We start from the raw sequence: 144,179 nt of genomic DNA on the forward strand, positions 1-144,179 counted from the left end.
AAATTGGCTCACTATTTACTAGCTACTTATATATTTCGAAATCGCGGTTCAACTACCTGAATAATAATAATAATAAATACAAGAAAATTCCAGGTCAGTTGGTCCATCATCTATAATATATAATAATCTGCCTATCTACATCATAATAAAATAAAAATTATATAATAATTACACAAATATATTTCGTTAGTAAAGGTGATGACTTGTGTGAGTATTTATTAATTTACTAACAAAGATATTCGTCTTAGTAATTACTAACTCTACAGTTCAAGTAATTCGATCCGAGAGCAAGTGCGCCTTCTCTTAAATATGTCAAAACTTACGCGATCTCATTCATACCTCGATTTATCGTATTTTGCTTCCTCAAACAAACTTTTTCAAACTTTCCGAACGCATAAATTATATATTAATACCAATATTAATTTCGATGGCCTGTTCTTTACTTGAAATTATATTTTTGAACATTTAAGTAATGATATTATTCCTTTCGAATTTGATAATAAATAATAATTCAACAAAAAACCAATAACATTTCTAATTATGGGCTATGTTAATTATATTTTGACGGTGTCCATTTGACTGATTTCAGCATAGGCGGTCAATTTCAAGGGAGACTAACCAACCGTGTAAGATATACCACACAAGCATAAACTCAAATATACGCGTACTATATATTCTAAAACTTTTATATGCATCAAATAAATATTAAATTATAAGTGAAGACAAAATAAAAATAACAACTGAAATAGTCTCCTTCAGTTTACGAAGAATCATCAGTAAGAAAACGTAACATTATTAAAACAAAAAGGAACATCTGAAAAAGATGTTAAAAACAATAAAGTTCTTATTACTATAAGACAATAAGACATAATTTTGACCGTCATAATATTCAGATTTAGCTACGAATTTATCGAAGTCTAAATGAACAACCTATCAACGTCCTATTATTACATTAATCCAAATTCAATTTCAGATGTATTTCACTTTGATCCACTATAATCCCGGCTTCAAACGTCAGCCCTTATTGAATTGGCTTATCAGAGATTCGAAATTTGAAAATCGATTCAAATGCAACTGATTTAACCTAATCTGTTCATTCTAATGTGACGCTCTAGAGCTTAAAAGCATCCCACGTGTTTACGGAAATGAAGTTTGTTGATCACATGTTACAGGATTATAAATTTTACTTTTGGAGTAAATCGATTTGTTTGTATTGAAATATTAGTTAGCACTTTTAAAAAAGTTTTGTGTCTACTGTTTTTCGAGTATTTGTTTTTATTTAAATTTGACACAATGTAGTTTTACTCTCGTGAATGAGTTATAAACACATGTAAGACATATGCAAATTCGGTGCTTATATAGTTTATTATCTCGTAAGTCTGTACCTGAAGATCAAATTCTGATGGAACCCAAAAATGGGTCTCATTTTTGACCAGTAATTCTTGGTAGTAAATTGAAGTTAGGTAATTTTGAAGATCTTACTCATAAATCGGAAATTAATCTTCTCCAAATTTATTGGTATCTGATTTTTTAGCCATATCTTAACACTAACTATAGTCTTAAACTTATTCTGTACGTATGTGTCCTCCTACATACTAATGGGCTTTTCTAGTGACATCCAGAATAGGCTAGTCACAAGGTCTCGAGATCTTAGGTTCAAAACAAATTTTGGGTCGATAAACGGTTGTGCCTCGGAAAGCAGATAAAGCTGATGTTCCTGCGCCTGAAATTTTTTGGGGGTCATTACGATATTATTTGAAAGAAGAAGTGTGAAGTGTGAAAGGTGACTGCTACAATCTTGGAATATTACATATGTAGTAATCAAAACAACCGTAGTCTTATATATATACAAATTTATGGATATTTTTATATAATTTACACCATTCAAAAACTGCAGATCCAATTGACTCGAAATTTAGTATAGTTACTTCTTTCACGACGTAAGAAAGGATTTTTGAAAATTATTAAAGAAATGAGCGATGCACTTTGAATGAATTTTACTGTTCGAATTTGTAACAGACAGCTAGTAATTTTTATAAAATATAAGTCCTAGTTGCTCAGTGACTCGTATAAATTATGTGTCGTAACCAAATATTTCGGATTCAAACCCATGCAAGCCTCATTGAGTGTTCATGTACTATTAATTCGGTTCAATTCATCTTTTGTTTTCGCGGATGCTGGATGATCCTACGAACGGTCAAGGGCTCGATATAAGCTTGACAACATCTTCTCAACAGAAGAATTCTTTGCCCGAATGAGTGACATATAATTATACAGACCACTCATGAATATATTTTTTTAATTTGTTAATTTACGATCCTTTTAAATTAAAGGCGAAAACATGTTTCTACGTTCGAAGGACTCATAAAAACTCCAAGTACATTCGTTTTATGTTTCAAGTTAAAAAATTAACTGTTCTTTACTTTTAATATGCGGTTTTTATACTCGTATTAAATTTTAATATTGGTTTGGGCGTGATTTCGTCTGTCTATTCCATCAACTTCGCATTTAAAGGAGACAATTTTCATATTCCTTTTATAGTGTTATTTTTATTTGCGATAGAATTGCTGAATCGAATTTAATAACGTTGGGATTGAAATTGGATTGCAGTCGATATTACCATTTGTTTCCAAGTGATCTAAATGAAATATTCACGAACATATGGGCTCCTAATGTCTGCTTAGTCTCTATCTAACGTTACATTTGAAGAAGCTTGGAAATTTGAATAATATATCTAATATAGATCACAATCATAACACGATCACGATCACCAGCATAAAAAATTTAGGGGCACTTTTTTTTAATTCGTAGGTGGACGGGCAACTGTGCCATCAACCTTAGGAACTAAGAAGGTAGGCTCTAACAATCGAGGTAACGTAGGGTAGCCACCACCATCAAGTGATTTTTAATTGAAGTCTGAAATTAGTATCCACAAATCAACAAAAAAAATTGGTATTATCGAAATCATAGTCGCGCGGAATGCTTGCAATATTTCTCCGTAGCAATTAAATATTATCTGAGCGTATTTTTTCAGCGTTGTCACCAGTGTATGCAATAATTATCTTTTATATAATAATACACATGTATTATATAATTATTAACGCTTCATGCAATGCAACTTACTCCCGGGATCTGAGCAGATAACAAATATTCGTCCCAAACAATTGTATAACTTGTATCATTGTTTTACTAACGATAAGATGCTTTAGTTCACTATATTGGCTTGATGAAGATTTTCTAAAGATAACTAATGATTATTTGGACGTAGAATAATTCATTAGTTGCTCAGAGGCTTTCCAAAGTGTAATTTATGTTGTTGCAGAATAAAGATTAATGAATTGATTGAACCGGTTACCTTCGCTATAAAGAAATTTTGGCGAGGGATTTAGTCAGTCACTATCAGCCCTGACTACTACCGTTCATAGACATTAGCGCTGTAAGAAATAACAACCATTACGTATATTGCCACTGCGAAAACAACCTGGGGAACTAAGATGGTATGCCCCTTGTACTTGTAGTTATACAGACTGACTAATCCTTAAACCTGAAACACAACAATGGGTACTTATCATCGCTGTTTGGTGGAAGAATATCTGCTGAATGGAGGTACCAAATCAAACAAAGCCATACCAACTTATAATATTTACAAAGCAAGTGTTTATTTCAGAAATTACTTCCTTTTTTTTCATTGTAAGTAACGTTTAACGTTAGAAAGTATAAATATAAACGTAGCACCGTAATACTGAACTACGTTAAAAATCTATTTAATTCTAAGCATGTTTTCAACATCATCAAAGGCACATATATCGTATAGTCAATTTAATAAGTACGAAAGCAAGTTTCCCTGTGAATTTAAATAGTGTATTTACCAAACTCACAGTACACGCGCTCATGTAAATTGCAATAAAAATTCGCCTTTTTATTTTGACCAGGCAGTACGAAGAATTCTGCATCGGAGTCAGAATTAAGTGAATTAGAAAATTAAAGGGCGAGTTGCTGCATCGTAAAATTGATATTTTATTTAGCTTTGATGATGTTTTTTGATTATTGTGCAACGTTTTTTATTATATTTGAATTACTACTAGATTTATATATGACAAAGCTGTGTTCAATACTATTCAGCCACTAAGCAGAAATTTGTATTACTTTGTTCCGTGAGAGACACGTGATTTCTACTGACAACGCACAGCATAGTAGATATTATAGTAGTTAAGCGTGTGCGCAAACACAAAACCACTATATCCTCGAACTCTTAAAATCCAATGGGACGATTGAAGACAGTACAGGTATAGAACTAACTGTCCCAAGCTTCAAGATGCTACTTAAAAATATCGCTATTTAAAAACGCAACAATATTATATTGTTCAACTCGGGGTGTTTAAACCCAAAACCCAAGATCTGCAGCTTTATAAGCTAGCGACTATATCAAGGAGACACGTAAGAGCAGTTTGTGCTTCCGCTCGTATACAGCTAGATAAAGAGCTCTCGTCCCATTCTTTATGTCTATGACTAAACCCGACCAGTAACAAATGAGACTGGCATTTACATATTATTTCAATGAATTTAAATTAATTTAAAATTAGAATTTGATTTTATATTTACAATTCAAAAATAAAATTAAAAAATATATAAAACCGTTAGAACTACATAGTTCGTAATATTTTTTCATAGGGCTCTAAGAAGTTTCACTTCTAAAATTTATTAGTTCGTTAATAAAAGATTTTAGAGTATTTAAGCCATAAGTTTACATTATTTAAAGTAAATATATTCTAAGTAATAGGACCTGTAAATGACCCATAGCTGAGATAAGGCCGCTCCTTTTGAAGAACATTTTAAAGTTTGTGCCATGGTGCTCGAATGCGGGCAAGTTTCCTCGCAATATCTTCCTTCACCGTCGAGCACGATCATTTATAACCACAATTTAAGATCATGAAAATTAATTATTGTTTGCAAGGGTTTTAACTCGTAATCATTGGTTAAAATTCACATATTCTAGCCAGCACGCCAACTCGTAATAATTCAAAGGAAAGGAAGGATAAGTGGTCACCAATGCCCATAGATACTGGCGTTTTAAGAAATATGAAACAATTCTTATATCGCCAATGCGACACCAACCTTGGGGGCTAAAATGTTATCTCTTTTCTGTAGTTACGTTGGCTAATTCACTCTGAAGAGTGAGTTATCTAACGTAACCAAAACATAACAATACTAAGTATTGCTGTTTAGCAGTAGAATATCTTATTTTTATGATTTTTTTATTATGCAATCATTGTATGACTCCATTCCACCTGATGGTAAGTGGTTGTAGAGTCCAAATGCGAATACGGCCGGTATAGTCAGCAAGAATGAACTGCACTAGTCGCCCTGGCCATGCCGACCCGCAAGATACCTCTTCACTCCTCGCTTAAAGGCAAATGTCTTCGTGGGCGATATGATCGATGTCACAGTTAGGTGGTGACATCGCGAGTCAGCATGCGTAGATTTGTGAAGAAAAGGGGAATCAGGAATTAGAGGGAATAATTCCTCAAAGCACTCACCGTGATGCAGTCGATAGAAAACGCTCAGTGCCGCGATTTCTCAACGCAAACGTAAAGGTTCGAGGGTGTTTGTGACCTTTACGTCGCCAATAATGCGGACCGCACGTCACTGAAACCGATCCAAGGCGTCCATTAAGTACTTAGCGGAGCTATCCCAGAGGTGCGAGTAATATTCACCGCGAGACCGCACCTGCGTTTTTTACAACAGGAGCAGTTGTTGTGGCGTGAAAAAACGCCGTACCTTGTTCAGGACGCCGAGTTTCTGTTTTGATAACAGCCACGATATAATCCCTTGGATTAAGGTCGCAGCGAAGGTCAATACTTTTTATGATTCAAACATGAAGCTAAGTAGATACACTGATTACAAACTATGTTAGATATAGGCTTGGGGAGTTATTTTAGAATAGTGCAGATATTATCTCAACGGCTTTGGGTCGTATATTGTATCAATTTTTATTAACTTCATGAATGTGGTTTTCAATTCATCAATATGTTTTTTTTTGTATGTTCTTAATTGCCGTATCAATTTCATTCGAATTGAATATTGTTAACTTTTAAATTTGAATCGTACATTTAGTCCAATTTTCAAAGTCAGATTATATTTTAGTACAAAAATAGTATCTCGTTTTCATTCGAAATATAACAGCAAAAACTTTTATGTAACTTATCAAATGAAATGAGTTACCTATACGTCTTATTTAATGGTTTTATTTGTTAACCCTGTGTTATTATGTTGTTAGTACATACATATATTAACAGTCTGTAAATTTCAAACTGCTGGTCTAAGGCCTCATCTCCCTTTGAGGAGGAGGTTCGGAGCATATTCCACCACGCTGCGCACGCGGGTTGGTAGATACACATGTGGCTGAATTTCATTGAAATTAGACACATGCAAGTTCGTCACAATGTTTTCCTTCGCCGCCGAGCACGAAATCAATTATGAACACAAATTAAGCTCATGAAAATTCAGTGGTGCTTGCCTGGGTTTGAACCCGCAACCATCGTGTAAGATGCACGCTGGGCCATCTCGGCCCTTACCCTGTTTTATTATTTGGGTCAAATTTAGTAATTAGTAGTAATAAATATGTCATGTTAGGGTAAGGTTTAGATTTCGAAGGCGGGTAATTAAATGGGATCATTTACATATTACATTAGCAGCCTGTAAATCTCCCACTGCTGGGCTAAAGGCCTCCTCTCCCTTTGAGGAGAAGGTTTGGAGCATATTCCACCACGCTGGTCCAATGGGATCAATTAGGCTCAATTACCATATTTATACCTATGATACCTAGTATCTAACTAAGTTACTAACTCAACTAAGTAATCACTATAAATATCTTCCTAATATTTATACCTACTTTGAAAAGGACAAATAAATATCATGTGTATGTGTAGAAAGATTTTCATTTTCATTTCAGGTAGGCATACTGGCAAATGTGCCAGTTGATGGTAAATTGTCATCTCCCATATGTTCCACCAATATTTAGAACTATGTGATATTATGTCCCTCGTTCCTGTAGTAATACTGGCTAATTTACTCTTCGCACTGGAACACAACCTACCTCCCCAGACGATCTTGCATGCATACCTACCACCCAGTATAACAGCTCTAACGTCACAAATAACGTCTATCATATTTCAGATAGTTATATGAATGTTTGTCGAATATTGTGGTACGATATATTTTTTTTAAATTTAATATTTTATACTAAAAACAAAAGTCGTAGAGAGAAATACGCCAGTTTACGAGCTGGCTCTTAACCTCGTAAACTGAAGTAATAGCGAAGTTTTCCGATAAAAGAGAACTGTTAAAACTATAATACAAAACAAAATAACTTAACTTATTGCAATATTTTGCTTCCGTTATTTTGTTTAATAATTAACATTTCTCGGTTTTCATACGTTGTTTTACTTTTAAATATCTCGACAATTTATCATTGGTTTTGTAGTTCAAATATACATAGAATGCGAGGTTAGCTAACATGTCAATAAAAATATATATTATAAGAGAACAGACGAGAACAAAATGTTTAATAGAAAATTTGACCATTAGTTTTATATTACATTTAACTTTATTAAAACAGTGTAGATAAAATAAAAATAATAATTACAATTGACAATCAAGATTCAAGTCAATTCATAAATACATTGGTAAAGAAGGCATATTATTCGATACAAGATTATATTGATGATAAAAAAGCGTGGAGTTAATTCTTGTTGACTTCCAGGCAGGAGACATAACATACATATATAATTTTATCTAACTAACGTGACTGTATTTTTAGATATTGAAAAAGTGTAACTACTGAGTTTCTTGCCGGTTCTTCTCGGTAGAATCTACATTCCGAACCGGTGGTAGCTTTACTTAAAGTAGTTTGTTAAATGACGATTCAAAAGTGCTTGTAAAAGCCTACTTGAATAAAGTATATTTTGATTTTGATTTTGAGTGAACCCTCCGACGTCTAACGAACAAATGCCCCCAAGTGCAGCTCGACGACGCCTTATATAGGCTGTACTTCTTTAAATATATTACCTATATCCCCTGGATAATTAAAATATTATAACTAATATTATTAATGTGAAATATTATACTTTTATGTATAGTAGTTATGGTAGTAGTCAACCGATCATCGTAGAACTACGCAACGTCTGGTATGTAAGAGGAACAAAAATATAACATAGGCTACCTAACTTCTTTTCTTGGTGACAGGATATATTATGTATTCCTTGTATTTAACTTTGTAATATATTACTAATGTTGGAAAAGATTAACTACTAAGTTTCTTGTCGGTTTCTTTTCGCAAGTATCTACGCTCCGAACCGGTGGTAGTTTTACTTTTAATATAGTTTTGTAATATGACTGATCTAAATGTTCCAAAATACTTTATTCAAGTAAGTAAGTCTATAGACGGCGGTGACCACTTACCATCAGGTGATTAATTTGCCCGTCCGCCTGCTAATATCATAAAAATAAATTTGATCACGAAACGCGGACGAAGCCGCGCGCGGTAGTTAGGATACATATATATTTTATGAAATATAACAAAATGAAAAGAAATGAAAACTCACTTTAATCAAGTGGACTCTGACAAGCACTTTTCGATCACTCAATTTGCAAGAAAATATTTAAAATTACTATAAATTCATAAAGTAGATTCTAGATTTACACCGGTCAAAAAATCTATAGTTACAAGTATAGGTATAAAAAGGATGATTTTTTACAAATACCTGCCATGATCGTCTTTGCGATTATGTTCGGTAATCTAATTTTAACCTTCGGAATTCACCGTTGAAAACGGGAATGTTATGTGAATTAAAACTTTCCTAATTCGATTCGTACCCATGGAATGACGAAATGAAAAAGGGGTGCCTTTTCATTGCTAGTGAATTCTCAAAATATAATAACAATATTTTTTTTATTAAGGAACCTATTTTAAGACTGTTATATTTGATATAACCATCACATAAATTCGGTAACTTGTAATTTTGCAGATTAAATACAAATAACAGTAATTATATGCGTTTATTTAATTTACAGTTTTTTTTAGGGTTCTGTAACTCTAAAGGAAAAGGACCCTTATAAAATCACTTAGTTGACCATCTGACCTGTTTGTCTGTTAAGACCCCTTGTCTCAGGAACGCGTAGAGGCACAAAGTCGTAATCAATACCAAATACTAAGCTTCTTTGGAGCTGCGAAATAATCGCAGTAGCGCAGCAAAGCGAAATAAAATCAAACCTTAAGTCTACGGTGCTGCTCGCCAGTTCTGTTACTTGAACTTGGCTGACACGCTACCGGGTCTAGATAGGAAAAAATCCTAAAATTGTATAACTGTTATTTCTTGTGCACCATCGAAAAAAATTAAAGATAAACCTATTACGGAACTCTTAGTGCACGAATACGACTCGCATAAGCCTGGTATTTTTGTTTGTTACGGTCAAATTTTGCAAGCTGATTTAGAACCATTTCCTCTTATGTTCAAGTTAAAGTTTTCTGCTCCAGGCCGGGAATCTCTCTTGAAAGACTCTCGCGTATACGGGCTGACTATCAGGGCCTCACAGTAGCTTGTGAAAGCGATTTCGTGACGCCCCCAAAGTGATCCTGGTATACCCACTGTTCCGGTGTACTAGGGCATCCTGGGTACGGCGAGAACAGAATACATTTTTGAGGACATTTGCTTCCAATAAAATTATTTTTAAATTTACAAAGCATATTTTAGGTTAATTGTTTTGGTTGCTTAATATTCTTCGAGTCACTTTTTCAATAGCAAACAATCTTAGGTAATCCTGTAATGAATTTAGCGGATTACTAATAAGGTAAATTGCTGAGTTCCCGAGCACAAAACAAGGTGGAGTTTAAATTATTTAAATTGAGGCATTAAAACTTCAAAGTGCCGCCTCCGGGCGCCTCCAGTATTGTTAAGACGAAAACATTTTAACACAACTCCTGATATTTCATTTCGAAATCGACACTGCGTTGTCAGAGATATATGTATACATGTATAACAATATTAATGTACTTTAAACGAGAACATTAATTCGCGCTTGTCACGTCAATCGTCTAAATTTAAAGCGGGTGTAACCGCAGCTACATATAATGATGCTAAATTCGAAAAGCATCTACTGGTATAAGTTTTATGTATATTGATTCGGTAGTTTTTTCATTATTATTATATCAAAAAAAAAATCTCACTATAAAAATTTAATTTTTATAACTTAAAATAATCAAAGGTACATTTACGTATTTTTTTTACAGCATAGGTCGGACGGGGAAATGAACCATCTCGTGGTAAGTGAACCACCACCCAAAGACAATGGTGCTGCGTGTATTTATATTGGCTCACTACCCTTCAAACATTACATACATTACTTTACATTCAACAGTCTGTAAATTTCCCACTGCCGGGCTAAAGCCTCCTCTCCCTTTGAGGAGAAGGTATGGAGTATATGGTAAGTATCACCTGATGGTAAGTGCTCACCATTGCCCAAAGACATTAGTGCAGTATGAAATTTTAAATATTTCTTACATAACCAACGCGCCACCAACGTTGGAAACAGAGATGTTAGGTATTTCATGCCTGTAGTTACACTGGCTCATTCGTCCTTCAAAACGGACCACAATAATACTACGTATCCCTGCTGTACTGTATTTGAGTAAGCGGTGCCCAGATGTGCTTCCACAAAGCCAACAATGGAATACATATATAAGAAACGTGAAGACAGACAACATTAATCACTGCATTCGTTATAATTGAATCCCTCCACTGAGAGTTTTTAACGGGTCGTTACTCGTAAGCATCACAAATATAATACTAACAAATTGGTAGCAGAAAAATTTATTACATATTTTTTATTATAAATAATAAATAAAACAAATAATGTACAACATCCCATACATTACTCTGATCCCAATGAAAGTAGCTAATTTAAGAGAAGAGAGTTAATTAAAGAGAAAGGCTTCTATGCATAATACTTGTATGTTATAGTCGAGGGAAGCCTAGAAATTCAACTTTACCAGACGCAATATATTTTTTTTAAGGCTGGCTTCTTTTATTTATTTTCGTGCTTCAATCTAAAATTCGGCTAGCTAGCATGATTGTTGTTTTTAAAGACAATTTATTTTAAATTTTAGTATCATTAAAATAATGAAATTTCGGTATTTACTTGATATTCACACACTTATAAACATGCAACTAGCACAATAACACACTAGCACACTACACGCAAACACCTACAAGTATACAAGAGAAAGGCATATTAAAACGTGAACTTTAATTACAAACAGACATAAGAGCCCCTTGAAGTCTACTAAGAGACAATTACTAACGTTACGTTTTAAAAATACGTAAATATTCTTAGTTCTGTATAAATAACTGTACGTAAATAAGGGCACTTGATGCTTGTGAGGCTTATTTTATAGCTCTTCTTGTGTCATCCTTTTAACGTAAAAGTTACAAAGCGTAAAGTATCCTTAAAATATATTTGAACAACTTCTTTAGAACGTTTTAGTCAAGAAAATTTCGAAGGAAAAAAAAATTATTTTACGTGAATTGAGATAATTCTATATTTGAATGAATTAAGCAACGTTTGTTTGTTTTTATGCTACGTTAATCTAATGAACTGGAATTATTCAACTTTTAGAGGGTCTATTTATATTTCGTTACGCTTGAAAGCGAAGTTTAATATATAAAGTGGTTTTATAAGTGTAAACATTTTAAATTTGTAAAACTCATTTTTACATAAAGGAGCTCGAGGTTTGATTACATAAGAAACTGGATTCAGTTTATATATAAATATAAGATAGAGAAGACCAATACACCTACAATATATTACAAAATATTTCATTCTCTTCATTGAAGCACTTTTGAAATGTGATTTATTAATATAGCATTTCCTCGGCCTATTCAGTTGTTTAATATGTACTTTAAACGAAGATTGTGGGTTCAAACCCGGTACTTAACTTTCATGTGCTTAGTTTGTATTTGTATTTCAACTAGTGCTCGGCGGTTTGGAAAACATCGCGAGGGAACATCGGTGTTGGATGAAAATCTGCCGTAAATATTCCTGAATAGGAGAAATGTGGTGAAACCCTTCTATTGAAAGGTTCTATTGATTCTACCGTTAAGAAATTTTAACAAAAGACTAAATATTTATCCGTGGGTTAAAAAGATTTACGCGTTTTTCAACGCATTGATTGCTATTAAGAATTATCAAACAAAAAACTTTAACTATATCAATTTTTTGGCTTCAATAGATAGACTAGACAGTCAATGAAAAATTTTTGTATCGATTAGAGTTATTGTTTTAAGTTAAATTCGAATTTCTATGTAACATAATTTAGCTCTTTATGTAGTAACTAGTGTTTGGCCATTCGAGTATCACTATTTAAAATTTAAGGAAAATATAATTATGTAAATTTATATAGTACGTAGTATTGAACATTATATTTCCAATTTAATTAAATTTTTTGTTTATATCCGTGGTCGCAAATAGTTAACAAATGACAAAAAAAACGGTTGACAATAGTTACTTCTTCGACTATACAATATAGTTTGAAGTCTCTGTTACATAAATATTTAAATCATTCATTATTTTAGTTAAAGCTAGTGTCATTATAAAAAAAAAACATTTCGGATGAAAATATTTTGTATTCCACAAGCATCAAGAGACATAGTTTTGGTTTGTATCCAAAACTGTTTCCATTCGTTGGTTACAGTTGATAGGTCAACGCGGTGTAAACGCGGACGTGCGAACGAGATACGCTTTGAACAATGTATGTGTTTTGGTATTTTTCTTTTTCGAACACGCTATTCGGTTAGTAAAAGTTTGTTTTTAAATGGATTTGAGTCGATAATAATCGAATCGAAAAAATCGAAAATATCGATTTTTTTTAAATCGTTTGTTAGTCGTTTTCATGTGTACTTTGATGTTTGATATGGAAACACGACTATTACATAAAAAAATTAAAATACTTTCTTCATTCTTCGTAAAATCGTAATTCTTCCTGAAGTTAGAACTTACCAATAGTCAAGTTCATTAATAAGTTATAATTATTTATACTTTCTGTCCAATTTTCAACCATCTAACAATTTTTTTCACAAAGTTATAAACAAAAATGCTTTGCACCCTCTCAAGCCCCTAGCATTAACCCCAGAGGATTGAAAATTTTAATTTGTTATTTTTTTTTAACGTCCCCAACCACATATCAAAAAATCATAATGATACTAATTACTTGACCTTCACGAGCTTTATTGAGTGGCCTATAATGTATATTTCGATTTGACAAAAATATTTTTTTAAATCGATAATTAAATAAGAAATTTAATTAATTATGCTATATTTATAAGTATACCTCGGTGTAAATCTAGTTACTATAAACAAAGTACGCACGAAAAAAATTGGCCCGTGTACACATACACGAAAATATTTATTTACGTAATAAAAAAAATATTATTTTCTAAGAAAAAGTGCGTTATAAACAGTATGGAGGTTTTAGTGGAAGAACTTTGTTGTTGAGTGCTACATTGATTTTACTCCAATATGTTCCGGCCTTAATATATTCTTTTGTTTTGATCAAATAAGAGATAGATAAGATATATAATTCATTACTAACTTCGCCCAAATGTGATACTCGAACAAAGCAAACATATCAGAACGAAAGATAAAGTTATAATTTATTTGTGGTCATATTTGTGGTCTATTGACATCCAAGTTATGTATGGTCTGTTTCTCTCTGGGTGTGGAGACTAACATCTTTAATCTAGTGGCTGCATCTTGACATGCTTATGTATTTTTTAAATTATTGAATGGCGGACGGTTTATTGGGCCATCGGATGGTAAGTGCTCACCACTGCCTATAGACATTGCAGACGTATGAAATTTTAAATATTTCTTACATCGCCAATGCGTTACCAAACTTGAGAACTGAGATTGTTATGTCCCTTGTGCCTGTAGTTACACTGGCTCAGTCACTCTTATAACCGAAATACAACTGAATATTATTGCTTAGCGGTGGAGTATCTGATGAGTTGGTCGTACCTACCCAGACGGACAAAGACCAATAGTAAATACAAATTCGTCTTTACATATTGAAAGAAATAAATAAAAATCATATAAATTACAGTTAGTAGTTAAACTGTATAACACGTACATAGTCTGGACTAATACTAGGTAGACTTGCATACTGTACTCATATTAGTTTTAGAATATTGGTACTGCCAGAAATATAAACCATTGCTTACATCGTTAATGCTCATCCTCAGTTGAGATGAAGATTTTGTGTCAGTAATACAAAATGTTTTAGGCCCAGTGGTTAGAATGCGTGCATCTTAACCGATGATTTCGGGTTCAAACCCGCACCACCACTGAATTTTCATGTGTGTTTATAATTCATCTCGTGCTCGGCGCTGAAGGGAAACATCGTGAGGAAACCTGCATGTGTCTAATTTCAACGAAATTCTCCCACATGTTTATTCCACCACCATTGGAACAGCGTGGTGGAATATGCTCCAAAACCTTCTCCTCAAAGGGAAAGGAGGCCTTAGCCCAGCAGTGGGAAATTTACAGGCTGTTAATGTAAAGTAAAAAATACAAATTGTTATTAACTAATTTTGAGTGATTAGTACCTAAAGCCCATAATCATCGGTCTAACCACTGGGCCATCTCGATTCTCGTAAATCACTCTTATAACATATAATTGATTTTTACTTCGGAATTTTGGTAATCAAACTCCGCCATAAATAACTTTAATGTAGACATTATCGACGACTGTCTGGCGAACTCATAGCCTTTCATGTTTAAGTTAGTACAGGCAGCTACAAAAATATATGTAAAACTATTAACTACTTTTTTGACACAAATATATATATATATTTTTTAATTGTAAACTACATCTTTATATATAGCAAAATATTTCAGAAAACTGTTGTATTTGCAAAGTATGATCTAGCATTTAAAGTATAGTGGAAGAACAGAGCCGAGATGGCCCAGTGGTTAGAACGCGTGCATCTTAACCGATGATTTCGGGTTCAAACCCAGGCAGGCACCACCGAATTTTCATGTGCTTAATTTGTGTTTATAATTCATCTCGTACTCGGCGGTGAAGGAAAACATCGTGAGGAAACCTGCATGTGTCTAATTTCAACGAAATTCTGCCACATGTGTATTCCACCAACCCGCATTGGAGCAGCGTGGTAGAATATGCTCCATACCTTCTCCTCAACGGGAGAGGAGGCCTTAGCCCAGCAGTGGGAAATTTACAGGCTGATTATGTTATTATGTATTATGGAAGAACTTTATTATTTATGTAATGGTATCTTTAAATTTTATTCAAGAATGTAACATGATGATTAGAAAGTGCTTTTATGAGCCTACTCGAATAAAGAATATTTAGATTTAGATTTTGATATGACATATAGTTAAGACAGATTTTTTAAAAAATAATTCGGTACAGTGGGCTGCAAAAATAGCTGAATTTATTTTCTATATTTATCGCTGTTTTAACTAAACAAATATTCTTACGAACTTTAACCTTCTCCTTAACACATATTTGCACATATATTAAAACCGTTTGCCGTGTTTAGCACAGCGAACTCTTGTAAGTAATTATGATTTTCTTGAGACATAAAATTGTTTAACAAGATTTTGTCAATTATAGTAATATAAAAGTTATCTTAGCTTATTAATTATTTCAAAGAATTTACAGCTGCATCACAATATTTGAAACGATATGGCCTGTTAGACACAGTGATAGTGATTATTTACATAGAAGCATTAAACGATTTTTTATTTACACACAAAATGATTACACACAAATGATTTATTGTTTACACACAAGTCGTAACGAATAACGTTTAATCAAGTTACCGTCTTCGCAAATTCAATTCACCTTTCTCCGGGTGAGGTATTCGATTTTATGATAAAATACCGAAAATACATTTAGCCGACAATTAATTATAAATTTCATGTTAAAAAACCTTTAACAGATATATTGAGTAATACTCGATAAAATGCTGATAAAAACTTCGTAATTATTATTTCTTTATTTTTATGCAGAATTCATACCGACCTTACTGTTTTTAACTTTAACATACGAGTATTTATGTTATTTCATTGGTGAAATAAAATAACTACTGAGTGTAGTTATTATTAATATATAAAACAAATTATATACATAAATATTTATTTTATATCTTCATAATTATTTATGCTATCTCTCACAGACAGACTTTAGCGACAGAAGTGTGTATTGGAAGAGACTAGGTAAGTGTATTTAAATATGAGATTATCGAATCTCATATTTAAATCTGAGAACATTAATCATGACGATCGCGTCATGATTAATGTTCTCAGATTAGGCATTTATCGCTACAGAACAGAAACATAGACAATAACGAAATTATTTACAACAGCCTTAGTTTTCATAAGTTCGCATCGAACTATAACTATTCTATAAGAACAAACCTGAAACTCACCGCAGAACACGACTGTTAATTAATATCAGGAGGTGAAATGATATATTGACTCTAAGGATTCTTGTATTTCAAGAATACACACGTCAAAATGTATATTTCGCTAGTGATCTATTAAGTTAAACAAGAGGGTTGTGTGGTTAGAACAAACTTTAACCGAAGATTATAGGATCAAGCGCAGATAAGTATCAATGATTTTTGTATGTACTTAAGCTGTGCTTCTATTTCAGCAAGAAAAACGGTCAAGGAAAATATCATGAAGAAACTTGCATGTGCTTAATTAAAATGAAATTCTTCAATTCTTATTCGAGCAGACGGAGAAGAGGATATAGTCCAGTTGTGGAATATTAACAGGTTAGTAGTAGTTACTTTTATGCTAAATGAGTTCTTATAGAATATATATTGAATTAATTAGCTTAACTTATTTAATTTTAAACCTGATTTATTTGAACCTCATGTATTTACATTTACGTCAAAATATCTCATAAATTCGAATCGACTGAATTGTATTTATAATTTGATTTATGAAAACCGAGAGTCCATTGGTTTTAATATAAGCTCTTAACAAACAGATTCGAGTTAAAATATCGTCATTTATTGAATTCTAATTTAGGATGAACATGACAGATGGACAAAGGGTCTATTTAAGCGTTTTTGTACATATATATATAAATCTGTATTGAAAATTTTAACTTGTGCCTATATTTGCATATAAATAAAAAATATTCAAAATTATTATCTGATTGTATTTTAATTTTTCCAATGAATTGTCGAACTAAGCATTAAGAATTTTTAAGCGATGATATTTTTTTATTTGACTCGAAGTGATTCTTTTCACGTTAAGTAACAAATTAAAGACCATTAGCACAGATTATTCGATATAATAAAAATACGAAATTCGGAAATCGATCCTGCGACCTTGGGATCTGGACTTTTCTAAACCATTTATAAATGATATTATTCTGACTTATTTGTCTTGATAGACGATCTTTATAGATGAATATGTCATGAAAATATCAAAATGAAAAAAGTTTGGGCAATTAACAGAGTTTTTGTCAATATACGTACAGCAGGTATCATGCAAAAATATATTAGCTTGCCACTTAACTTCAAAGTATAAGACGTAACTAAATACTAAAAGCAAATTTACAAATTACTTTAAACTTTAAGCGTTCACATTAGTATAACCTTAGAACAATATTGATATTAAACTTATTCTTGGAAACAGGAACATCCGTTGAAGTAGACCAAGAATTGATACAAACTAAATCATTTTAGTAAATATAATTAAAGAGCGCTTCTGTTTCGAACTTTTAATCGGCTTGCCGACAGACTTTTGGAAACGTTGAAACTTAAACCGAACAAAAGTAAAATAGAGACCCTATTACAAGTTTAAAAGACTCCCTTTTCAACGAGATTTAAAATCGAAATGCTACTAATGTTACTTAAGACCTTCTAGATTTTTTGATGAGAATATTAATTGTGTTGGCCTTTTTGAGTGTTATACATCCTGATCGAGAGGTTTCTACCAAGACTAAAACTTGCACAAAGTTATGTCATTCTGACCGATTTCGCTATTAGCGGTAAATCAGACATGACCGGAAAGAGTTCAAGTGCAGGAACATTGGCTTTATTTGCTTTTCTGGGCACGGGAGTACATTTCCACCTCCCAGACTCCGGGCTGTTACTGAGAATTTTTGGACGAAAAAACCCAATATATAGATATAACATACATTGCACTCAATCACACAAAAACACCTGTAAATCTCCTTACAGAGCAATTTGCCTAAGGCAATCCTTGACGCGTTTTTAATTACTACTGATTCAAGATATTATTTGTGTTCCTTGTATTTTTAGTTTGGCTGGCTGGCAAATTTCTGCAGTATAATTTTTTAGACAATAGACATTTTTTAAAGGTATAATAATAATTATCTTGTAACCAATACATTGAAATCGAAGTTAAGAAATTAGTAAAAAAAAGATTGTACGAAATGTCTATACTTTTAACGCGTAATCCTCAACGTTTCAAAACTATTTTTCATTTTAGGATGTAATTGTGTTGGATAATGTAACAAAGCGTGTACCATCCTAATGCAATGTGTCGTCTGAAAGTAATTTGCCTCGCCGCATGTGGTCCGTCTTTCATTACCTACTGAGCTCTTATTCATTGCGAATCTTCGTATGTTTTTCTTACATCTTGTCGGAATTTCTACTGTATTTCCAGTATATAGAATTGATTTTCATTCGAGCTTTTTTTTCGTTTAGACTTTTCGAATATGACACAATGACTAGTTGAAGGTCTAGTTTTAAAAGAGAATTATTTTGAAATAATGTAGGAAGAGATGCTTTTATTAGATAGTGTTAGCTCTTTAGTATTACAAATTATGTTAGTTAATAATTAAATTCAGCGTTTTGTTATATTCGTTACCATTTTTATGGACAAAGATATCAAACATATTTATGTTAAACAGCTCTTTTTGATAACAATGCTCATATCATGATGATGATAATGACCAATACAAATTGGTCAAGTTAATCTTTTATATATCGCATGTAAATTGTCTTTTAAATAACAAACCCGGCGGTTTGGCTTTGCAGGCCGTTCTGGGAAAGGCGTTCCATATAGTTATTTTACAAGGCTAAGACTTAACTCATTCATTAAACTGTCACTGTCTAACACGTTATAAGTAGATAACCACGAAAGAGATAAAAATTGACTCTATAAAATGAATTTACAACAATTTATCGAACTTTCCAGCTTTGTGTCGGTTTTAATTAGGGAACACACTGATACCGGTATTTCGAATTGAGGTGTGAATTTTTAAATTAATCGTGATATAAGGGAATTTACACTCTCGCATTGATAATTAACAAAATCTATTTACACAATTGATTTGAACTTTGCGAATCGATTAATTTGACGCAAATAAATTTGTTTATTAATATTATACAGTATAGTCCAGGGAATAAAGACAAAAAAAGACCGAACTTCGGATAAAATTACGGGAAAGCTGGATTTTTCGCTGAACCTTCCTTTTGTGGTTCTAGGCAAAATCTCAAAAGTCCCCATTGATCCATGTGTCGCTAAGATAGTTATCACAGGGTGCAATGTCTTTATTTCCTAGACTAGTATATTAAGATTATTAGTTTAAAGTATTCATAATACGGTTGACATATTTGATGACCTCCGTGGTCGAGTAGTGTGTACACCGGTTTTTTATCGGTACGCCACTCCGAGGTTCCGGGTTCGATTCCCGGCCAAGTCTATGTAGAAAAAGTTCATTACTTTTCTGTTGTCTTGAGTCTGGGTACCGTCGTTACTTCTGATTTTCCATAACATCAGTGCTTTTCTGATTTTCCATAACACCAGTGCTTTAGCTACTTACATTGGGATCAGAGTAATGTATGTGATGTTGTCCAATATTTATTTATTTATTTATTTATATCAAATTTGGGATCTGTGTAGAATATTTTCTACTCTTACTTGACATTATTGTATTGGACGTCTCTTAAAATTGCATCTGTAATCTTAAAATTTCTCTCTCCTGACTTATAACCGTTATTTAAATATATGAAATTACAGATAATAATTATGAACAATCAACTGTCCAATGTTTTTGAGTAGGATGACAAGAAATAATTTAAATTAGAGACCATATACGAATCCGATTGTGAAATGGCGAGTCCGATTCGCACTTGGCCGCTTTTTTTTATTTTCGAACAGCAATCAGCATTATAATAGGTAAACATATTACTGCATAATATTTCCGTTACGTTTTTTATGGCATCGATAGGCGGTCGGGTAAATGGGCCACCTGATGGTAAGTAGTCACCATTGCTCATAGACATTAGCGCCGTATGAAATTTTATACATTTCTTTCATAAAGAATGTGGCACCAACTTGGACCTGGGAATGTTATTTGTCAATGTATTTTCTGTCTGTAGTTACACCGACACACTTACTATTCAAATCGAAACAACAATACTAAGTATCGCTGCTTTCCGGTAGAATATACGATGAGGGAATGGTAACTATCCAGGCGGGCTTGCACTAAGCCCTACCATCAAGTGGTACGTGGTACTTTATGTATTTATATGAATGTAACCTATAAATTCGTGACAACCTATTCTAAATTTAAATTTGTTTCTTTTTTTATTATTATTAAAATAATTTATGTGACATAATTATTTGGACGATTTCAACGTCAACGTGTAAAATGCCTTAACGTAACGAATATACTGTAATTATCGCTAAATCTCTATTCAACTTGTCAACGCTTTCACCAAATTCATGGTGTGAGTGACTTTGATTGCAGAACGTGCGGTGTTTCCAATTAGGCCTTTTCAATCACGCTTGTAAGTAAAAACACGCTGGGGTAGCCAATATAGGGTAAATATATTTTTTATTTTGCTGATATTGAAGCAAGTTCAAAATGATAATATCTAAATGGATAATACCGAACATACACATATACATACATATTGTTATGATGATGATGACATTCTGATCGGTTTAGGCTATGGTGGCAATTCTTTCATTGCGTCCGAAAATAGATTTCTCTGCAGTCCCACTTTCCCCTCATCCTCTTAATCCAAAGATCCCTTCAATGTCTATCAGGCTGACCTTGAATTGGAACCCATGATATTGAAATTTGTAGTCTCGTAAGAGGGGGTCGCTTTTTACGAGATCTTCTTTACACACATACCTATTCTGAGAGTGATTTTATCCCTATCCTCCCCATCGCAAGTGCGAACGGCAATGCGAGACCATCTCAGCTGAATTCATACTCAGGGCCGCCACAAACAGAACAAGTTAACCTCTATATAAAAATACTGTGTATAGTAGTTCTTTTTTTTATCCTAATTACTGCAATCCAGCGGGCCCTGCTCCGTGCTCGATCAGAGAGAGTACAGCCTCCGCGACTCTGATGTCGCGTTTATGTATAGATATCTCGAGGCTCTAGGATGGTCTTTTCTGAAACACCCGCCGCTCGGCCGATGAATCTGCCGATAGCGTCGCTACCATCGTCCGGGTAATAGACACAGGTGTTAGTGTGTCTAGTGATTGCCACAACTGCGTGAGGAACACTTTCGTGTATACGGAGCCTCACATTCTTCGACTGGACTATGATAACGTCGCCGTAGGTCATGACGATTGACCCTTCTTTGACGCTTGACCTTTTCCGTATCTCTGGTCCATCAGGAGTATCTTTTCCTCCTGCGTATGGGCCAGATATAGGGTTTTGGTTTGGTTGGATGGTATGTTGACTTGCAGAGTAGATGTTACGGTAGACCTCGCTAATGGCATATGCGACGTCCAAGGTGTTTCGGTGCGTACAGGATAACTCACGGGTGATGTTTGTTGTCAGGCTTGGTCGGCAGTACCTCATTTCGAACAGATTTTCTCTGTCGATATAAGGCAACTGGTTGATATTCCCGATGAGGACCACCTCGCTAGCTCTGGACAGCTGTGCTGCCATTACTATGGCTCCGAGGTGGTTCATTAGGGGTTTCGTCGACCGTAAGACGGTTAAATTTTGATGCTCTCGCTGAACCCGTTCGCTAGCACGGATGCCATAGTTCGTACCCTTGATTTAGCTTTTTCGCCAAATCGATGTATAAGTTGTTCTTTCAGGTCTTTGGCGGCTTCGATTGTGGAGGTGACCACCACTTTTTTGTCCTCATCGAAATACTTGACACCTTTTAAAATAAGATAAGGTGTGAAGTTCTCTATTTCGAGCGAGTTGACAGTTAATTGTTGACTTAGCGAGCAAATTCATCGTGTAGTTTTAGTCACGCTGTACGCGCAAATATAAAAATTATCTTATTATTATAGCGCACTAAAAGCATATTAAAAAAAAAACTTTTGGAACATCTGAAGATGAATAAATATATAAAATGTTAACTTAAAAAAGAAATTCCGTTCGAAAATGTTGTCACACTAATTTGTACATACATAATTAAATTGCGTCGTCAACATCAAATTTATTCTGTTTATTAATATTATAAGCACATTAAATCTGTCAAGTTTTTAACCGACGCCCGACGTGTCAATTAATCCATTACCGGCTTCCTTGTTGACATTTGTTGTATGAGGTCAATAATAATATCAACCTATTTGACGATGAATTCAATCGAGTCAAAAGTAATTGACTGTCGGTCACTCAACGTTGGTACTTGATTTATATTTTATTTAAAGACTACGTTTTTGTGCAATTTTGTTTTGGAAATCATACACGTTTTTATGGTTCGAGGGTAGGTTTTGGGCAAGTGTGGGTACCACCCACATATCGTATAGTCTACCAACAAACAGCAATACTTAGTCATCATCATTACATAGTATAAAACAAAGTCGCTTACCGCTGTCTGTCCCTATGTATGCTTATATCTTTAAAATTACACAACGGATTTTGATGTGGGTTTTTTAAATAAATATATTGATTCACGAGAAAGGTTTATATGTATAATACATGCAAAATATAATAGAAAAACACTGATAATTTTAGAGGTTTCTAAAGTGATGTTGTAAATAAACACATTTTTTGCGCTTAATTTGCAAACGCTGGCTGAACCCTACGAGATAGATCAAAATAATGTACTACAGTATTGTACACCTTAAAAAGGTCTTCAGAAAGAATCGTGATGGTATATGTTTTTCTCTTTGGGATAGCCCACGACAACCATTTTTATCCTTTACTTTTTGCGAGAAATAATGGCTTATTTTCGAAACGATTTTAAGCCATACAGCATTAATCCTTATCAAATTAAGTACGTTAAATGCATTGTGCATTTAATAAATTAAGTACCTTAAATACATTGTGCAATCAATATGGTCCTTTACAGCATGTAATTTAAATGAATATTTTCGAAGATATTACAGATTTAAAATGCAGGGCCATAGCGGTTTGTATTGTCTAATGACAAAAAAGCTGTGAACGTTGTAAGACCCGGGGCGGGTCGCTAATACTACTTAATTACTCATTACAGGCATAAGAGACATAACATCTTATATCCATTATTAAGGAACTGTTAATATTTCTTACTGGGTAACCATACATAAAACACATCTAAATATCTATGTATATTCTGGATTCTTCAGCTTACCCTATTATAACTGATTGATCCTTAGCCGAAGTTTATGGGTTCTAAACTAGATAAGGACCAATTATTTTGTGCTTAATTTGTGTTTATAAAATAAATCTTGTGTGCTTTGGTGAAGGAAAACATTTAGAGGAAATATTTATGCATTAGACAAAAATGTGTATCTAACAATCCACATTGGAACAGCGTTGTGGAATAAGCTCCTTATTCTTCTTCCAAGAGTCAAGTGTTTGATCATCTATTCCATAGAAGTGTGATGTTGTAGCCGCTGCTCTATTTAAACCCCAATTGCTATTGTAATTACTTTTGCTCGCTCACACTTTAAACCCGAAAACAATGATCACAATATTGTTTTAACATTCTATTTCCTTTCTGCTTTCAACAATGTTTCTACAAATAAACTTAGCACAACTGCTTGCGTTGGTTTTAAACTTTCGATGCGAATCCGATCTTGGGTGTTATAAGTTGAACGTTTGTCTGTCTAAGTCATCATATCTCTAATATCAACTCAATGCTTCTAAATATAAATACTTTTAAAAATTATTATTGAGTAATTTTTTTATTATTTGAAATGTCTGAAATGTTATTGAATAAAAACCACGAAATTTGTATCATCAATATAGATTATCCTATTTACAAATTAAAACAAAAAGGTTTTAAACTTTGCCAACTTGTTTTAATAATCCATTCTAGGAAACGTGTTCCCGGTAATGAAAACAGAATATTGCAGTGTAATCCTCATGTTGCGTGCTCAAGTTGTAATGGAAAAACTAAGGGAACTTTGATTTTGTTCAGATACATTTGCGGATTCATTTTCTTCCTTGTCGATACTGCTCGTTTATTTTGTTTACGACTGTACAGAGTTGAACTGTTCCGGAAAGATAGCATCAAGTTCAATTTAAAGTTAAATACTTTTCTACTCGGCTGTCGTTTAACTGGTTTTTTTCTCCTTTAGGTCCTGTGTTATTTATTAACACGGTAAAGAGATACTGTTCTTTGCGTGTGTGTAATCCGATTTAGAATTAAATGTTTTTATTTATGGTTGTGTGTGTATACGTTTCAGTTTTTATTATAATTTATAGTTGACATTGTAAAACATATTAAACATTCCTTACATAAACAATATGCCAACCAACCAACATTGGAAATTAAGAAGTTACATCCCATTATCCTATAATTATACTGGTTCATTCATTACTTGTACCAAAATAAAACTACTTCTGTTTGACTGTATAATAAATGATGAATCACAATTTTTGTGGTAGCACCTACCACAAAAAATGCTTTAAGATCATTGGTTCGAGTGGTATTAGAACGAAAATCAAATCACACTTTAGGAGATCAGCCAGTTGAGCCGAGCGATACACTAATTTTAAAATATTATGAAATGTATTTAATTACGGAATTGTATTTTATTAAAATTCAAATCCGTAATTAGTCAAAATAGAAGTACTGTGCTTAATTATTCATAGTATAAGTTAAAACTAACACCTATTTTTGTCTAGATCTATTCGTCTTTATTTTGCCAGGATTGTTCCAAACATTGTTTACTAATAATTTATTCTTACTAAATACTCACTGAATACTGAATATGAAGGATCTGTTTTGGTAATGAAGGGAAGAGTATAATCAAAGTAAAATTAACAGCTTCTAAATATTTCACTGCTTGCAATAAATAGGTGAGAAGTATATACCATACTTCTCACCTATTTGCTCCAAAGCAGATTGGCGGAGACAAATATGACCAATTTTTATCTAACATATTGAGGAGACCAGCATTTCGTTGCGATGTTCTTCTTCATCTTGAAGTGAAATATAAATACACAAATTAAGTTCATGAACAATCAGTGCTTGGACTGGTTTGGGATAACCTAGTAACCGTAAAATTCCAATTTAGCAGGAGAAATAATTTACTGTTTCTGATAGAATCGAATCTTTGCATTGAGAGAAATTTTAGATAATAATTTTGAGAAAAATTGAATGCAATAGCTATATTGTTTCACTAACAGATGCTTACGAGAATATATGGATAATATACTTTTTACTGTAAAGTTTGCTGACTCATCATTTTATACATCTAATAAAGTCTGATTGTTCTACTGACCTATTTCGGTCACAGCAACTAGTTTCAGCGCAGATAACCCAACTGCGTATTCAAGTACATAAGTGTGTACGCAACCTCAGGTGTACTGTATATTCCCTCACTTAAAGTGCAATGGAATAACGGTCCGATACTACCAGTGATAAATCATCTCTTTTTGTTTATCTCGGAAAAACAGACGAGATATTTCATGCCATAACTAGTTGGGCCCATGATGCTGAACTGTGGAACAAAATGAACTGAGGCATGTCCACTGGTAAGTTAGTTTTTTGAGGCATTTTGACTTCAATGATTTACCATTGAAGCTAAGAATACATTTTAATTTCATTAATAAACGAGTATTAATATTTTATAAAACTCTTTTCGGGCGATCTACTTGATAGGAACTTTTTTGTGAAATTGACGTTAAAGTATAAACTGTTGAGTGTTGGGGTAATATTAAAGTTTAATACAAACAAAGGTAACCTATTTAAATATTAACTTTGTTGATATTTTAATTACTCAATTAATTATATAGTAACGGTTAATTGTTTTTAATTAACAGTGTAGTGAGACAATGTCAACCTTTATTAAAAAGGTATATAACTAATAATAAATATTTATTTAAAACGGTTGAATGACTGAGTAATTTTTTACTCGACTACTTTTTTGGCTTAGGAACTTGTTTGTAAGCCCATAGATCGAACCCTGGGCTAATAAAGAGTGATAGTGCTTTGCGTGGAGAAATTCTAAATAGTTGCTCGAACTTTGGAAATATTCAGTGTTTACAGTCTCGTGCCTCGAAAAGCGTATAAAGTCGTTGCTCCAGAGTTTAACTCTCTCAAGTCGTATCAGATCGGAGAACACCTCGTTACGTGCACACACATAATATGTACAGAGTTTGCTATTTTTCTGGTTGTATATTTTATTGGTTGTTTTCGCCAAAATTGGTTTGGGGAACACCATCATCATAATTACTATCTATTTATAAATATTTGTAAGTAAGGACACTTTTACAGTATCTGATGCCAACTTTTCTTGGAAATACATTTTATTCTTACCTAATTGAGGAATCTTCATTTCGCATTACTAATTAGTGATTCTCTTAGGATGCTTTTACGATACCAGCCGTTTAAGGTGGGGTGGATGGATTCCTCCATGAGAAGAAATTTGCCGAGCTTTGAGGGAGCAGCTTGGTGGGGGCATCGGATTCGGCGTGTATGTTTGAACGATCAATCAGAATGGCCAAGCGTATTGAGGACCATTGCAGTGGCTGTAGTGGCTTAAAATTCTTCACATATAGGTTCCCCTCGAGGACCCAAGTAACATTCGAATATCTGCAAAATAAAAGGTATGGAACGATACTCGATTGCAGGAAATATATGTAAATTTTTCATATATATGATTTACAAGGCCCTGACGTATACCCCAGAACTCAATCATCGCGATCTGTCTCAATCTGGGAGTAAGTTGTGAAAATCCGAGCTTCGAAAATCTGTAGCGAACGCTCGTAAATATAGGAAACGGCCGGGTATTTGTGTAGAGATGAGTGAGTTGATTACTTTTTTCACTCCCTCCGTTTTCTCTATTTTATTGAACGCCTCGTTAGAGCTTAGGGTTGTCACATACTTTATTTTTTTATTGATTGATGATTGATAAAATTGATGATTCATTACGAAGAATATTTGACATGTGCTTGATAGATGTTTTAATTGCTAGTGAAAAATTATTTTTTATTTTTATTTTCATATAGTTAATTAATTCTGAATGGTAATATTTTATCTGTATAAAATTTTTATAAGGTTACAATTTCAGGGTTAAAATAAAATGAGCTTCTAGGATTAAGAATTCGATTTCTGAGAAAATAAACCATTAAAAAATACTCTCAGATGTAGATGTTTATTGAAGATATTAAAGAGTTTGATATTCCACGTATGACTGTTTTCAAATCAGCTAGTATCAAATTAAGAAATTATTTTTCTTGCCTAAATCGCACACAGTTGCAAATTTTCAAAGCTGAACAACAATTATAAATAGGATATGTGTGGATTGTGGTGAACTTTACAAATGAAACTAATATTAGAATAAATATTTATAAGTATAAAATATTCACTTGGTGGTAGGGCTTTGTGCAAGCCCATCTGGGTAGGTACCACTCACTTATCAGGTATTCTACCGCCAAACAGCAGTACTCAGTATTGTTGTGTTCCGGTTTGAAGGGTGAGTGAGCCAGAGCCAACTACAGGCACAAGGGACATAACATCTTAGTTTCCGAGCTTGGTGGCGCATTGGTGATGTTAGGAATGGTTAATATTTCTTACAACGCCATTGTCTATGGGCGGTGGTGACCACTCACCATCAGGTGGCCCATTTGCTCGTCCGCCTACCGATACTATAAAAAAAGGTGTTTTTTTTAATTTTCATAGTTTTTCTATAATAATATTAGCAGCCCTATTAAGCCAATACCGTGCGAAATGAAGAAAGGACGGTCTCTGAGTTAATTCAGTAAAGTACATCGATAAGGTCTAATATACTTGTGTTAACATATATGTTTATGTATGAGATATGTCACCCTGTTTATTGTACGTATAATATATTGGGAAGATAACGTATGTTTTGTCTCGTTTGCGTAGTGGCCACAGTTGAAGATAAGTCAATACATGTTGATTTTTTATCAATAAATTTTTAGTAGTCTAGGGCTTGGATGTTAGGATACTGCCGTGCTTCAAAAAGGACTTAAGCGTTATTTAATGAAAGTTGATTAGAACTTTAAGAGTAAGTGTATGAAAGTGCACTTTGGTTTGCGCACACAATGTGGTACTATGTTTACCCTTTGCTATGTCTATAAGATTGACGCAATGGTAAATGGTAGTAAGTCGGAAAATGTATAAATACATAAATATATATATATAAGAACAAACTTTTTTTTAAATTATATCTAAGCATTTCATTGAAATAAAAGGGTCTAATAATTTTATATGAAATAAAATTATTAGACCCTTTTATTTGACATGTTTAAAATGACATACAGAAAGGATAAAGATGAGGCACTCAAAGGCGTTTGATCTCATTTTGAACATTTTATCACGATGATATATATCTAAGGTATTTCGACATGTATTCACGTTTTTTTATAAGATTACAGTATAACATAATATAAAAATATATATTTAAAAGCTATCATTTTTTTTGCTATAAAAATTTTGAAGTGTTTTTATGGATGCAACATGCATTTACATAGAAAGTTAAACCAAAATCTCTAGTAGTATAGACTAAACTTTAACATTTATAGAAATTAAACAAGGAATAATAGCTAAGTAATTGTCGTAGCGTCTATAGGCTATTAAAGTCCCAGATAGTCTTGAGAAATAATATGATACTCTTAGTGTGATAAAAATATCCGTATTGATATAAACGAAAATATGATAATGAAGCCGAGATTTAAAATTAAAATGCTACTATTATTACAAAAAAATCTAGTTTTTTGACTCAAATTTTATTTGTGTTGGCATTTTTGAGTGTTTCACATCCTGATCGAAATGGTGATGATATCAAGACTAACGGGGTCCAAAACTTGCATTATATGGTGTTGTCCTGACCGACTTCAACTTGAGTGTCCAACTTCAAGTGAGTCCAGTTGACTACGCAGGACATATTATAGTGCACAAGGGTGAGCGCTAATACAGTACACAGTACACACACAGTACAGTAAAGTACGCTCTTAATTCTCTCAATCCTATCATTCTTTGAGACAGCAAATCTGACACGAAGAGTTCAGGAACAGAACCAGCGGATTTTCGTACTTTCCAAGGCACGGGATTGTACAAAAATTCCAACTCCCAGACTATAAGCTGTAGTTGAGAGTATTTCAATATTTTTTTATCGGTTCAACGTAGAGTTTAACCCAGATCCTTGGTATATACGGCTTTATCTAGACACTAGATCAACGAGGCAACCAACAGAAAATGTATTCTTATCATAAAATATATGTAACCTGGAATAGAGATTTGAGGCAGGAAAATACTTTTACGATTCACCGTTAAGGCGTTTCGTTTGATGTGCATACGAATTGGTTGAATTCGGTGATAAATTGCGGGATGGTTCTTGGCGAAAGGTGTCATGAATGTTGAATATATTGTTTTATTTTTTGGAATACGTCCAAAATATTCGATTTAAATTCATAAAATACATGAACCAAGTCGACTGTTACGAGCAATCTTGGATCGTCACTCAACACATAAACCAATATAATAACGTCTGTTGTGTTTGAAACTACAATCGTGACAATCTCAGTAGGTATTATTTAAACTTATTTACGCCACATAAATATTCTGTAAGATATCTCAAAGAATAAAATAATAAGCTGAGACAATTATGATCATTTCAAAATTAGAACCAGTCGAATTAATACTCGTTATCAATTTAAGAGCAAATAAATTATACATTGCTGGTATAGTTTTGGAACTAAAAAACTATTGGAAATAAATGAAGACTATGTACGAGGATGGATAAACTTCATGTAACTGTTAAATATAATATATTAAATTGTAACAAAGTTTGCTGTAGAGTTTCGTAAATAAAACAAATAGAATATTAGCATTTACTGTGTAATGTTTATGTTTATGTTTATTGCCTCGAAATAGCTTTTATAATTTAAAGTTTTATAAAAGTACTACTTTATACTTAAGAGACAAGGATTAAAGAAAATGTGTTTAGAAATTACAAAGTTTCTTGTCGTATTGCGTCGCAATGCTTTATTGGATTTTCAAATTGTATATTATTTTCGATAAAAAAAAAATATCAATTTTTCATTTTGCATAATGATAGATAAAAATGCCCCCGAAATGCTTGAGGACTTTGGCCTTTCAAACAATAATTAATTAAACAAATTTCGTAATTGACGAATCTTTAATAGATACCATTGTTAAAACGGTGCACAAATTCGTCCACAAAGAACTGCCCCGGGTCACAAATTAGCAAAATTATATTGGATCACACAGCTTTGGCCACCCAAATTGTATTATATAAATCTTCTCGTATATATGAACTAGAGCTCCAACAAAGAAATTAAATTAAAAGCAATTATTCTGTTTAAATAATATTTTGTTCCACAAAAATATATTGAAATGAAATTCGATTAATATTTAAGGTTGTGTTTACAAACAGCAATACTTAGTATTGTTGTGTTCCGGTTTGAAGGGTGAGTGAGCCAGTGTAATCACAAACACAAGGGACATAACATCTTAGTTCGCAAGGTTGGTGGCGCATAGGCGATGTAAGGAATGGTTAATATTTCTTACAGTGCCTTTGTCTATGGGTGGTGACCAATTACCATCAGGTGGCCCATAACAAATACCATAAAAAAAACCAAGGTAAGCCAATATAGCAGTTAATAATTGGTATCGTAATGACAATATAGCAACGTATTCACAACCATGAAATCTCAGATATAATGTCTCTTGTACCGGTAATTATATAGCTCTCAAGTTGAATGAGTACCTATCAAACCGGAATGACAATCCTAATAATTGCTGCTGATTGGCAAAATCAATCAATTTTGTCAAAGACTCAGACAAACCTGCACGTTTCTCTAGTACCAGTGATTCAAGCAAAGTTATGTAATGTATTGAGAATAAAAGCTTTAATTTAAAGGTTGATACAGAGCAATTACGATTATTAACAGGTATTGATTAGTTTAGTTAGTTAAAGTATAGAGTATGTTAGAATAAAAAAAAAGTTAACACAAAGCCAATTAGGGCCAACAGAATATGCGAACCTTAGATTGCGGGTACAGACTAGGGCATACATCACTGAAATTTATCAAGTTTTTGTTCATATTCCATCTTCTGTATGTCGGATGAAAATCTGCCACATATATTGTGAATTTGTGTAGCGAAAACTACAAACCTTTTAGCTCATTTTACGAGCTATTACTTAACTTTAAAGTTAAAATGATTTTTTTTTTCAGAAACTTTTACTGCGAAAAATTAAATGATCCCAAATATATTGGAAGATTATTGAAATTTTACATGAACAATGCCGTAAGTTGGATTGATGTTAATTTTTATCCACGATACAAACATATCCTCAGACGTACAACAAAGAATTAATTATATCATTTATTACTGTAAGTTTACAAATATTTCACTTAAATTTTTCGATAACTGACGTTTAATATGGAAATACAATGTTTTGACATTTCCAAAGAAAATATTTTATTTATTATTAAGTAAAATTGCTACTAGCTGTAACAGTAAAAGAAAAACGCGATGGCTCAGTAGTTAGAATGCTAGGACCTTAGAGAAGATTACGGGTTCGAATCCAGACAAGCACTTCTAGGTTTTCCTGTGATTGTTATCATCTCATCTCTTAGCCGAAGGACGTCCACTGCTGGACATAGGCCTCCCCCAAAGATCGCCACAACGACCGGTCTCGTGCAGCCCGCAACCAGTATATTAAAATAGCTATTATTATGTTTATGTTTAATTGCTCGGTAGCGATGGAACTGATTACTAGGTAAGTAAAAAGTAAACAAGCGTCGTGGAATAAGCTCTTAAATTTGGGTCATTTTCTGGCTGTTACTGTACTAACAAGCTATCGTTGATTCTATCAAAATAAACTTTTATCAATTAGATTCTATAAGTACTTTCAATCGGCAATACAAAAGATTCTTATAAATGTTACTCATATAAAATATAGGGGAGACATACAATCGGATGCTTAAAATTACCTGCTAACAAATCAACGAATACCAGTTCTATACTTTCCTTGATGATATCATCAAAGAAACATATAATCTACTTCTAATTGATGTAAAAGTTATCACACTTTTTCATTTGATGGTATGACTTATGGCTTTGTGCAAACCCATCTGAGTAGGTACCACTCACTTATTAAGCAATACTTACAATTGCTGTGTTACGGTTTGAAGGAGTGACTGTAACTACAGGCCCAAAAGGACTCAATTTCCAAGGTTGGTGGCGCAGGGGTATGGGATGTTTATTATATATATATATATTTTTATTTCAGGGAAACAAACAATGAGATGACACTTACGACATAATTATATTATTGGCTTATATTTCTTACAGTGCCAATCAAACGAAAGACGTGAAATTAAATTAGTCAAATCAAATCAAATCAAAAATCTTTATTCAATATAGAAGTGTTTACACTTGCTTATTGATTGTCAAAAATCTACCACCGGTTCGGAATTTAGCACCTCGGACCTGAGAAGAACCGGCGAAAGAAACTCAGCGGGATATTTTTTTTTTTTTTTTCATTTTGCATGTACAATAATTATTATATTTTAGTTATTTGAAACAGCCTGGAGGCGATCATTTCATTCCCAAGGTGTGCAGTCAACTAAAAAGTCATTAGTGTTGTAATATCCTTTAGCACACAAACGCTCTTTAACGATTCTTTTGAATTTTATAATTGAATAATTTTGAACGTTTTCTGGGATCCTGTTGTAAAAACGTATACATTGCCCCAAAAAAGAGTTACTAACCCTGTGTAATCGGGTACTTGGAGTAACAAGTTTATTCTTGTTCCTAGTGTTAATAGAATGTACGTCACAATTTCTGGGAAAATCGTTTATGTTTTTGCGTACATACATAACATTATCAAAAACAAATTGAGAAGCGACAGTCATTATTTTAATTTCTTTAAATTTATCTCTTAACGAATCTTTTGGGCCCAGGTTATAAATTGCACGAATAGCCCTCTTCTGCAGTACAAAAATAGTATTAATGTCAGCTGCATTACCCCAGAGTAGGATGCCATACGACATTATACTGTGGAAATAACTGAAGTACACAAGGCGAGCCGTATCCACATCAGTCAAAAGTCTAATTTTTTTTACCGCATAGGCTGCAGAGCTGAGTCTATTCGCCAACTTATTTATATGGGGGCCCCATTGGAGCTTAGAGTCTATTGTCATACCAAGGAACTCTGTTGATTCTAAAACATCTAATGCTTCCCCGTTTAAGCATACACTCGTTTTGACACATCTTACATTGGGAGTAGTGAATTTAATACATTTAGTCTTTTTACTATTTAACATTAAATTATTAACACTAAACCAATTTACTATTTCAGAGAGAGTATTGTTCACATCGTCATATATTGAAAGAAGTCTTTTTATTTTAGTGATTACCAAAAAAAATTTATGTTGAGTTGCATATACGAATGGACATAAATATTTTCTACAGGAAGGTAAAAGATATAAATCATTGAGTAGGTCAGATTTTAAGCCCAGAGGGCGCAATTCGAAGTTGGAAAATTGGTGTTATTGTTCGATAGTTTTCTATACTTTTGCTTTATTTTATTTTTCATATTTTGTTGCTCTTTATACAGTTATGCAAGTTTCAGTACAATCTTCATGATCATCTGATGAAAAATTTATAAATTTTATTTCATCTTTACCAAACTGCTCTGTTTATTTAAATAATTTTTATTTTATTCCAAGATAAACAGAGTAGTTTGGTAGATGAAACAAAATTTATCGTTTTTCCATCTGATGATGATGAAGACTATATTGTGCGGCACTTTGTTTTTACGTACATGGATGGGCAAATGATCTACCTGATGGTAAGTGGTCACCACTACCTATATACATTAGCGCTGTAAGAAATATTAAAAATTCCTAACATCGCCAATGCGCCAGCTTACATGCTAACAGGTTATGTCCGTGCAGTTACACTGGCTCACTCACCTTACAAACCGGAACACAACGATACTAAGTATTGCCGCTTGGCGATAGAATATATGTTGAGTTGGTGTCTACCTAGATGCGTTTTCACAACTACCAAGAAGAAGGTTCTCAAAATAATGAACATTAACTATGAATTTTTCGTAGAAAAAAGAATTGAGTATTAAGTTCAATTAAAATACGCAAAGAGAAGCTTACAAACTGTAAAACGTAATGTCAAAAGTCCCGGTTTTTTTATAGAGAAAACATTTATACCGTATTTATTCGATGTAAGTTACTCATAAAAACGAATAGTGCTGATAAGCGAGCAATAAAAAGTTAACATTTAACAGTTTTTCGATAAATTTTATTTGCTTATACGAGCAAGTCTGAAAATTTACGTTTAAATTACAATAAAAAATAGTTTTCAACGGTATATTTACATGTTCTATGTGGAATCGTGTGAATCAACCTTGGTTTTATTTCGTATATATTGTATACTAGCGAATCGCCCCGGCTTCGCACGGGTGCAATACCGATACTAAATATACTACAGAATGTCTTACAAAGTTCACATATTTTTTTGGTCATTAGACAATACAAACCGCTATGTCCGTCCGCATTTTTAATCTATCTAATTCATCTATATTAAATGCATAATGTATTTAAGGTACTTTATTATATAAGGATTAATGGTGTATTGCATAAAATTGTTTCGAAAATAAGTCAAATTCTCGTAAAAAGTAAAGGATAAAAAAATGCTATTGTGTGTTATCCCTAAGAGATAATATTGTAGTACATTATTTTGATATATCTCGTAGAGTTCAGCCAGCGTTTGCAAAGTAAACGAAAAAAATGTGTTCATTTACGACATTTGTATAAAATTATTATTAGCATTTTTATTTGTATATGATTAAGGCCTTAATTTAAATCATAATTATTTGAATTATAAATATACCACTGATGTTATCTTATTGAAGAACAGTATTGACAATATGCATACCCAAAATAATCAATAAACAATATTTGTTAGCTTTTATCTTTATTTAGACGGTAAACCTTAGCTTGCATGCACTTTCGTCGTAAGGTTGATTCCTAGCCAACAGACCGGTGATTGAGACGCTTACGTGATCGACTGATGGATGCACTTAACAAAATTTATCTTAGTCTGTTCTTACGACATACCCGCGTTAAGATATAGAGGGCTTATTCTATTCTGCTAGAACCATTACAAATAGTGTTTAATATAATATATAATGAAATAGATTTTTGAAATAGATATTCCAAAAAATGACATTTATATTTTAATCCAAACCTTTCTATTCACATTTGAACGAGCAATCTTTCAATATGGATAACCGTTTAACCGCTTGGCTCTGACTCAAATATTCTATCACAAAAGTCGGTGAAAAATGCATAAAGTGCCAAATGTTGTCTGTACGCTGTACAAGCATTGGAATCATCTAACCTCATGAAAATATAAACACGTCCGAAATACAGCAAAACTTCGCCAACCTAACGTTTGAGTAAAAGCCTAGAATCTTATACCAATCTTACAGAGGATCCAAAAGTTTTCATCCAATTTTTACTGCACACGATCTTGCTACGTATGCTAAAGGCGTTATGCTTATAATTGCGTGAAAAATTCTCAAGCTAATGTGTCTGCACTGTTGATTGTACACGGTAAGCATGATATATGACCGAAGAGAACTAACGTAAACTGTGCACTGCAGTTTTCCAACTGTCAAAGTTTATACCTCTGAATTTATATTGGAAAATTGTGAATCATGTAGTGGTCGATACTTTATCTTCGAAAATGGAAAATGCATTTGCGTTAATATTCCGATATTGCCTTTTCTTGCATTGTTGTATTATAAAGCTTAACAATATGTTCACGGTGAGATGTTTTAAAACTGACGTTTATCCAATAACTTTTCAAATATACGTTGTGTTTCGCTTAATTTGAAACGATTTCATCTTTTTTTTATTTTTATTATAAATTCACTGTAGGCTGTATTCTATGTTGCATTGCCATTGCCACTCGAAAGGTACATCCTTCTTGCTCATATATTAGTATATTTGTAGTATTTTGCTCGTAAGTACGTATATGAAATATAAGCGATTTTTACACCTTCAATATTAATAATAAATAAAAAAGCCTTTTTATTCCATGCATAAAAATCTACAGTTATAAAGTTATGTATTTTTTTTTAAAGTTATATAAAATATATGTTTTTGAATATTTAAGTAGATAAACAATTTGAAGTGATTACATATAGCAAAAATATATTTGATTTCATAGATAAAACAAACCTTCAATATTATCTGCATTTTATTTTTAAAAGTAATAACAGCCTATATGACCCACCAGTGGGCTAAGATCTCCTCTCCCTTCAGGAAAAGGTTTGGAACTTATTCAATAATTAACATAAGGTATTTATCGATAGGATAAAGGATTTGTCAATAAAATCAAAGTTTAACAAACATTGTTTTTTTCATTATTAATAAATGCCTATAATAACAGTATCAAATGTGTTTTGCATCTGCTGCATGAGCCGAGATGGCCCAGTGGTTAGATTGACGCGTGCATCTTAACCGATAATTTCGGGTTCAAACCCAGGCAAACACCACTGACTTTTCATGTGCTTAATTTGTGTTTATAATTCATCTCATGCTCGGCGGTGAAGGAAAACATCGTGCATGTGTCTAATTTCAACGAAATTCTGCCACATGTGTAATCCACCAACTCGCATTGGAGCAGCATGGTGGAATATGCTCCAAAAAATCTTCTCCTCAAAGGGAGAGGAGGCTTTAGCCCAGCAGTGGGAAATTTACAGGCTGTTAATGTATGTATGTATGTGTTCTGCATGTAAAATGAAAAAATCGTCAATTTTTTTTAACGCGGATCTATTGGCTTGCCTTACGGGTCGCTTGTGTGTCTCATATCATGTCTTGTGTGTGCATTCCTATCATTATTGTATTTATAATTAAATCCTACTTAGTTTTTTAACGAAACTACATATATTTAAGTTCCTTCATATTTATCCATTGCCAACATCAATTTCCTCATTGTTTTCTTGGAAATTAGACCATAAGTTTTTCTTTTTTTAAAAGAATTTCACAAATCGAACATAATTCGTTTTACAAAAATAGTTCGGAACAGAATAGATCGGACGACATCACCTTCTTCATATTTCACAGTAGATCCTGAAATGTATCCAATCAGTACCACTGATGGAATTTTTTCAATAAGAATGTTTTATTATGAAATAAACATTATGCATTTTAATTGGTACCGTAACTCAACGCAAATTGCCTATTTTAAATAAAATTGTATGATATGCAAAATTTTCATTCTAATAATTAAACCTTCAAAATCATAATGAATTTTGTAAATCTAATATCGTTTTATTAATAAATTATGTTACAGTCAGTCGTTGACATTATTGTATTCGAAATTTTACAAATTAAATTTATGTTTGATGTCATTTAAAAGTTACCCCTATTCCGTTTCTCATTGGGTTAATTTTAATTTGTATTCAAAATCGAGTACAATAAATTTTACGAATATACTAATTCTCTGCAAATGTCTTTAATTTTGTAGAATATTATTATTATTTTCAATATCTAAATAAATATTTTAATTAAATAGTAATCATTCGTTTAAAAAACAGATCGAGGGAACTAGATAAAATAAAAATGTGTACATTGTTATAGAAAAAAAAAAAAAAAAAACAGTTACAAAATTATGTACAACTGTAAATGATTGTTATACGATTCGCAATCAAAACAGACTTTGGAGTAATCGAATAAAGACGGGTGAGATTGACGAGGGATACAGTCGCAAGGGATTAATAAAAGTATTAAACTCAAGGTCACGTCATCGTTAGTCGCAGTAAAACAAGTGACTAGCGACTTCACCTATAGCCCGTCCCAATGGCAGAAGGGCTTAAGATAAACAGATTTACATATTCCACGACATTTTGCTAACAGCTCTGATATACAATTCTCGACGTTATTACTTATACTTACCTACTTTAATTTTACCGAGAACAACTTCGCCAATTAATGTACGATTCTTTCTTAATTTATATACCATAGATATCTTTAAAGTTCGACTTATGTCATTTATTGAATTAGGCCTTTTTAATTGGTATTAGGATTTTGTGCAAAAACTGTTAATAGGGCATAGCATAGAGGAACTATTAAGAAATTGTATGAAATAAGTAAATCTATGGTTTGTTTATCAGTATTACTTCTTAGACTGGAATTCATTATAGTTAGAATATATTCTAGCATATCATAATCATATATCATAGCAGCAAAATCTAGTGTTCTTATGTTCCGTTTTCAGTTGAATGAGCGAAATTAACTATATTGGATTCCAGTCTAAGAAGGAATACTGATAAACAAACCTTTGTTTTAATTTCATACAATTTGCTAGTAGCTCCTCTATACTATGCACAATTAACAGTTTTTGATTTATATGTAATTTTATAATACATTCCATTCCATAAAACGACTTATCCACTTTGATTTTACTCCCAAATGTTCCGATAACAGCTTTATCGTCGTTCAAAACGCAATTTTTTCGAAAATCCATAGTGAATCTGTGATTATTCAAGCTTTCGACCAATTATATCGCGTCAAATCAATGTCAAATGTTGTTTGAATAGACTATACAAGCACGAGGGACATAACGTCTTAGTTTCCAAGGTTATTGTGTATTCTGGTGATGTAAGGGACGGTTAGTATTTCTTACAATAACAATGTATATAGGCGGTAGAGTCAGATTACTGTCAGGTGTCCCATTTCCCAGTTTGTAAACACATAAAAAAAATAAAAATATTTTTCCAAAAAATTTGGAGTATATAATCTATATGTTGCATCAACTGATTACAACAATGAAGACAAATTCTCTCGGTTTATCAATTTATTAGGTAATAATTTTAATGTTATGATTATTTTTAAATATAATAACACGTGCCGATACGTTGAGGACTGGCGTAAGTCCGCCATTGAATTTGTAAATAGTCATAATATTTCTGTAACATTTAAACTCATCTAAGATTCGGCTGTACCTATCTTATCATAACCTGAACATTCTGTTGGACAGAGTCAGGATAGATAAATCGCTCCTCCATCGGTCTAGGGGCCAATTATTGAGATGGATCACACCTACGGGATACCTTGCGCCCGGTAATATAAACGGATTTTGAAATTTATCTAAGTGATGAATTGTATAAGATTTGTATAACTTAGTAGAAATAAATACAATTCGTAAAAGTTTTGATTGATTTTTTATAGTATAAGTCAAAGTCAAAGTCAAAAATCTTTATTCAATATAGAAGTGTTTACACTTGCTTATTGATTGTCAAAAATCTACCACCGGTTCGGAATTTAGCACCTCGGACCTGAGAAGAACCGGCGAAAGAAACTCAGCGGGATATATATATATTTTTTTTTTAACCGTTTTCCATGTACAATGATAATTATATTTTAGTTATTTGAAACAGCCTGTAGGCGATCATTTCATTCCCAAGGTGTGCAGTCAACTAAAAAGTCATTAGTTAAGTATAAGTATAAGTAAGTATAAATAAGTAAGTTAAGTATAAGTAAGTTTAAAGGTCTTCTCAGTAGCTCAGTAACGTACTGAGAGTACTTCGTTCAAAAATTGTTCCCGTTTTATATGATTCTTCTACAGAGGTAATACTAATAAATATATAGAAAGGTTTTAGTATCTATCCATACTAATATTTTAAATGCGAAGGTAACTCTATTTGATACGCTTTCAAGGCCAAACAATGTTGTTATGAAGGAAGATTGAATCCAAAGAAAGAACATAGTCATATATGAATAAAACCTGGCGACCATTACAAACAGACAGACAGACCAGCCGCGGTAGACAAGTGTTACATAACATACAACAAATCTAATCCTCGTCCACTTTGTACCATCTTAACAAGGAAACGTAAATTCGGTTATATTGGTCGCTGATTTATCCTAAAAATTAATGTAAAATTTCGTCTTGTAGTCGAAACAAAAGTTTTGAGCAGTTGGATATCTCACGAATTGGCGGACTAAACTAAGAAATATATCCATCTAGTCCTGTAATAATTTATTTATTTATTTTATTTGGGAAACAAACAGTAACATAATACACAAATATATGATTAAAAAAGGTAATACAGATACCAATTAAGTTTCCACTTACAAATAATACAGAATTAGAGCAATTTGAATACAATGATATGAATTTAATTTAATATATTAATTATCTAATCTAACCTAATATAAAATCTGAACACATAAGCATTTAATTAAAATAAAATAATGTTTACAATAATAAATTAGTAAAAATACATCAAATTACATCTTCTTTAAAAGTAACTCTAATTACGATTATCTAAAGCATTTTTAATTATAATGCACCACCTTATTGTATTCTCCCTATTTATTCGACATATATTTGTTGCCTGTAAATTTCCCACTGCTGGGCTAAGGCCTCCTCTCCCTTTGAGGAGAAGGTTTGGAGCATATTCCATCACGCTGCTCCAATGCGGGTTGGTGGAATACACATGTGGCAGAATTCCGTTGAAATTAGACAGATGCAGGGTTTCTTTTACCGTCGAGCACGAGAAGAATTATAAACACAAATTAAGCACATTAAAATTCAGTGGTGCCTTCCCGGGTTTGAACCCGATATCATCGGTTAAGATGCCACTCGTTCTAACCACTGGGCCATCTCGGCTCATATATATATAATATATATATAATATATCGCAGCGTCAGATAAAATTAAATGCTTTGATTGTACTAACTTCGTTTCGAGATTTGTTTCTGGATGGCCAGTGAGGTCAATCGCTCTTTGTCACGTTAAAAAACATGGAATCGGTTGTCAAGAGGGAGATGACAGATGTTGTCGCGGCCTTTGAAATATTGTAAAAATCAATATTAATATTAATAATTTTTTTAGCTATAGATTTGTTGTACTATTTCGTGAATATGTATGACGAAGATGGTGACCACGAACCAAACAATATTGCCGGCTCCCCACCATATATATGTATATAATATATACATAAAGATAAATTATAGTAAATATTAACAGTTCATAAAAATGGATATAAATATGTTTTGGATAACGAATGTACCTTTGTAATGTCATGAAACATTTATTTAAACAACCTACAGAACCGACTCTCAAATAGCACAATTGGCGCTTCATAAAAACTTATTCATACCGAAAACTTTCATTAGAATTCTTCATTAGATTTTAGAATCAATACGAGCAAAGTAATTGCTTGATACTAAATCATTCTGACATCAACCAATTCACTAATCGTCTTAAGACTTTTCTAGATAAAAATCTGAATTCAAGTAGTAGTTCAAAGCATTTCGATTCATTTTATAAAATGAATTAAACGCTCTAGTTCCAATTTTAGATTTCACTGAGGTGGTAATCAACTTAAATGCACACAAACAGAATCATTACCGTAATTGGCTTCACACAATATCAGATTATAACTACCTAGTAGTCCAATGAGACTACTTTGAGATATAACCATACAAAAGGATCCTTTACGGTTAAATTTGTACTTATTTTATATAATATGGTATTCAGATGGGCAAATAGGACATATGATGGTAAGTGTGACCACTTACACCATCAATGCGCCACCATCCATGGAGACTAGGATGTTCTGGCTCATAGACCCTTCAAACTGGAACACAGCGATACTAAATATCGCTGTTGGACGGTAGGATATATAAAAAGCGGTTGGAGTACCAAGGATATTATTGAAGTGAAGTTTTTTAGGCGGCTTACGAACGAAGTAATCATCCTCACTTTTTATTTTATAGGGTTTAATAGAAAGATATTTAAACTATTTTTTTGTTGTTACTTTAATTCATATGGCGTTATAATAAGAATTTTATTTCTAATTATTTAATATTTCACATACATTATCCATTAAATTATTTCATTGTGTGTGTTATTTAATACAAAATATAATATAAAAAAGCAATTTTTTTCCAATGGGGTATCCCACGACACTTCACGTTTTTTATCTATATTTATTAAGTAGAACACTCATAAAAACAATACGTTATCATAGCAGTTATTTAGCAGACCAAAAGCATGCTTAGTTGAACTTATCTCAGAGATAAAAAAAAAAAAAAAATAATAATGAAAAAGTTTGGTTGGTTAAAATGAATTGGATACGATGTTAGTTATAAGGTTTTATATCTTGTGATGATTAAGTGAAATTCGATTACGTAATACATTAAACAACGAAACAAGAACAGCAAATATTACTACGACTGGTATAGAACAGTAAACAACTTGAAATGAACACCATTTTTATAGGTAATAGAAAAATTCTTTGAGAGATCGCATTCTCGAATTCAATCGCATTCGCGAGGGGCGTTACCGTTAAAATACATTTGTAACAAAGAATATAGAACAAGTAGAAATATTAATGTATTCAAAATAACTCAAGTATTTTTGAATATAGAATCAATAGATTTTTAAATTATTTTTTTTAGTATTTATAGTATATAAATTTATGTCATTCCAAGAGTTGAATCTGTTTGATCTTTATTTTATAGAAGCAAAGTCACTTTTCATATTATACGTCTTCTTGTCGCTTAAGTCCTTAGACTACGGGATATATATTGTCACGACTCTCATAATTAGGGTATTGTCTTCCGAAATGGACGCATAAACTAAATATGAAATAATAAACAAATATTATTTGTGTAATTATATACAAGATAAAATATTATCTATATAGTAAAATGACGAATGAAGTAAAATCTTAAGTGTTTGTAAGAGTAAATAAACTTAAATGAAGAATATCTTTATTATGTAAGGAAAGATTAATTTTCAACAATTATCGAATTTTAAAATACATTAAGTCAAAAAGATATTCTACTACAGTCACAAATGAACGTAAATAAATGTTTGACTTTTTAAGCGATATTTTGATAATTATGTAAGCGAAATTTAAATATATTTTATCGTCGTTTTAATTGCGAAAGAACACATTAGTCCTAAGGGGATGACCAATAAATCACAAAATATCGCGTAATTGTACAATCGTTGTATGTCAAGTGAACTGTGAATAGAGTTTTATTATTTTAAATTAAATTAGTACCGAGTGTAGTTATTCTTTTACGAATAATTTAGTATAAATGTTTAACTTCTTGAGGTTTGTCTGTGTTAATCTAAAAACTCACCTAGAGTTAGATTTCAAGGTCAAATTTTTAAAGACAAAAATAATAACAAACTATTCATTTTACTATTTTACGTTTTGATATTCATATAAGTCTTTGTAGTCATTCTTCTTAAGGAATAAATAAGATACATTTAGGGCTCAAATGTAAACAATGAAAATTAAATAAAAGTAGATTATAACTGCGTGGAATGATGGCAAGATTTCAAGTAGAGTTTCCCCGTTAAATCGTCACTCCGATTCTGGACGAATAATGAACTAGCCCTTCTGTTACGTGTGAAGGCAATAATATGGGGTATTTATAATAACAACATTTTATAAAAATCTACACTATTACTCGAACGTTCAAATGCTTCAACGACAAAGAACAAATATATAATTAGTAATTAGAGACAAATATTTGAGTTATTATTCAAAAATGTATTCGTTAAATTTCTTATTTGTGAATTGTACAAATCAAAGCTAGGTAGCTTTAAAGGTGATGTTAATGAACGTTTAAATAAATCTTTTCTGATGCCAAATCAATTCGCTTACGTCATGAATATTTGGTTGCGGTTTAATTTTCCAAATTTAAATCGTAGGTACCCTGTACATGAACCATAAAACACATTCAAATGCATTGAACTAAACATTTTTCGCTTGAAATCGGTACACGTTTTGAGCTATAACTAGACCATTGCTTCGTACTAAATATTTTTATCAAATACAAATCCTGAGAGATGTTTTTTGATATATACAATTATCAACGACCGAATAAAACGAGTTTTATTAAAATACTCAAAAGATTTTAATAAAACTCGGCTTTTCGTTAAAGTAGTTTAATCTACACTATGATATTTAATATGATATTCTCTACAGAGTGTTTAAATGTCGATAATTAATTTTTGGTAAAATAAAAATGAAAATTATTAACCTAGTTGACAGAATTAAGAAGAGCTCATGTACCTGCAAAATGTGTTAAAATATTAATGTACACTTTAAATTTGAAGTCCTTTTGAATCGATAATATTTTCAAGTTTTTTAATGGCGCAGCTACCATCAATTCCGAGTGTTGGTCGTACTGATAAATTAAGTTAGCAGTTAAAGTTTTTATTTACTACTAGCTGTGCCCGCGACTTCGTTAGCGTTGTTTGAATTTAAGTTATTTGGATATTGTAGCGTGATTTAATTTTTATTCTATATATAATTCTAAAAAAAAACCTAACCTAAGTTACTCCTTATTACATCTGCTATCTGCAAGTGAAAGTCCCGTCGAAATCGGTTCAGCCGTTCCGGAGATTAGCCGCAACAAACAGACAGACAGACAAACACAAATTGTAAAAAATGTTATTTTGGTATATGTATGTAACATATGCATTTAGTAAAAATGGGTTATTTTAATATTACAAACAGACAATTTATTGTATGTATAGATAATACGCTTATTTTAAAAACAACCTATAACTAAACTATTTTAACACAAATTGCCTGTCTTTGTATAACAAACTACTCTTTGCTGGCAATAACACCGGGAACATAGAATTGGAGTATTGAGGTTTTTGAATGCAGTGAAATTGCATTCTTCGCGATTCAATGGCGTGTTATGAAAAGTGATTTATTTGACAACAAATTTAAAGAGATTTTTTTTTATATTTTATTATTTGATATTGGAAACTATTACTTTGGAATCGATACGTAAGTACTTTGTAGCTTTTAAAATGTCTCTAAATATTTATTGAGAGTAAAAAATCAGTTTTATACTTATTTGAAAAGTAAATTAAGCGACTGCAAATGGCGAACTCTCCTTTTTGAGAAAAAGGTTTTTCAGAAGAAGCTTATGCAAACACGCTGATCATGATACATGCAGATTTCAAAATCATTGCACAAGATGAATTTTGAGCGTAAATGAAGCATATAAGCCAGCAATGTTCGTGTAATAATAATTTGATTTCTAGCCCGTCTGGCTAGGCCATAAATCAATACCACCGACTTAATATATATTCTATCGCCAAACAGCAATATTCTGTATTGGTGTGTTCCGGTTTGAAGGGTTAGTGATCCAGAGCAACTACTGGCCCATAATAACTTAGTTTCATAGGTTGGTGGCGTATTGGAGAGGTAAGGTATGATTAAAATTTCTTAAGTCACCAATGTCTATGAGTCACTTACCATCAGAACCATTTGACCGTTCGCCTACCTATTTCATAAAAAAAAACAGTCCGTATTATTTGCCATTATTCGTACTAATCCAGTATTTACTCAAACTTTTTCTAAATATTACTTGTATCTGTAACACGCTTTGATAAGTTCTTCCGTATAGAAGTTTAAATATCGAATACAGAATATAAAGCTACAGACACATTAACAGAAAAGTTCGTTTAAGTTATACCATTATTTTCTTGGTCGTACAATTGTAATTGCTTTAACACATGAATTTGCACGCGATCTTTATGTCATGTCATCAACAGTTTCACCATGACAGGGAAATTGATACACAGCTTAATCGAAAAAGTACCTTCAGAACAATTTGTAACTGGTACCGACTGGTCTTTTTTTGTTTCAAATTTTATCATTTAATATTTTTTTTATATAAAATAACATAGCTATTCCGAGTGGACAGGAAGCATGGATTTTGGGGTACTTTTCATGTGTTTTATATGTGTTAATAATTCATCTCGTTGTATATGATTATGCGCTCGATATATTACAATGTACCAGTATTCAGGCTTTTTTTTTTTTAATAAATAAATATTGAACAACATCACATTCATTACTCTGATCCCAATGTAAGTAGCTAAAGCACTTGTGTTATGGAAAATCAGAAGTAACGACGGTGCCACAAACACCCAGACCCAAGACAACATAGAAAACTAATTAACCTTTTCTACATCGATTCGGCCGGGAATCGAACCCGGAACCTCGGAGTGGCGTAGCCATGAAAACCGAACACACTACTCGATCACTGACGTCACCAAAATTATTTTTATTTTTTATGCACTATTATTTTTCAAAGTTTTGACGGCAAATATCTTTCCTCTTAAAGTGTGTAACAGAAAACGGGAGAAGTGCGTGCAATGTGATTTGATCAGAGAGCGCGCGCGGTGCTAGTTTTAGCCTTTAAATTGTACAACCTATTATGGGATACAATGTTAATGTTGCTTAATTTTGCTTGCAAAAGGGCTCCTTGTTGGTAAATACTCCAATAGAGTATCGTAGACATCTGTACTGTAAGAAATGTTAATCGTAATGTCTTTGGAATATATGATGACTGGATGGTATCTAACCAAGCGTGCTTGCATAATACACTGACCAAGTAGACGACAATACAAAGCGACCCATAAGAGGTAACGTTCTTTTCCAAGTACGAGAGTAGAGTACTCGTTGTAGTAGAGTCTTAATTCCCGGAGACGTACCTGAGATTGCACTCGAAAAACTGCAAAACGAACACGCTAGCAACAAAACAAATAAGTCTTACGTAATAATATCATACTAATAACATTTAAAACCAATAACAAATAAAACAATATAAACCTTCTTGTAAATAGGTAATCGTCTGAGCTCTTAAAGTGTTGTGTTGGTGAATTTTACCTGTCCCCTAGTCCCAACTCTATGTATTTGGATAAAGGAAATTTTCACGTATGTTGCTTAATAGGGCGGAACAGCGGCTAAGTGGTGAGTCCACATTTTATTTACCGATCGTGCGCTTCCAACGTGAGAGGAATTATACCTTGGCTTCTAGTCTGTCTAACGTTATCAACGTGAGCTCAAAGGAATTTAACAACAAGAGACAAAAATTGTGGTAAAAAGACTTGATGGATGTGTGTAAATTGAGCAGCTTTTTCGTTTTTTTTTCTGCAATTCAATGTTTTTTTTTATGTAGTATTATGTCCGTTTTTAAGAAATTAGTATTATTACTTTTTTTGACTAGAACTATGTACAAAGCATTTAGAAGTGGATCAATTGCACCACTTTTAAAAGTCTAAGCTCAGGATTGAACCACTGTCTTTCACATCGCTCGGTGGTCCGTAATTTTCTGTATATCTATTAGATCTATTGATATATTGATTTTTTTTCTGATGATGTTAATCTCAACTTCTCAAATTTGGTTTGAAAAAACGTTTGCGTATTTACCGAGAAGGATTCAAGAATATATCCGCGAGAGAAAATCTTAACGTGGTTGAAATCTCACAGGACAGATAATATTTTAAAACTTAATTATTATAAAAAGTTTAGCAATCGAATTAAGTTCAAGTAAATTTATTAATTAAATTAATAAACGAGAAAATGCTGTTAGCATTCTTGCCACCATTCCGCGCGGTCAAGATTTATACAGTAACTATTTTTAATTCATATTTGTATATATTTAAGCACTTAATGTTATTAATTCTTATGTTAATAAATTTAAACAGAAAAAAAAGTAATTAAATATTTTTCTTAATAAGAATAGTTTAATTTTGAGTAGGAGATTGTGATTATTACTTTGTAAAATGTTGAAAAACTATTGAGTTTCTTGCCGTTTCCTCTCGGTAGAATTTGCACCCCGAACCGGTGGTAGCTTCACTTAGTTTATTAAATGATAAAAGTGCTTGTAAAAGCCTATTTGAATAAAGTGTATTTTGATTTAGATTTTTTGATTACTATATTAATAGCCCTATTCAATGAATCTTACTTGAAGAATAAACAGCGCGAGACGCAGGGTGTCCCCTGCGTATCGTTAGTTTTATGCCTATGAAATATGCTTCCTCAGCATAACCTGCAAGAGCCTTGTGTCTGTAATTACACTGGATCACTCATCCTTCGAATTAGAACCCAAAAAAGTTGATATTTAAGTTTGGTCCAAACAAAAAAACATTTTCCCTTGGCAACTTTAAGCCTCAATAGCGCAGTAGTGTACGGGCCGCTTAGCGAGGTTAAAATTCGCAGGTTTGATCATGACCTCTTGGGCTAATATCATCTCTACTACAAACATAAGAAACATAAATAGAAATATTAATAAAAAATAAAAATAACCGGCAATTTTTTTTTTTGATGTCAAAAATTTGTTGGTTGAATTCCTCTTTCAGATCATCAAATTGTTAATCTTTAAAACTTAAAGAAGAACTTTAAAATTACTATAATTAAGACATCATTTCTTGACTTGAAGTTAAGTCTAGTAGGATTTGTTTTACCTCCTCACAAGTGTGATAGAAAACCAAGCTTATTTCAACTTGATTTCTTTTGTAAAGGGTCATTTTTCATACGTCATCTTTTCTACCCCATGGGATCTCTACAATTTCAATAAGGGCTTGATGGAGGGAGATGTGGGTATAATTTGCAGGTACGTGATATTATTATATATCTCGTCGGTCGAGTGCGCCTAATTTTTTATTGCGCCCCTCGCGCGCTTTTTGATAAATAGCCGCTTTCATTGTTTAAAAGAATATCATAAATACAGACGTGTTTTTTTTTTGTGCCAGTTCAATTGATAAGTCATTTTTATGTTAAATTATTAATTTATCTCTAAATTGTGCTTATAATTCTGGGCGGAAAACGCATTACAGACGCTAGTCCAGCCGTCAGCGTAAACTTATTTTATTTTGTTAAGGAAACAAACAGTACAAAGCAATATATTTAAACAAAATAAAAAGATAAAACATTCACCAATACAGTTTCCAATAATATACATACTAATGAGAGCAAATGAGAAGGAAAAAGTAGTGTAAATTATATAGTCCTTACGTCATAGTTATTTAATTTCATAAAATCTTGGATCGACTTGAAATGATCTTTTACTTGTTGAATGTTTTCAATGTTCATGTGTTTGTGAATTCATTTATTCCAACATAACTTAAAAATATCAGAAAACCTGAACATGGTTAGATATACGGAGTATCGTGGTATCGTAGAATCCTTACATCATCCCGAATCATACTGGCTAAAAATTAATTAATTCATTCATTTAGTGCAGTCGTGTTTTTTTTTTATTTTAGTCATAAATTATTTATTAAGCCGTTGATAATAAATCTAGCTATAAATTGGGCTCATTAAAGTTTTATGCTCAAATAAGATATTGTTTGAAAAAGAAGAGAAAAAATGTTGTGTGAGTATGCTAATTTTTATGTAAGTTAGTTTGGTTTATATTTTTGAAGGTCAATGTTGCTGAAACCTATAAAGACGTATCACTTCGAATGTTACCTTTATTAGTTGTTAATTTAAGTGCTTAGTGATAAATTGTTGCTATAACTAATTCAATTAATAAATAAACATTATACTAGTTTCCACTCAATGCTCCCGACGTTTAAGGGGAGGTCGTGTACAGGTGTTCGCCGTGGTTCTTTTTTGTACTCCTGACAATGTGTACACAAAATTGCATTATGATCCGGTTGAGCAGTTAAGACTTAAAGGGTAACAAATTAACAAACTCATTTTCGAATTTATATTAGTATGGATAACTAAGTAATAGCAATACTTAGAGAACGTTAACATCATAACACTGTATTGTAAGCGTTCTTGAATATAGATTATGGTGTGACGTAACTTGTGGTCAGTCTAAGCATAGGTGCAATAACTTAAATTAGATTCACCCGCATAACTTAGGGTCGGTCCCCCATAAATTTATACCCTCACCAAATCGAAGGCTAAGTGATTTATGTTGTACTTATAATATCAATATTTAAAACCAGCTTTGGTTGAGAAAAATAAATAAGAGAGTTAATTAAGTTATGTAATCTAATCAATTACAATTAAATAGTATTTACTATGATTATATTGATGTGTATGAAATCGAATCAATATTGGAAAATTCAATTACATATTTAAAAATTATATAGTAAAAGAATAATTCATTCAAAATATATAGCAATGGTATATATATATATACATACATACATACATACATACATATATATATATAATGTATATACGCGACGCATACAGGCGGAGGTAGGGAGTAGGGGAGCGGCGGCGAAGAGGGAGCATGACGGTCTTTCCCCAAAGCGCGCCGATAGATGGTTCATATAAAAAAAAATTACTTGTATTAAAAAAATTAGTAAATATGTACTTTTAAATTACTATTTGACGTTAGTTATGTCTTTGAGTTCATATTTTATCTTATTTATAAATATCTTCTAGACGCTATACGTGGTCCAATGTAGGATTTTATTTATTTATTTATTTATTTATTTATTTATTTATTTAGAACTACCAACAAAAGATACAATAATTCGTGTACAGCAGTAATTTTTAGTAATACATTTCAATTGTTCTTTTACTTACAGGTAATTACAGCATGCAATTTGTTATAGGTAATCATCGACTAACAGAGTTACATTAATAAAAATAGATATTAAATTGCGTAAAAAAACAAAAAAATCATGTTTACAAAATATAGGATTTTTCTTAATTTATGTAAAAAATAAAAATTTTATTTTTAAAGGAGTAGATACTATCATGCAAGATGTCTAGTTCATTGATACCAGTCGATAAATCGTTATACGTCCTAGCTAGTCTGTTTATTGGTGAATTTTTTCCTAGGTTTTTATTTTAAACTGTAATCTCGGACTTAGAGGCTGTCGAAGCAACCAACTAGGGTAAGACTGTATAAGTTTCTAGACAAAACATTACAGTAAAATTAAATACTCTACCGGCCTGTACATCTATAGTCTAGTGACTATAAGGCCGTTGATCCTCTAATATATTGTGCATGTATTATACATATAAACCTATCTCTTAAATCAATCTATCTATTTAAAAAAACCGCATCAAAATCCGTTGTGTAATTTTAAAGATCTAAGCATACACAGGGACAGACAGCGGTAAGCGACTTTGTTTTATACTATGTAATGAAGCCGTTGATCCTGTGCTGAACTCTTTCCCGACGTGTCAGATATGCCGTCTCGTTGGATTATGAGAGAGGGGGGAATAGAGAGTGCACCTGTGCACACATTCGTGTACTATAATATGTCCTGCACAGTTGATTGCTCCCTAGAGATTAGGCACGGTGACCGAAATCGGTTGACGATACTAACATCACCATGATTGTATGGCTTGTATATTGACAAATAGATAATTTTCATGCCTAGGCACAATACACGTCATATATAAAACAAGACGTCAGCCAGCGGAAATGTGTGGCAGATCACGTATAACATTCGCTGTGAAAAGCATATATACAATATCTTTTTATTTCAGAAAATATGAAAATAGTCACTTTCTTCCGTGGCGGAAAACATGTTTTACAACTTTTAAAAATTTATAATCCGATCCCTGGAGAGACTAATAATACTAATATGCATAAAAATTTAATTCTAAAAATAGGTATATATTATATAGAAGTTTTTGTTAAAAAAACCTTTGCTATGTAATCTAGCTTATAAGACTGCCGATATGTAGTTACAGGTAGAGCTTTGAGCAAGCCCGTCAGATCATCAGATATTCAACCGCCAAACAGCAAAACTTAGTATAAATCGGCGAGTTCCGGTTACGCTATAAAATATTATAAAATATGTATAAATAAATAGCATAGTTTTCAGTAATAGCTATGTAGCTGGGCCAGAGACTCCAGGGACTACAAGTAAAACTACATCCCTGTGCTGCATCTCTCTCCGATCGTCGATACGAAGAACTTTTAAAATATGTGAGCGTTCATCGGAAAAGAAAAGAAATACTGCATCTCAAGAATTCAAGAGAACTTATTCTTACCTATGTGTAGTATTTCAGACAGTGTGCATTTTTCTATATTACAGAATGCAAAAGATGCATGCTGCATCTGATGGGAAGTGGCTACCACCGCCCATGGACATCTGCAACAACAGGCGATTTGTAACTATGCCGGCTTTTATGAAATTCGTAATTACAGCATCGTATAGCAATCTAAACTATGGTTGCAAATAGATCAACAATTGTGATTAAAGTTATTTACCTTTAATAATAAAAGTAATACTGATGGAAACATGATTAACTTTACAATTTTTAATATAATTATACCCTATGGCTTCTTAATAAATACCAATCAGCAATGCAAGAGCTATAAAATTTTCGGTCGGTTTCTATTACAATAACGCATAACACAAGTGAGTTAACTAACATCTTGTGAATATTCCACAGCTGAGCATCTGACTTCTCTTTCGAGTAGAAGGCTTTGGCTTACACCACGTTATTCTAATGTAGGTTAGTGAACACATTTACAAAGACCTCATAGATTATCAACTAACCACAGTTTTCCGCCACCATACGGCACGGATGAATCAACGTACGAGTAAAAAAATTAAAATTCATTGGCGCTCGCCAGTTTGCCACAATTATTGGTTAAAATTCATTTGTTTTAACACTAAGCCTTCCTGTCTTAATAAACGCATATATTTTTTAAATTATCAAAGCAAAAAATGCTTTATAAATGAAAATAAAAGACTGTGAAGATATCCTCACTGATTACGAATTTATTCAAATTTTTGGAATTCCTTTATACATGGAATATCTTTTTCTTCCTGATTTTCGTGGTTTTAAACAATCTTATCCTATTCCATCACTGAGAGCTGAAGCGTGACGTTGTTAGCGTACCAGCCGTCTATTAGAATTACGTTATCAAACGTAAAAAGAATTTGACTCCTCCTAACCGACTGGTAGTTCCAGAGGTTATCACGTTCAAACAAAAATAATTTCCTTGGCTTTATTGTATTGATACTGATTAAAACCTCAAAAAAATAATTCTAAATATATTCGAATAATATTGTGTAGAAAAACTAATTGAAAAAATTGTGTTAAATGTTGGCAAAGCTATCTCTTCGAAATCTTGTTCTAGAGACAATTTAGGTCTGGCCTTAAAGTAACTTTGATTACAGTTTATTTCTATAAATTCGTAGAATTTATACATTACTGAACTTATGAAATATGTATTTCTTTCGTGTATAATTTCGAATTGAAATACTCAGGTCAAATGGATATAAATCGAATATTAATAAACGAATGAATTAAAATGTTTCCGTGACTATTAAGAACACGAATTGAGCACATTAAATATGGTACCTGTCCAAGCTTGAATCCATACATCCATCTTGAAATTAGTCCAGATTCACGAGTTCTACTGACTATACGATAATAAATGAAATAGGCTAGTTATTATGTATTATATCGTAAAATAACAAAGTTTTGTGCAGTCGTGTTTCATTTTAAAGTATGCTAATCTAATAATTACTACTCCCTTAATCGCTTAAACTATTTCCAATATACGGAAATCTTGGAAATAATGTAATTCTGCTCCAGAATTATTTACAATCACGTCGTATTTGACGTCTCATCTGATTAGGAGAATGCACTCGAACTCACAGTACACACACATAAATACAGTATAAACTCCTGAATAATTACAGGGTAAAAAAATATCATTATATTTTTGCCAATTGACGATTTTAGAACCTAAAATTAGAAGGTCGCGTTATTCGCTGGTGCTAACACTATGAAGCTCCTATAACACACGGTAGTGCTCGATAAAATCTCCTGCTCAATTGGAAATGAAAAAATATTCAGACTTTTTGACCAATGTCTTAGCTTCAAATTATTAAAATATTATATATTTAAAAGAGATAAAACCATGTTTCCGTAATTTCAACAAATTTTCGTCTTAAGCCTCATTTTGAAATCGCCTCTGGAGTGTAATAAATGAAATACAATTGACTCATCAACCCCAATGGACCGGCGATCTTTTGATTACAGCCCTAATTTAGGGATTTAATTTCAATTATAATATGGGCGGCTAATTAATTCTGGGCCATTGTCCTAAATTCAGAGAAATGACTTAATGAATAATAAAGGTTAATATTTTTAAGACGTAATATATATTTTTGCCTTATTTGACACATTTAACTTTAGTCAAAATGCTGCGTTGGTTTAATGGAAACCCAAAAAATGTTGAACATGGCAAATTTCCAGAGAAAAAAATTCCTAGTTGATGTAAAATGATTATTTTAGAACATCTGAGTAGCGGATAGAAGTTAGGAGGGATGATAGGTTATACTAATGTACGTGTACATTGGAAAGTGCGTAAAGCCATTAATATCTCTCCAGTCAGTTCGGAATATCATCCCATAGTACGGTGAAAGTGAGATAATGGGGAGTATGTCTGTTTTGGCTTCATATACATATAATATATATGCTTTGAAATTAGCTAAAGTGTCCAGAATAAATAATTCTTTATAATAATTATTTATTTATATTTATATATAATTATGTTGGCGGAAAATCACGTATTTAAGAAAAACACGTGCCCGGAAATTATTGTTTTAATTATTTTTAATAATTGAAAACTGTTTGATTATTAAATTAATAATATTTAGTGAATTTTGAGATGTTAAATTAGTTTGAAATATTTCACCGTCCATAAATAGGTGTTATATTGAGTGAATTGTGCCCCCACCAATTTTTGTTATAAAAGGCTAAACGCCCGCCGGTATGGAGAGGCTTGTTCGAGCCGTCGGAGCGATCGGACCTCCTCAGCTTGGAATAAATCAGAGAAGAATATTTCTTGAGTTTAATTTCATACCTTCGAGGATGGATAGAAATCCAAACTCTGACATTCGTGATGTCAGCAATGCTGACGTCATGTTTTTTTAAAAACAAGCCGGAACAAGTCACTTCGTCATATATGAGTAACGAAGCCTTAGCTAGACGGGCACAATTTTGTAATAAATTTTATGTGTAAAATTGGTGTCCGGTGAATTTTTCCATTGATATTATTTAATGCGGTTTTTCAATATTATTTATTATTTTGATTTTAACAAGGTAGGCGAGCGAATGTGATATTGTATGATAAATTATTACCTTCAACGAAAGGTCTGTCATTATTACAGGGACCCCAAGAAGGAAAGGTACTCCTTTGATAAATATCATTGTCACTAAATTCTGGCACAGGGCAGCCACTAAAACGTTGAGGTTAAATCCTCAAATTATGCTGAGTGGTAACCAATTTTGCGTATATTTCGTCATATTATCTTGTAATGTAACACTAGCAAAGATCTTTTGATCTTCAGTAGGTAATAATATAAAACATAAAACGCCAAATCTATTAAAGTAGAATATAAAAAGGCACGTACAACTGTAAGCCCGTGGATGTTGTTAAATTAAATTAAAAAAAAAATGTAGCACCACTTGATTTGTAATATATTGCAAAATACTACAAGGCGTTTCTTTTTTATAATCGATCACTCATTGTTCCCGAAAAATTGTACAATCAAAACAAAAAACAAAGGCAATACCAAAGTTACCCAAGATTTGGTGACTGAATACGATAGACCAAATCCTTATTTTGGCATTGTTCTAAAATACAATACAATAATTTTAAAAATGACATTTGTAAAACTTCTTGTAATTACTCAGAATATTACTATCTTAAATCAATATAAATAATCTACCACCTGTTCAGAAAGATATACCTCAGACCTGAGAAGAATAGATGAACCAAACGGGATTATATTTAAACAATTTTGCTTATACATAAGACTTTTTTATTTGATACAACCTAAAGTCATTGTTCCGTTCCCAAAAAGTGTTTTCTTCTTATAATCAATAGTATTATAAAAACATTTGTCTTTCTGTCTGACACGTCTCACTTTAATGAGAATAATTGACACTATTGCTAACTTAAATGGAGCACTTTTGGTATCGAATAACCAGGCAAAGACAGCAACGCGTCATCTTATCGTTGTGAAACCTCTTATACTAAACACGTCAATAGACGTCGGTAGAGATTAGCCCCAAAACTATTGAGATGGTTGCAGTTCAAAGTTGACGCAGATGAAATTATGAGAATTATTCAGATTAAAATTACATAGTTCAAAAGGGCATTATTATTTAATATTTACAACTACAGATGCTTATTAAATTCTCAACTAAATTCTGCGTATAAAACGATTTTATATTTTATGACTGCATTGACACTAGAGCAAGGTTCTCGTAAATAAGCTTTATTTAAATGATCTAAAAATAAAACGAGTAGAGTTAAGGTAAACTAATACCACCTAGTTTTACTACTTCGCAAACGTTTTAGCTTTTCAGGTATGTAAATTTGTTTCTACAATAAGAATACACCATTAAATTTAAATTGGTCTATTAATATATTTAAATCGCATATTGTTTATTTTTTTGTATTGATGATGCAAAAGCGTGGATTCAGTATTCGTTGATTTTCATACAGGATAAACAATAAATTAATTTGTATTTAATTAATGTACGTTTTTAAATACGTGGAAAAGATTACTGAATTTATTGTTGGTTCTTCTCAGTAAAATTTAAACTCCAAACTGATCGTGTTTTCACGTTTAACTTAATACCGTAAGATGACGAGTTAAAATTTTATATTATACCACCTAACAGCAATACTTTGTATGGTTGAGTTCCAGTTTGAAAGGTGAGTCATGGTAACAGCAGGCACAAGGGACATAACATCTTAGTTCCAAAGTTTGGTGGCGCATTGACGGAATTGATTGGTCAATATTTCTTACATCTCCATTGTTTATGGGCGGTTGTGACTACTTCTCATCAGGTGGCCCGTTCTTGTTCGCCTACCTATTTCATAAAAAAAACTTTATATGTATAAATATGTCGTATATTTTATGAGAGAAACAAAGTTCTTTAACGCGGCTTACAGTGTAGTGTACTGGTAGAAATCGTCACGTCATCCTCCCTATTACATACGGTTCTATATAATGTAATATTGTTGTTATTGTTTTAATTTATTTAAAAACAGTTTTATAGCCATTTCATTATTTACAAAATATAGCAAATCAAATTCGTTCCAACCCGGTGTCCCACGACTCCTTCATTCTTATTGGTCAAATTCGTTTCTTCGTAATGAAACGTCTCCTCATTTATCAGTATAGATTGTGATATTGTTTCAATCGGTAATGTAATTTATATTAGTCATAACGAGTGCCATCCAACTCCTGCAATTCAAGTCTAAGTAATCAAACCTCCTACTAATTGCTGCGACCCTGGTAACGAGCGTTCATTTAATGATGACATTCACAGTGACAGCAAGGACTAAACTAGACCCAAATACGACGGCTAGCATAATGAATAGCCTGCGTGGTAACAATTATCATTGGATGTTAACGATGATGACAGGGCTATCCTTGTCATCATTGTTGCTTCTATAAGCAACATGCTTTTAGATGCACAGATAAAATTAAAACAGTGATTACGAATATACTCATTGATCATTTAAATAAAATTCTATCAGTAAAAAAAAGATGTGCGAGGAGTTGAAACAAATGAACAACGTTCGAGAATAATTAAATAACAAGATATAAATTTGTAAATAAAAATTCGATGTGAATTAAGATAGTAATAAAAAGTTTTAATAATAAAACCCTATAAAGTAGGAATAGACAAAATGAAAGGACGTAACGTTTTTTCCTTACGTGACGATTTCTGTAAGCCGCGTAGAAGAACTATGGAACAAAAAATACTAAAAAAACGGCTTATTAAAATCCAATATATTCATAATAAAAAACACATGTTTACCTTATGATCGAGATCGACTTTGGTTTTGAACGCAGGTTCTTTGGATCTACAACGTTATAGCAGAGCAATGTGAAGCCTTCCCCGCTCCCATTTGGAATGTAGATTTAGTTCAGAAAGTACTACCAAACAGGCTAGCAACAGTCATTTTAATTTTACAAAGACGAAACCAGCAATCTCTTACGTTTTATTTTTTGGGACGGCTATCTGGTATGACATTTTTTGACAAATCTTTGTAATTTAAAAGAATGAATTTCGACATGAAATCTTAATATTCTTTCATTAACGTAATAAAACATTTAGCAGGTAAACTGTTACAAATCACAATCGAAAAAAAAACATTTAGGAATCTCCTTATTATGATATTATCTAAAGGTACAACTGAGAATTATTAAAAGATTCACAAGTATTCTAGTAACTTCCATATAAAATCAAGATTAAATTTTCCAAAGCGAAATGAACTCTATAGTTTGGTAATACCATCTTTTTTCAAATGTTCTCATATTTAGAAAGATTTAGTACATTCAAAATAGGTTATAAAGTTAGAATTTCTCATTAAATATGTATAATGAAGTATTTAATATTATGCATTAGGGATTTCTAGTTGAATATAAAAACACTAAAATGTGATTATGAACTGTTATAACGTTTTAATAATATATAACACTGGCTAACCAATTTATTTCAATGTATTTCTAAAACATGTAATGGACAAAGTCGCGGCAAAGCTCTTCTTCGGGTTTAGGTTAAGACTGGAAGGCTCCCTACGATTTATTTGCAATCCGAGATTTCCATTATAAAAATGCCATAGCCAATAGCACTTCCGTCTGCTAACTACTTGTCTTTTTCTTCGGAAATTTAATTACAGATAATATGTTTATTATTACTTTATTAAATATAAAAACATATAATGCCTTAATAATTTTATTGTGTAAGTTATACTTAAATAAAAAAAATACCCAAGACTACAGAATATAGTTGCGTCATCCGTTCAATTTTTTTTGCGAGTATATCTCTCTCAAGATAGTGAAATTTTATCGATACTTTTATTGAAATGTTAATAATCTTATAACAGCGTAAGCCGATTTTTGTCCCAGTGATTATGGGGCAATAGCTGCATATAAAAAAATCGGTTATGGTCTCATTTTGAAGAGCTCTAGCCGTAGACGTGCAGAAAATTAAAGAGGATTCTTGATGGCATTTTACTAAATTGTTCCGAATTAACAAAGAATTTCTTATGAAAAGAGTTACTGGCCGGTTAGAGAGCGACGCTATGGGTGTATAAGAAAAAATCAAAAACATAAACAAAATTAAAGAAAATTGTTTTCGACAAACTCCAATTCTAACTGAACTAATGTATACTATTTCATATTAAAAAGTTAATTTAAAAGAGGTTTCATCATTTTGGTGCCAAATATAGATGAGTGCCTTGCAGTTTACAATGAAATGAAATCAAAACAAAACCTGTCATAGGTCATAACTTCCTAAAAAATATTTTGAATAAACTCGAAGTTTCGCGGGAGTCCCACTAGTTTAACTTAAATATCCCTTTTGTTTTTCAGTCAAACTAAACTAAAATTTACTCAAAATAAACTAAGACAAAATACAATTAGCGAAAACAAGCTCAATCTTACCTCCAAATAACTTCTGACTCGAGTATTTAAATAATTTATAAGCAGAAGCTTTTTCATTTAATAACGTATTCATTATAATTCCTAAATGTTAACCGTAGCAAAGAATTTACCAAGTTTGCCTGTATAAATGGGAGGCTTTAAAGGCATTCTACAATTGTTGAAGCGATTTCGAACTTCAAGTTCATCTGAATTATTCAATAGAATGTTAATGGTTTATCACGTGATAAATCCAATACATATATCATTTCAATACATTTTGGCCTTTCTCGAAAATCGATTATAGCTGCGTGACTTTGTCTAGGCTCGCTGTACGATGACTACGATAGTGTTGACATTTATTTACGTTTCGGGTCGATTGCAACGTACATTCTTCAATCAATGCTATCGACGTGCTAGTGAAATAGATCGAATGGGTTACGACTTGACTGATGACAAGATTAACTACTGGAATACTTGAATATGTCTCAGGATATCGGAATGACTGCATTGTCCGATATTATTGTGGACTTGGAAATGATAAATGTTTCTTAAATCATTTAGGTACGGTACTAAAGATTTAAATAAAATATGTTTACAAGTTATTATTTGTTTGTTAGCATGTATGGATCAAATGGTTTAAGTAATTGCAAGCTACGTGGCAATGTATGTCTGTGAATTTGAATGTTATTCATCCTCATCCTCATTTTTAATTCCAAGCTTATAATATTTACCTTTTTCAACTGACTATTGCTTTTAATATAATTAAATTTAACTTGAACACAATTTTATTCAGAATTTTCTTCGTTGGGAAGGGATTGGCTTGTAAGACTGTAAATTAGGTGGTAAAAAACGGTATTCCTTCTGACAAGAGAAAATAATAACCCAAGCAAACTCGCAAGGTTCGTAATAACTATGACTTGCAAATTAACAATATAATAATCAAATTAATCACCTATTGAATTATAGCCACCGTTTATAAAATGATCTTGCAAACTGTTACTTGTTTCCAAAACAACACTAATAAAACGAAAAAAGGCGAATTATAAAACGACTGTTAGGAATATCGTCTGATAATGATATTTCTTCATTCGCGTGAAGGGCGCCTGTTATATTGTGGGCTTTACAGTAACAGTCTATTAATGTCGTACTAACTGCTCCTCTTCTCTTAAGGCAAGGATTAGTAGCTTAATCCAATATTACTTGACTACGAGCCGCTAGGTTCCTCACGCTGTTTTCTTTCTAGTTATATTTGCAAACATGTATATTTCTTGTAATGAATGAAACTTGAAACAGCTCTCCTCGGTAAGACGTAATGGTGTCCAGCTCTCCTCGGTAAGACGTAAATGCGTCTTGAGATGAAATTGTTAATGACTTTAGACCAAAATCATTAACCATGAAAAAAAACCATGAAAAATGTCCCACTGTTGGGCCTTAGCCCAGCACTGTTCAGTTCTAACGTCGGTTGTATCCACAAAAATATTAGCACAAAATCATTATAAAAAAATATATCTGTATATTGTTATTCAATCATACAAGCGAAGCCAAATAATTAAATTTTATATGAATTTTATTCTTAAAATATTCCCAAAATAATCGAGATATTAAATTCAAAAGTTTAAAGCCTTCAATGGTTGAACAAAGGAACTTTCCATAATAAATACCAAATGCTCGCCGAGTCGTACTCGTATTTATTAGTCGCGGAGAAATTTCGTCGCCAATAGTGCATTGCACTTGCCTATAGAACACTTTTTACTCATAATAAAAATATCCCTTGGGAAATGATATGTAGGAAAATGCAAAAGGCTACTTACTGTACTACTAAAATTGTCTTTATAAGAAACTTATCTCTTTATTTTTACATAAACGTGGATTGTATTGAAACGTATTTGTTTGTTCTTTATAGATAATCTTTGTTTTACGGATTTGTTAGTCTGATTAGAAGTATCTAATCGTATCTGTCCACTGCTGGATATAGGCCTCCCTCAAGGCGCGCCACTGAGCCCGGGCTTCGGCCCTTCTCATCCAATTTTTACCAGCCACCTTTCGTACGTCATCCACCATACCTCAGGGCGTCCTACACTACGCTTGATTCGCGGTCTCCACTCTAGAATCTTCTTGCCCTAACAGCTATCGGTTCTTCGACAGATGTGACCGGCGCACTATCACTTCAGCCAGCTAATCCTCTGAGCTATGTCGACCACCTTCGTCCTTTGTCAGATCACCTCGTTCCGGATTTGATCCTTTAGAGAAACGCCGAGTCTCTCTCCATAGCCCGCTGAACGATTTTAAATTTGAAGACCAGTCGCACGGTAAGACGCAGTGGTCGAAGACATTCGTCTTCAGGCACTGAGGTATTGATTAGCAGTACTTAATTTTGTTATAACTTGTGTTTGTATTTAGACGGGTGACTGAACCAGTGTAACTACAGGCACAAGGTAATTACCAACAGGCAAAAGGTAAAATTACCAACGTCTGTATAGTTGTGACCACTTATCTTGTGACCATTTACCAGTCTGACTACCAATTTAAAAAAAAAAGAAGTTATTTTTCACAATTATTTACTTAACCCGATCAAAATCCTGTAACCAGTTTTACCAAACCATTTGAGCTAAAATTTTCACACACGTTTGGAGTTGGTGACAATATAATCAAATAATATGTAAAAACCCGTTAATTACAGCAGTCGGGACCTTAAATAGTAATCGAGTCTTCGTTTATAACTCTCATATTCGTAGGCAAAAACGAATCGTTTATTTTGATTTGAATAATTTGAATGTTGTTATTTCCGTAGATGAATCATCTAGATTTATATTACTTTTGAATCTGACATCATAATAATGTAAGTTTTTCAGTTACTTAAAAATGTATTTTTAAATCGAACTCATTATACCTTTATAAGAGCCTTCAAATTACATTGCTTTTGTTTTAACAAATTAAAAAGCGCTATGTTCTAATTCAATAAAATAACACTATTTCGCATTTATCATTCAGAGCTGCCAGTTTGAACCGTTATTCAATTTTTTTAAATTTTTGTTCGACACGGATTCAATAATATAAATTCATATTGTATATATATAATAAAAAAATATTGGTAAATAAAGAAGGTACTAATTTATTAACTATATGACAGGTCATGATTACCATCCGATTTATTCGAAATCGTAGTGCGTAAGCTGTATTAAATGGATTATGCCGACTTTCACGGCTTGCAGTCTTTTTGATGCCACCTTTTATGGGAATTATTTTACAGATTCTTTAGTTCAGATTGTAATACATACAGCAGCCACGAGATATTGATACAATTACATATATTGTTATATTATTTTTGTATTGCATATTAAGTATTAGTTGATACATATTCATATGTTTATATTATTGGATCACTTACCCGATTTCTATTTTAAACTCTCCTTTTTGGTTTGGTTTTCTGGTTAATTAGAAATACACGCCTCTTTCGCTTTACATTATTTATGTTTTAGGATTTTCTCTGATATATTCTAGTTCTATACGACTAGGAATAAATAAAATTTTTTTTTTTTATTCTTAATCAAATAATAAACATCGAGAATATGAATTTGTAATGTACAGAGCCGATATAGAAAATAGGGAAAACGTCCCTGAATTTTCATTTGCTTAATTTTCAGTATAGGAAAATAAAGGTGCATTTATTGGACAAAACTTTGCCACATGGTTATCCACTAACACGCATTGGAATGAACCCAACGCTATTCAAACGTTATTAATAAACTTAGCTGTCTACTAGAGAGGAGTAAACTTCGCCCAGAGGGAGTCCAAACATTTTCAGACTTTTAGTACTTCTAGAAATAAATAATGATTTAATATTTTTTATCATACGATATTTTGACTTAAAGTTTAATGTTAGCAACAAAAACAATAGTTGGTAGTTCTGGACAGGCTGTTGGCATCTAAATCACTCAAGAAATAAAAGTGTGTGGGATTGGTCTTTATTAGAAGGGCAACTTGTAACATCGTTAAGCAAACAGCTAACTTGTATTGAAGATATAGTTATTGTACTTGTATTGTATATTGAATTTGGTATCGTTTAGATTCCGAATTTTATCAATTGAGAAGAATGAGACCATGAAAAAAAAAAAGTACTTTACATTAATAAAAAAGTAATGTTGTCAACATCTACTGGTAATTTATTCTCATTCGCATTAAATATATTAAATAATATTCATCTACTTAAATACATTTTAAAATATCAGACTGGCATAAAACGGGCAACCTAAACCTGAGGATTTCACAGGAATTCCGCTTGGAATATAGTTGACCACTAAGAGAGAATTTTCAAAATTCAACTCCAAAGGTCGTAAATGGGAATGAAGGTTTTTATGGAAATTCGTCATTAATAATCGGTATTTTGGCTTATGTGTAATGATGAGTTAGGTAGATGTTAAAGTTTTTTTTTAAAATCATCCAAAGTTTGTATCGAAGTTCGCCAGTTTTGAAAATAAGAAAAAGACAAATGTTATTTTTGGAAATTCATCACCGAAGAGGTTTAAATTGGAATATAAAGTTAGCATGGAAGTTTACAATTTGTGATGTTAGAAATATGAAAATCAGTGGAAGCAATGCTTACCAAAAAACTCTAACACTTTATTCGTTTTGAATTCGTTTCGGCTGTATCGGATTTACCGTTCCATCTGATTATATGTGAGGGAATAAAGAGCGCACCTGTATTTACGCTCACATCTGTGAACTATAATATATCCTGCTTAGTTGGTTGACCTCCAACGACATCATCATCATATCACAATCACACGCATCTACCTCATAATTTTACTATTTTTATTTCTTTTTACGAATTGTAGTTCAAATAAATGAACCCGAATCCAGACGAACCGAAAGTTTGACCCAATGTATTACGCACGTATAACTGACAGAACTGCTTTGTGTTCATTAAGATAATATGGATCATCTTGGCACCGAAGTAATTGAAATTTCAAATTTAACCAAACAATACGCATGATAAGTTTGCTTGAGGTTGATTACTTGATATTAGTTAGTTATTTTAGTACATAATTTGATTTTAATCGCATTTGAATATTTCTGGTTAGTGAAAGTTCGCATTTAAATGACATTTTAGTATGCCATTTTAGCTATTTAATATCCTTACGGCAGATTTTTATCTTTGTTCGATCTCAAAGAGTAATATACATCTGTACCGGAGATATAATAATGCACAAGTGCGTGTTTCTACTATTAAATTAGTTAGATAAATGAAAATCAATGGAATCAAGCTGGTTACCAAAAACACTTCACTAAATTTTTTAAGTGATGGATTTGAGACTGCACCTGTGTTCGAACACATGCCTGTGCATTATTATACCGATGCAGATGTATATCCTGTTTTATCAAATAGGAGGACAATGGGACTGGGAATTTCGACAAATAGTTCCAATTATTTTTACTGGCCTGGCCCGGGAGTTGAGCCCAGATCTTCACTCTACTATTGGGGTGTCAAACATTAGCGATATTATATTACTCGATCAAAAAACGAAGTCTCCTAGGCGCTTCAAGTGAGGTATTAATCAAAGCACGTCTTTTCCAACGCTTCTATTCACATTGGATGCATAACAATAATCGGCATTCGGTTATATGAGTTCGCTGAAATTCCGAAGAATCGATTCCATTCGATTATTCGATTCTCCACAATGTCTGAGACCTTTTTACGCGCGTGTACAGAATTTAAAATGGAATTGAATTTCTTGGGAATAATTGCCCGGATGTTATATATGTTTCGATATTCAAAAAGACATGTTTTATAATTTTTTTTCATTAATACGAGTACACAGTTTGCTGTTTAAAATTTTATTATAAATACAAAATAGGACATGGTCGGGTTTTGTTAAGAAAATTTATATAACTAATATTACTGTTCTAGCTACTTGAAACTTATCCGTATAAGCATACGGATAAGTTTCGAGTAAATATATAAATACGGTGTATATACCAGGATAATATTTTAAAATAATCTTAAGTGTATACAAAGTCTCACAATTTCCGATGTGGGACATTTATTTGCGCGCCTTGGGTGTAAGGTGCGATTCATGTGCAGTGACGGTAAATGGCACGAAGTTCACATAATATGGCGCGGCATCCTTTACGGAACTGCTTTTTAGTTCCATGTGTGTGTGTGCGTGAAATTAAATTAAATTAATTGAATTATTTTATTAAAGTAACTGACTTTTAAAATTATGTGTTTATTTATTTAACAACATATTTATTAATTGGTTTTATTTTATTGCACATTATTTCTGCGTTCTGTAAGGGTTATGGATCACATTGTTTTTAACTCGATTTGTTGGAGTTGGTTATATGATAATTATATGTATTTTTGAATAAATAAATATATATTTTATTGTTTCTATACTTGTTTTGGCTCTATTTGTTATTATTTTTTCAAACTTTATTTTTTGTGTACTCATTGTGACGTTGTCACTTGAATAATAATTGAATTTCGTTTCATCTTTAGGTAATTACATTTAGATACACACATACTTATAGATGTATACATACAGCACACAGACTTATTTCATGTATTAGTGCGTATATTTTTGGTGATTTATGTATATTGCTATATATATATATGTTATATAGGTCGTCATTTTTTATATACAACCAATTTAGTTTACCCTACGAGAACGATTCAGATCACATCCAAAGAACCGTAAAACTCCCTAAACAAATAAAAACTCGACTATTTTGGATGTCAGGTACAGAAGTCGATTGACAGGCCGTGAAAGGATTGTTATTGAATGTGAAAAAAAAAATCAAATTGATATCAAACGTGACGTATGGATCTAGAGATTTTGAATGATGTTACGAGTGTTCAGTTCGTAGCTTTTGACAGAAGGGTTCCATTTTTGAATAGTTCGAGAATTCTCTAAAATTAATAATAATTATATGCACGATTCAAATCAAATAATAATAGCAACTATCGACTAACTTAAATGCCATGCAAATTGCCAGCTTATAACGTCACACTTAGTCAGAAAGCGACTATTCTCAACAATTGCCGTCTCAAACCAAATTGTCTCCTGAAGGAGATTTTAAGAAGAGACATTGAAATGACTGATACACTCGGCTTAGGGGTATCTGTCCTATTATCACTCTAGAAGGAATAAAAAAGTAAAAGAAATAATAACTCAAATGAAAACGAAAATGCGTACAATAATTTCATTAAAAAAAAACTACAATGAACTTAAGCTTAGCTTAAACTAGTACAATAATTAGCTGCACTATGGTTTGTTATATGCCAGATAAGATTCAAATATATTTCATTTAACTAATTTTAACAGTAACGTTATTAAACCGTGAATCCCATCAGTAGCAAGAAGAAACACCAAGAAGTTATCGTTGTTGTTCTTATAGAAAGGTTAGTTCTCACAATAATTGTTCTCAATAAAAAGTAGTAACGTGTGATTTCATTCAAGCATGCTTGCAGACTTTGAAATGTATCAATTTTGCAAATCTACCAAACTGAATTGGAGTTGCTGGAATGAGATCCAAGCTCTCCTTAAAAGAGGATGCCTCAGCTCAGCAAGACGTTTGAGGATATTTGACTTACTTCGTCAACTTGCTGTTTCTTTTGTTGTATTTTGATTGTAATATTATTATTATTATTAATAATAGAGGCTTGAAATATTATTACGGTGAAACATTTATCAATAAATGTTTTCTATTATTTTCCCTTGTTTATTAAATTATCTAATACTTTAGCTTTCAATTGACACGATTTAAATTAAGACCTAAGATTGACGTAACAAAATATTTAAGATCGTATTTGTATTATTAATTTGAACTAAAGTGTATTTTGTATTATTTGTTATTTCTTTCATTCGAAGCAATTTGGACTTTGATAAAAGAGATTAAGTATATTTTGATTTATTAAACATTTATGAACATTGAAACTTTTTAATATTCAAGTACATTTAAGTTAAGAAAACTATGTTAAGTATCTCCAATTTCTGCATTTAATTAAACTAATTAATTTAAATTAAAGTTTTTAACACAGCGCAACGCAGGTAGCCTGTCAAATCTAGGTTAAACCAGAGCGAACCAGTCTTTAGTTCTAATAAAATCAGGTAAAATATCCACAACATAAATATTTTTTGCAAACGACTTTAGTCGTTCGTTCCACAAATTAATTACACTGAGTGTACTTCCTGCTAGTTAATATAGAATTCAACCGTTCACAGCAACTAAAATATTTTTCTGCTCGGAGCGTATCTGAAATGTAATTTCTGAAAACCAATTCCTATCTCGTATTTAAGTCTTTGGACCTTATTTCGCTGATTATAAAGTCTAAAATGCAATGATATAACATCAATACCTGTCCATCTGAAAAATTACTAGGGAACTTAATGTTAAATTACTTGTGACAAAATCACAGCGCCTACTTACTTTGGAAGTAATACATTTTTCTAAGTAAAGAACGAAATGTTTTATTGCGTTTTGTTATTACATAAGTTATGTCTTTAAGTGGTTTTCGTTCACACATAAACGTTAGAAAAGTTTTAATGTGTTATGTATTGAGTGATATGTAAAAAAAACTTAATACGATCTGTGTTAATGTCAATCCGACCAATTTGACCACGACCACGGTGACCAATCTCAAGGGAGACTAGCCAACTCAGAGCATAATTCAGTGCACAAGTGTGTTCTCAAACATAGGTGATCTCTCTATTCCCTCACTCTCGAAATCCGATGCGACGGCAAATCCGAGGTACGTGAGCGTGAGAATTTTTCGATAGAAAAACACAACAACTATAACCCAGGATCGTGGGATCCAAATGTGTAACTTTAGTTGTTTCAGTAACGAGGCAGTCTAAATATTTATTTATAGTCTAACAAAATACAATCTATTATATCAACCGAGATGTTTTTAATGACTTTTCACAATCAATTGATGATGATGATAGCAGCAAAATTATTGAATTGCTATGATCAGAAACTACGGACGGTAATCCAATACGAGTTTAGAGTTAGGACCAAGAGTTATTTATGTATTTTTATAGGCACAAGAGTGTGACTCCAAGCACAGACATATGACTGAGAATTCTAGTCGATTGAAATACTTAATAACGTGTGTTCCTCATGATATCCAAGGACTTTAATATTTACAGCCTTTATCAGGACCAGAAAGATAGCTAAAGCGTCATTTATATTGGGCAAAGGTAGTACATAGTAGATTTTAATTGGTATTAGGGCTTTTTATAAGCTATTATTTTATATATTTTTATATTATTTTATATTTTTAATATCATGTCCGCTTTGAAGGGTAAGCGAGCCTACGTAACTGCAGGAACAAGGGACACTCATCTCAGTTCCAAAGGTTTGTGTTGCATTGGCGATGTAAGGAATGATTACAATTTCCACTGACCTCCAGCCACACTGAACTGGTCGGTGGTGCCGGCAGACGATCGGACGTAGGTACAGAATCCCCTGTACATAGCACGGACTAACTCCACATACTTCCCAGGCAAACCTTTCTCTTTCAATGCCCACCATAACACTTCACGAGGCACCCTATCATAGGCTTTCTCGAGATCAATGAACACCATGTGCAGGTTCTTGTGAGCACGTCTGTATTTCTCGCACAATTGGCGGAGTGCAAAAATAGCGTCCATTGTCCCTCGACTTCACATAAACCCCAACTGATTTTGGGTAATTTCACTCTCTTCTCGCAATCTTCTCTCTATTACCTTCTCCCATACTTTCATAGTATGTGACATGAGCTTTATCCCTCTATAGATGTTGCAATCCTGTACATCCCCTTTATTTTTGAATATGGGCACTAGCGAACTACTGCACGATTATTGAGGGATGGTTTCTTCATGCAACAACTTATTGAAGAATAAAGTCAACTACATACATCCATCAGTCTTTAACACCTTCCATACTTCAACTGGTATGTCATCTGGACCCAAAGCCTTCCCATTTTTCATGCTTTTGACTGTTGTCATTATCTCATCCATGCTTATTTCTCTTATTAATCCCTTATTTACTTGTGCCTCTTGGAGAATACCATTCCAGTCATTCTCTTCATTCATAAGCTTTTCAAAATAAATCTTCCATCGCTCTTTTATTTCCTCATCTCTACATAACACCTTACCAGCCCAATCTTTCATGCATTTGATATGTGTATTTGCCGTCCGTCTACATATGCTATATATAAAAACAAAAACAATTTCCTTGTCTGACTTGAATGAGTGATTATTTATCAACATACAGCTGAAACTACAAAACTTGAAGAGGGGTCGTTTTCTTTGTAATGAGGCTCGCTTAGAAATTTGTGGATTATTTGAATCTATATTTAAATTATGGCCAGTTGAATCTTTAATCTTATAAAATTAATTCATCAACCTTTTGGAATTGTCATTATTTTTAGCACACTAAGTCTTGTTAATATGATGTGTGTATTTTAGTGTGCTTATAATTATTTGGATTGCATATGTGTTGATAATCCTTTAAATTAATAATATAACATTCTAAATTTAAATTAAAACGGAATATTATGGAAAGTATATCCAAACAAAACAGACATTTCCAAATCATTAATGACGTAATTTGAGATAACAATCATAAAAAATATGACTAAATTGATGATCTTTTTTTAAATCAGTATATTATAGTGATGTTTATAAAAATGATCGATACATTTTTTTTTTCTATCATTCACAATATCGTGTTTGCGTTGACCAATCCATTATAAAAGCTTTCACGGGAACGATCACAATGCATTTTTAGTATCGATACGATTTTTTTCTGGTAACAGTGACGTTGAATATTTTTGTTAAATAAAACTGGGATTGCTATTGTTGGTTGGAAACGGGAATTTTATACCTTGTATTCTATTGATTTTGAAAATCTAAAAACAGTTTATAGATGTGAGATTAATTCGTGTAAAAACTTTTAACTTCTTACCGCGTTAGAACTAAAAGGTATCCTATGCGAGATTTTGAGAGCAAAGCTCTTTTGCTGATGCAGAATTCAAAATAATATTTTTTCGTTAAAATGTGACAAACTCATATGAAGTACTATCAGACAAATCATTATATTTCAAGAACACAGCCTCGATTACAATAAACGATTGTTAATCGAAATATTGGAGGCAAAGTTTCGTATATAAAAAGAGAAAAGGAGTACTGAAATTATTGCCGAGATTTAAATCAACTTGATTTAACAACATAACGATTTAAAATTATTTACTTTTCTTTTCGGTGGGTATCGCTTACTCATCAATTATTTTACCGTCGGAAGAAATGCTTTGTACCTCTGTTTTCCTCACCCCATCGACTACGTTCTAAGCCGGGATGCGATCTCATAGGAGACACCCTCAGGACGAAAATCACTCGGAGACCGAGACGGCTCGTACTTCGAGGCTGAGCCTATTACTCGCCCCCACGCCCGGTGAGGCTGTAAAGGTCAGTAGGTCCAACAGCAAAACGACATATAGACACAAAAAACATCAGTTTTGCAGTTGGAGCGAGTGAGCTAGTTTTACAATACTTCCGACACGTGTGTATTTTAAAAGAAAACAGCTTATATATAATTTCGGATGCTTGTCTCTGAAAAATAATGACCCCTTTAATAAGTTCTCATCAAGTTAACGATTCATTAGAAGAAAAATAAATCTCGTTGTCACACATTCGTAGCATGATTTAAGGATGAGGTGTAAAAAAAAAGATTATAGCAAAGATAATTTGGTTTACGATTAAAAAGATTGAGCAGCATTTTTGATCCTTTTAATTATACACACAAGACTGAAACGTATGTGTTATTTGGAGCGAATACAGGACATAGAGGTTTCCGTTTCCTGTCAATATAACCATTGGACGTAATTACATTTGCGACACTTATTAGATGGTAAGAAAATGTCTACTAGGTTCTGACGTATAACGGGATTGTATGTTAAACATATCCATCATTTACTTTGTATAATTTAAATATTACCTATGTTCCGAAGAAGTATGTCAAAGATGTACTCGGGCCACAGATCTACTAAACTCTAGAGCTCAAATAAATTTATTAAAATTGACGCGCAATTATTACAAATGAATAAGATAAGATCTTCTCAGAAATATTCGTACATATTTTATTGAGTGAGCCAAATACGATGAAGAAAAAATTAAATGTTTCTTCTCAAATATACACATAATATTTGTCAATAAAAGTAAACCACAATGGTTCATTACTTTTAACGTGCGTACAGAACCACAGACTACTAAACAAAAGGCAGAATAACCAAAAAAATTCGAAATCCACTTTATTACTTAGTCTTACTTCTACTTTAATTCCACTGTAATCAAGATTACGTTTCTTAAATAGGAAAGATTAAAATAATTGCATTAATAAGTTGATAGACTCATTTAGTCATAAAATCTATACTAATATTATAAATTAGAAAGAAAATCTGTCTGTTACCTCTTCACGCTTAAGCCAATGAACCGATTGTGATTAAATTTGCTATCGAAGTAGTTTGAGTTCCGGGGAACGCTACATTTCATAACTCACCCATCGAGGGTGAAAATGGGGGTTGACGGTTTGTGCGCTACAGGTTCATCTAGTATATTATTATGTTCATTAACATTTTATACGTATAGGCTATCGTGTATTGTTATGTCTCATTTTGATCAGAAAACTCAACTTATAACTGGAACTACTCCTTTATACCGCAGTATCAATTATTTTCCGAAGTCAATAAACCTTAATTAGTCGTCACTTCTGTCACCAATATGAGATACAATGGAATGATAAGTAATTAGTGAGAATCCTTTTCATTGTTCTAACAATAGATTACCTTAAAGCGTAACAGATAAAGATCATTTTTAAATGCAAATATTCTGAAATCCATACTGTCTGACGTAGGTAAAATTTGGTATTGTGATTAACCAAAAGCAGCAGCAGTAATATAAGCTCTGCTCTGGATTTTTGTAAACTAGTGATTGATATACGATACGATGATCATTGAAATGTTTAACGCGTACTTATTATCTGTTTTTATGATACGCACACATAGAAAAGTATTACACTCTTTACAATACAGCGCAAGCAATGCTTTACAGCTGATTGCATTTTTATTACACAAATGAAAAATATAGATATATTTTTAACTCATAGTGGACTTTTCACATGGAGATTTAATTATCCTCATTTGCTTCATATCCAAGTCCATAATTTTCAATAAAGAACTTAAATTAGCTACTGTAAAGTAAAGTCATTTTTTAGGAATTGATTTACAGGATAAAATGGCAGGGTCTTCATCTCGTTTCAATTACCTAAATTACGATTATTATAACTTGACATGACATAACTAAGTTCAAACTCACGAGGAATAGGATACAAATTAAAACGACATTATCGGATTTTTGTAAAATCAATATTTCCTAGACAGGAATCAAATACTTGTATTATTACACAGTTCGATAATGTCACAAATAGGTATCAAATACTGGGAAGTGCTTAACACTGGGCTGAGGTACATCAAAATAAAGGTAGTATTCATCACCCAAGACGATCAACATCACAAGCAGTTAGTAAACTAATTGTAGAATAAAAATCGATATGAATATGGGCGTGAATTTTTCACGTCGACTTTAAGTTTTCGCGGTGTATGTTATTCACGGTGCGAAGTATATTTCGGTTTAAATTGCAGTTATGACGTTTTGACTCTTGCAATTATTGTGTCGTTACGGAATTCGCACTGTGCGCGGATTAGTTAGTTATCGTGGCTGCGATTGGTATTGGTTGTTAAGCGAATGATCGCGGTTAACACTGGTATAGTGTATAAAATAGATTACCGTATTCCAAGCTCATCAAAGTAATTTAATCTGTCGGTTCTTTTAAGTAGAATCTATGATCATCTTTAAATTTAGAACAGTCTTGTAAAATGACAATTCAAACGTGTTTGTAAGAGCTCACTTGAATAAAATTGTCACTTAAAATCCGTACTATAATCAATTAATAGTTTAAAAAATTAAAAAACACGCACTAAGAAAATTACAAATGGAGCGTTTTATCCAAAAATAATAATTTAAAAAACTAAAAAACACGGTTTTAGTACGCACTAAAAATTACAAAAGCAAACTCTTTCATTTAATACCCTTATCATGGGGGTGCATTTCAAATAGCCAATCCACCATCTTGGATGTCCGCCATGTTGGATAAAGTCACGTGATAATTATTTTCGTATTCCTGACAGCAAACCCAGCAAACCAACATATTGGATTTGTAATTACATTTCTTAGCTAGTCATGTATTGTCATCAGAACTCAGAACGCGTGCAAAATTTCATCCTAATTGAAGACCGGGAAGTTGGTCAAATTAAGATTCTAAGATTTTCGTACATACATAGTTATAAGTGAAGCTAATATATTCGTGTTAAAATTAATAACACGCTTATATTATAAAATAATAATTTTGACGACCTCCGTGGTCGAGTAGTGTGTACACCGGTTTTCATGGGTACGCCACTCCGAGGTTTCGGGTTCGATTCCCGGCCGAGTCGATGTAGAAAAAGTTCATTAGTTTACGATGTTGTCTTGGGTCTGGGTGTTTGTGTTACCGTCGTTACTTCTGATTTTCCTTAACACAAGTGCTTTAGCTACTTACATTGGGATCAGAGTAATGTATGTGATGTTGTCCAATATTTATTTATTTATTATTTCTCGTTTCCCAAGTAGCGATTGAGTATTAGTGTGACCGGGACATATAAAAGCTTAAATTAAATCGAAATTACAAAATTCAATAAAATATCTGGCCGGTACAATAAAATTTTGACCTAAGCCGTTAAAATTACACAAATTTAAGATATATTTATACGCTGTGGAAAGTGGATAATTGTTTATCTATGTATAAAAAAAAATAAAGATTACAAAAAGGGTAATTGTGTACAGGTGTAAAAATATACAGCATATCGAGTAAATCTTGATCAATTGGAAAACCGTTACGAAGTAAATGCAATATATACTTTAGTGAGAAAAGCAAGAACTGCAATGAATCAACCTGCGAAGAGTCAACTAAAGTTGGACCAGCTCTTTGTCTGGATACAAACTACTTCTTGTTTGACACAGTACTCGTTTAAGGAGAAACCTATCTCGGAAAAACGACCCAGCTTGCGATAGTTAATATAAATTCTTTACTTTTAACACTTTCACAGAGACATCGTTTCTTAGCTTTAAATTAAACCTAAGAAACGATACATAGATGAATACAGGGATATATATGTGATTAATATATATATTTACTTTGTGCAACTCGTCTGGGTTTCACCACCCACCACTATTCTTCCATCAAATTGCAATATTTAGTATCGTTATGTTGTTGTGTTCCGTTTAATGGGTGAGTAAGTTAGTTTGAATACTTTACATAACATCTTAGTTCCGAAGGTTCGTGGCGCATTAGTTGATGTATATGGGCACCCGTCATCACTTACGTACCGTCAGATGGTCTATATACTAGTCTGCCTACCTATATTAAATAATAAAGGACGTTGCAACATCTCTTTGAGATTAATAGACTTCGACTGATTATCATGAAGGTTGCCAAATATAAGTATGTAATTTTTCATGAAGAACGTTTTTATTACGCACTTTGCTGGAATTCACCGCTAGATGGCGCTGCTTCATCTACTGTAACTATTAATTCTATCTCCATCGCTATGGCAATTACAAAAAATAGTCCATCACGAACTTTATTCCGGATCACAGTAAGTGTTCATAGTCGTAATACCTTATTGGAATAAGATACAATACAATTTCAAGTTTCATTTCAATGAGAATATTTATTCTGATTTTATTTTCATAGTCACGTCTACTAAATATATTAAGCTCCGTTCTTTGATTAAGTACGTGTTACGAGTTTTTTTGCCTCAATATCTTATTGACAACATGCAAAATTTACGAACTCAATACTTTTCTGTCCAATCAACGTGTTTGAAGCAACAACTTTGCAAGGATGTGCTTAGCTGCGCAAACCAATTTGCTCAGCTTTGCGCGTGGTACTTAATGGTGCGATTATTAAGCGTGTACCTTAATACCCTTTAGTTTATTGTCGTTAGAGTTTTGCGTGGTAGGACTTAGTGCAAGCCCGTCCAAATAGGTACAACTTATCCATTATTCCATACCGAGATGTTCCAGTGGTTAGAACGCGTGCATCTGAACCGATGATTTCGGGTTCAAACCCAGAGAAGCACCACTGAATTTTCATGTGTTTATAATTCCTCTCGTGCTCGGCGGTGAAGGAAAACATCGTGAGGAAACCTGCATGTGTCTAATTTCAACGAAATTCCACCAACCCGCATTGGAGCAACGTGGTGGAATATGCTCCATACCTTCTCCTCAAAGGGAGAGGAGGCCTTAGCCCAGCAGTGGGAAATTTACAGGCTGTTAATGTAATGTTAATGTATCCCTTATTCTGCTCACAAATATTTGTCTTCATGTTTTGAACTATGTTCCAGTACAGCATGTAGTTCATGCGGCCCAATATAATTGTAGTGGGGGTTTGATGGTTTACGGAATTCTGATATTTCTTGAGTACTTATGGCTATGAGTAATAAGACCACTACTATAATACAAGTCACTTTCCGACCTGCCATCTAATTTTAAGAAAAGAAAGGTTAATTTCTATATTTGTTTATGAACTAAATCTAATTATAAACTAATTACATAATAGTAATAAGCAATAACGAGTAATTTTAATTGATACAATTTAATAAAACATTGAAATGTTTCTCTTTGTTCCGTACCGTACCGTGACTACGTTTCAAATAAAATACGACTCAATTTGAGGTGAGGCGTCTGCAATCAATACCTGTACTAAGAGAGTAAGATAAAAGCGGTACTGATTTAAGATAGCACGTAAGACGTTTCTCTTCTGAAACTAAGGTTTTATCAGGGATCATTTATTTTAAAGTTACCTCTTAGGTGATTATATTGTGGTAATCTATGCTTATATATGAATCTAAAGAGATTTTATATTTGATCGTCAATTTATTGATCACGCTATCAACGGGATTTTCAGATTAACAGTACAAAGGTCATCAACTAATTATGTAATACTGATATTAGCTTCTAGTGTTTTAATCATATTTACCATTTGATCTTGACCGAAATTATCTGTGACATACCTATTTTGCTTTGAATGAAGTTTATCATGTTATCGTTGTTAGTAAGATTTGTCATCAAGAAATTTAGCATTTAAAATTGGACATTTAGTAGCACCCTTACCACTTTAAGAAATATTGAACACCCGTATAAGCTTCGTGGCATTTCTTAGTAATATAATGTAAATATTCCGTACAACGTCAATGTGTCAGGAAGATAAAAACGTATTGGTTCATCTCGTGTCTGCTCTTGCTTATTTCCTAATTACTTTAAAATCGAAACCTGGTGATGTAATTGATTGCTGATGAGGTAGAGCCATAGCTATAGCCATAACCGCCAGTAGTCTTATAACTGACGATTATATAGCTTGAATATACAACTGGGCATAATTACTAAATTTTTTTGCAATAGTTGCAAATAATTGCTGCAAAATAAAATTCAAAATAGCTTGATTTTGGCATCAAATTCAAGTATCAATAATATAGTGCTCATTTAAGATTTTCTATCAATAAAAAATATTCCTTTTTTTTTTAAATAACAAAACTTGCTGAATATTCCACTTAATGTTCTGCGATTTTTTAGTGATTCTGACCAATTGACCATTCTGATTTTATAGACGTTAACAACTGCATGATCTTAACCGAATCAAAGCACAACAAAATACTACATAGATAATTATAATTTCAGCAATATAAGTTTCAGTTGTATTATTTAAAGCAATTACAGCTTTACTGTATGTAGATCCAGAAGGAAATGCACTCAAGATAAGTATTCGTGGTTTTTATAGTGCCATACAATTTATCGACTTTTTTGTATTGTTGAATAAATAAAGAATATATTTTATCAAACGCGAACGAAACAACGTAAAGCCGTTGGTCCTGCGCCTGAACTGTTCCGGTCGTGTCGGATTTGCCGTCGGATGCCATCGGATCATAAAAGTAAGGGAATAGAGAGTGCACCTGTGTTTATGCACTTGCGCACAATATGCCCTGAGTGGTCGGCTGGGTTCCGGTGCGATTTGCCGTCATGACTAAAATCGGCCGGATGCCATCATCATCATCACCAAATTGTTTAAAAACAGTAGAACCGTGCAATTATTTTCAAAATATAATATGCTGATATGGTCTAATGGTTAAAACATGTTTGAAAAACAATTTGAATTGAAGATTGCAAGCTAAGGCCCAGCAAGTAGCTAAGGAAACTCGCATGTGTTGTGTTGCATCCACATACATGCATGAAAGCATGACGTAATAAGTTTTAACATACATACATAAATGTAATCAATTGATTATTAAAATTAACATTTTGAAGACCTGCTTTAAGAGGTTTACGTTTACGTATATTATAATGAATTTAGTAGACTCGAATATTTGCTTACTAGGCGAGAATATTATCCGCAGGGTTCTAACAGTATTTCCTAACTAAATGCTTAAGTCCTAAGTCAACAGCAATTACGAAATACTTGATTTTCCCTATGTTAGTTTAGTAATACTTTACATAATTATCATGTAATGTTTATTTTATTTAAAGAGCTTTGTAAAATTATTGGTCATAAACAGAGCCGTCTCAAGCTATGCTGGGGCCCTTGGGCACCCATGAATGTGGGGCCCTTTTGGTAGATATTTACTACCATGTACAAATAATTTGCTTATGGCCAGGCCTTAAGTATAGTTTCAAATAAACGGTGTGGTAATTTTCGTGTATTCGTAGAAATCTGATTGGTTGTACAATCTTATGACTATTTTATAGCCTTTTTTGATAAATATTTTACTTATTTCTTACAAATATATCATTTTCGAAAATATACGTAGCAGTCAACGTGAGAACAAACGTGTGAAAGAGGTTGCTGGTTCATCGGGGCTCTCTCGGGATGGGGGCCCTGGGCACGTGCCCCATGTGCCCTATAATGGTCATAAATCTAATTGTACATAATGTCAATAAGAGGAAAAATTGGCTCGGATACAGGAAAAAACATAATCGTATTCCAGTCCTAAACGACGAAATAGCCTAGTGGTGAATTTACGATAAATAATATGTATAAAAATATTAATATACATTTTATTTTCTAATATTTTCTATCTTCTATTTGTGTCTTCTATAATATTATATATATATTTACACTTGAATCTCGACGAATTCGAGTATTGCAATATTAAACCAAAGCAAGCATCACTGAATTGTCATGTACTCAAATTGTGATATATAATTCATTGCTTATAATTCATTTTTCATTCATCGCGGTGTAGGAAAACATCGTGACGAATTCTGTACGTATCCCTTTCAAAAGAAGGGGAGGCCGTTATTCAACCGCAAGCTGTTACTTTCCTAATGTATTCGTGTTTTGGAAATAATATTAATCGAATCAGAGAATTATTGATTATTTTGTTATATTTTGATTTATATGTTCATACCAATTAATTTCAACGTTAATGAAGTGTTATATACTGATTACTTGGTGCTCAGCTTCGGCTTTGTGCAAGCCCATATCTAGAGGGCCGCGCACAAAAATACCATCATCTCATCATTTAATCTACCGATAAACTATTTAGTATTGTTATGTTTCAGTTAGAGCGAGCCAGTATTACTGCAGGTTCAAGGGACATAACTCGTAGTTCCCAGTCTTAGTTAAAATCTTAGTTCCCAATGTTCTATAAAACTTTATCACATTTGATACGACATTTTATACAATTTCTATCATACATTTAGCAGTCTCGAAGGTTTCTCATTATCTGACATATCTTAAGTACTTCTGATAGATTACTGTTTATAAGATATGAAGAAAATGGCGAGTTTTCAAAGTATATACCTATACTTTATGTTTGTATGTGAGTTATGGGACAACAGACTAATTAATTAAGATCGACCGAGTTTGAAATTTCAACGCCCGAGGGTGTCGTAAAGCAAACTTCAGTGGCGTGTGTCAATGAATTATGCTCAGTATTTCTGAGTTTACGTAACCATGAGACCATTGGTATGCATTCCTTACAACTAATGTATACTATTCATCAAAGCGTTATGATGTATGTATTACGTATACGAAAGGATACAAATTTACTTTAAAAACTACAGCGGAACTCAGTTTTAGTGACTAGATCGCTATTGCTGGCTGTGCGCAGATGAATCGAAGGATTAGTACGAAATAGAATTTTATTCATATTATTAACGTAGGTTTGTAAATACATAATATAATCCAAATTTGTAAATCTGGTCTTTCGAGAAGTACACTTCTTCTTGATCTTTTAATGTATTTGATTTTTTTTTAAACCATATACGTTCATAGTGGTCCTCTATGATGACGGAAAATCCCTTTCCCAGAAATTTCTCCTGATCCCAGACAGAGAAAAATTAATTCAGATTTTCTATGATATTTCCTGTTGAAGATTTTTTTTTGTTTTGGAGGAGAGTGTTTTGTGCTTTGTGAGTCACTTGACTATGAACAAATACTGATAAAAAAATAGATAACATTAAGTGCTTAAATATATATATAAATATGAATTAAAAATAGTTACTGTATAAATCTTGACCGCGTGGAATGGTGGCAAGAATGCTAGCAGCATTTCCCTATGAAACTATGAACTGTTTCAGATTATTTTGTGATTCTATATCTACACTGTCCTAACTGCAATTTCTTTTATTTTAATATCAGCTATATTTTCGTTTCACGGTTTGCTTGTGCTTATTGTGTTTGTGTTAATGTGGTTGTTCGTATAAAATTTGCTACGTATATTGTAGCGTTACCTTGGCTGACACCGACTCCAAAAATAACAATAATTGTAACTATATTATATTATCGTAATAACTTTGTTGACTTTTAAGTAGTCTAAATATTTTTAATTACATTTTAGATAATAAATCTAAAAAATATTTTGATCATTGTTTGTTATTTATAGGTATGTCTTAAGTTAGATTTAAAGTGGGTAGGTACATACTTATCTCCTTGCGTGGAAACACAAAGATCGTACCTACGTATTGGTAAGTAGAATAAGTAACTTGATTATTAAGCTGTAGAGTAATACGTATATTTTTTTACTTTTTAGAGCATATTAATTTGTTTCTTTTGAAGTCGGTTTTTTTTACTCAAAATTTTTGTTTATTATTTGATTTTTAGTGAATCTGAAGTACACTTACTATTTTTTCTGATATCTAATATGGGTAGACCTACTAAACGTGATGCTCATATGAGACAGCGCCGATTAAATGAAACGAACGAAATCAGGGAGAAACGCCTATTTCAACAGAGAAAATCTACCTCGAGGGTAATTTAGTAAGAGACTTGCGAAGAACGCAAAAATAGACTTTCAAAATTGCGACTTTACATGAAAAAAGTTTTGAAAAGGGAAAACATCGAAAAACGTAGTCATCGTTTGAAAAATATTGAAATATTTACTTTAAGTATTTAAATAACATGTGATTTTAACAATATGAAGTTACATGAAAATAAAAATCGTTTTTCTTGCAGGAAGCATCAATTGTATAAAATGTATTTCTTGCTAATTGAGTAAACATAATAAGTAAAGCATTTTGACTTTGTCCGCATTTAGACATAGAAGAGTTTTTTGTTCCTTGTGGAACTACTATATTATGAGGAGGAATTATTATCCTGTACGTGAAGACTAGCAAGAAAAAAAAAACATTTTAAAGAGATTGATTCTGTTAATAAAGTATATTCATTATAATAATTGTTTTAAGAATGTAATATGTGAACACAGTTTTTTAAATTATTTTAATAATAAACGAGTTTTGTCAAATAAACAAATTCCAAATCTTTAATTTATCTTTTAAATACTTATTTATTACCCTTTTATGTATTAAATATATGATGTACAAGTTATGTCAAATTGCAATAAACAAATGCAATTTAAGAATTTAAGAAAAACGACCATTTATTGAACTAAACATATGTGTAATAAAAAATATCAATACACTTAGAAAAACAGATTAAAACACCTCATTTATTTTACTAACTACATCGAATAACATTCATGTTTTCAAAACACGTGTAATGAAAGCGTGAGTTTTGATATTTTTATATAACAAGTTAAAATACGCGGACTAAACAGCACTTGCCCGTCAAGCGGAATACATTTTTTTCAAATTGTGTTATGTTTCTAAGCTACTTGATGCTGATATACAAAAAATAAATGCTTAATATTTTTTATTATATGTTACAATTTTAAAAACAACTGCAGATTTGACGCAACGGAAGATTCGACCGAGTATCATTAATATGTTCCTCAGAATTGAAGAGTTCGGTTACTTTGTAATGGATCCCATGATCCGAACCTAACCAAAGTGACATCAAACTATCCTTGAACCATATGCTTTACAATAAATAAAGAATCATCAAAATTGGTTGACGTGATATTGAGTTATTCGTCCATTTGTCGCGCACATACTTAATGCAAATTTAAGACTTATATGGTTTTCTTATGGATGCCATCATCAGAACTGGACCAAATTAAAATGGAACAACACGGGAAGCACTAGCTTTCAATTAAAAAACAAATCATCAAAATCGGTTCACCCAGTCAAAAGTTCTGAGGTAACAAACATGAAAAAAAAAATACAGACGAATTGATAACCTCCTCCTTTTTGAAGTCGGTTAAAAATATAAAGTTGATTGATTGTTTGTTCTTTCCTTTCCTTTCGTTTTCTTCTAAACAATGAGATCAATAAATTATACAAGTGAGACTTGTGCAGTATATTTAGTAAATACATTAAAATTGTCTTGTCATGTTTATAAATATTTTATCTTGATGAAAACTGTACATCCTACCGAATATTCCAAAGCGCAACAAATGCTGGTTATCAGTAGAATATAATATAAGAAATATGTGGTACATCCCGAGAAGTGATTGTACACATCCCTAGAGCAAAGGATAAAATGCAACATTTTTATACGCATAAATATACTGAAATGAAAACGCTTAACAGTATGGATTACGTCACAGCGCTGCACGCTGGAAGCGAGAGATGAATACTTCATTACCACGGAAATAGGGCAAAGGTTGCATTTTAGACGGCTTTGTTGATTTTATTTTTTGTTATTAGCTTTTCGTTTGATACTATACGTTTAATAATTGTTTATGAATAAGCTGTTTATTAATTATGATGATAATTAAAATGCAAATATAATTTCTGAGATGACGTAGCATTGGTCACTGAAAATTTGAAAATAGAATTATGTATATTCAAACATAGGGTTTTACCGGAAAGCCCGTTGAATTGGATACTGTATTTTTATAACAATGTATGTGATTGTATTAATTTATGTATATTTATTTTAAGCTAACATATCTTAAGCAATTTTTACCCTTCAGAGACAGTACAATAGACACAATAGTTAAGTAATTGTTTTGACGTCGTAAGCGTTTACTGTCCCAAAAGGTGTAATTCATTATTGGACGACTTTTTTAAACTTTAATTATTTTTAGGCACCGAGATAAATAAATACGACCGTGAACTTTTTTTTTTATTTATTAGATAAATGTGTGATAAAACCGCGATATGTAGGACTAATTTAAAGATAATTATTAAGAGCCTTGAATTATATTTGGTTTCTTAATAAAAAAAAAAACAATTTTAAAATAACAATACTAACTTGCAATTATAACATATTCAAGAACATCAGATACTTATGAATTTATGTTGCTATATATTTAATTATATGTTAGACTAAAATATCTTTACGAACGTTCATAATCATTATATAAAATCGTAGAATGTTCTTAAAGCGAGTTTATTATTTACATTAAATTTATTTATCAACAAGCTAAACGAGATATAATTGAATATTAAAATATTCAACAAGAACGCGCTGAACATCACAGTACGTCATAAATTTGCAATTTGGAGAATCAACCGGTTTCGTTAAATATGCAAAATGCATGCATACCTTAGAAGCATATAGTCTCAAATCCACATAAATGTTTACTTCCAACTAAAATCAAAATTGTAATTATGAAACATTATAATACAAAATGTAATTATCCGTGTGGTTCAAGCTTGGTTACTAGGTACCAAGCGATACTGGGCTCTGTGCAAGCCCGTCTGGGTAGGTACCATCCACTCATCAGATATTCTATCGCCAAATAGTAGTACTCAGTATTGTTATATTCTGATTTGAAGGGTCAGACGCCGGTTTTAACCACCTTAGTTCCCAAGATTAGCGGTGCATTGGCGATGTAAGGAATATTCAATATTTCTTACAGTGCCATTGTCTATGAGTGGTGGTCCACACTTATCATCAGTTGGTACATTTGCTCGTCCGCCTACCTATGTCATAAAAAAGAGCAGACTTATAAAGTGTTTGTTCAGCACATCTATATATCTAGAACGAAAGTATCTTTATTACCCGCATCGTAGTAAACCAATCACACAATATTTCTTTTCCCTAGAAGAGCATTGCGTTTTCTATTTACTATATCTGATATTATCCAGCACATCTTGAAACTTCATTTTGTTCAATACCAATCTCGAACTGAAATACCTCGGTAGTTAAAACATCTCAAATTTAACCGAAAATGGACAGACTGGTAATATTTATTTTCTTAATATTTTTTCCTTTACTACAATTATTATGCAAAGATATGCAAGGTCATATAAGTTATACATTGAAAAAATACTCTATGTGTGTATTAGTAACCTGTTAGATATTACTCTGAGCATAAAATATACAAAACATTTTTGTTAGTATTAATATTATTTATTTCACATAATTTGCAAATCTTTCGCTTTACAGTCAAAAGCGTTACTGACTCTTAGTATTCGCGTAAAAGAAGTTTCAATTTGATGCCTCTTCTTGGGATTGATAGTATGTGTCATAATTTCTGGAAAACATTTGTTTTTATTTGGACGTATTATTTAAAAATGCACGCTGATTTATAGTATCTTGATTCCCATTTCTTTTTAAATTCCTCACTTATGGTTTTCTTGAGAGATTGTTGGACACGCATCATTGTAAGGGGCGTTATTCTCATTGAGTGCAGCTGATCGGGTAAGGGCGTTTCCCCCTGTAAACATCGTGCACTCAACTAAAATATTTTGGTACGTGTATAATTGTATAGCTACCACATGCATATGAGCAGCGTGTTAGAATAAGCTTCAAACCTTCCCCTGGACAAGAGAGAAGGCCCATAACATAAACATAATCAGCCTGTAAATTTCCCACTGCTGGGCTAAGGCCTCCTCTCCCGTTGAGGAGAAGGTATGGAGCATATTCCACCACGCTGCTCCAATGCAGGTTGGTGGAATACACATGTGGCTGAATTTCGTTGAAATTAGACACATGCAGGTTTCCTCACGATGTTTTCCTTCACCGCCGAGCACGAGATGAATTATAAACAAATTAAGCACATGTAAATTCAGTGGTGCCTGCCTGGGGTTGAACCCGAAATCATCGGTTAAGATGCACGCGTTCTAACCACTGGGCCATCTCGGCTCAGAGAGAAGACCCAGAGAAGGCCCAGTGGGACCATTTACAGTCTTATACTTACTTATCCATTTATTTGCCCTTGCACTAGTTATTTAATATCGAACAAGGAAGTTATTTTTTAATCGGCTGAGCTAAAATTTGGCGCTTTTGGTTTTGAGTGACAGTAAAATTTAAATCTTTCAATGACATGAAATTAAATTAAAATTACGTATGCAATACACGTCATTATCAATTTTCAAATTAAAGTCCACCATCGGCTTGGAATGAAAAATGCCTTGACCTGAACCGTTGAACGAAAATTGGCGGTTTTTTTGGTCAGTTTTTGATTGATTACATATTACATTCAATATAAGAAATAAACAGTAGCAACTATTTCATGTCCAAGGCGTCTTGTCATCTATGAACTCACCAATTTTACGTTTTGAATACAAGCGTTCTTTTACATTTTTTTTTTAATTATTCGCATAGTACCGAAAGATTTTATTCTGTGAAAGAAACTATAACTATAAAATATACTAAGGGAGCTGTATCGACATTGGAATAGTCTTATTTTTTTAACGCCGCAGACTTAGTATATTAGCCAATCTGTTATCTGCTACATATATAAATTTACTGACGCAACGCATAGTCTAAGCTGGAATACCTTTGGAAATGTAGCGCAAAGGATGAATCTTTAAAATTTCTTCTTAAAAATCCATCAAATGGATTAATTAGTTAATAAAAGTTTGTATAGAAATTAATCATTTCTAAAGTAAAAAATATGATAAATGATATTCAAGTTTCTATCAATGAGTGAAAATAGCTGTTTCAGCGTTTTTAAAAATACATCATATGATCTCAGGTACATGGATATTGTTATAAATTATATTAACTGTTTAAGAACATATTATATATAAGACCTCATTTTAAAGAACATTTTTATTGTTTTATTTGTTCTAATTCCATTCATCCTCTTTGCTACAATCAAATTTATATATTCTGTATGAAAAACAACAATTACATTTCAAAAATATTTGCGGAATATAATCACTAAATTCAGTATGCTGGTTTCGGGAAGGATGACCTAGCGTAGATGGTAAATTAGTGCTACAAGTTTAGCTTAAGCTATTATTTTCGTTGTTTCTATGTATCTGTGGAATGCATTTCTGAAATATGCTAAATGTTTATAGGAAGCTACCAGTTTTTCGTCATCAAAAATATCTTGCATTTATTTTAAAATCTATGATGCCCTCGAACAGAATTTCAGGGAAATACGTGTAGCGCGAAGCGGTAATCACATTATAACTCTACAGATATATCCGACAGGAAACGTGCATTTTCCCGAGAGAAAAATATATTTTACGAGTATATCCTGACAATCCGTTGTTTCATGAAAGGAGGTCCAACTAACAAACATTCAATTTTATAACAAGAAATGATGCTTTATTAATAAATTATTGTAAGTACCCATACTGGATGGATCTAATTATATTTTTCAGTAAGTAGAAGAAGTCGTTGGTCTCGTCATCGAGATATAAGGCGGCAGTTTCCGAATTCTTGTGTTATTGGGTTTTTCTATCGATAGATTTTTAGTAACAGCCCAGAGTCTGCAAGTTGGAAGTTTGTACACCGTGCCTCGAATAGCACGTAAAGCCGTTGGTCTTGCGCTTGAATTCTTTCCACCTTGCCGTTTAATCGGATTATGAGAGTAAGAACTAGAGACTGCACCTGGATTGTTTACACATTTGTGCACTATAATAAGTATGTTCTACGTTATTGGCTGGTCTTCCTTAAGCCGCCATTACCGAAATCAGTCATGACGACATAATCATCAAGCCATCTGACTAAATACTGACCTGTTTTGTACTATTTTTTATTTTTATTGGAAGGTAAAAGTACAAATTCCTTTTATTCTGGACAAATTCTCCTTCCTTATAGATACAGGTACCGCTTTGCGCTGTTAGCTATCGTACCTTAGACATCGTAGCCCTCGTACCTGTTATAGAACTTGGTCTCTCAACAATTTTTTTTTAAATTGGAATATAAAAGTTCAGTACGTAGATAGGTCTGTACAAGGCCCTACTCTATTGTGGACTATCACGATCAACCTTCAATTTAAAAATTACGTCAATTAATTCATCATATTAACTTATATAATTTGGTTATAAAATTATATTAATATATAAATAATATTAATGTTACGATTATGGGACTGTTATATTCGTTTTACATAAAATAATAGTGGCAAAGATCCTTTTAAAGGAATTACAAATACTCCTATGCGGGGTGCATATTCTGTTAAGGTTAAAACTTGTGCAAGGCATATCAACGACAGTAGCCCAATTATATCGCTATTGAAGCTTATACACCTTACTTATATGATTTACCTTACTATTTCGTTTATTGTTTTTATGTTTTATTATTAACTAGTTTTATCTAACGTTTATAAAATCTCGTCTCGTCTCATCAGATATTCTACCGCCAAACAGCAGTACTCATTTCAAAGGATGAGCCAGTGTAACTACAGGCACAAGGGACGTAATATATTAGTTCCCAATGGTTAATATTTCTTACAGACCATTGCCTATGGGTGGTGGTGACCACTTACCATCATATAGCCCATTTGCTCGTCTGCCTACCTATACCATAAAAAAACCTATATTCGATATAATTTAAGGTCTTAATTTAGTTATATGTATATACGTTCGTTTTTTATCTGACGATATCAATTAAAACAATGCTTTATACGTTATTGAATATCCAAAGTGATATATGAGTAGATTTGATGAAATTGCGAGTGGACGCAAATAGGACGCTTTAAAGGCTTTTTTTGTACGAAAAATGTGTTCAGGGACGTGTGAAAATATCTAAAAAAAACTCTTTCCACGTAACTGAATATCAATCTTCAGTGACGCGTGGACGAACCGGAGTAGTTTAGCGGGATTTACGTGTGATTTAAAACGAGTTACCATTTATAATTTAGTATCGATGCTGGTATTAGAGATATAAAACTTATTATATAGTTTAATAAATATCGTGATGGTTATGAAATTCTGATCGTTTTCGGAAACGACAGCAAATCTCAAACTGATTAGCGAAGTACTCATGATATAATCTGCGTAAGTGTGAGCCCATACAGATGCCTCTCTCTTCTCACTCATAATACGATCGGTCGGTAAATCGGATACGATCGGAAATAGTTCAGGCGCAAAACCAACGGCCTGATGTACTTTCCGAGACACAGTTGTGTACATTGTACACAGACACAGTGGTGTACAGTGTACACAGAATTCCATTAAAGAGATCGAGGGGATTTTGAAAGAAGAATTCAATCACTTTTTATCGGACCGAACTTTTTTTTTTATGGCATTGGTTGGCGGACGAGTATAGGGGCCACCTGATGGTAAGTGGTCACCACTGCCAATAGACAGGCGCTGTAAGAAATATTAACCATTCCTTACATCACCTATGCGCCACCAACCTTGGGAACTAAGATGTTATGTCCCTTGTGCCTCTGATACACTGGTTTACCAAGGTTTGATTCTCGAGGTTGCAGACCTCTGATTCTCATGTCTAGCCACTAGACCAACGAGGTAGTCAATAATATCATTGAATTTGTAAATCGTAATGTGGTGACTCAATAATACTGCATTGTATTTTATTATTTTTATAGTACTCGTATATATGTTATCACGAGTATTATATTTGTGTGTTTATGTTAAGTTTTTAAATTTATTTATATGTATATTATTGAAGAATGCTTGGCTAATTAGGGTGTATCTATATATTTTGTTCACATTCTCATCGCGTTATTCAATTGTACTTTCTTTTCAAGGTCACGTGAAGTGAGTCTCGGATCGAAAAGATCGGTCTTTGTGCGTTATTTCTTTCTTGTATTTTATAATTTTGGTTTATCAAAATTATTCGGTTTCACAATATTTGAACCATAGTTAATTGAAAAATTTAAAAATAGTTATTTAAAAAAAAAAACTCGTCACTCACGAGATACTCTATAATTAGACTCTATGTTTTATAGGAAGATGTATATGTGTGTAAATATACAAATTAAAAGTATTTTTTATGATATAGGAAGGACGGGAAAATGGAACAACTGGTAAGTTTTCACCATCGGCCATAGATATTGCCGCTGTAAGAAATATTAACTATTGCTAAGATCACCAATGCACTCCTAACCGTAGGAAGATTAAGGTGTCATTCAAAGGGAAGATAAATGTCCCTTGTGCCTGTAGTTGCACTGGTTTTTTATGTTGGTTAAGTTGGTTTTATGTTGGTCACCATTTCAAATATAACGCAATAATACAAAGTATTGCTTTTAGGGAGCAGAATGAAAAGGTTTTTAACAAATACCATAACATCAGTAAGTATGATTTTTGCTTTCTTAATATATATACTGTCAATAAATTTATATAATAAGATATCTTTAAAGTAATTTAACCAACAATATCTTCAAAATCACATGAAACTAATATTCACATCACACCATTGACCATAAATATCTAATATACAGCAAACAAAAAACACGACAAAGGACAAGTACTTTTTTAATGAGATTTGTTACTTAACCATGCAGCTCTATTGTAATTTGAATACATTTAATATGCAAGAATTCCATGTACAACATACATATTTCCGCACGAAGTTTTCCTTGAGCATACAATAATTATAAACGCAATGGAAACTGCGTACTTGACTTAATTTGAACTCGCGTCCTTTGATTAAAATCAACGTTATATATCCACTGCGGTATTTCAGCTGAAATAATGGATTCGGTGAATTATTGTCCAGAGTCCTTCGTGTAAATTTCCGAGGGCAGAACGAAGCGTAGGTATTTCTAATAAAGGAATCCAGTGTTCACATTTTATTCAGATTTTCATCCATACATATGAATTAGGGGAAGGTTCGTATTAATAATTTTTCAGAATTGCAGAATATATGAGTCTGATAAAGTTAGTCGTTGTACTAGACTAGACGGCGAATCGATTATTTGAATCAATGTTGCTGCCAATGTACGACGACGGAAGCGGAATATTGAAATTAATATAAAATTATAATTAAAAATAAAATCATAGAATTTGTTAATACGATGAATATTTTTTCTTAAAGACAGCCTGTAAATTTCTCACTATGCTATGTTAAGGCTTCTCCCTTTGAGGAGAAGGTTTGGAGTTTATTCCAGCACGCTGCTCCAATGACGGATGGTGGATACACATTGTGGCAGAATTTCGTTGAAATGAAACTCATGCAGGTTTCCTGATGTTTACCTTAACCATCGGAGATGAAACACAAATTAAGCATATGAAAATTCAATGGGCTTGTCTGTGTTTGAACTCGCAATCATCGGCCAAGATGCACGTGTTCTAACCACTGGGCCATCTCGGATGTCTTTTTTCTTATTATTATAAAAATGTATAGCAACAAATAGTATATACAGATGATGTGTCACTTACAAAGACGGTAGTAGGGAGTGGTGTCGGACAGAGCCGTGTTTGCAAATGAGTGTCTTGCCGTTTGCCGTCACGGAATACGAGTCGATCTTCCTCTCAAGTCGCACCAACAATGTTTGCTCCCGCAATATAAGCTTGTAAGCTTGACATTCATGTTAATGTTTTTACTATAAACAGCCGAGTGTAGTTGTTAATTGGAAACCTAGGTAGTTGTTTATTTCTAGAGAGCGAATGATTGTAGATTTTTGTTTATAAATAATTATCTCCATAGTCTTTTGCGTTCGTGACGTTTTCATAGTTTACTTCTTTTGATGTGTTCTATTATTTTATACAACTGCGAATTTAAAAGTAATTTTCAAAATATATATATATTTCTTAACTAGACTACGTGTGTATTCATAATATTTGATGGCCTCGTTGGTCTAGTCGCTTGATATATGGCAACAGACTCCGCGATACTAGGGTTGAAGGTTGGGCCGAAAAGTTAATGAGTTTCTTTATTGAAAAATTCGCTAGAAATTGGAAGTCTCATCAAATTAGAGAGTGCACCCATGCTAGCGTACATACTTGTACAGTTTAATATGTTCCGCGTAGAAGGCAATTCTGTCTTGAAACTGGTCGAAGTTGGTCAGGACGCCATCTTTATCGTATTAATAATAATAAAACTTTATTGGAGTATTTTACATCTATAAAAACTTAAGCATTCATTACATTCAATAAAGGCAACCTAACCGTATCTTACCTAGACAGTGTCATCAGTTACGTACATATCCAGTACAGATACACGTTTACACATAATATAATGTATTATATTTATTCTGTATATAAAATAATCATATTTTAATTTATATGTGAATATAACAGAAGCAATGTCTATTTTTTTTCTAATTACATAAATATTATCGTATACCTAAAGATTATAACTAGTTTTATGAAAGACTAAAAATAATGTTAATATTTTTTGCAGTGCCAACATTTTCAGACGACTTAAACAATCATGTGGCCCTTATACTCGTCAGCCTTTCTAGTATGAATAAGAAAAGGAAATCATTTTGGAGACAAAAAAATGTTAAAAAATAATAATATAAATAAATATCAAAAACCTCGCTTCTCTAGAAGAGAAGATTCATATTTTATTCCACTATGCACCAAAGCGAAGTTGAATTTAAAGGAAACCCTAGTCGATATACAATATACATGTTTCTAGATTTCATCTGACGGCAGTTTTGTTCACGATGTATATTATCAATGTATTATAAACACAAATCAAGCCACTGCTGTGGCTTGCCCTGTTTGCCAGGGTTTGAACTCGGCATAGATTCACGATTTCCATCTATCTCATATTAAACGTCTTGTCAACAGATTTCTATAACGTACAGAATCAAACTCATAAGGGATCTTATAACGTATATATTTTGGATGTTTTATATTCAAAAGTTAACATCAACTTCCAATGTCGATATATCGAAAAATATTATTATGAAATTTATTTAACACGCGACGACAAACTTTATAATTTGCCAAATTTTAGCAATTTTATAAAAATTAACTCCATATTCAACCTGAAAAATAATTGTATTTATTAAGTTTTGTATTTGTTACTTTATAAATAAACTTTTGGTTTCGCGTAATATATCCGATTTAGCTGGATCAAGGTGGAAACTAAACCGGTGTCTTTCCTATGCTTATTATTAATATGTTGCATGTGTAATTGACTATTTAATCATAAAATTAAAACAAAAAATTAATTAACGCAATAACATTATATATTTATTAATCAAATAAATGAAAGTTTATATATAATTGAAAACTACAGCATTATTTCTCAAAAAGGCTGATGCCTAAACTCGTCAAATATTTTTTTTGTTTTAATACATTAACGAGGTAGTTTGAGTATATTATCTTAAATATATCGTGGATTTTAAATCTAAATAAATTTTTGAACCAGTTATCGAATTTTATAAAATATTGAGTTACTTTATATTTACTTGGTAGGGTTTTGTACAAGCACGGCTGGATACCACCCAATCATTAGTTATTCTTCCGCCAAACAGCAGTACTCATTATTGTTGTGTTTAGGTTTGAAGGGTGAGTAAGCCAGTGTAACTACAGGCATAAAGTACCTAAAAACTTAGTTCCCAAGGTTCGTGGCGCATTGGCGATGTAAGGAATGATTAATATTTCTTACAGCGCCATTGTCTGTGGGCGATGGTGAACATTTACCGTCAGGTGGTCCATTTGCTCGTCCGACAATGGATTTCTTAAAAAAAAAATCACCTACTGATATTTTATGACTGACATATTTTATAAATTCAACTTTCATCCGATTTCATTATATTCAATCCACAATAGAACCAATTTTTATCAGATAAAGCCATCAAAGATATCATATTAGTCAATTCGTACCGTTTATTTTGGAAAACAAAAATATTATTTACCAATAATCTGTAATATATAAACGTTATACTTAACTAATTTCAATGTATATTATTGTTATTGCAAATTGCGATCCTTGTAAGGGTCCAATTACAGAACTCAATTATACATACGGAAGTGTTAATGACATTTTAGTTGAATGAAGGGCTGTTCTTTAAGTTCGATGTCCTCATAATTATAAAGATGCGCTTGAAACACTGTTAAATTCGATAGCTGTTTTAGAGTTGGTAAAAATGACGAAAGTTGCGGAATTTCAACTTTTGTATTATTCCCAGTGACAAGTGACCGGTTAAAAGATAAGCGTCCCCTCCCCGCACCCCGCATTCACGGTGAAGCAAAGCAAACATACACAAACGAATTCCTTGTTATTTAAATTAATTTATTATTAATCTTTAAGATAATCTCTACGGCAGCATATCCCAAATTTCTATAATATTAGCGACAACTGAAATTAATCTATATTTAAAGCAAAAAGATTTAGTATTAATAGGCGTTAAATTGTTCCTTAAGTACAAACTAGAAACACGCCACAGAACAAGATCGTAAATTTTAGAACGTCGACATAATAACTATAGCATTTAAAATAAACACGAATGAAAACTTAATTCTCTTTCAAAACTTTACGTGTGTCAGTCAATGCTAATCTAACAGTGTTATCAGTAATTCTTGACATTGTACCTAAATAAAATAATATCTTGAAGAAATGTTTTTAAGTAAATGAAATTCAAATGGAATGTGTATTCTTAGACTTAGCGCTGTCAGTGTGTATTTGTAAATTATATGAGATCTCTTATTTAGGGCACCGCAAATGTCAAATATCATTCCAAATTGCCTTTCAACACATTTTCAGAGAAAAAGGAAATTTTATTATGTAGGAATAATACAAGCCTTTTTGAGAAAATATTTTCCATCGAGTGTTTGTTGGTTAAAATTTCGTTTTGTGATAAAATGAGAATTTAGAATGTGAGTATATAATAATAGGCAAAATTAAACAGTTCGGTATTTTTCTCCTCTGTTTGACAATCCCTTTACAAATTTTTTTTGGTAGCGGTAGACGCAATATTTCCAATAAAAATTGAGAATAGAAGCAAAAAAACCGGTTCGAAATTTAAATTCATTATATGTTTTTTTTTTAAATAAATTGTTACATAGTAATAACTGCATGGACCACTGGCTTGTTCTTCTTTTGAGAAGAAATTTGAATTCTACCAATATTGGTTGCCAGAAATTAATACATACTAGTAAAAAAATATTTACTTGGAGCTAGGACTTCGTGCAAGCCCATCTGGATAGGTAATTCCTACTCTTTATATATTCTAACGATAAGCAGTAATACTAAGTACTGCTGTGATACAGTTTGAAAGGTGAATGAGCCAGTGTATCTACAAGCACATCGGACATAACATCTTAGTTCCCAAGGTTGGTGGCGCGTTGGTGATGTTAGGAATGGTTAAAAATCTCACTGCGCCAATGTCTATAGGCATTGGTGACCATTTACCATCAGGTGGCCCATTACCTCGTTCAAAACACGTTTAGGATTTTTTCACTAAGGTTTTTTCTTATTTTGATAAAGATATTCGAAAGTCTAAACATTTATCTTATTTTATTCCTATTTTTCCACGACAGGCTCAACTGCCAATGCAAATAATCTTAATATTGACGCTGAGTAAATTTGAATTTGTCACTCGAGATAAAATATAACTTCCTGAATATTCATTTATAAAATTATATTCTATAATGAAATTATTCAGAGGCTTATAACAGCCGTTTGCCGAAATGATTTCCTCAAAAGATTTGACGAAATCGGCATCTGTGTTCACAAAGTTACAAATTAAGACGTCAATATTACGTAAAATAGAAAATTGACACTATAACTAGACCACATACTACAAAGCGCTGAAAACGATCAGTTTATAACACTAGATAATATCGTCTGGGATTTCGTTTCAAATGCTGAGTTACACTATTAATTTCCTAACTATCATTATCCAATGGAACGGCATCAGCTTTACGTGATTTCGAGGCACAGAAATCTAATATTGCCAACGATATTTCTCATTAAGAAAGCTCTCAGGCTCCTGGTGGGAGTCTTCAGCCCGGATCGAAGAAGCTGCGTCATCGTGTTGATAAAAGGCTACCGTAACTATACCGTAACTATGTTTCATTGCTCATAGACATTGGCGCTGTATGAAATAATAACTATCCCTTACATTGCCAATGCACCACCAACCTTGGGAACTAAGGTATTATGTCCCTTGTGCCTGTAGTTACTCTCGGCTCATTCACCCTTCAAAACGGAACACAACAATACTAAGTGTTGTTGCTTGGCGGCAGAATATCTGATGAGTGGCTAACTACCCAGAAGAGTTTACACAAAGCCCTTCTACCAAATAAATCTACTCGGGGGGTGATGGTAATTTGGACCCCCCCCCCTTCTCTTTACTAGTGTCCACGACATCAGGTTGGAGCTGTTTTATCTGCTGAGTGGGATCGGCCATTTCCCATTCCCGCTCCGCTTTCTGCTGAATGCTGTAATCAGATACACACATTTTATCATACTTTTTGTCGCGTTCACCTTAAACTGAAAATGTTTTCCCCAACGGAATAAAGTGCGACGGCTGAGTGGGGGCATGACAGCATTAGAGAGCATCATGACATATCCCGTCAGCTCATACGAGTCAGTCTTACCCCTAAAGCTCGCCAATAGAGATTTGACATAAAAAATATATTAAGTTTTCAATTTTCTTTCAAAAGTATGTACTCGTATAGTACTTCGTGTGCTTAAAGCATAGAGCGATCGTACGGCAGTATAAACCGTGACCACAGTTATGAACAGTTAAGCCGCAACATGAAATCCACCTTCATAGTTCGAACGACCACGAATCGAGTAAGCTTCCGGAGCTAAAAACCTAGCCTTTAATAAACTGGAGCAACTCACAGTCAAAGCATGTAATTTTCCTGAAATAACTTAATATTGCTATTTTGTTTGTATTTTCGGGTATATTTACTATAATTTGTTATTACTCTAGATGTGTCCTTTCCATGAAGCAAATAAAAATAACCTGTAAATCGTTCTATGAGAATCTATAATTATATGACTTTCCATAATATCGACATTTTTAAACAAAATATAAATAATTTTAAATTTTTAATGAATGCACTTAATTAGACGGTTCAGAGTTTTATTATTATATTTTCTTTTTTTATTTCTTCTTATAATACGACATATATATTTTAGCTGTGGCTACAAAAAAGGCTACAAGAAAGTTATTGTTGTAGCCTTTGTTACATCAGCTATCTGCCAGTGAAAGTCCCGTTAAAATCAGTCCAGCCGTTTCAGAGATTAGCCGGAACAAACAGACAGTCAGACAGACAAAAAAATAAATATTACAAACAGACACTCTTATTTTATTATATGTATATATTCTTAACAAGTATATTCAATTAAAATTGTTCGTTGAACTTATCGATACTTAGATCAACGGGTGATGCTCTCCTGATCGATTTCGCTATAATATGTACTTGTCTTCAACGACACCCTGGGGCTTAAAATAAACCCAAAAGTGTCTTCTTATACTGCTTTATTAGGTACAGTTTTTACAATTATTTCGATGCGAATGCTATCTCGGACACAACGTTTAGTGTGAGAAGTAATGTAGGTATTTTTAAGTATAAATCTACGGTATGCGAATTTATGAAACGCCTGATGAAAATTAATGGCAACGATTATTCGCCGGCGTCGTAATTCGGAACAGTATTCGATAAGCTAAATATATCATATACATACTTAAATTAATGATTGTTGCATTCCTTTATTAATGTTTGATTTTATTTTTAGTTTCATGTTTATTTTATATTGCATCGGTTTATTTGTAACCGCAGTGACAGCGAATCGAAGTGTCCGTATGTATATTTCGGTGTCCTCTAAGGCGGTCACGGAAAATCAGCGTTGAACGTAACATAAGTGAGCTATTTTTTTGTGTTGGCATACTGCTGTGCAGATATTTTATTATTATAGTAGTAGTATCTCACCAGCCGCGCCGAGATGGCCCAGTGGTTAGAATGAGTGCATCTTAACCGATGATTCCAGGTTCAAACCCAGACAAGCACCACTGACACTTTCATGTGTTTATAATTCATCTCGTGTTCAGCGGTGAATAACCCTTAAAATAAAAATACCCTTTTGAAAACAAATATAAATTTATTATTTTTATAACTCGACTTCTTAGTCAGTCATTCTATCTTAGTAAAATGAATACCGCTTTAAGACAGCATTCACGATGACGTTCAAAAAAAGTTTTATTTTTATATCTAACTAGGCGGACTCCTATATGGACCTGATGATTAGATATTTATTGTATGTGGGCAACGATGACCAAGAATATGACATAATATTATTAATAAATTACGCCCTTGCGAAGCGGCTTCGAATAAATACTCTGACCTGAAAACAACAACTACCGTTTCGGAAAATAATGAAATTGTGGCGTTTTTATTTTGATTATCAGTAAATTAGAGATCAATATTGAGATAAAAAAAATATAATTATTATTTTATATATTATATTCAAAATAGATAATCTTGATTGGACTTTACTTGTTGTCATTATGAATAATGAAAACTTTTTCATATTGTGTGGCTTTCGTACAAATAAAACATACAGTGCCGTTGCTCTGATAAATATATAAGCTATAATAATACCCAATTCAATTAAAATCTGCCATGGACAGACTTTGTTTACAAAATTGGCATGAGCCTTGCGGTTTAAGTGAAACTAGTGAGTTAGTCTATGACTATATAAATAAATCAATTTGAAGTATCTGTTAGTAATATAAAATTAATCGAAATCGCTTTTTTTATTGTTGTGGGTCTGTTTTATTTGCTTGTTGTTGCTTTTTTTATTTGAGCTATCTCTGAAACGACTGAACCGATTTTGACGAGTCTTGCACTGATTGAGCCTTGACTGCTAATGTTTTAAGGAGTAACGCCGCTTTCACTTTAAACAATATACGGTTTCGAAAAAAGAATTACGGATTCACAGGGAAAATAAAACCATAAAATAGTTTGTTCCAGGCAGGAAGACTGCACAAATAAATTAAAAATGAAACTATAAAACTTTCAATAGCATCCAACAATTCAACTGTTCATTGAACGCACCAACTAGTCGTTACTTGAAAGCGTAGTTAAGCTTTCTTTGCGGGAATCCTAGACATTGTAATATTCAGGCGTTATCACTTACCTATTTCACACGAATTGTAACCTTACTGCTTTAGCAATAAGATCGTTTCGTAAGCGTGTGTCTGTCTGTTCCATTCATCCTTAGTCTTTACTATCCTTTCATCTAAGTCCTTTTTATCCGGGAGCTGTAATTATAGCTAACGTGCCTTGGGGACGCTTATATTTTAGAGTTCTGTGTGTTTTAGAGAATATTTATGGAGATTGTTACATTTGTGGATTCTATCTTACCCAGTACGTTTATTAATTATTCTCATAACATTGTAGCAGCTGTGGAAACCGTGAGTTCCGCATTATATTTGAGATGAAGGGATATGGAGTATATTAGCGATGCATTTCACTATGCAGTACATTTAAACATAATTCTATTTAATATATAAGGTGTTGAACATAATAATAGTATAGAAAATACATTTTTTTTTTCATTTCAAACAAAATTAAAAATACCTACATGACAGATTATGAGCGCGTGAACTGAATAAATTTTAAAATTCAAACATTTTAAATTTCGAATGTTAGCATTTTGATAGATTGTGGCGTTGTCTGGAAACACTGCCAGACGACCAAACTTAATTAGATAAATAAAAAAAATATATCTTAACGCACATATAAGAACTCGTTTTTATCCCGAACTCCTTTATAATCACGGAACGCAAAGTCCGCGTAGATCTTTCACCTTTTCCCACAAGCAAAGAGATATATTATTTTTTCAACTTTATTAGGAAATATGAAATGGTTATAAGGTGAAAATGTATTTCTTTCCTGCTTTTGATGCGTTACATCTGAAAACATGTGACATATCAAAAAGAAATATTATTATCTGTATTGATAAGCCACGTTTGGAGTCGGTTTACATTTCATCGCGTAGACCAACTTACATTTGGATTTATTTATTATTAGTAATGAATTAATAAAAACTTTAAAATCATGTCCGAATGAGGAGAGGTGTTCACTTCAAAGCAAAATAATTTCTTTTTAAAAACTATTAGACCAATATACATAAAACCTTTATAAAAAAATGCAACGCGCTTCGGAAAAGGTTTTAGTAGATATACACCTGCTTTAAATGTATAGTGTGGAAGCGGTGATCACGAATTTCATGATCATTTAATAAAGAAATTTAAAATATTAGATGTGTGAGCTTGTCAGCGTGTTTACATAACGTGTATGTACGAGTGTTCTTAAATATGTGGTTTATAATTATTTTATTTGAATAATTATAAATCACATTTCAATTAAATGAAATAGAGATGTGAACCCTTTATTACTTCATTTATATCACAATATCAAAAAATATAACAAAAATAAATTGTCATAAGCATTGCGAATTTTATTCTATAAAAGGAAACAAAGTAGAACATTGTTTTCAAGTGCGTCATATTAAATGACTGTCGTCAAAATTTACCCGTTTAATAGTATGAGCCAACTATTAATTTTGAATTAGGTAAGTTTTTATTTTGATATAAATAAAAAAAATGTATGAAAGCGTGGAAAGGAATGCATTGTTACGTCTAACAATATATTTAATCGTCACGACTTAATTGAAACCACCACGTCACGTCACGTCCTTGTATTTTATTTTATTGAAGTATATTTCGAAATATTAATTGGAGTGTATTAAATAATATAAATGAAAGTAAAAAGGTAATATCATATATAAATATTAAATATATCGGAAGAACATCACGACTGTAATCATCTTTCGTATCAGACATGGTAATATTATCGACTAATGAGGGTTGGTAGTAACACAAACAAAATAATCGTCTATAATTTAATTTACTTCGCAATTAGCACAATTATAAATCACAATAGTATTCACAACAATATAATCACGAGTCTTTAATTAGATAATAAGTGTTTATAGTAACTGAGGCAAACGTTCCGTCGGAGGAATGCGAGTGCACCCAACGCTTGTCGACCGAGAACTGTGTCTCCCGACTCTGCGCTGGCCCCGACGTTCCGTTAGTGCGAACTGCCACGCCATCTGCCGGCCAACTACGCACTTTGCCTCTAAAAAAAGTCAAATCAGCGTCGTTTTATTATTTGCGGCGACAAATATAATAACACTGCCTCGTTGGTCTAGTAGGTAGTTTAAAAGATTGCAGATCCAAAACCCTGTCTCAAGTTCGAGGTTGGAATTAAAAATAGCAGCGCAGTTTCGATGTTTTCCGAAATAAAACTTTACACTCTCGATCGTTACCTAACTCTAAGAAGTACGTTAAGCCGTTGCTATGCTTAAACTCTCTTCGGTCGGTTGCTTTCCTAGAGGATTATGAGAGAACTCAAGATGCGTCATTTTCGCAAACATTTTTGTACGTGTCACCATTACCTTATTTACATAATGCAATGCAATGTAAAAAATACTTAGATTTATTTATAGTGAAATACAGTTTTTTTATAACGTTATAGGTTTTTATATAATGGCTATTTTTTATTATTTAAGCACGTATGAACCTGTACGCAAATGAAAAAGTAACATAAACCGTTGCTCCTGCGTCTGTACTCTTTCAGGTTTCAAATATCTAGTCTAGTTTTATATTGTTGTAATTAATTATGACAAGGTATCATACTTTAAATTTAATAATTTTCTCTTCAAAAAAAGGAGGCCTTAGGCCAGTAGTGGGAAATTCACAAGCTTTTACTTTACTAAGTAATAAAAATTAAAACGAATTCGAAACGAAATGAAAATCAACACGTAAGAAATAAGCGTTATACACCCCTCCATGTATTTAACCTTTCCCTCTTTTCATTATAAACGGTTTTATGTAAATTCTTTAAATTAATTTATTTTTAATGTTTAAACTCACACGGGATTTAAAATTTTATTTCTTATTGTTTAATTTATTTTCAAATAATTTTCCTCACCTCGTTTTCATTAATACACAATATCCAACCGGGTGCACTACGAGAAATCTCGTTTAGGTATACTTTGTTGGTTTCAAATGGTGATTAGTATATTTTTAAGTTATAATGTATTTCTCACAATGTTCTAAATTGCTCCATCGTCATACGATGTAAGACCATGGTAGAATTACCTCACTATTACAAGTAACAAAAAACAACGTCGAAATAATTTTAATGGAATTTTGAACCGTCTGTAAACGTTATAACTCATTTCGTGTAAGTCTGAAAACAAATTATTTTAATAATATGATATTATTATAGTATTTCTAAAACTATCAATTAAATCTGTCCGTTTCCTGAATATTTGATACTTTTCATTTCTTAGACTGTTAGTGTGTTAATAAAATACTATAAAAGTTTCGTTTTTATTCGAATGCACGGAATCCTAAAAATACATTTAAAAAGATAGATAGTATTTCTGGAATAAATTGAAAGAAAATTTATTATAAAAGACGAAATAAATTCAGAGACGGTCGAAAGGGTTAAAGATTTAGTCGTATATACGAAACCAATTGCTATTAAATAGAGGAAATCGCATGTCGGTCTCTTAGACCCGCTCCCGAATGAACACGATTTGAACTATCGCGATTGTACCGTGCGTATCAACAAAATTATTACCTCTGTTACTTTATACCTTACTCAGTGGTGTTAAGGTCCAAATTAATACACGTTAAACTAGTGTTATAAACGATTTGCTTGTGATATAATGAATCCCGCCATAGTTGCATGTTTCATTTGTATCGCCGTATTTACGAGGTATAGTCGTGATCTGAATCGTGCACATTACAAATATTCCTTACATTGCAGTTCATTCCATAAAACACGTCTGTTCGTGTTTTTTTACAATCTCGTAGTAATCAACTTTGCTAAATTGATTATAACTACTGGTAAAACACATTTAATTGTAAAGATTAATTTAAAAAAATTATAAACTGAATGTCAAAAAAACATTGATAAATGAGGCATATTACTCAATACAAGATTATATTAAAGGTAAAAGAGCGTGGACTCAGTATTTATTGTTTTCTAAACAGCATGTATATAAAATAGTTGTTCTTTACTGACGTAATCTGGAATTAAAATGGTGGAAAAAGGTGACTATCGAGTTTCTTGCCAGTTCTTCTCGATATAATATACTTTTGAACTGGCGGTAGCTTTATAACTAATTCAACACTGATTTGTCGAGCCTAGTTGAATAAAAACTATTTTGATTTTGATTTTAATTATACAAGGGTAACAAGGACTGGGAAATATTAACCATTCCTTACATAGGGAACGCTTCATATCTAGGAACTAAAATAATACGATTTTGTGCCTAAAATTATGCTGGCTCATTCAAACCGCGGTGCGACGACATTACGTATAGCGTTGTAATGAATTTATTAATTGCTAGTATCTTGTAGCCCAACCGCCACCTAGTCATTATATTCTCCCATTATATTATAGTTCTAAATCTAAAACATATATTACTGAACGATTCCATTGCGTCTATTCGCTTTCAATTTCTAAACCGATTGCGTCTGACTTAAGTTCAGCCGTAATTATGCCACTAATGGATACGAAAATTACAAACGTGGCTTCGAATTGCTCCGGGAACGTTCAGGAATGGCGTGTGGCGTGCTTCGTGATGAGGCGTCTGTTTTCGAATTACCTAGTGTTTGGTTCAATTTACTGATTAATTAGAACCTTTTAATATCAACGCTCCTAATTATTTACGTATCAATCTATTTATATTTCCTTCTATATTAAGACCGAACCTTTATGATGCTTCCTTTCCAGAATAGGCCTGCTCTCTTTTTTTTGGGGTCAGCGTACTGTTGTTTTGTCTATTTATCTTAAAAATCAAAATCAATAAGGTTTATTATAATATTACAAGCACTTTTAAATTGTTACTAAAGAAGATAAGTTTGTAAAAAAACTAGTAATTGGTTGAATAATATTATTCTATATACATTTATTTGCATAGTATATTTTTGTCTATTGATTAACCTACTTATCAAATATTGTTTTCAGATATTTTTAAATACATTTTACAAGAATTAATCATATTAAATATACCGGTCGGTAATTTAGTTTCTACCACAAAGAACCTTCAGGAAATTCGATTAATTTCCACTGAATTAAATATCATAGATATTTTCATAAATACAATTTATAGTTATAATATTCTGTTATATCATTTTTACGGAAGCGAAAATAATTTATAATAAAAAAATATATATATCTCAGCTTCTATAAGAAGACGAAGTGATATTTTATTTAAATATTATGGGGCATAATAATGCGCTTCTTAATATAATGAATTATGTTAATAACAGTGGCAATCTATAAGACTCATTTCTCAGTCGCGAAACATGAAAGCTGAGTTTCTATGCGTGTATTCTTTTAATGTTTTTGTATTGCTTATTGTAGGGTTTCGTGCAAGCCCGTTTGTGTAGATATTACCCATCAAATATTCCACTGCCAGGCAATACTTACTTGATGTATTCCAGTTTGAAAAGTGAGTAAGCTCGTGTAACTATAGACACAAGGGACATAACATCTCAGCTCACAAAGTTATTGGCGATGTAAAGAATAGTTGACATGTCTTGCATCGCCCATGTATGGGCTGTGGTGACTACTTACAACCAGGTAGACTACTGTTCATAAAAAAAAAAAACTTATTACATAAAATAATACATTCAATATATTTTATATATTTCATTTAATATTCTATGGTTAGTTTCAAATTGCTTCTTACAAAATATCTCTCCTGAAAAATGTTTTTCTTAAAGCGTGAAATTGCTTCATTTGAGTTATTCTTAACTCCTCGGTGATCGTTACCGGAAAAACTTATAAGAATATAAATGTTAAATCCATTCCATCACATGTGCCATTTCCTCTTATTCTCCAAAGAAAAATTAAAGCAATTATAAATAATATATGTTTTTTTTTTATTATTAACTTTTTCTTCCAAAGCTATCAGTCACAAGATTTTTTATTTACATCGGAATATCAAGTAACACAATACTAAGGGAATCTTTGGCTTATTTTTGTAGACCATATTTTTTTAAACGATACCTTCGAAGGAGAAGAGGAGGCCTTAGCCCAGTTGTGGGAGATATACAGGCTGTTACTTTTATTTACTATTTATATATATCTCAGTACTGAACACTTCTTTCATTAAAACGCCTTTCGATATTTACAAATATATACGGTATATTAGTTCTCTTCCATTTGTTACTTTACTAATCAGACTGTATATTAGGTAGTTTTAATTTATGTACAGCTAGATTTTGTATATTTTAAATGATTTAACATGATGACATGTTAAATAACGTTTTAAAGTGTTAAGTAACTAATACTTATTTAGTGAATCCAAGATTCCGGGCGTCGAGCCAAGTTATGACACTAACTTGATATATTAAAAGCTGGTGTCAAGTCTTTTGGCTCTATTTAAGGAAACTGTAGTAATTAACGAAATCCGAATCTGATTCCGTTAAATATGATAAAGGATTAAATAGAAAAATATTATTGTTTACGGAATTTAATTAGGAATTGTGAAGTAATTTTTTTAATTTATAAAGTTGATGTCATATAGGCCATCTTAAAGTCAAATCATCACTATTTATAGAGTTGTCTATTTGACTACAATGAATATTATCAACGAATTATACAGAGACAAAATTCTAGTAACCATAGGAACGCGCTTATTCGCTTTTTGCTTTGAAATACTCCAATAAAGAACTCCCTTCTCATATCCTTCAGAAATATATATCTCTATAGTATAAAGTTGTAAGTAATAACAGCCTGTATAAGTCCCACTAATAGGAAAGGCGGTGAAAAGTTTTGCGTTTCTTCAAGAAACCTGGTCTAACGCAGGTCACTGAATACACGTATAGTACAATCTCATCCATTACATGCAGGTTTTTTTTAATGTAATGTGTAGGTGGACCGACAAATGGTCCACCTGATGCTAAGTCGTCACCACCACCCATGGACATTGGCGTCGTTTGAAATATTAACCATCCCTTACATCGCCAATGGGCCAACAACCTTGGGCACTAAGATGTTATGTCTCTTGTAGCTGTAGTTACACTGGCTCATTCACCCTTGAAACCGGAACACAATACCAAGTATTGCTGCTTGGCAGCTAAATATCTGATGTGTGCGTGCTACCTGGGTGGTTTTTGTAGATACTATATGGGTATGTACATATGTATATGTTTTTTATAGCTTTATACATAAGTATGTACATATATTGTTATATATATGTACATATGTTGTTGACTGTTAGAGAATGCCTTCAGGCATTAAGTCCGCCTTTTGTCTCATTTACTTTGTGGTGGTCAATAAAGTATTTATATAAAAAAAAAAATACCTACCCAGGCGGACTTCCACAAAGTCCTACCTGGATGTTTTCCTTTGCTGTCGATGACGATATTTATTGATAATTGAACCACTATGCCATCACGATTACTACGAAGCAATTGACAAAGCCAGATAGCCTAATAATAGTGCAAGAGAAATATGTATATCACCGTCTTCGTGATGTCATATTTGTTAAAATTATATTTACATGAATGCCGCAAATCATGCTCGATGGAAATGTATGTAAGGTCTTCTACGTAATAACTAGCGTTATCCACTTTGTTCTACGGAAATGCACGAGTTATCTGTAAATTCAGAATATCAGGTATAAATCGTAATAGTTGCGAATAAAAGTCTTTCATCCTAATATTCCCCACGTTTCGCTTACTTCAATAAAAATAACAACATTTAAGAATCATGCCTTGTTATTTTGAGTATCTCATTATAAGAAGAGTTCTTGCGACTGACGTTAAGTTCACTAGAGTTTATTTAACTGCTACGTTTTTATTACTTCTTATATTTAAATTGAATTTAAAATTAGACAGTATAGTATCTGTTATTAAATGGGAAACCTATCCAACACAAAAACCACGAATTATACTGTCGAGCGAAGTCATAGCATCGACTCATTATATTACTGTCTAATAAGTAGTAACGTTGTTTTAGTTTAGAAAATCAGTGAATCAGTGTTCACGTGACGTATTGACTGTAAGTAATATTGACACAGGTAATATTGACACTAATACAGGCCCCTTAGTAGATCACTGTGGCCAAATGGTGTCAATAGGTATAAAAGAAAAACAAAAGAAACGGAAAATCACTTGTAGGCCAATTACTTTCAAAGGCTTAATTACCTTCAATAACGCTATACAATGTAACCTTCGAAATTTGAATTTTAACTCAAACGATCCCAACTTTTTATATAATTCACTTTTAACATTAATTGAAAACGAATTTAATAAAATATTTTAGTTTAAATCTTTTTATCTAAACGATCAAATACAGTTCTCAGACTGGGCCACTACCGGTATATATATAAGTCGAAATAGATTATATGAACTATATGAACTTAAGAAATATAATCGTAATTATAAATTTCTCAATTTTGTTAAAAAATATTCCAAGTTATTTAAACAAGTTTGTCAAACAGCTCGTTCGTTGCATATTAAAAGTAGAATCCTAAAATCTAAAAATAAAATGAAAACTACTTGGGATATTATAAGTTCAGAGACAGGCAGAATGAATTTTGATGCAGGGCAATTAACCCTTAATATAAAAGGGAATATTGTAAGTGAAGATTTAGATGTGGCCAACCAATTCGAAGAATATTTCTCTAATATTCCTTTGAATATAACTAAAGGACTTAATGCGTCACCCAATGACGCCTTAGACTTTAAATATTACGTTCCCCAAAATTAGTTAGAATTTTCTTTTGAGAGTATAACTCCGTACGATGTATTAAAAAATTTTAAAACATTAAATCTTAAAAAAACCAACGATCTATGGGATCTATCAGTTACAATTATTAACAACGTAATTGTCGACTTGGCTCCTTGTTTAGCTATCATCTTTAATAAATGTATACAATCTGGTATTTATCCAGATTTATTAAAATTAAGTAAAGTAATCCCATTATTTAAGTCCGGTGATAAAAATGACCCAATCAATTATAGACCGATCTCTATTTTGCCAGTATTAAGTAAAATTTTTGAAAAAATCATGCTTAATCAACTGTTGTTGATTAAGCATGATTTTTTAACAACTTTAACTCCAATAAGCTATTGCATTCTCAACAGTTCGGTTTTACTAAAGGACGCTCGACTACTGATGCGGGTATAGCATTTGCTGAGCACATTTATGATGCGTGGGAGAAGTCACAAAATGCTATTGGAGTTTTTTGTGACTTTTTTTTGTAAGCTTTCGATTGCGTTAGGCATGATATTCTTCTAGAAAAACTTAAATATTATGGAATCAAGCGCTCTGCATTGAAATTCATTTCCTCCTACCTTAATGAAAGAGTTTTGAAGGTTGTTGTTAACGGTGCAAAGTCAAATGGCGCTCTGGCGCAAATGGGTGTACCACAGGGTTCAATTTTAGGATCTCTCCTGTTCTTAATATATATAAATGATTTACCTTATTTTGTAAATAAGACTTGCGACATTGTACTGTTTGCAGATGATACATCCCTAATTTTTAAACTCAACAGAAAAATAAACAACTATTACGTTGTAAGCAGTGCTCTGTCGCGAGTTCTTGGTTGGTTTGACGTAAATAATTTGTTACTAAATACCAAAAAGACTAAATGTATTTTGTTTTCTCTGCCAAATGTCAAATCAAATTCTTCTGCCGTCATTTTGAATAATGAAAGACTTGAGTTTGTTGAGTCGACGGCCTTTCTAGGAATAACCCTTGATTCCAAACTTCAGTGGGGCACCCATTTGTATGCCCTAGCAGGGAAACTAAGTAGTAAATTTTTATTTATGCAATAAAAACAATAAGAAAACTCACGGACATAAGTACTGCTAGACTAGTTTATTTTAGTAATTTTCACAGTCTTATGTTATATGAAATGTAATGCAGCAGATATTGAAATAGTATTTATTCTGCAGAAAAGAGCTATCCGAACTATTTATAATATTAGCTCTAGGACATCATTACGCGAAAATTTTAATGAAATAGGTGTATTAACGGCTGCTTTACAATATATTTATGATAATATAATGTTTATATAGAAGAATATACAAAAGTATTCCATAAAAGCTGATATACGTACTATTAATACAAGAAATAAGAATAAACTTGTAACCCCTACTTTCCGTTTGCATACGGTACAGAGAACGTTTTTGGGCAATGGTATACGCATATATAATAAGATACCGGGAAATGTAACCAATTTACCATTTACGAAATTTAAAAAGTTTATTAAGACTAAATTAATAAATAAGTCTTATTATTCATTAAATTAGTACTTTTTAGAAAAAAACGCCTGGTTTTAGGCTCGGGTTCCATCACAGGACACTATTTTTTGTAAAAAAAACAGCATTGTAAATCTGTTTATTTGAAAAGAGCAACTATGCGAGTTTCGTGCCGTTTCTTCTCGCTGGAGCATTCTTAGACCAAGGACGGCTTTTTTCTGACAAAGACTGGGACATTCTATTTTGATAACTATCGTAGAGGATCTAAGTAAACTTTTCTCTTTAACTTTTCTTTTTTAATTGGAATGGTGGAAAAGAGTAAATACTGAGTTTCTTGCCAGTTCTTCTAGGTATTTTTATATTTAATTCAACATCTTACTAGAATAAATAATATTTTGATTTGGTGCAGGAAAATAATTTTATTTAAATTTTATTTTCTTTCTTTAAAAGATAATTTTAATATTTTTGTTCTTTCTGATGGCTGTATATTTTTAATCTATGAATTTGGTTATCTGAAATATAAGTTGTTATTCGTTTAAGTGATTTATAAAGTTTGAGTACAATATCAAGATACATATAAATCATTGTATAATGTAATTAATATTTCATACTAAACTGGAATGTCAGGTGATAAAAGAAATAAAATAGAAATAGTTTTATCTTGAATTTAATAAGAATTTGTCTAAGTTCGCTAGTTCTCTTCATGAACTCTTAACTGTTTTCCAGTACGAATACTTGTCTTCAAAAATTATTGGTGAACTCTTTTTTTAATAAGCATATAGACTCTAGGACAGAATAAAAGCTCTATTGAATCATGTAACAGTATAGGTTTAAATGTAAAGCTACTGTCAAGTCGAAATATACCAACAAGTGAATTAACATTGAAACTATATTTTAACATTTTAATTAAATGGTTTTAATAATTACACATCTCAATAAATCCATCACAGTTTTGAATTAAATAGTCTATATTCGTTATGGATTTATTTCCTTCGCAATACAAGCGCGGTTACATAAATGAGGTTCAGCGGTCGTTTGCATACAATATACAGCTTGGAAACCTTAGGAAGATATATATTAGTAACATGTACGCCTTTGAATACAAATTATACGTTGTAACCGTGAAATATATTGTTTCAAAGAACTTCTTGATATGTTGAGTATTTGAATGAATATCACCGTTTTCGAAATGTCAAAAAAAGATTCGTAAAATTTGATTGGATTTTCTAGTCATCTCTTGAATATATCATTAATATTTTGGTCTGTCTAGCTTAAATAAAAGACAGCGGTGAGAAAACTTACAATTTTTAAGTTTTTACAGTCTGAATGATTAATACAAATCATCGTAAACAGTGTAATTTGCAAATTTTTAATATATCATATTGGTTATCAGTCGTATCTTCATGGATATAGATATTTATAAAAAAGTATTTCCATATCAATTATTTTTATAAAATAAGAATAAAAAGAGACTATTTTCATTTATATTTCACGGCTATAAAAAATAAAATTCTAAAACATTTGTCCGAACTCATGTGAAATAGCTCTGACTTCTTAGTACGAGTTGAATTTGTGATAAAATAAATGTTCATTGACAATATAAACAGTTTAATTTATGATGACATTAGACATAACATAGTGATATGAATAAAATAAATAATACACGAAATCTGATTGATTTTGTTTGAAGTAACTACGAGTATAAACAAATCTGGGAGGTCGATTTTAGACCGTTACTGAGTATAGTTTAGATTTGGGCATATTGTAAATTTGGTACAAATGTTGGTGAAAGAGTTGGTGAAAACTTGGACCAAATAATGGATTTCTCATTTGGCTACTTGTAAGCCACTCCAGTTTGGACTTATTTTGTTTTTTTTTTTGAGAAGTCATTTGAAGAGGTATGACTGCTAACATATAAAATTGACAAAATTATTTTTAGTTTTATTAAAACATAGGTACATTTTTTATAAAGTTCATTTAACTGGACGTATTTAAATCTTATCAATACTATTTTTATTTATATACAAACTTATCAAATACAAAACAACATATATAAGTTTATTGAAATACCATTTCCTATATAAATATTGCGATTTTAAATAATAATGTTATTCTTATTGTATATGAACTATACTATATTTGTGAAAATGAAATTAAAAAAAAAATATATAACCCGCTGAGTTTATTTCGCCGGTTATTCTCATGTCCGAGGTATTAACTTCCGAATCGGTGGTAAATTTTTGACTATCAATAAGAACTTCTACATTGAATAAATATTTTTGACTTTGACTTGACTTTGAATGAGAAATTTACTAAAAATATTTTAGGCTAAACGATATGATATAAATTATAATAATATAACCGCGTGCTAAGAGCACTTTAATCTAAAGCAATGATTGTGGGCTCAAACACGGGCGAGTACCGCTGAGTTAGTATTTATAATTCTGTTTTTTTCATGTTATAGGGGGCAAAGGAGGAGGAGGCTCACCTGATGGAAAGTAATTATCACGACCCATGGACATCTGCAACATCAGGAGCCTTGCAGCTGCGTTGCCGGCCTTTAAGAAATGAGTACGCTCTATTCTTGTATATCGTATCGGTTCGGAAAAAACAGCCGGTGAAAGCTGGTCGTTCATTGTATGCTCAGCGGTGAAGGAAAATTGTGATGCCTGCATGTATTGGATGTCTGCCACATGTGTTTCCACCAATTGGAACAACGAGTTGGAAATCTCTCTTCTCCCAAAACAAAAAGAAAGTTCAGTCAAAAATTTAAATTTACTTGAATATTTAAATACAAATATTATAAAATAAAAATAAAAATTAATAGTTATCATTAAATATTAATGATAGATTTTATATGATCCGTTATAATTGTCTCTAAGCCAAATTAAACCGACTTAAAGTCTTTTGAAAATGTCATATTATTTTCACTATTCCGGCTGCAGCCTTAGCAAGATGCTTCTGAGTGCTATAAATGAAAAATTTATCAGGACCTGTCATATAACTCTGATTTATTCTGTGTAAAAGAACTTTACACTATTTGAAGTTTAAAAGCAAAAATGAAATTTATAACTGTGGACGTAATGCGATCTTGTTAGTAACATAAATATATTATTTGAACCTGAACATAAACATATAACATAATTAGCCTGTAAATTTCCCACTGCTGGGCTAAGGCCTCCTCTCCCGTTGAGGAGAAGGTATGGAGCATATTCCACCACGCTGCTCCAATGCGGGTTGGTGGAATACACATGTGGCAGAATTTCTTTGAAATTAGACGCATGCAGGTTTCCTCACGATGTTTTTCTTCACCGCCGAGCACGAGATGAATTATAAACACAAATTAAGCACATGAAAACTCAGTGGTGCCTGCCTGGGTTTGAACCCGAAATCATCGGTTAAGATGCACGCGTTCTAACCACTGGGCCATCTCGGCGAAACTGAACCGTATGTTATAATATATTATTAGTTTAATTGCCCTGGTGGCATTGGTGTAGCTAAGGCTCCGGAGCTCAGGGTGCTCTCTAACCTAAGCTTTGAAAAAAGCGGGTCAGCCAACTCGCCCGCTCCTGAAGCTAGAAAACCTCGATCTTGCTTACAAGATTTTTTTTCCTATCTATAATTTTGAAGGGTATGGTATGGTACGAAAGTGGGGGTGAGAATCCGATTCTTTTCCTATGCACCAGGACCCTTGCCCACGTAGCTACGCCACTGCTTGGTGGTTGTGTGGCTATCTTAAAAGGCCGTCGATCTCGATCGTTTCGATATTGCTGTTCGTCGCATTATAAGAGAAAAGAGCCGAGATGGCCCAGTGGTTAGAACGCGTGCATCTTAACCGATGATTTCGGGTTCAAACCCAGGCAGGCACTACTGAATTTACATGTGCTTAATTTGTTTATAATTCATCTCGTGCTCGGCGGTGAAGGAAAACATCGTGAGGAAACCTGCATGTGTCTAATTTCAACGAAATTCTGCCACATGTGTATTCCACCAACCCGCATTGGAGCAGCGTGGTGGAATATGCTCCATACCTTCTCCTCAACGGGAGAGGAGGCCTTAGCCCAGCAGTGGGAAATTTACAGGCTGATTATGTTATGTTATGCATGCATTATAAGAGTGAAGGATTAATGATTGCACTTATAATTGCGCATAGTCTTATTTACAACTAGCCGTGCCTGCGCCTTCGTGCGTGTTTGAATTTAACAAAATAGTTATCGTTGCAGCCTAAGTTACTCGTTATTACATTAACCAGTGTAAGTCCCGTCAAAATTGGTCCAGCCGTTCCAGAAATTAGTCGGAACAGACAAACAGACAAACAGATAAAAATCGTAAAAAAAAAATATGTTGGTATATGTACAATGTTTACATACATATGCATTTAGTAAAAAGCGGTTATTTTAATATTACAAATAGACACTCCAATATTTACTATACGTATAAAAAAACTGTCTAATTCAGTGCATTCATTGAAAATTTAAAACTATCGAGATTTTGTTTAAAAATGTCGATATTATGGAAATTCATATCACTATATATTCTCATAGAACGATTTACAGGTTATTTTTATTTGCTTCATGGAAATCATCTTACGTCCATTTGACTTGTATTAAATTTCGCCTTTGCTACCGAACTTGCTAACTTGTACCGAAATACTGACGTGTTTTTGCACTGGAATAACGATTACATGGATAGCAAGCACATTTAGACCGTCAAAGTAGGCAAAATTATTCTCATAGGTAAATTATCTCTATATGGCCATATTTATTTGGGCGAAATAAAATAATATTAATTTGATACAAAAATACGTACTATATTGCAACATATTTGTATATTATTTATGTAAAAAAAAAAATATTGTTCAAGTGTGAATCTAAGACGACCTCCGTGGTCGAGTGGTGTGTACACCGGTTTTCATGGGTACGTCATTCCGAGGTCCCGGGTTCGATTCCCGGCCGAGTCGATGTAGATAAAGTTCATTAGTTTTCTATGTTGTCTCGGGTCTGGGTGTTTGTGGTACCGTCGTTACTTCTGATGTTCCATAAAACAAGTGCTTTAGCTCCTTACATTGGGATCAGAGTAATGTATGTGATGTTGTCCAATATTTATTTATTTAATATTTATTAAATTAAAAAAAAAAAAAACACGATATAATAGAAATATATTATATATAAAGTTTTTAAGTTACTTTTCTTCAAACTTCCCTGCCGATATCGCAGTTCGTTACGAATAGAATGTACGCGAAAGTTTTCGCCCTTATTTAAGTTTATGAAGCGAAAAATCGTATATCGTTGAGCAAATTGTGTTCAAAAGAAGGTTCTATAGATAAATTTATATTAAATTTAACAAATAAATTGTTTCTATATTTAAATAAATTTACGTGGAATGAACTGTCTAATATTCAAAAATAATTGAATATAATGAAAAATGTATTTATACGAAAGTCAAATTAATCAGCTTAAAGGAATTTTATTTCTCATAAAAATATTAAATTTTCCTACAAAAAGATACACAACATTACAATTTTCTTGAAGTACGATGACATCATGGTTAGAAGGCGTGAATCTTAAACAATGATTCCGTGTTCAAATCATGGCCTTTACCAATTAATTTTCATGTGCCTAATTTGTATTTATAATTCATCTTGTGCTCTGTGGTGAAGAAAATTGTGAGGATAGATGTATGAAGTAGATTAAAATTGCCATGAGTGTGACCAATGATTTCCAATGATCACCAATGATCCTCACCCTCATTGGAGCAGCATGCTATAGGAAGCTGCAAATCTTTACTTGGTGGTAGGACTTTGTGCAAGCCCGTCTGGGTAGGTACCACCCACTTATCAGATATTCTACAGCCACACAACATTACTCGGTATTTTTGTGTTCCAGTTTGAAGAGTGAGTGAGCCAGTGAAATGACAAGCATAAGGGACATGACATCTTAGTTCCCAAGGTTGGTGGCGCATTGGCGATGTAAGGAATGGTTAATATTTTTTACAGCACTTTTATTATTAGGTGGCCCATATGCACGGCCGCCAACCTATACCATGTAGAAAAAAATCAAAAGGGAAGAGGAGACCTTAGTCAAGCAGTCGGACTAATTTACGGGTTGTTACAGATTCCTATAATTATCTTACATTTATTTGTGTATGTTTTATACAATGGTGGATGGACAAATGTTAGATCACACATAGGCAATATCTTTGTAAGAAAAATTCACCATTCCTTACTCAACCAATGCTCCAATAGCCTTGGAAAGTAAGATGCTATGTCTCTTGTGCCTTTAGTTACACAGGCTCGATCACGTTCAAATCTGGAACACAAGTACCAAGTATGGCTGATCGGTGAAAGGATACACGGTGAGCAGTACTTATCTAGACGATTTTGCACAAAGCCCTTCTTCAATATAACAATTTCATTTTATATTGTAATTTATAGCTATATTAATATTATGAAGATGAAGATTTTGTTTGTTAGTTTGAAGAATAATTAATGAGTTGTCCGTAATTTCTGTATTGTTATAGTTAGTTGTCTTCTTTGTGTGATTGATATTGGTGAGGTTCTGGATTTCTAGACTGTTCTAAATGTTATTCGACTAGCCGGTTCATGTTTCGTCCCTATCGTCAGTATAGTTATAAATGTTTTAACATAAAATTATAATAACAGTGATATTTGTCTTTCAAACGAAAATCAAATTGCAGCCCGTTCCTACCTCATATGTGTAACTTCATAAAATACAAATGTCACGTTAATATTGTGCGTCTTTGTGTATTACAGACCTTGATTAAAATAGTTCATGTCATTTCGCCATCGTGTAAGAAGCGTATATGTTTACTTATTTGTTATGTGTTAGAACTTTTTCGTATTGTAATGTAGACTGCAACTTGAAAAAAAAAAATCTTGCAATTTCTTTCTTAGAACTATTCAATATGTTCAGGAAATAAACATAACGAAATATGACGTGTCCCATGGCATGTCGCTACACCCTTTACGGTAACCATTGTTACAAGTGATGTCCTAAATCTATATAATATATATCGATAATTTTATTTATTGAGAAATTCGTAATCGTTCCATTTTCATAGAACGTAATCGTTGACGTCTTGTTTTTCGAATTCCTTTACAAAATTAGTTGAAATAATGAATTATTAAACATTAAAATCCCACAAAATTGATAGAAGTTTATTTTTTTTTAATCGTTAAGCTAGGCCTAGGCATGGCATGTCCTAATATTAAAGCAAAAGACGCTTTGCATTACAATTTTGCGCTTTAAAAATGCGCTTAAAATTTTATACCATTGAAGCCGTTTATTTTGAATTTATTATGCAATGTAAATGGCAATGTTTACATCGATAAAGATGGTCATATTATTTGTAACAAAACAACACTATAGGCATTTGCTTAGGTTGTCTTTTAAGATTTACGATTGAATGTCATGGCTGCAATATATCTGATATTGCATTTCCCGTGGCGACATATTGTTCCCAGCAAAACCCTTTTTTTGCAACAATGCCATTTTTATTTTAACCAATAATATATACATACATGTAATAAAAGGTCACGTCATATAAAGGGCGCGTCTATATATATATGATAAGATTATTTAGAGATAAAAATTCCCGTTAACTTCCCGTTAAAAATATTTACTTACTTGATAATAAAACATTTTATATTGTACAAGTATTCGTTTTCGTATGTCTGTCTCTGCGTGAAAGCCGTGAATTGCGCGTCATTGAATTTCACGCGGATCAAAGATGTCGTGGCCCGTAATCCGTAATCCTATAATTACACTGGTTCACTGTTACCACTTAAATAGAACGATTTCTCAGTATTTGTACATACAGTCCGTTTGTTATTATTTGTTGAATGGAATTAAAGTTATTTTTATTCCGGGCTAGTTTTTCAACCGCTGCTCCGTGGGTGAAGGGGACGGAAGATGTTAGATTCTGTCCTTTTCTGTACATGACAGGGTATAATTAAGACGTGAAAGCATAACAAACAAACTCCCTTTCTCGTTCGCATCTATGAAACTATTTAAACAGGTTAATGTGTTAATTAAAAACTTATATCATACATACTTATACTTATATTGCAAATGCGAAAGTAACTCTGTCTGCCTGTCCGTCTGTTGCTATTTTTATAAGCATAACCACTGAACCGAATTAAATAAAATTTAATATGAAACAATATTGAACTCCATGAGCCGAGATGGCCCAGTGGTTAGAACGCGTGCATCTTAACCGATGATTTCGGGTTCAAACCCAGACAGGCACCGATGATTTTTCATGTGCTTAATTTGTGTTTATAATTCATCTCGTGCTCGGCGGTGAAGGAAAACATCGTGAGGAAACCTGCATGTGTCTAATTTCAACGAAATTCAGCCACATGTGTATTCCGCCAACCCGCATTGGAGCAGCGTGGTGGAATGTGCTCCAAACCTTCTCCTCAAAGGGAGAGGAGGCCTTTAGCCCAGCAGTGGGAAATTTACAGGCTGCTAATGCTAATAAAAAAAAAAATTGAACTCCAAAGAAAAACGACAGCTAGTAGAAGTATATAAAGGAAATTATTTAATACGCGTCTTGTTGCAACAATATTAGAGTATATAAAAATACTACCGATTCATCATAATCTATCTTTTCGAGATATGGCGGTGGATCGGCGTGTATAAAACTAGAATTGTGTAAGTCCGTGTGAGCAAAGAATAAATCTTCAAGAATAATATTACTCGATGATTTGATTATAAGCCGTGACCACTGAATGTTTCATTTGAATTTCGAATCAAATCAAAATATAATTTATTCAAGTTTTTCAAACGGCTTTTTGAATCGTCATTATATTGTAATATTGTGTTGAATAATATGCTTTTTATTTTTTAAAGAAACGATTTGAATTAACCGATTTGCTATTATACTAATGGAAGAATAATACTAATAATAATAATGTAAATTTAAATTATACATAATGCATCCCGTATAAATGTATATGCATGCAACGGAAAATATCAGTTCCACAGGACGTACTTCAATCTTTTCATATTGACATATTTAATCGTTTTAATTTGTGAACTTTCGCGTTTATCATATTAGGATACATTTCGTCACTTAAGTATTATCCGTCCATCTCCAAAATTGAAGAAAATTCTATGCCCGTCTTGAAGGTTTAAACCTTGCTTCATAACTAATTTCATCAAAATTGGCTTAGTATAGGCGAAGTTATTTTCCCATCTATATTATTAGCATAGAATTAGATGAATACTGTGTGTGTGTGTGTGTGTGACCAAAGGCACGAAAAACGCACCTGCAATCCCCCCGGTGTTCCAGATGTCTATGGGCGGTGGTGGTGGTTCCATCAGTTGAGCCTCCTGCTCGTTTGCTACTTACAGCATAAAAAAAAACACTCTTATGAAGACAAAATCAACTGAAACAAAAATGTTTTAAATATTTCAGCTTGGCTTACGTCTTTGAATACTTAATTAATACTGACGCGATTCAATTGGCGAACCTATTTAGGTGCCTACGCTTTATGAAGATAATAATCGTGTTCTTCACGAAATAATAATAAGTTAAATGACATCAAACATTTCAATAGAAATCCTTGTAATGAATAGCGAATGAAAATATTCAAATCCTTTTGTGAAAAATAAATATTACATCGTTGTGAGTATAGAGGGAAACCGTTTTCTTTAATTAGCTGGATTTCTGTATACATATAATTTATGGAAAACATTTTTTTTTATATAAGATTTTAAATTAGCATGGTTATTTTTATTACTAACAGTATCTAAAACGGGATAAGTACCATGTTTTTTATTTTTATTTGGTGGAGCTCGATATTTCGACATTATCGCCGAATGTCTTGTTCACGAGACTCATTATTTTAGAATAAATTAGAATTTTTTTTATACTTGATATAATAAAACGTCATAGCCACTGTGTTCATATTGTAGAAACCCGGCCAGTTTTTCTCTGTAAGTCTAATTACATACTTTCGAAGGCTTTAAATATAAGTAATAAAAAATATCTATTTGTTGGAGGAGTGTGATTTAGTCTGAAATAATAAAAAAAATAGTCTGTAAATAAATAAAGCATCTCGTAGGTGATTTTTTATATATTTTATGGATCATAATTATTTCGGTTGACGATTATAGGCAGATTAAATAGGAATATTTGTAAGGAAGGTCAACCTTTTTTATACTTTTATTGGAAAATTTTGTCTAGACAGTTTATAAATAAAGGTCAGTTGAGTCAGAGTTTTTGGATATTCAAACCCCAAGAGATTAAAATAGAGGATGACGTTTCGTATAAAAGATCGTCATCCTCAAAACTTTTGAAATACGGATATTGTCGGATAGTTTCCGAGATATTTTTTCCAAGATTTTTGGCGTATTGATGATATGATATATACGGGTAGTGGTGACTACTTACCATCAGGCGGCCCGTTTACTAGTCCCCATACCTATTAGACATAAAAATATTATACGTAAATCAATCGGGCTCACTGCTAGTGTTACAATTTAAAAAAAAACATTTATTTTACAAATATTTGTAAAATATGGCAATTAATATATCATATCATTTGAATTAAATTTAGCGTGGGAGGAGTTAGTGCATATATTATTATGATTCTTTTGAGTTTGAGTTTTGAGTTTAGTGTAAGCTGGTTAACATAGTAAGCCATGTAATAACATAGACATATTAATATATAATAATAATATCTCATTACAGAATACGAATTAATAATAAAGACTTTGAGATAAGAGACTGATGAGAGTTTTTGTTACTAAAGCGCCCATTTTGCCTAGATTAGTATATTGTAGCTGGCAACATTTGAAAATGTCAACTTCGATTGGCGCCATCTTGTAAAACGGGTGGTGGTGTGTTGTCTTTTCTACGTAATACATGTAAATTTATCAGATGGATTAAGTGGCTGATATCTGAGTTTACTTAGTTATTTATTATATATTTACATCATATTTGATAAATTCACATTTTCTATAGAATTAATTCCACCTTATTTTCGTTTGAAATTAAGCAAGCCAATACTGGAGTAAGACCTTTCCTTGTGACGCGAAGTATTAAAGTATTCCAGTACTCTGCTCTAGTGTAGATTGGTTAATAGATTTTATCCGATGCAGGTTTCCTCACGAAATTTTCCTTTACCGCAGATGAATTATACACACCAGGTTTAGGCGGTGAATAATTAACATTAGATTAGCACAACTAAAAACCATTGATTAGCGATTTGAAATATAATTTTGGATCTGGTATCGGTTAAAATTATTAGCTAATCGTAGATTCACACGCGTTAACTGTTTCTGCTCCGTCTTCTAATGTTATGGAGCGTGTTACAAAATACTTTAAATAGGCTATCTAATGTAATGCAAAACGCATAGTTTTATTTTTAAAATATCTGGTCGATCCTAAGATTAGCGCGTTCAAATTAACTAATCAACAAACTCTTCAAATGGGCCAACCATTCTAATTATTGCCTTTGTGAATATCTGATCAGTGGATGGTACCCTAGATGGGCTTGAACAAAGCCAAGTAAATTCAACAAAAAGTTATTGGGGTTTTCTGGCGAAAGAAATTCAGTAACAGACCGGCTTCAACTTCCAGATGACGATGATGGATTATCTTCTGACTTCTGACTTCATAGTTAGATATCAGAAGATAATCCCGTGCTTCGGAATGCACGCAAAGCTTTTGGTCCTGCCCCTGAACTCTTACCGGTCCTATAAGATTTGCCGTCTCATCTGATTATTAGAGTGAGTGACACATTTGTACACTACAATATGTCTTGCTAGCTGGTCTCCCTTCCAATTGGCCACTGTGACCAAAATTGGTCAGAATGTGATCATTAATCTAAATTATTATTGCGAGCTATAGAACCATTTACATCAATTTTTTTTTAAATATATATAAGTATCAAAAATAATGAACTATTTTATAAAATTTAAATAATTAAAATACTCTGAAAGATTCAGAAAGTTATAATTAGTTCTAGAAAGCTAATTGAATATTCTAATATGTAGATTAGTACTGAGTGCTAAGCGTCTACTGTTTGAACTCTGTTGATCAATTAGGCAATGATAGTAAACTGGATTAACGATTAATTTTGGATGTTTTATTGTTAAAGGAATTTGTGGTTAAATATTAAAATACTTAATAGTAATTTCATTTAGAATAGGATATATTCAACCATCAAGTAACATTATTTGAGATTGTTATGTTCCAGCTTAAAAGATGAGTGAGCCAGTATAAAGGATATCACCTGTCTGTTCCCAAGGTGGTGGCGCATTTGCGATTTAATGTATCATTAAAATTTCTTACAGCAGCAATGTATATATACGGGAAGTGGTGACCACTTACCATCAGGTGGCCTATTTGCCAGAACATCTACTTATGATATAAAAAATGATTTATTTTATAGTAACAAAAGTTAAAGTAAAAGAAAGTTATGGAAATAAATATTGGCATGGGGTCTGATCGCCTTAATAATCTCTTCCAGATAACCTTTGGATAAAGGGCATGAAATAAGGAAGTAATTGTAAATTTCGAAATTGGTTTGTTTTGAATATCTGTAATACCTGAAATAATAATTATTTTGTGTACACATACGATTTAAACTGACTAAAATTGATTTCATAGTTAACTTAGTCTTACAATCAACAGTGTATCAAAAGTGACTGCAATAGTTTTGAGTACAAACTGTGCAAAAATTGTTATCTGAGTGCTGATAAAATTTAAGTGTACCAATGACGTGATCAATAAATAATTAAGGTGTTTTAGCACAATGATCGCTTTATTGATGTTAGATTGTAATCTTCATAGCTATTATAATAATCGCGAAAGTGAGTTTATTTGACTGAACATCAAGAAGTTTTATCAAGGGCATTGAAAAGGTCATATAGGATGCCCAAAACTTGCCATCTTTACCTAACACGTTGGCTAAGCTGCGGGTAATGATGGAAATGAATCATGTATTATTTATTTAAGAACAACTATCCTAGAAAATAATAAAATGTCTAAAAAGTAATTTGATACGGGAAATTGAAAAAATTAAAGCGTCCTCCATAAACGAGATCGCAAATAAAAAATAATCATTTAAATTCCATCTGAATACGCAACGTACTTCAGCACGTCAATTAATCAATTGTAAACTTGTTACGGTTACAAAAACTTTTGTCATTAACAAAAGAAAAATGTAATGATATTCACGTTTGAATACTCCGGGATAAAAATTTGACAAGGCAATTTTTTTTCCATACCACGAAATGACAAAGAATACCCTTTTCAGCTGTCTCTTGAAGGCCAGTCTGAGATTTGTTCGCAAATGAGAATAGCAATTATTTGCTTTTGTTATGCTAGCTTTAAGTCATCCTTTTGAAGTACGCCATACAGGTCTCTATGTTATTTAATTATTATAGAAAATATCTTTACCTACAGTGCAGATTATAGATTTGCTAGCAGAGTATAGAGCTTTAATTTAATCATTTTATTATGTTATCAAATGCGAAAGTAATTTATCCGACTCAAGAGAGATACGTCTATAGGTTACTTATTGGGAGGACTTCGTGCAATCCCAACAGGGTAGGTAACATCCACTCATCAGATATTCTTCAGCCAAAGATCAATACTTAGTTGGTTGGCTGTTGATTGTTGGAACATTGACAATTTAGGCAATGGTTAATATTTCTTACCACGCTAATATCTGGGCGCATTGGTTACCATTCACCTTCGGGTGGTCTATCCATCCTGCAGCAATTCTTAGTATAGTTGTGTTTCAGTTTGAAAAATGGGTGAACTAGTATAACTACAGGCACAAGCGTCATGACGTCTTAGTTTTCAAGGTTAGTGGCACATTGGTGATGTAAAATGGTAATGGATGAGATAGGTAAATATTACAGAGATAAACTGTAACTTTATGGTAGTGATCACTTACCGTGAGGTGGTCCATTTGCAAGTCTGCTTATTTTTATGTAGTTGTTATGTCTTTCAATTCTAACAAGGCGAAAGTCCTTAAGAAGCTACTTAATGCTGTCAGAATTCTTTAGCTATTTAGGTAGTAGGTATTTTTTTAATTAATTTATAAGTTACTTTTATTAAACTTGGCTTCGAATTCTGATTATTATTATAAACGCGAAAATTAGTTTGTGAATTTGTTTGTTTGTAACGCTTTGACGTCATAACTACACAACCCATCATTAGGCATACAGGTTGCTAGGAGTACAGAAGGGACAGGCGACTTAACACCTGACAACCCAAGACACGCGAGGGAAGACGTGGTTGGCAAGTAGTATCACAAATATTTGAAAAAATATTCAAATGATGTAATTCATTTTCGAATCAAGATTTAGTTAAAAGTCATTACAAAAAAAAAATTACAGAAACCTAGATTTAAAAGCTATTTCGAAAAGTAATTTGATTAGTATCACGGATCAACGAATATAAATATTCTGTCAAACTGTATTCAAAAATTTTGCATCATTCAAAACATTCGAGCTTCTTTCATTTCGTATTTATTTCAAATTTCTTACTTGGTTTAATTTAAAAAGTTGGATTGATGTGCTCGAGGCCCGGGCACTCCTATTTATTTTCTTTACAATGTTTATGAAGCGCAAATTACAAGCATTTTCTCAGAGTCGATGATTACTTTTTCTTGACCTGTTTGTTTTTGCTGTTAACATCAGATTTATAAACATGTTCTTTTATTTAGCGCTTTGAAGCGACTTTTTTGCTTGTTTTTGTCGAACACAAATCATCGTACAAATATATCTATTTTATAAGTCTTAAGGGTCTCGCAATTAGGAAGTCACCTAGTTAGTGAAGTCATCAGAATTCAAATATGATAATTTGTCTGTCGTTTTGGTCCGAGTTCAAACCCTGGGTCGGGCTAGTGCCCAACCTGGGGTTTTGAAATTCGATTTATAAAGTTACTAAAGTTATTGAGTTTTTCTATTGAGTAACTTTTATTAACAATCCGGTGTATGTAAGGTGACAGTATTTACAGACCCGGGCGTCTTTCTTTTATATATGTTTTTATTAAAAACTTCTTTTAATTGTTTTAAATCACATGGAATTTTTAATAAAAAATTTGATTTCTTAACATTTAATTACTTCAACGTTGATTTATCGTTTATTACATAATATATAGCTAAAGCAACTTCTTTCCAACCAAGCGTCCGAACGAGCTAATATTCACATTAGTTTAGTACCAATTAGCAATTCCGTTCGTAACACGTGTACATATTTTTTGTTAGCATTTTTTTCCGTTGACATGAATTCCCTACTTCTTAGTAAGAGGCAACTAAAGCAATATAGCGGATACATCATCTCTCGTTAAACAATTTGTTGCATAAAATACTTATCTTGTAACAATTAATGTAATATTAGGAATATATATGTTAAATATTGCCTATGAGTAAATAATAATATAAGTTTATCAATCAAATCAAAATCAAATCAAACAATCATTTGATAATATTGTAACATAAAGTGAAATTGCTACCATAATCTATATAAAACACGAACATACAGATAAACCGATGTCAGACAAAGCTCTCTAGAAAATAGCATATATGCGTTTCTCCCTGACTAGTCGTGGGTGTCTACGGCGAAATACCCACTGAAAACCTGCCTGCACAGAGATATTTCCGGGTACGGAAAACTCGTAGTCCCAACAACGCTTATGGGGGGAAACAAAGAGCCTAAGCATGGGTTTAGAACTACGGATGTTTGTACAATAGAATCTATTTATTTAAAGAAGGTACTCAATACAAAATATTTTTCAACAAGTCACCCCTGATAAGTTATCATTTTGTATGAAATAACAATATTAAAAATGGAGTGTGTGTTTATACATCACGAGTAGTTGATTATTTCATTTTTATTTTATAAGATTACTAGAACACGTGAATATTACTCTCATGAGCATCAGAGAAGAATCATAGTAAGAAAACCCTTCGTGGAGGAATAACCTTAATATTCTCCTCAAGAGGCACTCCTCCTTTGCTCAGCAGCGGGACACTAAAAATATGTTGTAAATACCTATATTTAACACCATTTTTTATTATAATGCTGATTTTTTACCTTTTAAATTATTTCCACGAAGCAACAATTTAAACATATACACGTATTTCTATTTCTTAAGAGTATATTAAAGTTACTAATGAAAAATAATAACGAACGCAAATGATTAAAAATATATGTACATTTGCGTATTCAAAAAAAGTACCCAAAGCTTTATTCTTTTCTGGGACATAACAGATTAGTTCGAATTGGTTCTTTCACGGCATAGAAAATGCGCCTGAATATCCAAGACACACTGTTCAATAAAACGACGAACACGAATAAATTACTTGTCCTTAATAAATCATTAATCATTTTTATTTTTGTTTCGAAATTATTTTGTAATAACATCGTTAGCTTAAACAAATGAATGGAGGTATATAAATCACATTTATCATTGTATCAGCGTGGTGGAGTGAGCTCCAACAAGGAAAGGGGGCCTCAGCCCAGCAGCACATTTACATGATGTCACTTACTTAGCTAATAGGTGCATTTCACCTTTAAAATTTGATCGTTTTAAGATATTATTGTGAACCTTGTCACATATTTTAAAAAGCTCCTCCGCCCAAAATAGCAAGGAAAAAATCAAATGTTTCAGTTATAAGATTTCCTGTAGCATTTAATAAAACATTCTAAACATTTGTTGAGTATTGTCTCGTATATAATATGTGTTAATAATAATAATAACAATAACGATGTTTATTTAAAATGAGAACGGTAAAAAAACATGAATTTAAAATAAAAACTGCGGGTGAATATGTTGTACCTAACTACCTAGTGTCCAGCTATTCGCTGATTTTCAGTCCACACCTATACATATAAGTAGCATAGGGGACATTCATTTATTACGTAAGACCATATCTTATCTTTTTCTTACAAGGGGGTGGGGAGGAATCTAGAATATAGAAATTGTATTTATTGTTTGATGACCGCGACGACATTGAATAGCATATTATTCGGCGTGGAAAAGAAAACTTCTCATAAATGACAGAATGATTAGGTCTCTGCTTTTGTTAGGGAAGCTGGCGATTTTGTTTTAATAAGATTTCACTTGTAGCAAAATCTCCACCTTAAATTGCGGTAACGAAAAGTGACTTAAATGATAATGGTATCAACCGTTCGAATTTTTTTAATTTTTTATTGTTTTTTAGTGTTGCGTCTAATGGCTCATTGGATGAAATACCTTTCTAATTGATAATTGCTAGTTCAAATCTCGGCAAGTATCAATGAATTTTCAAAAATGATAATTATGATATTCGTTGATACAAAAGAAAATTGCATTCTTTGAAGCTTTAAAATATTTAGTAATTGTATGAAATGAATTAATACATATTTTATAGGTAATGTACACTACTAGCGACGCGCCCCGGCTTCACATGGACGATAAAAAAGAAAATTAGAAATGCGCTTAGCAGAAAATATTAAATTGGTAGTAATTTATTTGATAATATAATTTATTTGTTACGTAAGTATATGGATAATTTAAAAAAATATATTTGATTGGTAATATTATTAAGAAACATAGATAAACAATTATCCACTTTCCACGGCATATAAATAGATCATAAATTTGTGTAATTTTTACGGCTTAGGTCAAAATTTTATTGTACCGGCCAGATATTTTATTGAATTTTGTAATTTCGATTTAATTTAAGCTTTTATATGTCCCTGTCACACTAATACTCAATCGCTACTTGGAAAACGAGAAATAGTAAATAAATAAATATTGGACAACATCACATACATTACTCTGATCCCAATGTAAGTAGCTAAAGCACTTGTGTTATGGAAATCAGAAGTACCGACGGTACCACAAACACCCAGACCCAAGACAACGTAGAAAATTAATGAACTTTTTCTACATCGACTCGGCCGGGAATCGAACCCGGGAACTCGGAGTGGCGTACCCAAGAAAACCGGTGTACACACTACTCGACCACGGAGGTCGTCGAATATACAAAGGAAGGGTCACTTAACATTTTATTTATCGATCCAAGATATCCTAGCTAAATGATATTATGTTTGAACCCTTTCAAGACACTTGATGGATCACAGTCAACGTTTGGAAGAAGGTCGTCCCTTCATTGCGTCGGCTAATAACGAAGAATCCGGCCGATGTGGGCATGTAAAGTGACATAACAAATGACTGCCAAGAAATTGGAACATCGTGTCCTCTGTCTCTAAAACAGTCTTGATAAAATAACCTTCATAATATATTTAATGGATTTTTTAATAATATTTTATAATAAAATCGGTTTAATGCATTTTATGTACACTAGTGGTCAAAATTCGATTAGAAACACAATAGAAAATTTGAGGAAAATATACATTGCTTGGTAATAGGGCATTCTGCTAGCCCATTTAAGTACTTTACATCAGATATTTTATCGCCAAGCCACGAATATTTAGTTTTGCTTCGTTCCAATTTGTGAGTTCACAAGTGAGGGTGAGGTCCCAGCCACTGTAACTACATGCACAGGAGGCCTAACATCCTAGCTCAAAAGGTTGGCGGCACATTGGGGAAGTAAGGAATGGTTAATATTTCCTAAAGAGCCAATGTCTATGGGCTGTGATTAGAACATACCATTGAGGGACGTATTTTCCCATACGTCTGTTTATATCATACAAAAGATAGTTCTGCAGCAGTATATTTAATGAGTAGGTGCCTACCTAGACGAGCTTGCACAAAGCCCTACCACCAAGTATTTTGAAGTAAAGACATCGCCATTGATAATTTCAGTATTTTCATGTTTGTGTTGTAGACTGTACATTGCAGTTTAAACACATTGTGCCAAAAAGTGGCTTGACACCCACGCTTCACTGTATCACGTTAATGTCACAGTTTGGCTCGAAGCCCGGTGACTAAAGTAACAATAAAACCGTTCAAGGAGTAAAAAAACAAGCTTTAAAGTGCTATTTGATTCTTTTAGCAATTATTTTTTTGGTTATCTAATATATTCAATGGTAAGATAGCATAAAATATACTCTTAACTATATCAATTTATATAACACAATGATTACATGTGTATAAACAATCAGAATATACCTGTTTATAATATTAATATGTTAACATATTTGGGTAAACTTAATAATGTCCGTTATCAATGAAAATGATAAAAGACCTTGTACCGAAAAGGAACGCAGAATGTTCAAAATCAGCTTATGAACAAAGGAAGTATTTCCAAACATAAATATATAAAATATCTTCGTTTTTTAAGTCGGCTTAATACATTCATACGATTATACAATAACGTATCTTACGCAGAATACAGAAAAAGTAATTCTCGTTAATTCCAAAGAATTTGGAAAATGAGCCACAAGCCCCGCAACACATCTCATCACGAAGCACGCCACGCGCCATCCAGAACGTTCCCGAAGCACGAAGCCACGTTTGTAATTTTCGTATCCATTAGTGGCATAATTACAGCTTAGTTTAAGTCAGACGCAATCGGTTTAGAAATTGAAAGCGAATAGACGTTCCTTAGTTGCAGTGGAATCGCACAGTAATTTACATTTAGCTTTGCGGCACATTAGTCTGGAAACTTGCGGGATTAAAATCAGCTCTTGCGTGAAGCGATTTTATTGTAATTTTTGGTAAGGTACAATTTTACTCAATATATGATGTACCTGTGATTATTTTTAAGAATAATATGAACACTGATTTCTTTACTAGTAGCAAGGCCTGGATTCGTCCGCGTGAAAATTTCAATAACGAAAATTATTTGATATAAATATTATTTATAATCTATAATCCTCAGGAATATCGTAGTTTTCTAACAGTGATATTTTTTTGGAATTAGATCGTCTTGGATTCGTTTCAGAGATTATCCCCTTATACATAGACAAACAAATTTAACCTCTTTATAATATTGGTGTAGTTTCATTTCCTTGCCGTGTCGGCTAACGGCACGACCTACTTATATACCGCCTCTTTGCTCCCACCCTTTACTTCCGCTATATGTGACATACAATAAATTTTCAGTGTGAACTGTACGTGTGTACTTTAGCTACTCAATTCTAGTGCTATCAAGTGTTTTCAAGGTGGAATCGGTATCATATCATTATATGAATTAACGTTTGCCAATAAGTCATACAGTAACGTTTTATTGCTGTCGGCGCTAACATTAGAGTCTCCCCTGAGATTGTCGCGTTTCAATTTCGGCATGACTCTATGAATATTGAGCCAACGACGGGAGGATCAGCATCTGTGTATCGTATCCGCGTGCTTGGGTGGATGCTGATCGATGCAAGCAAGAATTTCAATTTTCATTTTCCATTCGACGCTGTAGTTATGACATTTGTTCGGCCCTAGACATTTATGCTTTTGGATTCTCTTTGACGCGAGCATACTTCTGATTTGCGATGTCTTCAATTTCGATATTTGTGTTTCGTATAACAGCTTCATTTTGTTTGAGATTTTAGGAAATATGTCGATTGTGGAGTCAAAGATGTTACGTGCTTTTCGAAGAGCACTGATAACTTCCGAAGTCCGAACTGTGTACAATACTTTTTTTTGGCATAAAGACCCAATAACTTTTACAAATAGATTATTTCTTTATAATCTTTTATTTACTTGAGTTCAATAAATACATGTGACCAAGTATATAATTTATGTATTAATAACGACAATGTTAAAATAAATAATATACGCTTTGCAGGATGGAGATTTAGTTTAAGTTATTTTAAACCTTAAAACAATAACGTAGTCCATAATGAAATGCAGGCTTTAGTTCACGGCTGTAACTCGTAAATCCAGCGATACAAGCTAAACATGCAGCTGTAGCGGAATGCCATTCGTAAAGCAAACAAACCCTTCAGAATCGTATTATAAATTTCAACAATTTGAACCTTATATAGCCGATATAAGGTCTATTACTATGCAGTGATTAAATTGTCGATACATACAACACAATCGCGATAGTTCAAATCGTGTACATGCGGGGAAGGGTCCAACAGACAGACATATGATTTTACTTTATAGCATTTTATATTCATATTTTCTTGGAACAGTTTTCAGCTGACTTCAAAAAAGGAAGGAGACTGTTAGTACGGCTTTTTTATCATTGTAGCTTGTGAACTGATTTATATTACTTGGTGGTAGGGCTTCGTGCAAGCCCACCTGGGTAGGTACCACCCTATTGTACCGCTAAACAACAGTACTCAGTCTTGTTGTGTTCCGGTTTGAAGGGTGAGTGAGCGAGTGTAACTACAGGCACAAGGGACATAACATCTTAGTTCCCAAGTTGGTGGTGCATTGGCGATGTAAGAATGGTTAATGTTTCTTACAGCGCCATTGTCTATGGGCAATGGCCATATATATATATTCGTTATTTGTTGATTAGGTTAATTATTTAAATTTGGGATGGTCTTATATCAGTAAAAGGGGTTGGAACGAAGTGGGTTTGTTTATGTTTGGTATTAAATAACAGACACGTTGAAATAAATTAACAACGTCTGATAATTAATCATTAAATGAAAAGAAAAAAAAGCGTTTTTAAAATTCCCTCATTAGAAAAATAATTATGAAAAATAAGTTTGAATAATTTTCTATATGGTAGAAAGGGACAGACCATAACATCTTTCTCTTACGTAACGAGTTCTCTGTATTGTTTCTCAAAAGAACTTCCTTCCAAAAACATTCTTGGTGTAATTTATAATTACAGAATACCAATAAATAAAAACTTAGATAAACGAAAGTTCATACAATAATTAATTATATTTATAGACGTGTCTCTTTTTTATAAAATTATCAGGGTAAGATTGAGTACGCCGATACCAGCACCACTGAATTTTCATGTACATAAGTTGTGTTTATATTTATAATTCATCTCGTGTACAGCAGTGAAGGAAAAACCTTAAACGAAATTCTGTCAAATATGTATGCAGCAATCCGCACTGGTGCAGCATGGTGAAATAAGCTCCAATACTTCTCCTTAAAGGAGAGGATGCCTTAGCCCAGCAGTGGAACATTTACAGGCTCTTACTTAAAGATTGAGTAAAGACCGTCATGCCGATTGTTGTCATAGCATACGAGTCGGTTTAACTCCCAAGACATGAGATAGATGTTTCACACTAAAAAACTGTATAGCCCCTTGACTATTTAACAACACGACTTTTTTTTATATCTATTAAGATTTGCCTTGCCTACTTAAGCAAACACCGAAGTTAACGGTAATCGATTAGGTAACTACCAAATACAAATATTTAAATTAGATACCCGTTTCGGCTTCACACGAGCACAATAAGGGTCTATATAAATCTTTTTTATTGAAGAACAAGCAAACCAAGAATTCTTATTTTTTCCGGCTCGGAAATTCGCGGCTTTTCTATACATATAATAAAATTGGAGTGTATGTTTGTAATATTAAAATAATTGCTTTTTACTAAATGCATATGTATATACACGGTACATATGACATAATAATATATTTTTTAAATTTTTCTCTGGAACGTCTGGACCGATTTTGATGTGACATTCACTGGCAGATAGCTGATGTATTAAGGAGAAACTTACGCTACAACAATAACTTTTTTTTTAATTCAAACGCGCACGAAGTCGCGGGCAAAGCTAGTCTTGAATATAATATTATTATACATAAATATAAACCTTCCTCTTGAATTATTCTGTTTATTGATGAGAACCGCAAAATGTGTAATTTAAAAGATCTGATCGTACCCACCATCTGTAGTGAAAGTGATTTTGTTTTATGTATGTATTATTTAGAGATAATAATTTTCCTTATAAATTTTAATGCAAACGAAATAAATACTTTTATAGTTTTAGTTGAAATATTCATGTAGAGTTTTGGAAACGGCCAAATTTTTTTGTTACCCGCATCCTAATTCACGTTTTAGGGGTTAGTCGTTTATTTTAAATGTTATACTTAAAAAGTAGCCTATTTCTATTTCTTTGGAGTTCAAGGTAGCTTCATACCAAATAACATCGAAATTGGTTGAGCAGTTTTGCCGCGAAAAAGAAACAGAGAGATACATTAAAAAAATTTACATAGCTATTTTGTATATTTTTTAATAAGTAGGTAGTTTCGACTGTATTTTGTTTACTGAATATTGGACACGCCTAGCCGTCTTCCACACCAAGTTGCCATTTGGGAGGTCGTCAACTCCACTTCTTAGGCAGTGTCAAGTTTGAAAATGTAAGGTAGAACTTCAATGAACTGACAATCAAGAGAAATACCCTAAAGTACCGTTAGCTAGGTCGTGTCTGTAACCTAGAATTGAAAATGGGTGCGTATGTATTTTGAGTGTATATTTTTTATACTTTAAAGATATTATTTATTCTTATCCTGTTATAAAAAGATAGAATATAAATAAAAACTATAGCAATTGCATAAAACGTCTAGAGTAGTCGACTTGTATTCAAAAATATGAAGCGATTCTACTCCAGTTCCACGCAAAGAGCTTTATAATTACGTCACAGTTAAGGCTTTATTATTCGAATCAAAATGGCCCAGTTGTTATAGCGATTGTTATAACCGATGATTGCGGGTTCAAACCGGAGTAATTTGTCTTTATAATCTTGTGATCGGTGGTGAAGGCAAACGTCGTGAGAAAATATGGTTAGTTAAAGATTTGGAGTTTATTCCACCACATCGATCTAATGCGGGTTGATGGGTACACATGTTGTAGAGTGAATCCGACATCCTCAAATTTCTTACCCTTATCGCTACTAATTATCACAAATTAATTATAAACACAAATTAAGTGCAAGAAAATCAACTGTGCTTGGGCTGAAACCCGCAATCTCCGGGTAAGCCTCACGTGGTCTAACCACTGAGCCTCAAATTGGTATAAATTGCTCCTAATATTTAATATTAACAATGAGTAATAAATTAGACTATTCATTACAAATGGCGTTATATATTATATGACGGGGGACATTGTTAAGTCTTGATTGATTACCTATTGCATTGATGACAATTGGAATTAATGTCGTAATACAGTTTGAATATTAGCGGATCTAGAGATTTAGTTGGATTTAATTCTCCGAAATCAGATTTCGTTGTTGTGATATAATGCTTTTGATCTACTAAAAGTGTTATTTTTTTGCAGTGGTGACCACTTACCCCAGGTGGCGTATTTACCCTAAGGTAAGCTAACTATATTAAAAAAAATATTAAGGTAGTCTGTATGAAAATTTTATTTAATCATTTATATTAATATTAATTAAGTCATCTCAATTTTAGTTTTACAATAAAATCAGAACATTAAGCTAAAAATGTTTTATTTTTAATCCTGAATAAACATTTCACCTTTAGTTTACTCAATCATTTTTTATCAAATCAAAAATAATTTAAACTACATCTAGTAATATAAAAATACAGTTTTAAATCGCAAAATTTTACTTCAAAATCCGCTCAGTTATATCTGTCAGAGTATTCAACGAAATGGCTCAAGAGAGAAGGATTCATTACTTTAAATAAAATCCCACAGTCATTTGGATTTTTGGAGTAGAATGAAACTAAACTGGAACAAACTATCAGATGAATTTGAACAGGATGATTTCAAGCGAGTAACAACAAAAGCTACAGTAATTGCAATTCTCGTCTGCGAACAAATCGCGTGACCAATCTGAGAACAGCCTTCATGAGCCTGAAAAGGCTTTGTCGTTTGCGGAGGAAAAAAAAATTTTTTTACGTGACAGGACTTTTCAAATGTCATAATTTTTGACACGAGAGTTTTGCAATCATTGTAAGTTTAAAATTACTTCAATTTCAAACTCAGTATAGGTATGATGAAAAGTTTTTCCGGGATAGAATTTGATTTCGGTTTCTGGAGAGTATGATCAAGATTTCAATGGAACTTCAACTATTATATGACACTCATGGTAACAATGTCGTTTTAAAGTATGTTGATACGTTTTAACAAATCTTCCCACACAGCATCTATAACTCAAGTTTGTCATTTTTATATATAACTAGCTGTACCCGCGACTTCGTGCGAGTTTGAATTTAGCAAAAAAGTTATTGTTGTAGCCTAAGTTACTACTTGTTACATCACCTATCAGCCAGTGAAAATCCTATCAAAATCGGTCCAGCCCTTCCGGAGATTAGCCGAAACAAACAGACAGACAGACAAAAATTTAAAAATAATGTCATTATTGTGTTTCTTGTTAAGTTAACTCTGTTATATGTAATGATGTAAAGATGTCCTCCTGATTTATTTCAATACCAGTCTATTCAGAATAATCTATACATATACTAAAATTGGTCTGTCTGTTTGTAATATTAAAATAACCTTTTACCAATGCATATGTACTTACGTACTCGTGATTGAACTAGGTCATTCAATACTAAAATCCGTATCATTAATGCCAGCAACACGTTGTGTTTGTCTGTGTCTGAGTTCTATGTATGCAATTTGTATATTTTATTCAATATATAAAGAACATTTGCAAATTAACCTGTGACCATATACATTTGTCAGTATCGCCTCTATTACAGCAATGATGATAGCTTACTTGCTTAAATATACAGATGCATTTTTTTTTTCTTTTTTTCTATCTATCTTTGCGCAAGAGAGTAAGAACAATATTAAAAATTGGTTATTATAATTTTATTGTAAATAATATTAAACAATAAATTAAAAGTTAAACGAAATTACAAATCAACGAAACTTTTTAGCTGTTTAAAACATTTCAACATAAAATTAAATATACCCGAAGCTGTCTCCTAATTCTGATTTATTTGGTTGTATTATATACAACGCCCCGTCAATATCCAAGAAGCAAAAACAAGATTTATGGGCGACCGGAAAGTAATGAACGGAGCTATGAGTAATGTTACATTTATAATAATGAACGTTGAAAGCTAAAAATGAAATATCGGTAAAAATAAACTCTCTTGGTTGAATAATTTTTTTAATAAAATTAGTTTAAAAATTTTGGTTAAAAAAAGATTGAAAAAATTAGTCAAGTGAAAATGTGTGAAAATGTTACATTCTTGTCAAACATATACAATACGAGTTATAGCGCGCTACTTCGCTCGCATTGTAGCGGTTGATCGTGGAGTGTGCGTAAAAAATAGCCTTCTATGAACTTCAAGCTTGCTTCATACAAAGTTTTATCAAATCGATGAAGTGGTTTGGTCATGACAGTGCAACAGACCGAGTGACTTTGACTTTTGCATTAATAATATTAGTATCATCATTTACATTATCAGTATGTATGCTTAGATCTTTAAAATTACACAAGGGATTTTGATGCGGTTTTTTTTAATAGATAGATTAATTCAGCGAAAAGGTTTATATGTATAATTCATGTACTATATAGTAGAGAAACACTGATTATTTTAGAGGTTTCTGAAGTTATGTAAATAAACACATTTTTTGCGCTTATATTGCAAACATTGGTTGAACCCTACGAGATAGATCAAAATAATGTACTACAGTATTGTACACCTTAAAAGGGTCTTCAAAAAAGTCCGCGATGCTGTATATCTATCTCTTAGGGATAGCCCACAACAACCATATTTTATTCTTTAGTTTTTACGAGAAATAACGTCTTATTTTCGAAGCAATTTTAAGCAATACAGCATTAATCCTTATCCAAATAAGTACCTTAAATACATTGTCAATATGGCCCTTTACAACATGTAATTTAAATGAATATTTACGAAGATATTACAGATTTAAAACGCAGGGACATAGTGGTTTATATTGTCTAATGACTGAAAAACTGTGAACATTCTGTAAAAAAAACCCTATTTAAAATAAATGATAAAAAAAGACATTCTGTAGTATATTTAGTATCAGCATTACACCCGTGCGAAGCCGGGGCGGGTCGCTAGTAAATCATAAGATTAAAAATAGTTTCTATTAAATGATTACTAAACATGTTAACAAAACGATATTGGTGATGGACTTTAGGCTGTAAAGTAAAACGTAACAGCCTGTTAATGATAGACTGCTGTTAGGCTCTCTTATGTAAAGAAGGTTCGGAGCTTTTTGTATCACGCTCCTCAAATGTAGTTCAATATACATGTGGCAGATTTTCATCAGACGCGAAATGAATTTTAAACAAATTAGGCATTACCACTAGTCTGGATTTTAGCTGGTTTTCACCGGTTAAAATTCACGTGTTTTTATGTTAAACATAGCTACTCCTACCTGCTTTGCTTAGCCTGTTATTATTATTAAATTATAATTTATTTATTGAAAATTTTCGAATAATTATTTGTCAATGACACAAAAATAAAATATTTCCCAATCCTAATATTGTAAATGACAATTTAAGTTTATTTGTTTGTTACACTTTTTGTATTAATTATCACAAAAGATTTATACAGAGTACATAAAGTGGTTCCGAAAGTATTCCTAGCGCCTGCGTGGGTTGCTAAGAAATTAAAATTAATTAAAGTGATGTGTAATATTAGTCCTAAGTACTCGTATCAATTTTGGAGTTCCAATATTAACGAAGAAATTCGCAATTTGTAGGATTTAATTTACCGTAACTCGACAATAATAATAATTAATTATTAAAAGTTAATTTTGTACTTTAAATTATTATGAATCGTCACAAATGAGGTGTTCTCATTTGTGACGATTTTTTTCTTCTTCTTCTTCTATTTTCATGGGTACACCACTCCGAGGTCCCGGGTTCGATTCCCGGTCGAGTCGATGTAGAAAAAGTTCATTAATTTTCTATGTTGTCTTGGGTCTGGGTGTATGTGGTACCGTCGTTACTTCTGATTTTCCATAACACAAGTGCTTTAGCTACTTACATTGGGATGAAAGTAATGTATGTGAAGTTATCCAATGTTTATTATTATATTATATTATTATTTATCATATTATTTGAGAGCCGAGATGGCCCAGTGGTTAGAACGCGTGCATCTTAACCGATGATTTCGGGTTCAAACCCAGGCAGGCACCACTGAATTTTCATGTGCTTAATTTTTGTTTATAATTAATCTCGTGCTCGGCGGTGAAGGAAAACATCGTGAGGAAACCTGCATGTGTCTAATTTCAACGAAATTCTGCCACATGTGTATTCCGCACAACCCGCATTGGAGCAGCGTGGTGGAATATGCCAAGCCTTCTCCTCAAAGTGAGTGGAGGTCTTTAGCCCAGCAGTGGGAAATTTACAGGCCGCTAATGCTAAAAAAAAATATTATTAGGTTGTAGGACCTTCAAACCCACCTGATTCATATCCACTCGCTTAGTCTACTACTAAAATATATACAAGTGGTTTGGTTTTATATATATCAGTGGTTTGAAAAAACAAAAAAAAAAAAAAAAAACACATCAATTTCAGATTCACTATAGAATAATAAATTTTATAAGCAAAAGAAAATATTCAGGTTTTGAATTCGAAATTAAAATGGAACGTTTTTATAATACAGGACAAAAATTTCACTCGAAGCGGTTTTAGGAGCTTTCACTCGTTACAAATAACACAAATGTTTTGAATTTTGAAAGATTGCCTACGCTCACAAAACTTTTTTATACATTTTAGGCTTATTTAGGCTTCGTTTAAAGAATGCATTTCTTGTTCCAAAAAATTTTGTTTCAGTTCTTTTTTAACTTATTTCTTGTGACAATTCGTAATGATATTTTTTTTTTATTTTCGTAATATTAATATGATGCTAGAAAACTATGATTTGAATGCTTAAACATCGTATCGTTTTGATTATTTCCAGAACGAATATAATTATTGCAGTGATGAATAAATACTGAGCTCGAATTAAATATTAGGATAATGCAGTGAAATTAAATGTATGCACATTAAATAGTAATCAAATGGAATGGATTTAATTAAACAGTCTTAAATAAACTTTTTCCTACTGAGAATAATTTTATGAAAATATAAGTAATACGAGATCAATTACGGCTATAATTAATTTAATATCTTAAACTTTATATAAAATAATTCTGATGATGAATTCTGTCGGATTTCTAAATTAATATCTTTGTTACTTTTGGATTCTTAAAACACTTAGTTCGTCGTAGGGTTGTGTGGAAGTCTGACCAAGTTATTGATCATATAATATTCTACTATAAAACATCAATAAATAGTAATGTTGTGCTCTGATTTGTACGGTGAGTGAACTAGTGTAACTACAGGCACAAGGGACGTAACATCTTAGTTCCCAAGGTTGGTGGCGCATTGGTGATGTAAGAAATGGTTAATATTTCTTACAACGATTTGCTCCTCCGCCTACCGATATCATAAAAAAAGTGTGACCAATGTAGGTGCAATTTCTAAGGGCAGTGGTGACCACTTATCACAAGGACGCTTATTTGCAAGTCAACCACTAATTTTTAAGAAAAAAATTGGTTCCAACTACATTTATAAAATAGACTATTTTATCATTAATATTTATCTCCGGTTTAATAACGCGATGCCATTAACATAGTTTTGTAGCAATTGCAATTCTAGGTGAATTCTCACATTGGTAAATCGGAGGTAATCTTCGATTTCCCAATGACGAATCGTTATTGGCTGACTGATGTATTGACGTTAATGCTCTAATGCCAAGCGAATCTGACAAAATTAGAAAATGTTCACTTTTGAAAATATCTCTTGAATTTCTTAAATGACCCTATTGTTAACACAGTCATAATGTTTTTGGAATTTTAACAAAGATATAAATATTTGTTATATAAACAACATACGTTCATGACTCGTGCAAATATTTTACTGATCACTACATAATATACATATACATTTGGTAATTAATAATACCTTGTAACTATATTCAAGAATCGATATGTTTTGCTCTTTTAGATAATAGATAATTGTCTATAAGGCGTAATATTGATAGGTCCCGTGACGCCCCCCGGAGAGACTGTAACCCTGGTTTTTAGTGGATATTCCGGCACAGTCGGCGCCGGTGAGTCGCAGATACTACCAATTCATGCGGGGTAAACGTATTTTACTAGTAGAATAATATGGCGTTTTCATTCATTGGCGGCCTTAAGCGTTTGGAGGATGACCGCTCCCTACTTGTTGTACAGAAAGAAAAAATATATATGTTGGCAATTTTAGCACTGTTTCTTTTCGCTGGAAAAATGCGTTACGCATTTCCCCCACGTGGAAGTGTGTGCGGTCCAAAATTTTGGCGGTACACATGAATACCCAAAAGCAACTAGGCAGCTAAGCTAATCAGTTCCGAAAATTTCAATTAGTAAATGTTAAAACATTAATTAATACGCTTCATAGATTGGATACGAAATTAGTACGAGTATTACACCCAGAAATCGATTGAAAGAGTCATCGAATAAGTAAAGAGCCTGAATACGGATGCAATTGCGTCACGATCTGTCGGATTAAAGGGTGTCAACACGGGAAGTAATCAAGTTCGCTCGTCTGCTGACGCGTTCACACAATGAAATGTACAGATGTGGTGAACTAGAAAATAAATATTTGAATAAGATTTATATTCTGTTTTTATTTATTTTTGTATCGATCACTAAATTTCTATACCGATTCCGTACGGATAAAATTGATACGAAACTACTCCTTATTGACAACCTTAAAGTTGAAATTCCAAAAATCTTTCTTAGTTGTTTGGATGCCTCCATTATAAAGTTAAGTCATGTTCAAAGTTTCAGCTTTCTAGTCTCAGTCGTTTTGGTAGTGCGTTGTTTCTGTCAGGATAAAAGATTTTATAAGTAGATTAAATGGCTTTGTTATATAAGGAATTTGATTAGAGTTGATCATATATGGGGTTCCATACCTTTAAAGAAAAAAAGAAACCCCATATAAGATTACTTCTTTGTCCATCTGTCCAACTGTCTGTCTGTCCGTCATGACCCTTTTTGCAGGAATGCATAGATATAAAGTTGAAATTCATACTAAATACTGAGATCTACAGTCTCTTGCAGCTGGAAAAAAAAATCAAAAACGGTTAATTCTTTCAATACTATGTGGTACGGTACGGAATACGAGCCGAGATGGCCCAGTGGTTAGAACGCGTGCATCTTAACCGATGATTTCGGGTTCAAACCCAGGCAGGCACCACTGAATTTTCATGTGCTTAATTTGTGTTTATAATTCATCTCGTGCTCGGCGGTGAAGGAAAACATCGTGAGGAAACCTGCATGTGTCTAATTTCAACGAAATTCTGCCACATGTGTATTCCACCAACCCGCATTGGAGCAGCGTGGTGGAAAATGCTCCATACCTTCTCCTCAAAGGGAGAGGAGGCCTTAGCCCACCAGTGGGAAATTTACAGGCTGTTTATGTTTATGTTATGTTATGTACGGTACGGAATTAATTTGCAAATATAGTCCACTATAGTTACATGAGAAATTATGATGAAAAATGCAACAACTTTAGGAAAACATTAATAACTTTGTTATTTATTTGTATTTCGATTTTACTTTTTATGTACATACATAATATACATTTGTTTTATCTATGTATTAACCTTCATTGAATCAGTGTGGTGGAATAAGCTTCAAACATTCTCGTCAAGAGTTTCTTATTTGCAAAGCCGAAATTATCACAATGTATGGCTCTGGCTTGGTAGGACTTGGAGGTAGAATAATTCACCAATTACCAACTCACAGTTGGTACTAATTATTCTGCCTCTAAAGCAGTAATAATTTGTGTTGTTGTACTCTTGTTTGAAAGATAATTGATCTAATCTAATTACAGGGATGGCATCTAAGACAACGTAGTTGGCGACGTATTGACTGTGTTAGTAATCATTTAAGCTAAACAGTTCCAGTGTACGAGCCAACGTAACCAATTAATAATTCTGACTTACTATTCGTATGCTTTTCTAAAGTAAAAATAATATGTCATTTTTTTCAAGTTAAAGTTTGAAGTCAAAAGATTTAGGTAATGCTTGATCACCAAAAACATATTCGAAATTCAAAAATATAATCGACCCCAATAACCGAGTGCTGGTTGAGTTCTCTTCTCATTATTCCCTTCGTACATTTCTGTTTACTCGCAAAGTTTTCTGTAACAGGCATTTGCAATTTAAATACCTTCATATTTATGGAGCGCGCTTCCCAAAGACCTACATTGCATTTGACATACTGTATCACTTATTTATTCCTGTCTTCACTCATTCGCTCTCCGCGATGCGAGGGAATGAATGAATGAAAAATATGGAATTTTATACATTCTATGTGCTGTTATTTCAAGCGATACATACGATATTTGATCCTTTCAATATAAAAAAATATGCTCACAGCGAGTAAAGGATAGTAAGTGATACCAATTATTAAGTGCGCGACTCGTTTGTGGGACTTAAGTGTGATCCTTTACATAAATGTATCATAACATAACATAACATAATCAGCCTGTAAATTTCCCACTGCTGGGCTAAGGCCTCCTCTCCCTTTGAGGAGAAGGTATGGAGCATATTCCACCACGCTGCTCCAATGCGGGTTGGTGGAATACACATGTGGCAGAATTTCGTTGAAATTAGACACATGCAGGTTTCCTCACGATGTTTTCCTTCACCGCCGAGCACGAGATGAATTATAAACACAAATTAAGCACATGAAAATTCAGTGGTGCCTGCCTGGGTTTGAACCCGAAATCATCGGTTAAGATGCACGCGTTCTAACCACTGGGCCATCTCGGCTCTATCGACGAAATAAATGTATCGACGAAACTTTTTTTTTAGTTACAGCTGAATAAGAGCTACTAGAGGAATGGTGGTCGTTAAATTAGAAGCTCTGTAAACATTGACCCTGTAATATGAACTACTATTTAAACAATCAACGCGTTGCCAAATTTGGGAACTAAGATGCTTTGTCCATTGTTCCTGTATTTACACTGGCTCACTCAAAATAATTGTCAGTAACTGAAATGGCAAATTATGTATGTAGTGAAAAATATAGGTATGTTAATGGTTTAAGCGATGGTTTGATGGTTTTTACACTGTGGTAGTGATCACATACCATCAGGCGGAAATTTTTAGCCAGCTTAACGAAATAAACTTGCATCTTAACCAATGATTTCGAGTTCAAACCCAGGCAGGCACCACTGAATTTTCATGTACTTAATTTGTGTTTATAATTCATTTCGTGAAGGAAAACATGGTGAAGAAACCTGCATGTGTCTAAATTCAACGAAATTCTGCCACATGTGTATTCCACCAACCCGCATTGGAGCAACTTGGTGGAATATGCTCCAAACCTTCTCATCAAAGGGAGAGGAGGCCTCAGCCCAGCAGTGGGAAATTAACAGGCCGTTAATATAATGAAATATTATATTAAAAAAAAATTATATTATAATTATCGAAGTTATTAAGTGTATGTTGTCTGTACGAGTCTCGATACCGGCCGTTTGACTTTATGATTGTTCAAGGGAAGCGTGATCAAGTAAAATGCATAAGGAATATTCTGCGTTGATTACTTCAATTGATTTTTATTTATAGCTGTCTTTTGTTTCGACTTCTGCGTATCATATATTTAAATGACAAAACAAATAAAATATATATTATTCGTATAAAACTATAAGAGCTGTTGATTTTTTTTTCTATTTGCATTTTTTTCTTGGTGCTCATGCTCGTATTCGATAGTTCGATAATAACATAACTCACTTCAATAATTAAAAATATATATAAGCTGTAGATGTCCAAGAAGATATACAATATGACCTCACCGATAAGACTAAGAATGAGTTTATATCTCCTCTCTCTAAGCTTCTATCACCAAAGATTGTCTGTGAGAGATATCAACGATAAGACTGCCTTTGCGCACCATTTATTCAATGTGTTTCCCTTATGTATGTCCTATGTTGTGCAATAAAGTATTTTAAATAAATAAATAAAAATGACGCCTAGAAGCAATCCCATATACCATGTATGGGGTATTTGGTCATAGAAAGGATTATTCGTTTATTTGTAATCAACAGCATTTACAGTTCTATGTTAACAGTTATGATTAACATACGAAATTTTACATATTTTTTATACAAGAAAAATAAAACAATGATCGGCAGACCGATGATAGGTAGAACTTATTTCTGTCTTTCTTTATTATATCGGTATGGGGACGAGCAAATGGGCCACCTGATGGTAAGTGGTCACCGTCACCAACCCAAAGATAATGGCGCTTTAGAAAATATTAACCATTCCCTATATTGTTGCCAATGCGCCACCAACCTTGGGAGCTAAGATGTCATGTCCCTTGTACCTGTCACACACAGGCTCACTCACCCTTCAAACCGGAAAACAATAAAACTGGGCACTGCTATTTAGCGGTAGAGTAGCTGATGAGTAGGTGGTACCTATTCAGACGGACTAGCACAAAGCCCTACCCTACCCAGTAAGTATTTTGTAGAATTACATGTGTGTGAACCGTATTAGTATGTATTGTTTGTATGTGTGTACACACACATTATACATAAGTAGACACCTACTTCGGAGGACAAAATGTCGGCGTAAGTGGGTGTAAAACGAGAAAACGTTTCGACGAAATCACTTTATTTACTATTTATAGTCACAAAAGTCATAAGTAATAACTTTGTTCCTGGACATGTAGTATCGCGGCCAACAGTCTCTAAGCAACTGAATTGAAAGCAGTCTCTCCATATGCCACCCAAACTCTCCTAAGCACTCTTGCTCAATGTTACCGGTAAAAAAATATAGGGGATGTCCAACAATGTTGTACGTATACACCAACATACTAACATATATATATTAATAAAATAAAGAATATGTACAAATCTTGCTTAGAAAGTAAGACAATTTAGTTAATTTTCTCTTCTATATGGTCAAAAAATTGGTCAGGATGACGTCATCGTAATAATTTTCCTCTTATAACATCTAGAATATTCTGTTGTTCTTTAATAAATAGAGTTATTTGAAGCACAATAAGTTAACCTATAACAATCGTTATAACAAACTGATAGATAAAACGCTACATACAATAATTCAATTGGAAACCATTAGCGAGATTGCCAGAAAAGGTTACAGAGATTTTATTGGCAAGAGTATTATTTACTATCTAAGCTATCGTTATTCGAAAATATTACGTTATGAAAAATATCGTCTAAATCGCTTTTTTAATATACTCTTTGACTAGATGTACTTGCTGTGCTAGTACCTACTTAATTTTGTTGCCTTTTATCATTCTTGAACGATAATAATATTTAATTACTATTTTTCCAATAGGTTATTTGACTGGTTTTTAAAATCCACTTTATATTATTTAGTAGAGATTACGGAACCCAGAAAAAGTTGTTTTTTTGTTTTTAATTCTAGAACATATTTACTGAAAAATATCAAATTAAAAATTCCTTATTTAAATAGCGCGCGAAAACGCTACTTTGACAATATGGCGCAGCAATGGGGTCGGTGACGTCACTTGCCTGTATCGTAATCTGCGGCACATATAATCCACATGCAGTAGGCAAACGAGGTTAACAAGCAAGTGACGTCATCAAAAACCCGACCAATCAGGAGCGATTTGGGTCACGTGACAAACGTTTAGAAAATTTAATTTTTAGTTATGGAATTTTGAATAAATTAATTATTATTTTCAACTTTCGTTACTAAATAACCATTTTTCAACTCATAACATATACTGATTACATTCATTGACACTTTATTTTTCGCATTGTCAAATAGCCTATTGTATGTAAT

At 32.6% G+C, this 144,179-nt stretch overlaps 1 protein-coding gene across 1 annotated transcript; it reads right to left on the reverse strand.

Moving 5' to 3' along the window:
* Positions 1–22,032: 22,032 nt before the first annotated feature.
* On the reverse strand, positions 22,033–69,349 carry LOC135193963 (uncharacterized). The gene is made up of 2 exons (XM_064218586.1): positions 69,103–69,349; positions 22,033–22,202 (listed from the first exon to the last, which is right to left on the reverse strand). Exons 1-2 carry the CDS (start codon positions 69,347–69,349, stop codon positions 22,033–22,035), a joined length of 417 nt encoding a protein of 138 aa, XP_064074656.1.
* Between the last annotated feature and the right edge of the window lie 74,830 nt (positions 69,350–144,179).

The sequence above is a fragment of the Vanessa tameamea genome, chromosome 23 (genome assembly GCF_037043105.1).
Source record: "Vanessa tameamea isolate UH-Manoa-2023 chromosome 23, ilVanTame1 primary haplotype, whole genome shotgun sequence".
In the NCBI taxonomy this organism is placed as follows: Eukaryota; Metazoa; Arthropoda; class Insecta; order Lepidoptera; family Nymphalidae; genus Vanessa; species Vanessa tameamea.

Bases quoted from the DNA above. Each gene is read 5' to 3' on its own strand.
- LOC135193963 (XM_064218586.1), bottom strand. From the start codon at position 69,349: ATGGACGCTATTTTTGCACTCCGCCAATTGTGCGAGAAATACAGACGT. The intron at 22,203-69,102 runs GTCAGTGGAAAT...TTATTTTAAAAG, and splicing joins CCAGTTCAGTGTGGCTGGAG to GTGTCAAGTATTTCGATGAG.